We start from the raw sequence: 105,977 nt of genomic DNA, 5'->3' as shown, positions 1-105,977 counted from the left end.
TTACCCACTTCCCCTGATTCCACACAATCACCATTCTACTTTATGAATTTGACTCCTCTGAGTACCTCATATAAGCAAAAACACTTTGGGTCTGGAGTTTAAGGAGCCCATGTCTGGAGAAAGGTTGCAAGAAATCAAGTGACTCGACCTTATAAAGTATGTCTTTATATGAATGGACTACTTCACTTAGCATAATGTGCTCAAAGTTCATCAGTGTTGTAGCATTTCTCAGGCTGCCCTTCCTTTTGAAGGCAGAGTAATATTCTATCCTATGCATATACTACCTTTTGCTTAATCATCCATCTGTCAATATACAAGACAGTTGCTTCCACATTTTCCCTACTGGTAAGTTATGCTGCTATAGCATACAAATACCCATTAAATATAGTGTACAAATACCCATTTCAGACCCCTCTTTCTATTCTTTTGGTTATATTCCCAGAAGGGAAAAATGGTAGATGTTATTTCCATTTTTTCAAAGTATTGATTACCTGCCATACAGTTTTCAACAGTAGTTGTGACATTTTGCATTTCCACCAATAGCGTACAAGGGTCCTCATTATTCCACATCGTTGCCAGCATGTTATTTTGTTCTTGGACAGAAGCAAACTAATGAGGGTGAGGGGATATAGATGTCATTTTGCTCTTGATTTGCATTTCCCTAAACCATGAGTGATGCTGAACATCTTCTTCACGTAATTATTGTCTATTTGTATATCCTCATTAGAGAAATGTCTATTCAACTCCTTGACCTATCTTTTAATGGGGTTGTGCTTTACCCACCGGGGGCTCCTAAAACAAAATGCCATAAGCTGGGCATATTAAACACCTAACATTTGCTCCTCAGTATATAGGAGATTGTGAACTCCAAGATCAAAGTGATAGTAGATTCAGTGCGTGGTAAGAGCAAGCTTCCTTGTTCAAATGAGGCTTTCTTCATCTCATTGTGTCCTCACATAATAGACAGCAAATGCAAGCTCTCTAAGGAACCTTATAGCCCCATTCCTGAGGACTCTACCCTCATAATCCTACCCAACTAATCCTAATTACCTCCCAGGCATCCTAATCTCCTCATTCCATACATTAGGGGTAAGGTTGCAAAATACGAATTTCAGGGCCCAGCATGGTGGCGCATCCCTATAATCCCAGCACGTTGGGAGGCCAAGGTGCGTGGATCACCTGAGGTCAGAAGTTTGAGATCAATCTGATCAACATGGTGAAATCCTGTCTCTACTAAATACAAAAAATTACCCAGGTGTGGGGGCGCATGCCTGCAATCTCAGCTACTTGGGAGGCTGAGAATTGCTTGAACCCAGGAGGTGGAGGTTGCATTGAGCCAATATTGTGCCATTGCACTCCAGCCTAGGCAACAAGAGCAAAACGCTGTCTCAAAAAAAAATATGAATTTCAGGCGACAAATAAAGCAATAATTTTCTACCTGACCCCTAAATTTATGGCCTTACATGCAAAATACATTCATACCATTCCAACAGCACCAAAAGTCTTGAACTTGTTTGAGCATACTCTGAAGCTTAATATCAAAGTCACTTCCAGGTCACCAGAGATAACATGGCCAAAACCATTGCAAGATGTGTTTGATGATTCAAAGAGAAAGAAAAAACAGCTTTTCCTATAACAATGTTTCCAACTAAAGCCTCTGCGATTATGAAGACTGAAACTTCGGCAGGGTGCAGTGGCTCACACCTATAATCCCAGCACTTCAGGAGGCCAAGGCAGGCAGCTCATCTCAGGTCAGGAGTTCAAGGCCAGCCTGGCCAACACTGTGAAACCCTGTCTCTGCTACAAATACAAAAATTAGCAGGGGATGGTGGTGTCCACCTGTAATCCCAGCTACTCAGGAGGCTGAGCCAGGAGAATCGCTTGAACCTGGGAGGCAGAGGTTGCAGTGAGCTGAGATGGCGCCACTGCACTCCAGCCTGGGCAACAGAGACTCCACCTCAAAAAAAAGAAAAAAGACTGAAACTTCAATGCTTAAATATTTTCAGCCCTCAAACACCACAGATCCAACATTTGTGTTATTGACCTTCCACCAAAGAGGCAACATCTGCAATCAGATGTTAGTTCTTCCGGCAGATGATCTTCCGGATGTCCTGATAGAAAATTCAAGTTAAACTGATATCCCCTGACTTATCTACACTGCCACATACCTCAGCACCTGAAAACATTGCAGCTTTAGGAACCACAGAGCAATCATCATATGAGGGTTATCAAGAGAGAAGAACCAGGGATTTGGAGAATGTTAACATGTGTTTTCAGGCCATTAAATGAAACCAATCCATAACTTTTTTTTTTTTTTTAGACGGAGTCTCGCTCTGTCGCCCAGGCTGGAGTGTAGTGGCCAGATCTCAGCTCACGGCAAGCTCTGCCTCCCGGGTTTACGCCATTCTCCTGCCTCAGCCTCCCGAGTAACTGGGACTGCAGGCGCCCGCCACATCGCCTAGCTAGTTTTTTTGTATTTTTTTAGTAAAGACGGGGTTTCACCGTGTTAGCCAGGATGGTCTCAATCTGCTGACCTCGTGATCCACCCGTCTGGGCCTCCCAAAGTGCTGGGATTACAGGCTTGAGCCACTGCTCCCGGCCGCCTTGGGTATTTTTATAGCAATGCAAGAAAAGCCTAATACAGAGGCAAAAAAGTATTCCATGCAAATAGCAACCAAAAGAGAACAAGAGTGAATATACCATTATCATACTAACTAGACTTTAAGGCAAAACCTATTTAAAAACACAAAGAACACTATCTTTTGTGTGTGTGTGGGTACATAGTAGGTGTATATATTTATTGGGTACAAGAGATATTTTAATACAGGCATACAATGTGAAATAATCATGTATTTGTCCATTTTCACACTGCTGATAAAAACGTACCTGAGACTGGGAAGAAAAATATATTGGCCAGGCGCGGTGGCTCATGCTTGTAATCCCAACACTTTGGGAGGCTGAGGTGGGTGGATCATGGGGTCAGGAGATCGAGACCAGCCTGGCCAAGATAGTGAAACCCCGTCGCTACTAAAAATACAAAAATTAGCCAGGCATGGTGGTGAGAGCCTGTAGCCCCAGCTACTCAGGAGGCTAAGGCAGAAGAATTGCTTGGACCCAGGAGGCGGAGGTTGCAGTGAGCCAAGATTGTGCCACTGCACTCCAGCCTGGGTGACAGAGTGAGACTCCATCTCAAAAAAAAAAAAGAAAAAAGAAAAGGATGTTTAATGGGACTTACAGTTCCACATGGCTGGGGAGGCCTCAGAATCATGGTGAGAGGCAAAAGGCACTTCTTACATGGCAGTGGCAAGAGAAAATGAGGAAAAAGCAAAAGTGGAAATCTCTGATAAACCCGTCTTACTACTATGAGAATAGCACAGGAAAGACCATCCCCATGATTCAATTACCTACCTCTGGGTTCCTCCTACAACATGTGGGGATTCTGCGAGATATAATTCAAGCTGAGATCCGGGTGTGGACATAGCCAAACCACATCATTCTACCCCAGACCCCTCCAAATCTCATGTCCTCACATTTCAAAAATCAATCATGCTTTCCCAACAGTACCCCAAAGTCTTAACGCATTTCGGCATTAATCCCAAAGTCCACAGTCCAAAGTCTCATCTAGACAAGGCAAGTCCCTTCTGCCTATAAGCCTGTAAAATCAAAAGCAAGCTAGTTACTTCCTAGATACAATGGGGGTACAGGTATTGGGTAAATATAGCCATTCCAAAGGGGAGAAATTGGCCAAAACAAAGGGGTTACAGGGCCCATGCAAGTCTGAAATCCAATAGGGCAGTCAAATTGTAAAGCTCCAAAATGATGTCCTTTGACTCCAGGTCTCACATCCAGGTCACACTGATGCAAGAGGTGGGTTCCCATGGTCTTGGGCAGCTCTGCTCCTGTGGTTTTGCAGGTTTCAGGATACAGCCTCCCTCCCAGCTGCTTTCACGGGCTGGTGTTGAGTGTCTGCAGCTTTTCCGGGTGCACGGTGCAAGCTGTCAGTGGATCTACCATTCTGGGGTCTGGAGGATGGTAGCCCTCTTCTCACAGCTCCACTAGGCAGTGCCCCAGTAGAGACTCTGTAGTGGGGCTCTGACCCCACATTTCCCTTCTGCACTGCCCTAGCAGAGGTTCTCCACGAGCACCCCACCCCTGCAGCAAACTTTTGCCTGGACGTCCAGGTGTTTCCATACATCTTCTGAAATCTAGGTGGAGGTTCCCAAACCTCAGTCCTTGACTTCTTTGTACCCACAGGCTAAACACCACGTGGAAGCTGCCAAGGCTTGGGGTTTCAACCCTTTGAAGCCACAGTGCAAGCTGTACATTCACTCCTTTCAGTCACGGCTGAAGTGACTGGGACACAGGGCACCAAGTCCCTACACTGCACACAGTACAGGGACCCTGGGCCTGGCTTGTGAAACCACTTTTTCCTCCTGGGCCTCTGGACCTGTAACGGGAAGGGCTATGTGAAGGTGTCTGACATGGCCTGGAGACATTTTCCCCATGGTCTTGGGGATTAACATTTGGCTCCTTGCTACTTATGCAAATTTCTGCAGCCAGCTTGAATTTCTCCTCAAAAAAATGGGTTTTTCTTTTCTACTGCATCATCAGGCTGCAAATTTTCCAAACTTTTATGCTCTGTTTCCCTTTTAAAACGAATGCTTTTAACAGCACCCAAGTCACCTAGTCACTTCTTGAATACTTTTCTGCTTAGAAATTTCTTCCTCCAGATACCCTAACTCATCTTTCTCAAGTTCAAAGTTCCACAAATCTCAAGGGCAGGTGCAAAATGCCACCAATCTCTTTGCCAAAACATAACAAGAGTCACCTTTGCTCCAGTTCCCAACAAGTTCCTTATCTCCATCTGAGACCACCTCAGCCTGGATCTTCTTGTTCATATCACTTAGTATTTTTGTCAAAGCCATTCAACACATCTGTAGGAGGTTCCAAACTTTCCCACATCTTCTTGTCTTCTGAGCCTTCCAAACTGTTCCAAACTCTGCCTGTTACCCAGTTCCAAAGTCGCTTCCACATTTTTGGTTATCTTTTCAGCAAAACTCCACTCTGCTGGTACCAATTTACTGTATTAGTCCATTTGCAAGTTGCTGATAAAGACATACCCAAAACTAGAAAGAAAAAGAAGTGTAATTGGACTTACAATTCCACGTGGCTGGGGAGGCCTCAGAATCATGGTGGGAGGCAAAAGACACTTCTTACATGGTGGCGGCAAGAGAAAATGAGGAGGAAACAAAATCGGAAACCCCGGATAAACCCATCAGCGCTTGTGAGACTTAGTCGCTATTGTGAGAATAGCATGGGAAAGACTGGCCCCCTTGATTCTATTACTTCCCCCTGGGTCCCTCCCACAACATGTGGGAATTCTGGAAGATACAATTCAAGTTGAGATTTGGGTGGGGACACAACCAAGCCATATCAAATCACATCAGGTATTAATCACCTCAAGCATTTATTGTTTCCTTGTGTTACAAACAATCCAGTTATGCTCTTTTAAATGTACAATAAATTATTGTTGACTGTAGTCACCCTGTGTGCTATCAAATACTAGATCTTATTCATTCTAAGTATAATTTTCTACCCATTAACCACCCCTACTTTCCTTCCTCCTCCACTACCCTTCCTAGCCTCTGGTAACTATTCTATTGCTCTTTATCTCCATGAGTTCAATTGTTTTAATTTTTAGCTCCCAGAAATTAGTGAGAACATGTGAAGTTTGCCTTTCCGTGCCTGGCTTATTTCACTTAATGACTTCCAGTTCCACCCATGATGTCACACATGCCAGAATCTCATTCTTTTTCATGGCTGAATAGTACTCCAATGTGTATATGTACCACATTTTCTTTTTTTCTTTTTTTCTTTTTTTGAGATGGAGTCTTGCTCTGTTGCCCAGGCCAGAGTGCAGTGGTGCCATTTCAGCTCACGGCGAGCTCTGCCTTCCGGTTCATGCCATTCTCCTGCCTCACCCTCCCAAGTAGCTGGGACTACAGGTGCCCGCCACCACGCCCGCCCAATTTTTTTCGTATTTTAGTAGAGATGGGGTTTCACCGTGTTAGCCAGGATGGTCTCAGTCTCCTGACCTCGTGATCCACCCACCTCGGCCTCCCAAAGTGCTGGGATTACAGGCGTGAGCCACCGCACCTAGCCAATATGTACGACATTTTCTTTATCGATTCATCTTTTGATGAACACTTAGGCTGCTTCTGAATCTTGGCTATTGTGAATAGTGCCGCAATAAACATCAGAGTGCAGATATCTCTTCCATATGCTGATTTCCTTTCTTTTTGGAATATACCTAGCAATATGATTGCTGGATCATAGGGTAGTTCTGATTCTAGATTTTTGAGGAGCCTCCAAACTGTTCTCCACAGTGGCTTACTATTTTACGTTTCCACCGACAATGTACAAGGGTCTCTTTTTTTCACATCCTTGCCATCATTTGTTATTACCTCTCTTCGGGATAAAAGCCATTTTAATTGGGGTGAGATGACATCGTATTGTTGTCTTTTCACTTCTCTGATGATGTTGAGCACCTTTTCATATGTCTGATTTTCATTTATATGTCTTTTTTTGAGAAACGTCTATTCAGATATTTTGCCCATTTTAAATTTGAATTATTCAATTTTTTTCCTATTGAGGTATTTGAGCTCCCTATATATTGTTTATTAATCCCTTGTCAGATGGATCATTTGCAAATATTTTCTCCCATTTGGTGGGTTGTCTCTTCACTTTGTTGACTGTGATTGTTTCTTTTGCTATACAGAAGTTTTTTGTGATTGTTGTTGTTGTTGTTTCTGAGACAGGGATTTGCTCTGTTTCTCAGGCTGGAATGCAGTGGTGCAATCTTGACTCACTGCATCCTTGACCTCCCAGGCTCAAGTGATTCTCCCACCTCAGCCTCCCAAGTAGCTGGGACTACAGGTGCATACCACCACACCTGGCTAATTTTTTTGTGTTTTTTGTAGAGATGGGATTTTGCCATGTTGCCCAGGTTTGTCTTGAACTCCTGGGCTCAGCCTCCGAAAGTGCTGGGAACACAGGCATGAGCTACTGTGCCTGGCCTATTCTTCCCTCTCCTTTGCTCCAGCAGCCGGAGTCTCTCCTCAGAGCCACCACAGGTAGAAATGTGTTGGGTCACACCTGAAGCCAGTACTGCTTTAAGTCTTACCCAAGGCCCATACAAGTACTGCCTGGCTACCCCTGCTGATCACTCAGGGCCCAGGGTTCAGAAGGTGATGAATTCTGCCAGGACTGGGTCCTTCTCTTCAAGGCAGTAGGTTCCCTTCTGGCCCAGGGTGTATCTAGAAGTGTCCAGGAGCTAGGGCCTGGAATAGAGGCCTCGGGACTCTGCCTGGTGCCCTATTATCCTGTTGCTGAGCTTGCATCCAAGTTGCAAAATAAAGTCCTCTTTACTTTCCCCCTTTCCTCTCAAGTAGAAGGAAGTAATCTCTCCCTGAGCTGCTAGCTGTACTGCCTGGGGTCAGGAGAGTGGTGGCACAAGTATTCCCTTCGCCACCCCAGCTAGTGTCTCACTAGGTCATGAGCACTCCAAATCCGCTGGCTCCAAGTCCACCTAACACCAAGACTCACACGGGAATTGCAGTCCTTGTGACCCTGACTACCTTTCAAGTTTCTTTAGGACGCCGGAACATCTTAGCCCACGGTGGCAGGGCTTGCCGGAACTCAGGTTCTGGCAATTGGAATGGACAATTCGACTCTGGTTAAGGCTGATCTAAATGCTCCCTCCATGGTCACTGGCTGAATTCTGCTCCATATTGCTTTCTGCTAATGACAGGGCAGCATTGAGTTCCAATGCAAAGTCCCACAATCACCATGCTCTCCCTCTCCCAAGCTTACAGATTCTCTCTCTGTGGCATGTGGCCTCTGTGAGAGGATGGGAAAGTGGTGGCATAGGCAATTCAAGGCTGCTTTCCCACCCTCTTTCATGCCTCTTTACTTAATATAAGACCAGGTACTGTGATTGTACAGCTGATGTTTGGTTCTTATGCTTTTTTTTTTTTTTTTTTTTTTTTTTTTGACACAGTCTCGCTCTATAGCCCAGGCTGGAGGGCAGTGGCACAATCTCGGCTCACTGCAACCTCCACCTCCCAGGTTCAAGTAATTCTCCTGCCTCAGCTTCTGGAGTAGCTGGGACTACAGGTGCATGCCACCATGTCTGGCTAATTTTTGTATTTTTTAGTAGAGACGGGGTTTCACCATATTGGCCAGGCTTGTCTTGAACTCCTGACTTCATGATCTGCCTGCCTCAGCCTCCTAAAGTGCTGGGATTACAGGTGTGAGCCACCGCACCCGGCCTAAGTTACTTTTTTGTGTGGATAGGTGTTCAATTTGGTGTTCTTGTTGGGGGGCCAATCACTCGAGGGTTCTATTTGGCCATCTTGCTCCACCTCCTTCTGTATCACTTTTGACCATGGTTTTATCTATATGGCAGGTAAAAGATCCAAAAGGCTTATAGAAACTCAGGGAGACAGACAGTAAATGAAAGGAAAGAATAAAATAACTTCTGCTTACATTTGAAATTATTAAGTTCTTTTCAATAAAATTTCATGCTATAGTAAATGAACTGGATGTAATTTTTTGGAATAGGAATGAATTCACAAATTTTTCCTTGTAAATAGAAATGTTTTCAGACTAAGGTCATTTATCCTAAAAATTGCCCTTTTTGAGCTTGCTTTATTAAAAACTGCAAATGTAAAACATGTATATCTAAAGGTCAGGTGTGGTGACTCATGCCTGTAATCCCAGCACTATGGGAGGCCGAAATGGGAGGATCACTTAATGCCAGAAGTTCAAGACCAGCCTGGTCAACATAGCAAGACTCCATCTCTATTTTTTTAAATGCATATCTAAAAAGGCAATTTTCACATCGCAAGAACGGAAGCATTTCTGAGGCTGGGCACAGTGGCTCATACCTGTAATCCCAGCACTTTGGAAGGCCAAAGCATGCAGATCACGTGAGGTCTAGAATTTGAGACCAGCCTGACTAACATGGTGAAACCTCATCTCTACCAAAAATTCAAAAATTAGCCAGGCGTGGTGGCACACACCTGTATTTCGAGCTACTCAGGCGGCTGAGGCAGGAGAATCGATTGAACCTGGTAGGCAGAGGTTGCAGTGAGCCAAGATCACGCCACTGCACTTCAACCTGGGTGACAGAGCGAGACTCTGTTTTAAAAAAAAAAAAAAAAGGCTGGGCACAGTGGCTCACATCTGTAATCCCAGCCCTTTGGGAGGCCAAGGCGGGCAGATCACGAGGTCAGGAGATCAAGACCATCCTGGCTAACACAGTGAAACCCTATCTCTAATAAAAATACAAAAAAAGTAGCCGGGCTTGGTGGCAGGCCCCTGTAGTCTGAGCTACTCAGGACGCTGAGGCAGGAGAATGGCGTGAACCCGGGAGGCAGAGCTTGCAGTGAGTGGAGATCGCGCCACTGCACTCTAGCGTGGGTGATAGAGCCACACCCCATCTAAAAGAGGCTGGGCACCGTGGCTCATGCCTGTAATGCCAGTTCCTTGGGAAGCTGAGGTGAGTGGATCAGGAAGTCAAGAGATGGAGATCATCCTGGCCAACGCGGTGAAACTAAAAATACAAAATTAGCTGGGCGTGGTGGCACCTGCCTGTAATCCCAGCTACTTGAGAGGCTGAGGCAAGAGAATCGTTTGAACCCAGGAAGCAGAGGTTGCAGTGAGCTGAGATCACACCACTGCACTCCAGCCTGGGCAACAAGAGTGAAACTCTGTCTCAAAAAAAAAAAAAAAAAAGAAATTGAAGCATTTCTCATAACCAGAATACCACAGTCATACCTAATAATTTCCTAATATGAGCTGACAGCATAACACTGGAATCTCATAAATTATATAAACAATTTAAAAAATATTTTGTAGAGACAAATATTAGTATAGAGACAAATATAGTCAGAACAAAGAAGGTTCTGACTATATTGCTCAGGCTGGTCTTGAAGTCTTGGCCTCAAGGGATTCTGCTGCGTTGGCCTTCCATTGCATATGGAAATGCAAAGTGGAAATGTACGCCATTTATCCATTTAACATAAAAGACAACATAACCTTAAAAATATGTGTAACATTCCCTATCCTCGGCTCTGTCTGCACCCAGAATGAAGAATGAGTCCTAGATTGCCAAAATAACTTTTAACTCTAAATTGTTGAAACTTACAAACTGCAGCATTGCTTTTTTTTTTTTTTTTTTTTTTTTGAGACAATTTCACTCTTGTTGCCGAGGCTGGAGTGCAATGGCGTGATCACAGCTCATCGCAACCTCCACCTCCCGGGTTCAAGCGATTCTCCTGCCTCAGCCTCCTGAATAGTGGGGATTACAGGCATGCGCCACCACGCCTGGCTAATTTTGTATTTTTAGTAGAGGCAGGGTTTCTCCATGATGGTCAGTGCAGGGAGCCGAAGGCCAGTGGGACATGACCAACTTGGCATTCCACTGGAGGCCATATGATCAAACAGCAAACTGTTTATCATGAATGCAGGATGTGGGCAAACTCACACTGCCCTGCCACCAAAAGATTTGCTGAGGGACATCACTCCCTGGCTCCGGGCTCCTTGAAGTTACCTGCTTGAGAGATCTAGCACCTATTGTCCAAACGATGTAGTCTTGCAAGCCTGCTATGAACTAAATTGCCAACTGACAATTACCTGACAATCACCCCCGCTTTTCTCGACAATCACCCCCTCTGCTTTTCTCACTGTCTCTTTTGCCTAATACATATGGAGGGCTGTGTAAGGCTCAGGGCCCTTGTCCACTAGAGGCAAGATGCCCCTCCCCCAACCCCAACCCCTTCTCGCAAATATACTCTTTTGTCTCGTCTTTTATTCCTGCGTTCGCCCCGTTTGTTCAGTCCCCCTAGGTCCGGGCGGGTTACATAGTGGCACCCCGAACAGCGACAGGATTGGGAGCTCTATAAGTGGCACTCGGACAGGCGACAGTCCGAACACGGGACTACAAGGACGTGAACAAAGAAGGTCTGCTGGAGCAGAGGAACTGAAATTGACAAGACACACGGGGACCCCGGGAGGAGTCTGCCGGTCAGTGCCCTAAAGAGGTACTGGGGGCCGGGTGCGGTGGCTCACGCCTGTAATCCCAGCACTTTGGGAGGCCGAGGCGGGCGGATCACAAGGTCAGGAGATCGAGACCACGGTGAAACCCCGTCTCTACTAAAAATACAAAAAATTAGCCGGGCGCGGTGGCGGGCGCCTGTAGTCCCAGCTACTCAGGAGGCTGAGGCAGGAGAATGGCGTAAACCCAGGAGGCGGAGCTTGCAGTGAGCCGAGATCAGGCCACTGCACTCCAGCCTGGGCGACAGAGCGAGACTCCGTCTCAAAAAACAAAAAACAAAAAAACAAAAAAAAAAAAGAGGTACTGGGAGCAGAGCTTTAAAGAAGTACTGGAAATGGGAAGTTTTCTTTTTCTTTTTTTTTTTTTGAGACAGAGTCTCGCTGTGTGGCCCAGGCTGGAGTGCAGTGGCCGGATCTCAGCTCACTGCAAGCTCCGCCTCCCGGGTTCACGCCGTTCTCCTGCCTCAGCCTCCCGAGTAGCTGGGACTACAGGCACCCGCCACCTCGTCCGGCTAGTTTTTTTGTATTTTTTAGTAGAGACGGGGTTTCACCGTGTTAGCCAGGATGGTCTCGATCTCCTGACCTCGTGATCCACCCGTTTCGGTCTCCCAAAGTGCTGGGATTACAGGCTTGAGCCACGGCGCCCGGCTGGGAAGTTTTCTGAATCAGGGTAACAAGGGGAAGAATTTGTCTACCGAAGAAAAACATTATGTGTACTTGTTTAAAGTTCTGTTGAGACAGTCTGGAGCTCAGGTTAATTCTCAGGCACTAACTAACCTCCTGCAGAAGCCACAAATGGTTATTAAGGCATAACCCATGGTTTCCACAGGCAGGCACTCTTGTGGAAAATTAGGACACAGCAGGAGAAGGGTTAAAACAGGCTCATCGGCCGGGCCTGGTGGCTCAAGCCTGTAATCCCAGCACTTTGGGAGGCCCAGACGGGCGGATCACAAGGTCAGGAGATCGAGACCATCCTCGCTAACACGGTGAAACCCCGTCTCTACTAAAAAATGCAAAAAAACTAGCCGGGCGGGTTGGCGGGCGCCTGTAGTCCCAGCTACTCGGGAGGCTGAGGTAGGAGAATGGTGTAAACCCGGGAGGCGGAGCTTGCAGTGAGCTGAGATCCGGCCACTGCACCCCAGCCTGGGCAACAGAGCAAGACTCCGTCTCAAAAAAAAAAAAAAAAAAAAAAACAGGCTCATCATAAAGGTTTTAAAGTTGATTCTTCAGTTTTCTCCACTTGGAGTTTAGTTCATACTGTACTTCTGCCATTATCTCCTTATTATTCTGCGGGACAGCAGGCTGGGTCTAAATATCTCAAAGCATCTGTTGTCCCACCCACAGCTCCAATGGAAAATAAAAACCAGGTGAGGGAGGATAAAAAGTGGCCTCTGTCGCCTCCTCCAATTGCAGAAACATCTGTACCGCCTCCTTTGGTGGCAGAAATAGAGACCTCAATACAAAGAATTTTACTCTGTGCTGCCATAGCTTGCAGTGAGCGGAGATCGCGCCAAGGACGCCCTTAGGACCTTGTGCTTTTCCTATTTCTGTAAGGCCCGATTCAAATAATCCACAGCAGTTTATTCATGAACACACCCCACTAGAATTTAAGTTGATGAAGGAATTAAAAACTAGTGTGGTCAGTAACGGGGTCCAAAGCCCATGGTTCCCGGAAGAAGGAACGTTAGACTTAGACCTCTGGGAACCAGTGGGGAGAAATCTTAAACAACATCAGGTGCAAAGTCATCAGGTCCCAGTAAAATCCTTAATGTTATGGGTTTTAATTAGGGCAGCCCTGGCTCACACAGAAGAGACCAAAAAAAGGAAGGGGGAGAAAATGTCACCTGCCTTATCACCCTCTCTTCCCTCAGCCTCAATATCACTGGGCCAAAATAACAAAGAGGAAACAGAGGTCTTACCTAAGGCTCCTCTTCCAATAGATAGGAAAAAAGGACAGAGAATACGCTACAGCTATCAGTCCCTGTCTTAGGCAGGCAGCATTAGGGGAGCTCTTAACCTGCTCAGTAATGCAAAATCGGCAAGGCAAGCAGGTGTTATGTTTATAAAAAGATAAGAAAAAACGCGTTAGAAGCCGAAACAGCGCAACCAAGCAGGCGGTGGGCGGAAGAAAAGGCTCAGCGGCAGAAAAGCTCCCGGCGACCAAGCCGACAAGGTCCGCCCAGGCAGGCAGCATAGGCCCCGGCAAAGGAGGGAGGGAGCCGCGTAGATACGTGCAAAGCCTACCCAAGTACAATGCGGCTGCCGCCCAGGACCTGCACCGCCGCCCTCTGGCTCTGTGGGCAGCCTGTAGCAAAATTTCATATGTTACGTACGTCCCAGACTATGATTCTCTGCTAAGATTTAAGTAAGAATTTGAAAAACCTCTTCTAATAATGGCCACTGTTAGCTCTCTCCGACCCCTGAGGTAGCTTTCCAAATTCAATTTAAGTAAAACAGTAACCTCTGAAGGGAAAGAGATTCGAGGTCCCAGGAGTTAGTTAAAGAGTAATTAAAAGCTAGTCATGTAAAACCACACATTACCCTTTAAAGGAGAACTTTAAACCTAATTAAATGATATTTGTTAAGTTAGAAGGTAAAAATGTTGTGTCCTTCTCAGAAAGTGAAGAAAAGTTGTAAGTGTAGTGAAAACATGCATGAATGACTGTCTTAACCCACTGATTACAGATAATCTGTGATGTGTACTTGCCAAAAGAGTCCTAAATTGAGTTCCCCAGCCAGTGAGTCACTGTTTTCAAGACTGCCAGATTAAAGTCCATAAACTTGGTCAGCCCGAAAACTCAATTACAAGATTTAAGCCTGTGGTTTTAAGCACATGGTTAATCATTTAAGTCTCTGCTTCTAGAGATGCATTCAGATTTTCTTTTTAAACTTATTATTTCAGCTAGCAATCTTAATGATTAATGCAGTCAAATGCTAAGTTATGACCCTGATATCATCAGGATTCCTTTCAGTAAAAGGCAATTCGAAGCGGTATTGCACTCCCCCATACCTAATGCTTTAACACTGTTTACTGATGGGTCTAGTAAACATGGAAAAGCAGCAGGCTAGTAGAGACCACATAATTCAATCACTCAATGTGAGTTTACTAGCACTCAAAGAGCTAAGGTTACTCTGTTTGTTTATTTATTTATTTATTTAAGACAGAGTCTCGCTCTGTCGCCCAGGCTGGAGTGCAGTGGTGCGATCTGGGATCACTACAAGCTCCACCTCCCGGGTTCACGTCATTCTCCTGCCTCAGCCTCCCGAGTAGCTGGGACTACAGGCGCCCGCCACCATGCCTGGCTAATTTTTTGTATTTTTAGTAGAGACAGGGGTTTCACCATGTTAGCCAGGATGGTCTCGATCTCCTGACCTCGTGATCCGTCCTCCTCGGCCTCCCAAAGTGCTGGGATTACAGGCATGAGCCACCATGCCAGCCTATCAGGTTACTCTGTTTATTTATTAAAGAACTTTTACAACCTTAAGCTCGCTCTGGACTTTGCAGCCTTCTGTTGCAAATATAGCCATCAATTTATTGGGTCGAGACTTACAGCATGGGATAGGAGACTTACAAATGAAAACTTTGATAACCCAGGATTTAAAATGTTGAAGAACATGGGATATCAGAGTGAAAAAGGTTTAGGGAAATTTCTACAATGAAATCCTAACCCAATATCAGTAACTGGAAAAACAGATAGAAAAGGGCTAGGACACCAGGATTCCTGACAGGGGTCATTGATATTTGATATTTCTCCTTCGCCCACTGCCTTACCATTAGAATGGCTCAGTGACAAACCTGTGTGGGTGGATCAATGGCCCCTAACACAAAAGAAGCTAGATCAACTTCCTTTGTTGGTAAAAGAGCAATTGAACGCAGGACATGTAGAAAAGTCAGCCCCTGGAATTCTCCAGTATTTGTTATTCCAAAAAGGTCCCAAAATAGTAATGACCTCTGGGGTTTCAGCTCAACACTCAGAGCTAACTGCAGTCATTCAGGTTTTACAGCTCACAGCTTCAGATCCTGTCAACATTGTCTGTGATTCAGCTTATGTTGTACATGTAGCCAGTCGCATAGAAACTGCTACAGTTAAAAGTACACTAGACCCAGAACTGCTTAATTTATTTCACTTATTCTCATATGCTGCATGCTACATGCCAAACAGGTGACACAGCTGGTCATGTACGGTGACACTGTCTGTCATCATTTGCTCATATGGGAATACCTAAACAATTAAAAACAATGGACCCGCTTATACTAGTCATGCTTTTCAAAATTTCTTACAGCTTTGGGCTATAACCCATAAAACAGAAATTCCTTATAATCCTAGAGAACAAGGCATTATAGAGCAGGCACATCAAACACTACAACGCATGTTGAAAAAAACAAAAAGGGGGTATAGGAGGCCAACTACCATCTCAATCAAAACTACATTTAGTCTTATTTAAATTTTCTGACTCCTGGTACGGAAGGTAAGACTCCAGCAGAAAGACATTGGCAAGTGTTAGAGGAAAAGAGGAAAGTTCTTCCAAAAGTGTTATGGAAATCCCCAGAAGGAGGACAATGGAAAAGTCCGGTGGATTTATTGACGTGGGGAAGAGGGTATGCTTGTGTTTCTACAGGAGATGGACAAACCGTGTGGGTGCCCTCAAGGTGCGTGTGACCATGGAACAGGAGACTGGAGGAACCCACGGTGGCCAGTCATGAGCCTGGTCCCTTCAGTACCAGCCACGAGCCAGCTGGGCCTGAGTGCAAACACAGAGAGAAGGCCTAACAGAATCATGACACAGTTCTAATGCTGTTTTCTGTAAAATCGAATGGACCGCCAATTGGATAATGAGAGCTGCCCAGCCTGACCTTACATTCTTTCAATTAATACATAAACAAAAAGGGGGATATGCAGGGAGCCGAAGGCCCGTGGGACATGACCAACTTGGCATTCCGCTGGAGTCTATATGATCAAATGGCAAACTGTTTATCATGAATGCAGGATGTGGGCAAGCTCACACTGCCCTGCCACCAAAAGGTTTGCTGAGGGACATCACTCCCTGGCACCCGGCTCCTTGAAGTTATCTACTTGAGAAATCTAGCACCTATTGTGCAAAGGATGCAGTCCGCAAGACTGCTGTGAACCCCAACTGACAATTACCTGCTTTTCTCACTATCTCTTTTGCCTAATAAATACGGAGGGCTGTGTAAAGCTTGGGGCCCTTGTCCACTAGAGGCAAAGTGCCCCTTGACCCCTTCTTCCAAATATACTCTTTTGTGTCTTTATTCCTGCATTCACCCCACTTTGTTCAGTGCAGTAGGTCCAAGGCAGGTCAGGCTGGTCTTGAACTCCTGACCTCAGGTGATCTGCCCACTTCAGCCTCCCAAAGTGCTGGGATTAGAGGCATGAGCCACTGCACCCGGCCAGCATTGCTTTTCTAATCAGATGAAGAATAGTGTATGCTGTCAACAGAGCATCAGGACTCAAACAGAAAGCTACATCACTGCCTTCCAAAAGTGGTGGCCTTCTGGTTTATGAGCAATCTTTGAGCCTGTGCTACGATGTCCTCTCTGGGGTGTTTGTGAAGCATCAAGATACTCCCACAGTCAAGGCCAATAATCAGGCTCAGCTGTGTCCTGTTCATCTCCCTCACCCTGTGCTTCCAATGTCCTCTACCTTCGCCGGCCATCCCAACACAGCACCTGCATCCTGGGCAAAATCACATTTGGAGTCACGTTGACGGTGGGGTTTCTACTCTGTGGCCCACACTATCACTGTGGGTGTTGCCTTCAAGGGAGAAGGAGAAGGAGGTTGGATTCAGTAGCACCTAACTCTGTATTACCCTCTCTAATCCAAATGACTGTAGAATCTGACAGGCAATGACTCCACCCTTCACTCATGTGAATACATTATCTGGAGCTGAATATGTCATCGCCACGTACAGTCATGGTTTGGTCACTGATTGCTACTCCATCCTGTGACACCTGGGCTTTTGACTCTGAGAAGTTTCAACAAGGATTTTCTCAACAAGTGCTTGCTGGACACCTTCCATGAAGTGATTGGACTGTTCCGTGGAAGTGTACAGACAAAAAGCTGACTTTTGCATGTTGCTTTTTAATCTATTGTGCCGGCACAAGAGGCCTATTGATAAATTAGAAGCAAAGGCATATATGCCAGGAACAGTGGCTCACACCTGTAATCCATTCCAGCACTTTAGGAGGCTGAGGCGGGCAGATCACCTAAAGTCAGGAGTTTGAGATCAGCCTGGCCAACATGGTGAAACCCTGTCTGTACTAAAAATACGAAAAAACTTAGCCAGGTGTGGCAGTGGGCACCTGTAATCCCAGCTACTCGGGAGGCTGAGGCAGGAGAATCACTTGATCCCTGGAGGTGGAGGTTGCAGTCAGTTGAGATTGCGTCACTTCACTCCAGCCTGGGTGGTAAGAGTGAAACTCCGTCTAAAAAAACAAAAACAAAACAAAAAAAGCATATTATCTGAGCAAAAAAGGCTTGGTTGGAATATTGATGCTGACTTTGTTCCTTCCTAGGCTTGCATTCAGATAATTTGCATAAATATATTAGTCTCATTGGACTCATACAGGAGCTTTTTAAAAGTATTGTACATCTTGCTAAGAAGTAAATTTACATATTTTAACTGAGATATATAATGGAAAACAGCGTCCAGTACATCACAGGAACTACTTCAGTGTTCACAGAATAAGTAAGGCAAAACAGGTCCACAAGTCCAGGAGCCAGCCTCCCCTCACTACAAGGCCAAGTCTTGCACTGTTGGAGACAAACACGTCAGACACCGGCAATGTGAGACCATGTTCCTTGGTGGCTATGATGAATCAAGACAAAAAAAGGGCATTCTGTAACCATGTCTTTAAAACTGGTGAAAGAGAGCATGTTCCAAATCGTAAACATGACAAAAATTCCCCTCTTCTCACTAATATGACTGAGTGGTATTTCTCATGAGTTACGTTTACCTCCACTCCATTCCTTTTCCTTCTGGATGAGAATAATTATGATGACCAAGTTTAGAATTAAGTTTACCTCATCACTGCATCAAATACAGAGAATCATCTTGCTTCCTTGAATAGAAATCAATCGACCTGGCCGGGTGCGGTGGCTCATGCCTGTAATCCCAGCACTTTGGGAGGCCGAGGCAGGCAGATCACAAGGTCAGGAGTTCGAGACCAGCCTGACCAACATGGTGAAACCCCGTCACAACTAAAAATACAAAAATTAGCCGGGCGTGCTGGTGTGCACCTGAAATCCCAGCTACTCAGGAGGCTGAGGCAGGAGAACTGCTTGAACCTGGGAGGTGGAGGTTGCAGTGAGTTGAGATTGTGCCACTGCACTCCAGCCTGGGCGACAGAGCAAGACTCCTTATCAAAAAAAAAAGAAAGAGGCCGGGCGCGGTGGCTCAAGCCTGTAATCCCAGCACTTTGGGAGGCCGAGACGGGCGGATCACGAGGTCAGGAGATCGAGACCATCCTGGCGAACACGGTGAAACCCCGTCTCTACTAAAAAATACAAAAAAATAGCCGGGCGAGATAGCGGGCGCCTGTAGTCCCAGCTACTCGGGAGGCTGAGGCAGGAGAATGGCGCAAACCTGGGAGGCGGAGCTTGCAGTGAGCTGAGATCCAGCCACTGCACTCCAGCCTGGGCGACAGAGCCAGACTCCATCTCAAAAAAAAAAAAAAAAAGAAAGAAAGAAATCAATCAACCTAAAACAAGCACAAAACCTGTAAGAAATTCTTCTGAGCAGCCTCTTACTGATACATCACACAGCCCTTTATGGTTTGTGGTCATAATTATTATTACAATTTATTACACCCTCTTTGACAACAGGTATGGTCTCTGTGGTCTTTAGCAAGAGAGCACACAAAACAGCATGACTTTAACTTTTGGTATTATGAGTAGATGAGAAATTACTATGAAGATAAAAGTTGAAACTATATAAGCATGAAAAGTAAAATTTACATGAGGAAAAAATTCCTTAAGTTGTATGCACATGGTTAACGCTGACTTCAGTGTCTTAACAAATAATTCGCCAAAATTATAAACTTGATGTAATCCAAGACTGAAGACAGTTGTTAAACTGTTTCTAGGAAACATGTACAGAAGTCTTGTTTGAATAAAAAATACATATTAGTCACATATAATCAAACAACTGAAAATGAACTGAGGCATTACATTGAGCTATGAATAACAGGAAACACTTGAAATTTCCTGATAGAGGAAGGTGCTTATTCTCACATCAAGGTCCTGGGTGAGGCCAGTCACTGCACAGTACAGCAGAAGCACAAGCTCCCCTCTGGTTGGTTTTGACAGCAGCATGGTAGCTGTCAGGCTCAATCAAGAATACAGTCACTACTGGTAAGAACAAAGGTGCTTACCACACAAATTAGACCTTCTGCTAATTCAGTCTACAGACTAGGGGAGTCAGAGCGTCAGAGAATATTCCCAACTAGGACAGTCTGAATTAGTTGCCTAGTTCACACATGATAATGTCTGAAGGAAAACCAAAGTGTGGATGGATATTCAACATGGGGCTTCTGGAGACCTGTGTGGAAACCTATCACTTCCGAGAAAATTAAAGTCAAGTCATTTTGAGGATACTCTTGATTGGCAACCCAAAGAAGCAGGAAAATGGGATGGAAGCAGGTGTCCATACAGCCTGTATTCACATTGCTGTCTCCCTGTATGGTGCTTCCAAACCATGACTAATGCCTTAACTTCCTTCCAAACCTCATGTAAGATAGGTTACTGGTGAATTGTATCATGGAATCACAAACGGAATGGATTCTGGGAAATCTAGTTCCTAACCTACCAACACTGACATGACACAACCCAGAGATCCAACTCCACCTCTAGGTTTTACTGTCCTATCACAAGTCTCTCGTAATTTAAAGCCAATTATCTTACAGGGTCTTTCTCCACTGTGAATCCTTTCAAGTAGTTGAAAGAAACAGAAAGGACTGAAGGCTTTCCCGAATTTCTTACTTTCATGGGGTTTCTCTATGTGACTCCTTTCATGCTCATGAAAGAACTGGGACAAATGAAGGGTTAGGGTTGGGGTTCTCATAGGGTTTCTCTCCAGTATGAATTCTTTCATGTACTCGAAAGTAAGTGGATCGACTGAAGGCTTTCCCACATTGTTTACATTCATAGGGTTTCTCTCCAGTATGAGTTCTTTCATGGATTCGGAAGTAACTGGAGCGACTGAAGGCTTTCCCGCATTTTGTACATTTATAGGGTTTCTCTCCAGTGTGAATCCTTTCATGTTTTCGAAACGAACTGGAACAACTGAAGGCTTTCCCACATTGCTTACAGTCATAGGGTTTCTCTCCAGTGTGGGTCCTTTCATGGATTCGAAATGAACTGGGGAAATCAAAGGCTTTCCCACACACCTTACATTTATAAGGTCCGTTGCCAGTGTGCTTTATCATGTGTCTTCGAACACTTGCAAGACAAGTCAAAGCCTTCCCACATTCCTTACATTCAAAAAGCTTCTCTCCGGTGTGAGTCCTTTCGTGACTGCGAACAGAACTGGCGCACCTAAAGGCTTTACCGCACTGTTTACATTCGTAGGGTTTCTCTCCTGTGTGAGTTCGTTCATGGATTCGAATGTACTTGGAACAACTGAAAGCTTTCCCACATTGCTTGCATTCATAGGGTTTATCTCCAGTGTGAGTCCTTTCGTGGATTCTAATGTAACTGGAACAACTGAAGGCTTTCCCACATTGCTTGCATTCATAAGGTTTCTCTCCAGTGTGACTTCTTTCATGTATACGAAATAAACTGGGATAATCAAAGGCTTTCCCACACACTTTACATTTGTAAGGTACACCTCCCCTATGCGTTAACATGTGTCTTCGAATGCTTACAAGAGAAATAAAGGTTTCTCCACATTCCTTACAATCATAGGGCTTTCCTCCCGGATGAGTCCTTTCACGTACTGGAAAAGAGCGATGATAACTCAAGGCTCGTCCACACTGGTTACGTGTATACGACTTCTTTCCATATTCCTGATATGCATTTGGTTCACGTCCAGTGTGATCTCTGATGTGCCTATTAAGGGATGAAGGACCCATGCCAACTTCTCCACACACACTGCGTTCGCATGGTTTTACTCCAGGAGTTTTCTTGTTCAGAACACCATCTGGAATCAGGCTGAAAGTTTCTTCACCTTGACTACCTTCTTTACCTTCACAGAGTCTCTCTGGAATATGACTTGTGGGAAAAATGAGAAGCACATTATTAACGTTTTGTTTATAAATGATTTTATATTCATTAATAGGTATTAGACTTATATTCACTTTTTTAAAACACAGAGACAGAATCTCACTATGTTGACCAGGTGTGAACCCTGAACTCCAAGGCTCAAGGGATCCTCTCACCTCTGCCTCCCAAAGTGCTGGGATTACAGGTGTGAGCCACCATGCCTGGCCTTGGACTCACATTTTTAACATTATCAGGGAAAGTGTACATTTTATGCCTGTCTCAATTGTTTGAACATGAATGGACTAAATGGTCTGTAATAGGTCACAACCATACCTATCATCAAAAAATGATATTCATGGCCAGGCACAGTGGCTCACACCTGTAATCTCAGCACTCTGGGAGGCCAAGAAAGGCAGATCACCTGAGGTCGGGAGTTCAAGACCAGCCTGACCAACATGGAGAAACCCTGTCTCTACTAAAAATACAAAAAAAAAAAAAAAAAAAAATTAGCCGGGCATGGTGGAGCATGCCTGTAATCCCAGCTACTCAGGAGGCTGAGGCAAGAGAACTGCTTGAACCCAGGAGGCAGAGGTGCAGTGAGCCGAGATCATGCCATTATACTGGGTAACAAGAGCAAAACTCTGTCTCAAAAAAAAAGAAAAGAAAAGAAAAGAAAATGATATTCATGGCCAGGTGTGGTGGCTCACATCTGTAATCCCAGCACTTTGGGAGGCTGAGGCAGGTGGATCACCTGAGGTCAGGAGTTCGAGACCAGCCTGGCCAACATGGTGAAACCCCATCTCTACTAAAAATACAAAAAATTAGCCAGGTGTGGTGGCGGGCGCCTGTAGTCCCAGCTACTCAGGAGGCTCAGGCAGGAGAATTGCTTGAACCCAGGAGGCGGAGGTTGCAGTGAGTCAAGATGGCGCCCTCGCACTCCAGCCTGGGCAATGAGTTGTGAAATTCCCTCTCAAAAAAAAAAAAAAAGATGTTCATTCATATTCATATGAGGTTTCTTAATACTGTCTACAAGTGAACTATTTTGCAAACATTGAACATCTATGTTACACTTAACTATGTTTTTGGAAAAGGTTTTCTTTTCTTTTTTGAGATGGAGTCTCCCTCTGTCACCCAGGCTGGAGTGCAGTGGCATGATCTCGGCTCACTGCAAGCTCCGCCTCCCAGGTTCACACCATTCTCCTGCCTCAGCCTCCCGAGTAGCTGGGACTACAGGCACCTGCCACTGTGCTCGGCTAACTTTTTTTTTGTCTTTTTAGTAGAGACGGGGTTTCATCGTGTTAGGCAGGATGGTCTCAATCTCCTGACCTTGTGATCTGCCCACCTCAGTCTTCCAAAGTGCTGGGATTACAGGCATGAGCCACCATGCCTGGCTTAGAGAAGATTTTCTAAAAACAAATCAGTTTGAAACTGGGCTTATATGTTGTTTGCTTGTTTTTAAAAATTCCCGCCGGGCACAATGGCTCACATCTGTAATCCCAGCACTTTGGGAGGCCGAGGCGGGCAGATCACAAGGTCAAGAGATCAAGACCATCCTGGCCAACATGGTGAAACCCCATGTCTACTAAAAATACAAAAAATTAGCTGGGTGTGGTGGCACGTGCTTGTAGTCCTAGCTACTCAGGAGGCTGAGGCAAGAGAATCGCTTGAACCTGGGAGGCGGGAGTTGCAATGAGCCAAGATTGCATCACTGCACTCCAGCCTGGCAACACAGTGAGACTTCATCTCAAAAAAAAAAAAAAAAAAAATTCCTAACAATATGAAATGCTCTCAAGGAACAGAGCTTTCTTTTGTGAGTGCAAATTACCTTATATTTCTCCTGGGAATTTTGAATGGGTCTTCAATGTTCTGGTCTTCCCATTGTTTTCCTAAAATTTAGACCCAGAAAAGTCATTATGAATTAGTACAAAATTATGAAAAACATGTTAGATTCTATATTCACAATTCCCTGCACCCATGCCTGGTTTATTCCCTAAAGGGTTAAGGAGCTAGAAACACCTGTTCTCTAGTTTACTAAGTGAAGGTATATTGTCACCCTTACCTATAGAAGCCAGGTTCCTGAAGGTTTCCCGCATCACATCCCTGTAGAGATTCTTCTGGGAAGGATCCAGCAAAGCCCACTCTTCCAGGGTGAAGTTCACAGCCACATCCTCAAATGCCACTGAGTCCTGAAACATCCCACATGTGTGGAGGAGGAAGGTTGAGACTGACAGCACTGGGGGCCTAGACTTTATTCCCAAGAAGTTCTCAGGATGCTGTGCTCTCCAAACATTTATTTCAAGATTCCACAGTCATCAAACTTACCCTCTGTCTAGACTCACTTCCTTCCACAAAGCAATTCTGCTGCTAGAACTGAACTGGCAACAGCAGAACAGGAACATGCCTGTCTGGTGGGAGAAGTATATACTGCCTGGGCCACCCCTAATGTCTCTTTGTAAGATGGGTCTGTAGCACCTGTTGTAACAAACATGTCGTAACTAGTGTGCAGAAAAAAGTGAACATTAGCCACCCTGAGGCTGTGTATCTTTAGAAATGCTTGTGCACAAAGTTTGAGCTTTGACAGTATCTGGGTACTGGATTTTAGACAGGATCCCACCAACCTAACAGATAAAGAATCATAACTTACTAGAACAGACTCCCATAGCAAAATCTCTGTGGGAAGCAGTACGGGGTAGGAAAACCTAACTTGCAACTGATGAATTACTGAAGGCTAAGTGTGGATAAATTTAAGAAGTAAAAATCTGGCTGGGCACGGTGGCTCACACCTATAATCCCAGCACTTAGGAAGGCTGAGGCAGGTGGATCACCTGAGGTCAGGAGTTCGAGGCTAGCCTGGCCAACATAATGAAACCCTGTCTCTACTAAAAATACAAAAAAAAAAAAAAAATTAGTCAGGCGTGGTGGTGGGTGCCTGTAATCCCAGCTACTCAGGAGGCTGAGGCAGGAGAATTGCTTGAACCCGCAAGGCAGAGGTTGTAGTGAGCTGAAATCGCACCAGTGCACTCCAGCCCGGGCAACAGTGTGAGACTCCATCTCGGGAAAAAAAAAAAAAAGTAAGTAAAAATCTCGCCAGGTGTGGTGGCTCATGCCTGTAATCCCAACACCTTGGGAGATGGAGGCAGGAGGATCACTTGAGCTCAGGAGTTCAAGACTGGCCTGGACAACATAGCGAGACCTCTTGTCTACTAAATTTTTTTTTACATTAGTCGTTTTAAAAAAAAGAGGTAAGGTCGGGAGCGGTGGCTCATGCCTGTAATCCCAGCATTTTGGGAGGCCAAAGACCAGAGGATGGATTGAGGCCAAGTGGTCAAGACCAGGCTGGGAAACCAAGTGAGACCCTATGTCAGGAAAGGAAAGGAGAGTAGAGGAGAGGGGAGAGGGGAGGAGAGAGGGGAGGGGAGGGGATATGGGAGGGCAGGGGAGGCGAGGGGGGTGAGGGGAGGGAGATGGGAGGGGAGAAGGGAAGGGACACAGAGAGGGGAGGGGCAATGGGAGGGGTAGGGAAGGGGAGATGGGAGGGGAGGGGAGGAGGTGAGGGGAGGTACACATACATAAATGGTAAAATGACTTTTGGCAAGTGTGCCCAGATTCATTACTGGAAAAAATACTTTTCAAAAAATGGTGCTGGCATGGGTACAAAGATGAGAACAGCAGATATTGGGGCCTACCTGAAGTGGGAGGGTTGGAAGAGGGTGAAGGTGGAAAAGAAACCTATCAGGTACTATGCTCACTACCTGCGTGATGAAATACACCAACCCCCAGTAACACACAATTTACCCATGTAACCAACTAGCACAGGTACTCCCTCAACCTAAAATAAAAGTTGAAAAAAAAAATGGTTCTGGAAAAACTGGATACCTACACGTGAAAAAATGCAGTTGCGGCCCGGCGCGGTGGCTCACGCCTGTAATCTCAGCACTTTGAGAGGCCGAGGTGGACAGATCACCTGAGGTCAGGAGTTCCAGACCAGCCTGGTCAACATGGTGAAACCCCACCTCTACTAAAATTACAAAAAAATTAGCCGGGCATGGTGGGCTTGTGCCTGTAGTCCCAGATACTTGGGAGGCTGAGGCAGGCGAATTGCTTGAACCTGGGAGGCAGAGGTTGCAGTGAGCCGAGATCGCAGCACTGCACTCCAGCCTGGGCAACAGAGTGAGACTCCATCTCAAAAAAAAAAGCAGTTGGACCCTCAACTCACATACAAAAATGACATCAAAATGGATCAAAGACCTAAAGGTTAACAGTACAAACTAAACAACTCTTAGAAGAAAATAGTAAAAATTACGCAGGCCGGCTGGGCACGGTGGCTCACGCCTGTAATCCCAGCACTTTGGGAGGCCAAGGTGGGCGGATCACGAGGTCAGGAGATCGAGACCATCCTGGTTAACACGGTGAAACCCCGTCTCTACTAAAAATACAAAAATATTAGCCGGGTGTGGTGGCGGGCGCCTGTAGTCCCAGCTACTCAGGAGGCTGAGGCAGGAGAATGGCGTGAACCCAGGAGGCGGAGCTCGCAGTGAGCCGAGATTGCGCCACTGCACTCCAGAATGGGTGACAGAGCGAGACTCTGTCTCCAAAAAAAAAAAAAAAACTATGCAGGCCATTTTTTTGGACTAAGATCCTATACTAGGCCCCAAGAAATGAGACCAAACCAAAATGGAGTCACTCATGCTAAATGCCACATGATCAAACTAAAATTTTTAAAGAAGCAGGTAGATCCTCAAACATACCCATTTTTTCCCCAAAACAGGAGACTCACAGCAACCAATAGGAAAGGGCCCAGTCAATCTCAGCTGGCATAATAAGGCCATCCCCTCTGCTTTACCCTTTCAATAAAAGTAACCCAATGTTAACCAATCTGCTTTGTTGCTGTTCTGTGTCCCTCGTTCCCTTACAAAAACCACCCTTCTGTCATGCCCAGCGGGAGCTCTTACTCTATCTTATAGAATGGGATGGCACACCAATTCATGAATCACAAATAAAAGCCAACCGGATCTTTTAACTGTGTTCTAATTTTCCTTTTTAAACAAAAACACAGGACAAAAGTTTCCATCGGGTTTGGCATTGATTTCTTGGATAAAACACCAGAACACGGTTCGCAAAAGAAAAAAAAGACAAATTTTGGCCGAGCGCGGTGGCTCACGCCTGTAATCATGCACTTTGGGAGGCTGAGGTGGGTGGATCACAAGGTTGGGAGATCGAGACCATCCTAGCTAACATGGTGAAACCCCGTCTCTACTAAAAATACAAAAAATTAGTCAGGCGTGGTGGCGGGCGCCTGTGGTCCCAGCTACTCTGGAGGCTGAGGCAGGAGAATGGCGTGAACCCGGGAGGCGGAGCTTGTAGTGAGCTGAGATTGCACCACTGCACTCCAGCCTGGGCAACAGAGCAAGACTCCATCTCAATAAAAAAAAAAAAAGACAAATTTTATTTCATCAAAATAAAAAACTTGTGTGGGCCAGGCAGCTGGGGGAAGAGGATTCCTTGAGTCCAGGAGGTTGACACTGCAGTGAGCTGGGATCACATCATCACTGCACTCCAGCCTAGGCGACAGAGAAAGACCCTGTCTCTAAATAAATAAATAAATTAAATAATAATTCTGTGTGTCAGAAGACACTATCAACACTGAGAAAAGGTAACCAGGGAATTGTAAAAAGTATCAGCAAATCATATATCTGGCAAGGTGTCAGTATCAAGAACATATAAAGAACTCCTATGACTCACAACAAAAATTAACCACTCCAAAGAACAAGTGTTGGCAAGAAGGTCAAGAATTTGGGGTCAGGCACAGTAGCTCACACCTGTAATCCCAGCACTTTGGGAGGCCAAGGCAGACAGATCACTTGAGGTCAGGAGTTGAAGACCAGCCTGGCCAACATGGTAAAACCATGTTTTTTCTATTAAAAATACAAAAACTAGTGAGGTGTGGTGGCACACGCTTGAAGTCCCAGCTACTCCGGAGGCTGAGGCAGAAGAATCACTTGAACCTGGGAGGTAGAGGTTGCAGTGAGCTGAGATCACACCACTGTACTCCAGCCTGGGCAACAGAGCAAGACTCAGTCTCAAAAAAGAAAGAAAACATTTCAACAAAGAGTTCAGTGATCTAATTGGCTATTCTTAGCGAGTCATGAATCAAGAAGCATCCCATCTACGAAACAGAAAGACACTCCATAAGTTTATTGATCTAAAAGGAAGAAACTTAGGTGAAATCAATATAAATGGACAGTCTACTGGGGCCAGAGCTGAGGACTGCAACCCAGGAGTACAGATTCAAGTTGCCCTGAACATATACTCTAATTAGCAGCAGTTACACGAGGTTTTGTTGTTGTTGTTGTTTTAGACAGAGTCTCACTTTGTACCCATGGTGCTGGCATGGGTACAAAGATGAGAACAACAGACACTGGGGCCTACTTGAAGTGGGAGGGTTGGAAGAGGGTGAGGGTGGAAAAGAAACCTATCAGGTACTATGCTCACTTGGTCATCCAGGCTAATATTCACTCGGTCAGGCCGGGCGCGGTGGCTCAAGCCTGTAATCCCAGCACTTTGGGAGGCCGAGACGGGCGGATCACGAGGTCAGGAGATCTAGACCATCCTGGCTGACACAGTGAAACCCCGTCTCTACTAAAAAATACAAAAAAAAAACTAGCCGGGCGAGGTGGCGGGCGCCTGTAGTTCCAGCTACTCGGGAGGCTGAGGCAGGAGAATGGCGTGAACCCGGGAGGCGGAGCTTGCAGTGAGCCAAGATCACGCCACTGCACTCCAGCCTGGGCAGCAGAGCGAGACTCTGTCTCAAAAAAAAAAAAAAAAAAAAAAAAAATTCACTCGGTCACCCAGGCTGGAGTGCAGTGGCATAATCACAACTTACTGCAACCTCGACCTCCCTAGGCTCAGATGATCCTCGCACCTCAGCCTCCATAGTAGCTGGGACTGCAGGTGCACACTACCACATCTGATTACTGTTTGATTTTTATTTTATTTTTTGCAAGTCTCGCTCTGTTGCCAGGCTGGAGTGCCATGGTGCAATCTTGGCTCACTGCAACCTCCACCTTCTGGGTTCAAGCGATTCTCCTGCCTCAGCCTCCCGAGTAGCTGGGACTACAGGCACACACCACCATGTCCAGCTAATTTTTGTACTTTTAGTAGAGATGGGTTTCACCATGTTGGCCAGGATGTTCTCTATCTCCTGACCTCGTGATCTGCCCGTCTTGGCCTCCCAAAGTGCTGGGATTATAGGCATAAGCCACCGCACCCGGTCTGTTTTATTGTTTTGTAGAGACAGGGTCTCACTATGTTGCCTGAGCTGGTCTCAAACTCCTGGGCTCAAGCAATCCTCCCGCCTCAGCCTCCCATAGTGCTGGGATTATAGGCGTGAGCCACTATGCCGGGCCACACGGCCACGTGTGGATTTGTCCCCAAAAAGGGGACAAAGGGAGTGGCTGATACAAAGTTGTCAGGAATTCCCACTGGTTTACAGAAATAATATTCATTAATGACTGGCTATATACACTATTATGCTATAAGGTGTAGGATAGGATGTCTGTGTGGCATTAGGTTAATTTATAGCTACTTGTAGCAATAGCAAGCGGTTCCAAGAGATGAATACATAGCTCTGAGGCGGCAGAATGCGATTGCTGTCTCATTTGAACGCTTCTGGGCCTAATTTTAAAGAGCTCACGTTATTCAAATGAAAATTCTTTGCTTTCTTCAAATTGAGTAGAGGAGGTGGGCTTTACAGGCAGAAAAGGGGTGAAGAAAGCAGAAATAAAAACAAAAAGGGCTGGAAGCAGAGGCTCATGCCTGTAACCCCAGCACTTTGGGAGGCCAAGGCCAGGATCACGAGGTCAGGAGATTGAGACCATCCTGGCTAACACGGTGAAACCCCATCTCTACTAAAACTACAAAAACTTAGCCAAGCATGGTGGCACATGCCTGTAGTCCCAGCTACTCGGGAGGCTGAGACAGGAGAATCCCTTGAACCCGGGAGGCAAAGCTTCAGTGAGCCGAGATCACACCACTGCACTCCAGCCTGGGCGACACAGCGGACTCCATCTCAAAACAACAACAACAACAACAACAACAAAGAGTTACATCATTTCAAAATTATTTTCCTTATAGGACTAAAGCAGAGGTGACTTCCTTATCATGTTGACTCAGGTTAGCTGGGACCCTTCTGATTGGCTGCTATGAATCCCTGGTGTTTTGGAAAACTGGCCTATTTTAAAGTTTCGTATGATTATGTGGCACCCTCCATGAGACACCACTCTCATCTAGGCTGTTTGGGCCTAGTGCAGACGCTTAGTCCAAAACAATGGCCTCCCATAAATTGTATTTAACAATACATACAATGAGATTTTTTTTTTGAGACAGGGTCTTGCTCTGTTGCCCATGATGGCATGCAGTGGTGTGATCTCAGCTCACTGCAGCCTGGACCTCCCAGGGCTTACACAATCCTCCCACCTCAGCCTCCCAAGTAGCTGGGACTAGGGGCATGCACCACAACTCACTAAATTTTTTATCTTTTGTAGAGATGGAGTCTCACTATGTGGCTCAGGCTGGTCTCAAACCCCTGAGCTCAAGGGTTCAAGTGATCCTCCCGGCTCAGCCTCCCAAAGTGCTGAGATTACAGGCATGAGATACCATGCCCGACTTGAGATATTGTTTAGTATTTTTATCTAGGACAGGCAGTGGCTGATGCCTGTAACCCCAACACTTTGAGAGGCCAAGGCAGGAGAATTGTGTGAGCCCAAAAGTTCAAGACCAGCCTAGGCAATATAGTGAGAGTCTGTGTCTACAAAAAAAATTTAAAAATTTTATTTGGTGGTGGGGGTGCATGCCTGTAGTCCAAGCTACTCAGGAGGCTAAGGTGGGAGGATCCCTTAATCCCTGAAGGTTGAGGCTGCAGTGAGCTATGATGGTGCCACTGCACTCCAGCCTGGGTGACAGAGTGAGACTCTATCTCAGGAAAAAAAAAAAAAAAAAAAAAAGGCATCTGTCACATGCTATAAAATGAATAAAATGGAGGAATTTTCAGCACATTATGCTAAGTGAAATAAGCCAGTCAAAAATTATGTATTATATGGTTCTTCAATAACTCCTGTGAGGTTGTCAAACACATAAAAGCAGGAAGTGGATGGTAGTTGCCACCAGTGCAAGGAGGGTGAAAGGAAGTGGCTGTTCAATGGCTATAAATTTTTAACTTTTGCAAGATGAAAATTTTCTGCAGAATAGTTACATGAGATAAGTATAATTAACACTACTGAACTGTACACCTAATTATGGATTAATTTTCTGTTATGCATTTTTTTACAATTAAAAATTATTTTCAAAAACCCAAACAAATAGATTTTTAAATAGGTAAAGAATTTGAATAGCCATTTCTCTATGAAATACACGAGTTGGCCGGGCGCGGTGGCTCAAGCCTGTAATCCCAGCACTTTGGGAGGCCGAGACGGGCGGATCACGAGGTCAGGAGATCGAGACCATCCTGGCTGACACGGTGAAACCCCGTCTCTACTAAAAAAAATACAAAAACTTAGCCGGGCGAGGTGGCGGGCGCCTGTAGTCCCAGCTACTCGGGAGGCTGAGGCAGGAGAATGGCGTAAACCCGGGAGGCGGAGCTTGCAGTGAGCTGAGATCCGGCCAGTGCACTCCAGCCTGGGCAACAGAGCGAGACTCCGTCTCAAAAAAAAAAAAAAAAAGAAATACACGAGTTGCCAACTGGCACATGAAAGCCAAGCAGGGTTAAGAACTGGCAGCAACCGGCCAGGCGCAGTGACTCACACCTGTAATCCTGGCACTTTGGGAGGCCAGGACAGGCGGATCACGAGGTCAGGAGTTCCGGGCCAGCCTGGCTAACACGGTGAAATCCCGTCTCTACTAAAAAATACACAAAATTGGCCAGGCGCGGTGGCTCAAGCCTGTAATCCCAGCCCTTTGGGAGGCCGAGACGGGCGGATCACGAGGTCAGGAGATCGAGACCATCCTGGCTAACACGGTGAAACCCCGGATCTACTAAAAAATACAAAAAACTAGCCAGGCGTGGTGGCGGGCGCCTGTAGTCCCAGCTACTCGGGAGGCTGAGGCAGGAGAATGGTGTAAACCGGCAGGCGGAGCTTGCAGTGAGCTGAGATCCAGCCACTGCAGTCCAGCCTGGGCAACAGAGTGAGACTCCGTCTCAAAAAAAAAAAAAAAAAAAATACACAAAATTAGCCGGGCGTGGTGGTGGGCGCCTGTAGCCCCAGCTACTTGGGAGGCTGAGGCATGAGAATGGCGTGAACCCGGGAGGCGGAACTTGCAGTGAGCCGAGATTGCGCCACTGCACTCCAGCCTGGGCGACAGAACAACACTCCGTCTCAAAAAAAAAAAAAAAAAAAAATTGGCAGCAATTGCTTGAAATGTCATAAAGTAAACAAAAACCCTGAAGCTACCTGGGCCAACAGATTATGGCCGAGACATATGATAGACCATCTAAAGCCTGGGAAGAAAATGGGCCAACAGATTATGGCTGAGACATATGATAGACCATCTAAAGCCTGGGAAGAAAAGCTGAGGAGAAAAATTTCTTTCAGAAATTAGGATACTCAAAAAACCCAGGTATGCTGGGGAATTGAGAATGCTCCCTTCATGCCCAGGAAAGAACGCATTTCCAGAAAAGACCTTTTCTGGGTTCAAAAGAATTCAAAAGAATTGAATTCAAAAATAATGCAAAAGAATTCAAAAGAACTGCTTGAACCCGGGAGGTAGAGGCTGAGATGGCGCCACTGCACTCCAGCCTGGGCAACAGAACGAAACTCCGTCTCAAAAAAAAAAAAAAAAAAGAAAAAAATTCAAATCCCACTTTTCAATAAAAACAAAATCACAAAGAAGACAGAAAAATATGGCTTATCAATGGGAAAAAATTGAGATAAACCATCTCTGAGAATCCCCAGTTATTGAATTCACTAGACAAAGACTTTAAGCAACTGCCTTAACTATGCTCAAAGTAGTAAAGACAACCATGGAGAAAGAAATAAAGAAAACTAAGAAAAGGATGCATACAATATCAACAAAAAATTACAGGTGCAGTGGCTCACGCCTGCAGTCCTAGCACTTTGGGAGGCCAAGGTGGGTGGATCACAGGTCAGGAGTTCAAGGCCAGTCTGGCCAACATGGTGAAACCCCGTCTCTACTAAAAATACAAAAAAATTAGCCAGGCATGGTGGCAGGCGCCTGTAATCCCAGCTACTCGGGAGGCTGAGGCAGGAGGACTGCCTGAACCCAGGAGGCGGAGGTTGCAGTGAACTGAGATCACACCATTGCACTCCAGCTCTGGGTGACAGGACGAGACTTAGTCTCGGGGGGAGGAAAAAAAAAATAAAATATATATATATATACACACACACACACACACACACACAAATTATTTCTTAAAAGACTACACTGAAAGTATGGATCTGGAAGATGCAAAGCACAACTAAAATGAAAATTTCTCTATAGGTGTTCAATGGCAAATTCGAGCAAGCAAAATAAGAATCAGCTAACTTGAAGATAAAATTAACCACCTTGAAGAAAGAAAAAATAAATTTGAGAGAATGGGAAAAATTGTTGGAGTTTGGTTGCACAAGGTGAGAATAGTTAACACTACTAAGCTGTATACAAAAATGCTTAAGATGGTAGATTTTTTATTATTTTTATAACCACAATTAATAATAATAAATCGTTGGATGTGGTGGCTCATGCCTATAATCCCAGCATTTTGGGAGGCTGAGGTGGGCAGACCGCTTGAGCTCAAGAGTTCAAGACCAGCCTGGACAACATGGCGAAATCCTGTCTCTACAAAAAATACAAATATGAGCTGAGCATGGTGGCATGCCCTCTAGACCCAGCTACTCAGAAGGCTGAGGCAGAAGGATGGCTTGAACTCAGGAGGCGGAGATTGCAGTGAGCCGAGATGGCACCACTGCACTCCGGGCTGGGCAGCGAAGCAAGACCCTGTCTCAAAAAAAAAAAAAAAAAAAGAGTAAGTTGTTGTAACAAACCAGCAAAAAACACATTGATTAGTAAATGGGCAAAATTGGCTGGGCATGCTGGAACACACCTGTAATCCCAGCTACTCAGGAGCCTGAGGCAGAAGGATCTCAAGCCCAGGATTTCAAATCCAGCCTGGGCATCACAGCTCTTACAAAAAAAAAAGTGAAAATAAAAATAAATAAATAATAAATGGGCAAAGAACTTGAATGGACATTTCTCCACGATATACACAAATGGCCAATAAGCACATATAAAGATGCTTAACACCACAGATCATTAGGGACACACATTTTACACAATGTAATTTCAAATGGTTACTCACCACTTGAATAGTTTTTGTCTCATGTAAAATATACACTGACAAAAAGATAAATCTTTAAAATGGCTATTTATTATTCTATGGAAAATTATAAACAACTAAAATATTAGAACTGCTTCAAATCTAGCATGGGGGAGACAAAACTGAAGATCGTGTCAACTGGATAGGGGAAGTTGACATTTGGGATTGTGGCAAGGGAAACCAGAAACTTAGGAACTTATTTTGAGCCTGATATGGTTTGGCTGTGTCCCCCACCCAAATCTCATCTTAAATTGTAGTTCCCATAATCCCCACATGTTGTGGAAGGGACCCAGTAAGAGGTAATTTAATCATGGGGGCAGTTACCCCCATGCTGTTCTCATGATAGAGTTCTCACAAGATCTGATGGTTTCATAAGTGGCTTTTCCCCCTCTTCACTCTGCACTTCTCCTTGCTACCACCATGTGAAGGACACGTTTGCTTTCCCTTTCATCATGATTAAGTTTTCTGAGGCCTTCCCAGCCATGCTAAACTGTACATCAATTAAACCTTTTTCCTTTATAAATTATCCAGTCTTAGGTATGTATTTATTCGCAGCGTGAGAATGGACTAATACAGTAAATTGGTACTGGGTGGTGGGGTACTCTCCCATAAAGATACCTGAAAATGTGGAAGCAACTTTGGAACTGGGAACAGGCAGGGGTTGGAACAGTTTAGAGTGCTCAGAAGACAGGAAAATGTGGGAAAGTTTGGAATGTCCTAGAGACTTGGAGGGCTCAAGAGACAGGAAGATGTGGGAAAGTCTCAACTTCCTAAAGACTTCTTGAATAGCTCTGACCAAAATGCTGACAGTGATATGGACAATAAAGTCCAGGCTGAGGTGGTCTCAGATGGAGATGAGAAACTTGTCGGCAACTGGAAACAAAGGTGACTCTTGTTATGTTTTAGCAGAGACTGGTGGCATTTTGCCGCTGCCCTAGAGATCTGTGGAACTCTGAACTTGTGCGAGATGACTTCCAGTACCTGGTGGAAGAAATTGCTAAGCGGCAAAGCATTCAAGAGGTGACAGAACACTGAAGTTTGGAAAAATTGCAGCCTGACAATGGAACAGAAAAGAAAAACCCAGCCGGGCGTAGTGGCTCACGCCTGTAATCCAGCACTTTGGGAGGCTGAGGCGGGCGGATCACCTGAGATCCGGAGTTTGAGAGCAGCCTGACCAACATGGAGAAACCCCTTCTCTACCAAATATACAGAATTAGCTGGCTGTGGTGGCACATGCCTGTAATCCCAGCTACTCGGGAGGCTGAGGCAGGAGAATCGCTTGATCCCAGGAGGTGGAGGCTATAGCGAGCCAAGATCGCGCCATTGCACTCCAGCCTGGGCAACAAGAGCAAAACTCTGTCTCATAAAAAAAAAAAAAAAAAAAAAACCATTTTCTGGGGAGAAATTCAGGACAGCTACAGAAATTTGCATAAGTAATGAGGAGCCAAATGTTAATTGCCAAGACAAAGGAGAAAATGTCTCCAGGACACATCAGAGACCTTCATGGCAGCCCCTCCCTTCACAGGCCCAGAATCCTAAGAGGAAAAAATGGTTGGTTTCCTGAGCCTGGTCCAGGGCCCCTTGCTATATGCACCATAGGGACTTGGTGCCCTCAGTCATTGTTAAAAGGAGGCAAAGTACAATTCAGGTCATGGCTTCAGAGGGTGCAAGCCCCAAGCCTCTGCAGCTTCCATGTGGTGTTGGTCCTGTGGGTGCACAGAAGGCAAGAACTGAGGTTTGGGAACCTCTGCCTAGATCTCAGAGGATGTGTAGAAATGCCTGGATGTCCAGGCAGAGCTGTGCTGCAGGGGCGGAGCCCTCGTGGAGAACCTCTGCTAGGGCAGTGCAGAAGAGAAATATGGGAGTTGGAGCCCCCACACAGAGTCCCCACTGTGGCACTGCCTAGTAGAGATGTGAGGAGAGGGCCACCATCCATTACCCAGACCCCAGAATGGTTGATCCACTGAGAGCTTGCACCTTGCACCATGCACCTGGAAAAGTCACAGACACTCAATGCCAGCCATGAAAGCAGCAAGGAGTGGGGGCTGTACCTTGTAAAGCCACAGGGGCAGAGGTGCCCAAGGTTGAGGGAGCCCACCTCTTGCATCAGCGTGACCTGGATGTGAGACATGGAGTCAAAGGATATTATTTCAAAGCTTTAAGATTTAATTACTGCCCTACTGGATTTTGGACTTGCATAGGGCCTCTACCCCTTTATTTTGGCCAATTTCTCCCATTTGGAATGCGTGTATTTACCCAATGCCTGTACCCTGACTGTATCTAGGAAGTGACTAACTTGTTTTTGATTTTACAGGCTCACAGGCAGAAGAGACTTGCCTTGTCTCAGATGAGTTTGGACTTGTACTTTTGAGCTAATGTTGGAATGATTTAAGACTTTGGGGGACCGTTGGGAGGGCATGATTGTTTTGTAATGTGAGGACATGAGATTTGGGAGGGGCTGGGGGTGGAATGATATGATTTGGCTGTGTCCCCACCCAAATATCCTCTTATAGTTCCCCTAATCCCTGCGTGTCATGGGAGGGAGCAAGTGGGAGATAATTTAATCATTGGGGTGATTACCTCCATGTTGTTCTCATAACAGTGAGTTTTCATGAGATCTGGTTTTATAACGGGCTTCCCCAACCTTTATTCTGCACTTCTCCTTGCTGCTGCCATGTGAAGGACATGTTTGCTTCCCCTTCCACCATAATTGTAAGTTTCCTGAGGCCTCCCCAGCCATACTGAACTGTCAATGAAACCTCTTTCCTTTATAAATTACCCACTCTTGGGTATGTCTTTATTAGCAGCACAAAAACAGACTAATACAGAGCCCTGGGAAAAACTAGGCTGAAGAGGCCAGATGCAGTGGCTTACGAGGTTAGGAGTTCAAGACCACCCTGGCCAAGATGGTGAAACCTTGTCTCTAATAAAAATACAAAAAAATCAGCCAGGCGTGGTGGTGGGTGCCTATAAAAACCAGCTTTTTGGGAGGCTGAGGCAGAGAACTGCTTGAACCTGGGAGGTGGAGGTTGCAGAGAGCCATGATCGCACCACTGCACTCCAGCCTGGGAGACAGAGCAAGACTCCATCTCAAAAAAAAACAAGAAAAGAAAAACTAGGCTGAAGAGGTCTCAAGTACTCCTTCCTTCACCAAACTTGAGTCAAGCTCCTCAGAGCCCTCTTTTTGACTAGGCCTTGGCACTGGCCTGCAGAAGTCGGTTTCTGCAAGAATCTATCTGAGGTAGTTTATAGAGACTCCTCCTACCTTAATATCCAATCAAGTTCTTTTTCCACCACCTATGAGACCCAACCAAGTTCCATTCTCTCCCTCACCTTGTCCATTGGCTATAAATCCAATAATATTCTTGCTGCATTCAAGGTTGAATTCAATCTCCCTCCCCTATTACAGCTGTCATGACTCACTGCAATTGTGCTGAATAAACTCTTCCTTGACATTCCTAACAAGTTTCCAGTGCAATCTCTCTTTAACAGGGAACAAGGCTGTAAACTTGAGACCCTGCTTCATATATCTGGAATGCACAGGGGATGACAGGCTCCCTCCCACTGGGGATGAAGGAGCTGGGAACCACACATGCCACTCTGCTGGGCCCACCCAAGTCTGACTCCACGGAGGGGGAGGTTGTCCTGAGAGTACCTCCCACCCACAAACCCAAAACACCAGGCTCAGATTTCTCTCTGGATGGCCACTTCCTGTTGTCACCCCATGATCTGGGTGAGATCCAGGATTGCAGGTGCACAACTGTTCAGAGAGGTCCAGGAGGTAGACTGCCTCCTACAGTGATGGGACAGGATACCTGGGAGTCCTGGCTGCCAATTCAGTCCCCACCCTGATGGAGTGTGATGGAGGGGACTGAGACTCAGGCTGCTTCTGAATACAATTCCCCACCAGATACAGGATTTGCAAGTTGTTCTTCCACTTCGTGAATTATCTTTTCAAGTTCTTGGTGTCCTTCGAAGAACAAAAATTACCAATTTTGATGAAGTCTGAACTTTAGTAACATATTGGCTCACCAATTCTGATCCATCATATATACTGATTCATCAATTGTATGATATATATGATAAATATGATACCATATTTATGTCTTTTGGGAGGCGCCAAGGTGGGAGAATCACTTAAGCCCAGGAATTAGAGATCAGCCTGGACAACATAGTAAGACCCCATCTACAAAAAAAAAAAAAAAAATTAGCCAGGTGTGGTGGCGCACACCTGTGGTCCCAGCTACTTGGGAGGCTGAGGCGGCAGGATCACTTGAGCCCTGGAGCTCTAGCCCGCAGTGAGCAGTGATTGTACCACTGCACTCAAGCCTGGGCGACAGAGTAAGACTTTGTCTCCTAAAAAAAAAAAGAAAAGAAAAAAAAGAAAAGTAGGGGAAAACAATGACCTGTGGAGGAGAATATGGAAACGCTACATATTATCTGTTCAATTTTTCTGTCAAACTGCAACTGGTCTAAATAATAAAGTTTATTAAGTAAAATAGTGAATAAAATACCATTTCATGGAAGATTCACGGCTATGTGAAATAGATAGATGACATACAATATAACATATAGGATGATATCACTTGCACAAAAAACAGACACAAATAAGGCCAGGCATAGTGGCTCACAACCTATAATCCCAACACTGTGGGAGGCATAGCCGGGTGAATTGCTTGAGCCCAGGAGTTCAAGACCAGCTTGGACAGCATGGCAAAACCCCGTCTCTACAAAAAAATAAATCAATAAATAAATACAAAAATTAGCTGGTGTGGTACTGTGCACCTGTAGTCCTAGCTTGCTGGGAGGCTGAGGTGGGAGAATCGCTTCAGCCCGGAGCCGGAGGTTGCAGTGAGCCAAGAGCACCACTGCACTCCAGCCTGGGCTACAGAGTGAGACGCAAAAAAAAAAAAAAAAAAAAGGCTAAGACTAGCCAAGCTGTACTAAATACAGTTAGGGTTGTTAACAGACTGAATGTTTGTATTCTACCACCATCCCCCATAAAAATTAAATTTCATTGACTGAAATCCTAACCCCCAAACTAAATGCAGAAACCAGCATGCACGCAACAAACAGGCAAAGAAACCACAAAAAAACCCTTTTTGGCATAATATTAATGGTAATAACTTACTAAAAACTCAAAAGAGGAAAAGCCAAGCAAAATTCAGCCTAATGATAAATAGATGGTAAAACTATTAAGAACCACCTTTTAAAAATAAGGACCTGGTCACCTGGGAGTACAGAAGGGAGATGAGATCAGGACATACCAGAAATGCCCAACACCCATTTATGAACCTGGGTGGTGAGTCCATCGGTGTTTCACACACCCTACTCTCCTCTCCCCAGTGTGGAAATGCTCCCTCTTCCAGGGTCTCAGTTCTCACAGCCAACACTTACCCAGTCAGGTGAAGGTTCTGATCTGTAGTGTCTTTTTTCATATACCATTTTTGACACCAACTGTGTGGTGTTTGCTGAACACCAACTAAATCTCCAATTCTCCAACACCAACTAAGCATTCAACAAATCAATTCTGACACTACCCAGAGTTAACAGGGACCCCACAGGTTCAGGGCTCAGACGATAACACTGCCCCACTGCAGATGCCAGTCACAAGCCCCAGGGATCACCCACACTTCTCAGCAACTGCATAGAAATCAAAAATGGCCAAACGGAAGGGAAGGATGTAAGGGAAAATGGCGGCGGAAGATTGGATAGGTAGGTAATCCTGGAAATAGCTATGGTTAAAGAAATCCCCCCATCTTTTGTATTCTGCAGGAGTCGCTTACACAAAGAAAGACTCTTCTCATTATGACTTAGATGACACTTCTTTTTTACCTATGGCAAAGCCACACACAGACTAGAAATTCCCTTTCTTTTCCTCATAATTGATTAGCTGAACAGCTTTGTCTTCAGTGATCAGTCAGAACAAAGTACCTGTTAACCAAACCTTGGTTAAGTTTCTCTCCTTCCTCCAGCCCCTGAACCTTGACCCGCCCTCAGCCTGAGCCTATACACAATCCCTCTGATGACCCTCCTAAGAACAGATTGCCTTCAAGATCTAGGTGGGATTGTACACCCTGCATCCTGCCTTCCACCTCCCACCTTCTTTCTCATCATTTGCTCCTTCCTATGAAAGAAAATTCTTTTCTGTCTAAACTTTGAGATGCTTGCAGATTTATTTATTTATTCATTTTGAGACAGAGTCTCGCTCTGTCTGTCACCCAGGCTAGAATGGAGTGGCGTGATCTTGGTTCACTGCAACCTCCGCCTCCCAGGTTCAAGCCATTCTCCTGCCTCAGGCTCCTGAGTAGCTGAGATTACAGGCACGCGCCAACACACCTGGCTAATTTTTGTATTTTTAATAGAGACAGGGTTTCATCATGTTGGTCAGGCTGGTCTCAAACTCCTGACCTTGTGATCTGCCAGCCTTGGCCTCCCAAAATGCTGAGATTACAGGAGTGAGCCACTGAGCCCAGGCTGAGATGCTTGCAGATTTTTTTTTTTTTTTTTTTTTTTTTGAGACAGAGTCTTGCTCTGCAGTGGCGCGATCTTGGCTGACTGCAAGCTCCACCTCCTGGGTTCACACCATTCTTCTGCCTCAGCCTCAGTCCCAGAGTAGCTGGGACTACTGGCGCCGGCTGCTACACCCGGCTAATTTTTCTATATTTTTAGTAGAGACGGGGTTTCATTGTGTTAGCCAGGATGGTCTCAATCTCCTGACCTCATGATCCGCCCGCCTCGGCCTCTCAAAGTGTTGGGATTACAGGGGTAAGCCACCGTGCCTGACCGCTTGCAGATTTTACACTTGGTGCCTTCTTCCCTTTCAATTCTCCTTTAGAAGAAAGTCTTCTAAAGTCCTGTCTGGTGTGGCAGCGCGCCCCCCAATCCCGCCCCCCGTAATCCTGGCACTTTGGGAGGCTAAGGTGGGAAGACTGCTTGAGGCCAGGGGTTAGAGACCAGCCTGGGCAACGTAATATCCTGTCTCTATTTAAAAAACTTTTTAAAAAATATAAGCCAGGCATCACAGCATGTGCCTGTAGTCCTAGCTACTTGGGAGGCTGAGGTGAGAGAATTCCTTGAGTCCAGGAGATCAAGGCTACAGTGAGCTATGATTGCACCACTGCACTCCAGCCTGAGATAGAGTGAGACCCTGTCACACACAAAAAAAAAAGGTAAAAAGAAAAAAAAAACACTCCTTACCTAAATCCAGATTTATTTCATTAGAAATGTCTAGAAACAGACCCAAGATAATAGCAAGTACATTCTCAGAAGGGCATCACCTCAACCCCCTCTGCCTGTGGATCCCCAGCTTTCCGGGGCTCTGAGCTTCTCTCAGTATAAAGGGCTCCACCCAATGTCAGTTGTGAGCAGCTGGGACACTGCAGGGGAGGCTCCCCAGCAAGAACAACTGGGCCTATAATGTCCTCTCTTTGAAGGCTCAAGACTGGCCTTAGTTTGAAGTCACTAGTCTGCTGTCTCTGTTTCCCAGTCAAGGTTATGCACTTAATTTTCAATGAGAAAAATACCCAGGGTTTGAGGAATCCAGCAAAATCACTCACATTCACTGTTTATAGCAGGGAAGGAAACTGTAAGGCACTTATATTTCATACCTTAACAGAAAAAGTAAAAGTATCCATCCTCTTCAGACAATAAATGCTATTTATTCTCTCTATGGTAATAAATCAGGTACTAAAACATATTTGAACACTTTTAGGAGTTGCCAAGTCCTGTCCTATTAGGACTTCGCATTAAACTCTGATGTCGAGATAACAGGAAGAGAACAGTTATCCACTGTCACAAGTTTGCCACACTGCAAAGCAGAGGAATTGATGTTTTGGTGAATCTCTGTAATTCACCAATGTATTTACTACACTTACTTGTGGGAAAGTACTCATTTTTCTGCAGTCATGATAGAAGAGAGTTTTTCTCTCTTTCTTTTCCTTAGTAGTATTCCCAGCACTAAGCCCTGGAATTCCATTTGAAATCACCACCTCCACCCCTCTCCCCGCCCCAAAAAGATAACATACTTGAGAAACTTACAACATTTGCTTTGGGAAAGAAAAAAGTAGTATTTTTTTTTTTTTTTTTTTTTTTTTTTTGAGACAGAGTCTTGCTCTGTCGCCCAGGCTGGAGTGCAGTGGTGCGATCTCAGCTCACTGCAAGCTCCACCTCCCGGGTTCACGCCATTCTCCTGCCTCAGCCTCCCAAGTAGCTGGGACTACAGGTGCCCGCCACCACGCCTGGCTAATTTTCTTGTATTTTTAGTAGAGACGGGATTTCACCGTGTTAGCCAGATGGTCTCGATCTCCTGACCTCATGATCTGCCCGCCTCGGTCTCCCAAAGTGCTGGGATTACATGCGTGAGCCACCACGCCCGGCCGTAAGTAGTAATTTTTAACAAAGACTAGATATTTAATGTTTTCTGAAACCCACTTCCTTCTTGCCTCTTTGGGAAACTGTCTTATATTTCAAGCTCTACAGATGAAATACATTTATAGTTACTTTAAAAAAAAAAAAAAAAACTAAACTAAAACTCCAATAAGTGAACAAATCTTTAGCAGAAGACAAACCCAGGAAGGGGCTGTGCTAACCTGGAACAGAGGTATATCTGACTCAAGTTTCAGGTCATTCTCTTTTTTTTGAGAAGGAGTCTCACTGTGTCACCCAGGCTGGGGTGCAGTAGCATGATCTTGGCTCACTGCAGCCTCTGCCTCCCCGGTTCAAGTGATCCTTATGCCTCAGTCTCCCCAGTAGCTGAGATTAGAGGCAGCCGCCACCACACCCAGCTAATTTTTGTATTTTTAGTAGACAGGGTTTCGCCATGTTGGCCAGGCTGGTCTCGAACTCATGGCCTCAAGTGATCCACCCACCTCAGCCTCCCAAAGTGCTGGGATTACAGGTGTGAGCCACTGCGCCTGGCCTAGGTCAGGTCATTCTATCACCTGAGATATCGCCCACCCCCTAAACTGCTCACTGAAGGGCTCAGTGAGCACCCTTCCAAGAGACATTGCATTCTGTCCCCCGTCTGCCTAAAGCACATTTTGCTTTTCAGGTTCTTGCATCACCTCAATAGGATGGCTTTTCCTGTCCTTGGGATAAGTTTCCTCACTTCACTAGTCTAAAAGAATCCAGAGGGCAAGAATCGTATCTGTTTTTCCCCTCAATACCATCATCCATTTGGCTGGACACCAATGTGTCCCCAAGGAATGGAATCTGAAATTAAGGGAAGAAAAAGCTGAGTGTCCCAGGGGTGAGCTTTGAGAGGGATGGGAGATCAAGAGACTCCTCCAACCCCAGAACACCCAGCTCCTCCACTAAGAGGCCCCAGCCCATACTTCAGGCTGTCCGGTGGGAGGAGACTCAGCAGGCTGATATTCACTAGACCCTTGAAGACATCCGGCTGGTGTGGGCATCTTGTGTCAGCTCAAACAGCCCTGAAGCCCAGGACCAGGAAAGGAGGATGCTCTGAAGACACATCACAGTTGAAAGTTTCCAAAGGGGAACCCCAACCCAAGACACTGTTTTTTGTTTTTTTTTATTTTAGGGTCCAGGTCTCACTATGTTGCTCAGGCTGGTCTCAAACTCCTGGCCTCAGGTGATTCTCTCGCCTTGGCCTCCCAAAGTGTTGGGATTACAGACGTGAGCCATGGCACCAGGCCAACCAAAAGACATTCTGAGAACATCCCTGTGCCTAGGAGAGAGAAAAGGAGAAGAGGCACAAAGGTTTTCTTACAGCAGGGTCTCATACATGTATTCTCTGCTTTCCTCTCCTGTGAAATGTTCAGAAACAGAAAACGAATATTTTTAAAAGACCAATCAATCGCTCCTTGAAAAAAGTAATACAAATTAATTCGTTTGAAATGTGCAATAAAGGACAAAGAATTGATCATGTCATGACTGGAGTTAGCTTTTGGGAATATGGTGAAAGAAGTGGTATCAAGAATTATTTACAAGCCCTAGAGGAGTCAGGCTAGGGGAACAAGGTCAAGGATTTGGGACCCTGTCCCCCTGGGGAGTGTTAATTAATTAGGAGGCAATTAGAAGGCTGTGGCTATGGTGTCCTGGTTTCCTACCCAAGGAAACAAAAATCTAACTCAAATGAAATTCTTTTATTTGATTTTATATTTTTAAAAATTTTTGTAGTTTTTTGGTCTCAGTATGAATATGTTCATTTTAAAAAATTTAATAGAGATGGGGTCTCGCTATATTGCGACGGTGGTCTTCAACTCCTGGGCCCAAGCGATCCTCCTGTCTTGGCCTCCAAAAGCGCTGGGATTACAGGTGTGAGCCACCACGTTCCAGTCTCAAATGAAATTCTTATAAATTACCAGTTTATAGAGAAATAAAATTCGGGGTTATTAAACCACAACCACCAATCCACCTCTGACTACATAAGCAGAAAATGTCCACCTGGATAGAGCAAATAACGCGACTACGTAACTGTCACCAACCAAGTACTGAATTTGGTTCGCTTTCTCCTGCACCTTACAGCCTTTCCTTCCATCCCCTCCAAAGGATCCCCAAGCCACAAACCACGACCGAGAGCTTCTCCACCGATGAACCGCTGTTTGCTCAAATAAACTCTTAATTTTTAAAGGGAGAAAGAAGGGACTGGAGGGGCGGCCACAGACCGCAGCTCCTGCCACACGAACCCCACACCCGAGGCGGGATTCCCCCCATGACCCTTCCGCGGCCCCCGCACCATCTGGGGAGACGCGGGGCTGCAGGGCCGCAGGCGTCGCGCAGGGACGGGACAGGACGCCCGGGGTCCCAGCTCTTGGCCCAGCCCCACCTTGCGGCCGAGGGGACCGGGGTCCCAGCTGCGCCAGGGAACTCGGGTCCCAGACCCCGGAGTCGCCGCAGGGAGGCCTGGGTCCCTCCACAGCCGGTTCCGGCCGGTTCCAACCAGCCCCTCCCCCCCGGTCTGGGGACGCCTGGCCACTCACACGCACCATTTCTCGGTTTCCAGGTGTCCCAGCGCCTTCCCTACGACTCCCGCGACCTGTACAGGTCACGGTGCGACAGAGGCTGCGGCGGAGACACCTTGGGCCTCTCGGAGAAAGGGAGACGCGAGCCCGGGCGGGGGCTGACGCCAGAAACAAAGGCTCCGTGGGGAGGCGCAGGCCCTGCCCTCCTCTCCCAGGCGCATCTGAATGGACAGTTGGCAGGGCCCCGCCCCGGCGTCTCTGATTGGATAGGGCTCCTTGACCCGCCCCCTAAGGCCTGAGTGACGTAGGAAGCCATGGAAACGTGGCTGTGCGGAGCAGGGTTGACTGGCTCTAGCCACTGCCCCTGTCATGCCGTTTCCTCCCTACACCCAGCCCGAGGGATATTTAAGAGTTTGTTTGTTTTGGTTTGGTTTTTTTTTTTGAGACGGAGTTTTGCTCTTGTCGCCCAGGCTGTAGTGCATTGGTGCGATCTCAGCTCACTGCAATCTCCGCCTCCCGGGTTCAAGCAATTCTCGTGCCTCAGCCTCCAGAGTAGCTGGATTACAGGCACCCCGCCACTACGCCCGGCTAATTTTTATATTTTTGTATTTTTAGTAGAGATGGGGTTTCGCCATGTTACCCAGGCTGGTCTCCAACTCCTGACCTCAAGTGATACGCCGCCTCGGCCTCCCAAAGTGCTGGGATTACAGGCGTGAGCCACCGCGCCTGGCCTTGTTTTGGTTTGTTTCCTGCCTTCCTGCCTTCCTTTCCCCGTCCCTCCCTCCTTCCCTCCCTCCGTCCCTTCTTTTTTTTTTTTTTTCTTTCAGGGTCTTGCACTGTCACCCAGGCTGGACTGCAGTGGCATGATCTCGGCTCACTCCAGCCCCAACCTCCCGGGCTCAAGCGATCCTCCTGCCTCAGCCTTCCTAGCAGCTGGGAGCACGCCCCACCACACTCTGCTAATTTTGTTTTTGTTGGTGGCGGTGGTGTGGGGGGGGTGCGCAGTTGGTGGGTAGATGGGGTCTCACTATGTTGACCAGGCTGGTCTTGAATTACTGGGCTCAAGTGATCTTCCCGCCCCAGCCTCCCCAAGTGCTGGGATTACAGATGTGAGCCACCTCCACGCCAATATTTGCATTTAATGCAGAGCTTGCTTCTAGCTTGCCAGAGTAGGCCCTGTTGTCTTCCAGCACTTCCTGGGCTCTTCCTTCTAACTCCTTCTGGACACAAGGTCAGCAGTGTGTGCAGGGAACTCCACACTCACTGTGAAATGGAGCAATTGCCTTGCCTCAGAACAGGAGGGAGCCCAGGCTAGGCCAGGGAGGACAGGAAGAGGAGGGAGGGCCTGATGTTCAGGGAAACGGGGATTTGGGATGAGGCCTGCCAAGGCTTCCTCCCATACCCTCTGGTCCCTGAGAAAACATCTATACGTGGAAAAAAAAGTAGAAGTAACTGAGGTGAGAGGAAGGATACTCTCTGAGGAAGTGATGTGGAATGAGACCCAAAGTAATGTACTAGTATAAAAAGGCAGGTTAGGCTGGGTGCAGTGGCTCACACCTATAATCCAGCACTTTGGGAGGCTGAGGCAGGTGGATCACCTGAGGTCGGGAGTTAGAGACCAGCCTGACCAACATGGAGAAACCCGTCTCTACTAAAAATATAAAATTAGCTGGGCATGGTGGCACATGCCTGTAATCCCACCTACTTGGGAGGCTGAGACAGGAGAATCGCTTGAATCGGGGAGGCTGAGGTTACAGTGAACAGAGATCGTGCCATTGCACTCCAGCCTGGGCAACAAGAGTGAAACTCTGTCTTTAAAAAAAAAAAAAGGCAGGTTAAGCTAGGTGCAGTGGCTCAGGTCTGTAATCCCAGCACTTTGGGAGGCTAAGGCAGGCGGATCACAAGGTCAGGAGTTCGACACCAGCCTGGCCAACATAGTGAAACCCCGTCTCTACTAAAAATACAAAAAATTATTGAACCTGGGATGCGGAGGTTGCAGTGAGCTGAGATTGTGCACCAGACTGGGTGACAGAGCAAGACTTTGCCTGAAAAAAAAAAAAAAGCAGGTTAGAGGATTCAGGGAAGATGGCATAATAAAAATCATAAAGAATCTGTGGCCAGGCATGATGGCTCATGCCTGTAATTCCAGCACTTTAGGAGGTCAAGGCAGGAGGATCACTTGAGCCCAGGAGTTTGAAACCAGCCTGGGCAACATAGTGAGACCAACCCCTAACTCCATTAAAAAATATGAAAATTAGGCTGGGCACGGTGGCTCACGCCTATAATCCCAGCACTTTGGGAGACCGAGGCGGGCGGATCACGATGTCAGGAGATCGAGACCATCCTGGCTAACACGGTGAAACCCTGTCTCTACTAAAAAAGACAAAAAAATTAGCCAGGTGTGGTGGCGGGCACCTGTAGTCCCAGCTACTCGGGAGGCTGAGGCAGAAGAATAGCGTAAACCCGGGAGGCGGAGCTTGGAGTGAGCAGAGATTGCGCCACTGCACTCCAGCCTGGGCAACAGAGTGAGACTCTGTCTCAAAAAAAAACAAAAACAAAACAAAACAAAAAAATCATTGAGGAAAGAGGTGGGAGGCAGGTAATATAAAGACCAACTCCTTGGCATGACGGACCCCACCTCACCTCTCCCCATTTGGGATTTTTTTTTTTTTTTTGACAGAGTCTTGCTGTGTCGCCCAGGCTGGAGTGCAGTGGCATAATCTTGGCTCACTGCAACCTCCACCTCCTGGGTTCAAGCGATTCTCCTGCCTCAGCCTCCCGAGTAGCTGGGCTTACAGGCGCACACCACCATACCCGGCTAATTTTTAATATTTTTGGTAGAGATGAGGTTTCACCATGTTGGCCAGGCTAGTCTCGAACTCCTGGCCTCAAGTGATCTGCCCGCCTCGGCCTCCCAAAGTGCTGGGATTACAGGTGTGAGCCACTGTGCCCGGCCCCATTTGAGATTACTGACCCACCTGGAACCTAGCCAGACTTAATTGGTGGCGGCAAACTACAACAGTGAACAGCTACGTTTACATCATGCCACCCTCCAAACCACCAGCCTGAGCCTCCACAGCTCATCCTGCCCTCCCATTCTCCAGACTGGAAATCAGTCCCTTAGTTTGTGCGGGTGAGGAAATTGCAATTTCTTGGGAATCCAGCTGCTCCTCATGTTATCATGCTATCCTACAAACATTCCAATCCCAGCGTACCTCACTCATCCCATCCCACCCCTGGGAGTTTCTCTGGGGCAGTCGCTGGCTGGATCCGCTGTAGAATCTGTCCATGCCCTGCACAGGCCTAGTAGCAAGAGGGGCTGGAAGGAGCGTTCATTTGTTCTACAGAAGGGAAACTGGTTCTGCCGACGGTGCTGCAGTTCAGGCTGTGGCCACTCAGGGGCAGCAGTGGACAGGTAAAAGCGTCTGAAAAAGGCGCTCAGGCTGCGGGAACAGCAGAGCATCCCTAAGGACTTCCCTGCCCAAGGCATCCACCTAATTTTTCTATCTATCTATCTATCTATCTATCTATCTATCTATCTATCTATCTATCTATCTATCTATCTATCAAATCTGTCTATCTTCTATCCATCCATCATCCGTCTGTAACAGAGACGAGGTCTCACTATATTGCCCAGGTTGGTCTCAAACTCCTAGGCTCAAGCAATCCTCCCCACTGAGCCTCCGGAAATGCTGGGATTACAGGCATGAGTAATTTTTTTTTTTTTTTGGTTGAGTACAGAGGACTTTATTGCTTTACTGATATGCCCCTCCCTGTTCTTCAGGGGGTCTGGCACGGAAACTGTGTCTTGGGGAAATTCTCAGTGTGGCAGGGGGCTGAGTGCAGCAGGGACTCCTGAGCAGCTGAAGGCCTCTATCTTCCTCTCATACTCTCACTGGGGCTTCTGGTCTGAGGGTCTTAGTCCCTGGAGACAGTGTGGACCACCACCGTGTTGCTGAAGCCAAATTCATTGTCATACCAGGAAATGAACTTGACAAAGTGTCATCAAGGGCAATGCCAGCCCCAGCACAGAAGGTGGAAGGGTGAGTGTCACTGTTAAAGTTGGAGGAGACGGCCGGGCACGGTGGCTCACACCTGTAATCCCAGCACTTTGGGAGGCCGAGGCAGGTGGATCACTTGAGGTCAGGATTTCGAGAGACCAGCCTGGCCAACATGGTGAAACCCTGTCTCTACTAAAAATACAAAAAATTAGCTGGGCGTGGTGGTGTGCACCTGTAATCCCAGTACTCAGGAGGCTGAGGCAGGAGAATCAATCACTTGAACCAGGAGGCGGAGGTTGCAGTGAGCCAAGATCGTGCCACTGCACCCCAGCTTGGGCAACAGAGCGAGACTCCGTATCAAAAAATATATATAATTTTAAAATAAAGGCAGAGGAGACAACCTTGTCCTTAGTGTAGCCTGGGATGCCCTTGAGGGGGCCCCCAATGCCTGCTTCACCACCTTCTTGAGGTCATCATATCTGGCAGTTTTCTCCAGACAGCAGATCGGGTCAACCACCAACACATTGGCGGCAGGGACTCTCTGGAAGGCTGTGCCAGTGAGCTTCCTGTTCAGTGCAGGAATTTGCCCGCAGCCTTGGCCGCACCAGTAGATGCAGAGATGATGCTTCTCATGCCAATTTCCCAGAGGGGCTGTGGTCACGAGCCCCTCCATGATGCCAAAGTTGTCATGGATGACCAGGGTCAGTGGCTCAGCCTGTAATCTCAGCACTTTGAGAGGCCAAGGTGGGAGGATCGCTTGAGTCCAGGAGTTTAAGACCAGCCTGGGCAACAAAGTGAGACCCCTGTCTCTATTTATTTATGAAATAGGGTCTCACTCCAGGAGGCAGAGCTTGCAGTGAGGTGAGACCATGCCACTGCACTCCAGCCTGGGCGACACAGCGAGACTCCGTCTCGAAAAAAAAAAAGAAAGAAAGAAATAGGGTCTCACTCCTTCACCCAGGCTGGAGTGCAGTGGCACGATCCCGGCTTACTGCAGCCTCAACCTCCCAAGCTCAAGCTACCGTCCCACCTCATCCTCTCAAGTAGCTGGGACACACCCCACCACGCCTGGATAATTTTTTTTTTAACTTTTTGTAGAGACAGAGTCTTGCTATGTTGCCCAGGCTGGTGTTGAACTCCTAGGCTCAAGTGATCCTCCCACCTCAGCTTCCCAAAGTGTTGGGATTACAGGCATGAGTCAATGCACTTGGCCTCCATCCCCATTTAAAAGGAAGGAAGGAAGGAAGGAAGGAAGGAAGGAAGGAAGGAAGGAAGGAAGGAAGGAAGGAAGGAAAGAAAGAAAGAAAGAAAGAAAAAGAAAACCAAACCAAGAAAACGTTGTCATGGATGACCTTGGCCGGGTAGTAGGCAGTTGGTTGTGCAGGAGGCATTGCTGACAATCATGGGGTTTTTGTACCTCTCATGGTTCACGTCCATCACAAACATGGGGGCACGGGCAGAGGGGGCAGAGATGATGATCCTTTTGGCTGCCCCCTCTAAGCGAGCCCCAGCCTTCTCCATGATAGTGAAGATGCTGGTGGTGGACTCCATGACAAAACCAGCGCCAGCATCATCACCCAATTTGATTTTGCTGGGATCTGGCTTCTGGAAGAGGAGGATGAGATTCCCATTTCCTATTGATGACAAGTTTCCCTTCTCCTTCTCCCTCTTTTTTTTTTTTTTTTTTTTTTTAGAGAGAGGATCTCCCTATGTTGCCTAGGCTGGTCCTGAACTCCTGGTCTCAAGTGATCCTCCCACCTCAGCCTCCTAAGTAGCTGAGATTACAGGCATGAGCCACCATACCCAGCCCACTTCTCAGCCTTGATGGTGCCGTGGAACTTGCCATGGGTGGAATCATATTGGAACATGTAGACCACGTAGTTGAGGTCAATGAAGGGGTCACTGAGGTGACAACATCCATTCTACCAGAGTTAAAAGCAGCTCTGGTGCCCTGGTGACCAGGCACCCAATATGGCCAAATCCGTTTACTCCTGCCTTCACCTTCACCACAGTGTCTCAGGGACATGCCTTTTTCACTGCATCAAAAGATGTGGCTGTCTGTCAAATGGGAGGAGCAGAGAGGCTCTGCCTTTTTAATCTTTAAAAAAAATTCAGACGGGGTCTCACTATGTCACCCAGCCTGTTTCAAACTCCTGGGCTCGAGTGATCCTCCTGCCTTAGCTTCCCAAAGTGTTGTGATTGCAGGTGTGAGCCACCATGCCAAGCCTGTCTTTTAATTTTAGTTGATTACTATTATTTTTATTTGTATTATTATTATTTTTTCAGATGGAGTCTCGCTCTGTCGCCCAGGCTGGAGTGCAGTGGCCGGATCTCAGCTCACTGCAAGCTCCACCTCCCGGGTTTACGCCATTCTCCTGCCTCAGCCTCCCGAGTAGCTGGACTACAGGCGCCCGCCACCTCGTCCGGCTAGTTTTTTTTGTATTTTTTAGTAGAGATGGGGTTTCACCGGGTTAGCCAGGATGGTCTCGATCTCCTGACCTCGTGATCCGCCCGTCTCGGCCTCCCAAAGTGCTGGGATTACAGGCTTGAGCCACCGCGCCCGGCCAATTACTATTATTAATTTATTATTATTATTATTTGAGACGGAGTCTCGCTCTGTAGCCCAGGCTGGAGTGCACTGGCACAATCTCGGCTCACTGCACCCTCACCTCCACCTCCTGGGTCCTGGTTCAAGCGATTCTCCTGCCTCAGCCTCCTGAGTAGCTGAGATTACAGGAACGAGCCACCATGCCCAGGTAAGTTTTGTATTTTTAGTAGAGATAGATTTCACCATGTTGACAAGGCTGGTCTTGAACTCCTGACCTCATGATCCACGCACCTCAACCTCCCAAAGTGCTGGGATTACAGGTGTGAGCCATCGTACCCGGCCTATTATTATTATTATTATTATTTGAGACAGTCTTGCTCTTGTAGCCCAGGCCGGAGTGCAGTGGCATGATCTTGGCTCACTGCAACCTCCGCCTCCCGGGTTCAAGCGATTCTCCTGCCTCAGCCTCCCGAGTAGATGGAATTACAGGCGCCTGCTACCACACAGGGCTAATTTTTTGGTATTTTTAGTAGAGACAGGGTTTCCCCTTGTTGGTCAGGCTGGTCTCAAACACCTGACCTCAGGGGATCCGCCCACCTCTGCCTCCCAAAGTGCTGGGATTACAGGCGTGAGCCATCGCGCCAGGCCCTGTCTTTTAATTTTTAAAGGGTGGGGGACAACGTGATTCATCTTTGCCCACCTAAACCACCTATTCAGCAGCCCATGCCCACAGCCCACAGCTGGGGGACATTATGCAAAATCTAAGTCAGATCTGTCCCTCTGATTAGAACCCTCTGTGGCTCCCACCCGACCCAGATAAAAGGTCCCTTCCTTGCAGCCCCCAAGAGCTCACGCAACCTGCCCCACCCACTCCCTTCTCTCTTCCTTGCAGCCCCCAAGAGCTCACGCAACCTGCCCCACCCACTCCCTTCTCTCTTCCTTGCCCTCAACCTTGCGGACTCAACCTTCCGGACTCACTTCCCCCTTGCTGACTCTGCTCCAGCCACAAAGGCCAATTTTTGGTTCCTCAAATCAAACTAACTCATGACAGCGTTTGGAATTTTGAAGGCTTGGGACCCCAAAAAAGATGGATTTTTTTTTTTGGAAATCAAGTCTCACTCTGTCACCCAGGCTGGAGTGCAGTGGCATGATCTCGGCTGACTGCAACCTCTGCCTCCTGGGTTCAAGCGATTCTCCTGCCTCAGCCTCCCAAGTAGCTGGTATTACAGGTGCCCACCGCCACGTCCAGCTAATTTTTTTGCATTTTAGTAGAGACAGGGTTTCACCTTGTTGCCCAGGCTGGTCTTGAATTCCTGGGCTCAGGCAATCCACCCTCCTTAGCCTCCCAAAGTGCTGGGACTACAGGCGTGAGCCACTGCCCCTGGCCCAAAAATCCATCTTTGTGGGTTCCTTTGTAAATGTGTAGTCAATTTAGAAATTTAGAAACACAGTTTCCCTTAAGGCTTTATTTAGTTACAATCACAACTAACACGTTACTTATACACCTGGCACAGGGAAACATCAAAAAATTAATTCGAGGCTTGGCCTCAGGCCTGTGATCCCAGTACTTTGGGATGCCAAGGCAGATGGATCACTTGAGGTCAGGAGTTCCAGACCATCCTGGCCAACATGATGAAACCCCCCATCTCTACTAAAAATAGAAAAAAGATTAGCTGGGCATGGTGGCACACACCTGTAATCCCAGCTACTCAGGAGGCTGAGGCAGGAGAATCTCTTGAACCCGGGAGATGGAGGTTGTGGTGAGCTGAAGATCACACCACTGCAGTCCAACCTGGGTGGTGACAGAGTGAGTGACACTCCATCTCAAAAAAAAAGAAAAATATCACTTTAAGAGGTCACTGGCTCATGCCTGTAATCCCAGCACTCTGGGAGGCTGAAGCAGACGGATCACGAGGTCAGGAGATTGAGACCATCCTGGCTAATACAGTGAAACTCCATCTCTACCAAAAAAATACAAAAAATTAGCCAGGCGTAGTGGTGGGCACCTATAGTCCCAGCTACTTGGGAGGCTGAGGCAGGAGAATGGCATGAACCTGGGAGGCGGAGCTTGCAGTGAGCCAAGATCGTGCCACTGCACTCCAGTCTGCCTGGGTGACAAAGCAAGACTCTGTCCCCCCCCCCAAAAAAAAAAGGTCATTGGATGTATCTTTGGGTCTGTTTATAAGTTTAGTGGATTTAAATTAACATTTTACAAGTGTGATACATTTTATTCTATACTCTTTTACTACTATTATAATTATTATTATTACTATTTAGAGACAGTATCTCAGCTGTCGCCCAGACTGGAGTGCAGTGGTGCAATCACGGTTCACTGCAGCCTCGACTTCCTGAGCAATCCTCCCACCTCAGCCTCCCGAGTAGCTGGGCTACAGGTACACACAACCACGCCCAGCTAATTTTTTTTTTTAAGAGATGAAGTCTCTACAAAAAGTGTTGGGATGACAGGTGTGAGCCACTGTGCCAGCTTATTCTTTAATCTTTTAAATTTTTTTTTTTTTTTTTTTTTTGAGACAGAGTCTTGCTCTGTCACCCAGGCCAGAGTACAGTGGTGCGATCTCAGCTCACAGCAACCTCCGCCTCCTGGGTTCAAGCGATTCTCCTGCCTCCGCCTCCCAAGTAGCTGGGACTACAGGCGCGTGCCACCACACCTAGGGAATTTTTCATATTTTTAGTAGAGACGGGGTTTCACCATGTTAGCCAGGATGGTCTCGATCTCCTGACCTCATGATCTGCCTGCCTCAGCTTCCCAAAGTGCTGGGATTACAGACTGAGCCACCGCACCCGGCCTATTGAATCTTTTTAAATGTCTCCACCAAGTAAACACCTTGAGAAGTCCTTAGCAGTTTTTAAAAATCTACAGTGCAAACATACAAATAAAAGGAGAACAAGAAGTTCTCTTAGACTTTCTGATACCACTTCTAAACTTAGCCAATAAACTGAGAGTGAATGTTAATTTTTTAAATAAACAGGCCAGGTGCACTGACTCACTCCTGTAATCCCAGCACTTTGGGGGGCTGAGGTGGGAGGATTGCTTGAACTCAGGAGTTCAAGAGCAGCCTGGGCAAGGTGACAAATCCCTGTCTCTACAAAAAATACAAAAACTAGCTGGGTGTGGTGGTGTGTGCCTGTAGTCTCAATCCTCAGGGGGCTGAGGGGCGTGGGAGGATCGCTTGAGCCCAGAAGGTGAGTCTGCAGTGAGCTGTGATCGCATCACTGCTCTCCAGCCTGGTGACTCTGTTTTAAAAAAAGAAAAAGAAAAAAACAAAGCTTTCATTAACAGAAGACAGACTGAAAGCAAGATAAATTGAAAGCAAGATAAACGAGTGGGTAGTTTTCTCAAGCAGTGGTAAGTGCTGCAGAGAAAACGACAGCAACAGGACAGTCAGACAATGATGGGGGCAGGGTGGTGCATTTCAGATAATTTCAGATAAATTATCTTTTTTTTTTTTTTTTTTTTTGAGACAGAGTCTCACTCTGTCACCCAGTCTAGAGTTCAGTGGCACAATCTTGGCTCACTGAAGCCTCCGCCTCCCAGGGTCAAGCAATTCTCCTGCCTCAACCTTCTGAGTAGCTGGGACCACAGGTTTGTGCCACCACGCCTGGCTAATTTTTGTATTTTTGTAGAGATAGGGTTTCACCATGTTGGCCAGGCTGGTCTCGAACTCCTGGCCTCAAGTGATCCACCCGGCTTGGACTCCCAAAGTGCTGGGATTACAGGCGGGAGCCACCATGCCCAGCCTCTTTTCAGATAAATTAAAGGAACTTGAACACAATGGGTGACCTCAGTATCTGACTAAGGAAGACCCCTCCAGGCAGGCGGAAGAAAAAGTGCCAAGACCCTGAGGCCAGAGTGTATCTGAGACAGTCAAGCAATGCAGAGGAGGTCAGAGGAGCAAGAAACAGGGAGAGCAGGATTGGCAGGAGGAAGGAAGGAAAGGGATTGGGTAGGGACAGCAGCGGAGAACAGGACCTGGATGTACTGGCAAAAGGAGGAACTCACTCGTGGGGTTGTTGACATCTGAGATTGACACTGATGTTGGGAAAATAGGCAAGGGTGGAGGTGGAGGGAGATTTTGAGTCACATCCTGATCTAGCCCCACAGAAAATCAGCAGAAGAGAGTTCTCCTGGGTGAATAGAGAGAGAAGAGCTTATTCAGAACCCTGGAGGAGACCAGAGAGAGATGGCTAAGAACCCACAGGTTTTATTACATGTTCTATACAAGATCAGGCTTATCTTTTTCATTATGTGCTCTCTCTCTCTCTGAGACAACAGTCTAGCTGTGTTGCCCAGGCTGAAGGCCAGTAGTGCAATCGTAGCTCATTGTAGCCTCACACTCCCAGGCTCAAGTGATCCTCCATCTCAGCTTCCTGAGTAGCTGGAACCACAGGTGTGCACCACCATGCCTGGCTAATTTTGTTATGTTTTTTGTAGTGACGTGGTCTCGCCATGTTGCCCAAGCCGGTCCTGAACTCCTAGGCTCAAACGATCCTCCCACATTGGCTGGGTTTACAGGCCTGAGCCACCACGCTTGGCCAGCTTTATCAATTTAAAAAATATAGAAAGTGCTAATACAAATTAAAAAGTTATAAAATAGTGCCAATAGTATCCCATTTTTCTGAAGACAAACATAGGCAGAGAAAAATTAATGGATACTGTCTCTCTGGGCAGCGGCATTTCTGACTATTATAATCGTTTCTTTTTTTTTTTTAAAGACAGAGTCTCGCTCTGTCGCCCAGGCTGCAGTACAGTGGAGCCATCTCGGCTCACTGCAAGCTCCTCCTCCCGGATTCACATCATTCTCCTGCCTCAGTCTCCCAAGTAGCTGGGACTACAGGCACCCGCCACCACACCCAGCTAATTTTTTGTATTTTTAGTAGAGACGGGGTTTCACCTTGTTAGCCAGGATGGTGTCAATCTCCTGACCTCGTGATCCACCCGCTTCGGCCTCCCAAAGTGCTGGGATTACAGGCGTGAGCCAACACGCCCGGCCTATTACAATCTTTTTCTTTGTGCATTCCAGAATTTACCAACTTTTCTACAAAGATCATGTAGCACAATAAGATAATAAACATAATTTTGTGTGATCTCAAAATACAGGAAGCATAGAAGCTTCCAAAGCATGCCTGTACCCACCACGTGAAGAAACAGATGTTAACATTTGGTCATAATTGCTTCAGATTTCTTTCTTTTTTTTTTTTTCTGTTTTTTGGGGACAGGGTCTTGCTCTGTCGCCCAGGCTGGAGTGGCATGATCTTGGCTCAGTGCAACCTCCTTCCTCTTCCTGGGTTGGAGTGCAGTAGCACGATCTCAGTTCACTGCAACCTCTGTCTCCTGGGTTCAAGGGAGCACCTCCAGCTAATTTTTGTCTTTTTAGTAGAGATGAGATTTCGCCATGTTGCCCAGGCTAGTCTGGAACACTTGACCTCAGGTGATCTGCTCACCTCGGCCTCCCAAAGTGCTGGGATTACAGGCGTGAGCCACCGCGCCCAGCTAAATAGTAAGTTTTTTAAAAAACAGACCAGCCGGACACAGTGGCTCACGCCTGTAATCCCAGCACTTTGGGAGGCTGAGGTGGGCAGATCACCTGAGGTCGGGAGTTAGAAACCAGCCTGGCCAACATGGAGAAACCCCGTCTCTACTAAAAATATAAAATTAGCTGGGTGTGGTGGTACAAGCTTGTAATCACAGCTACTTGGGAGGCTGAGGCAGGAGAATCGCTTGTACCCGGGAGGCGGAGGTTGTGGTGAGCCGAGATTGCGCCACTGCACTCCAGCCTGGGCAAGGAGAACAAAACTGTCTCAAAAAAAAAAAAAAGGCCGGGCGCAGTGGCTCATACCTGTAATCCCAGCACTTTGGGAGGCCAAGGCAGGCGGATCACGAGGTCAGGAGATCGAGATCATCCTGGCTAACATGGTGAAACCCCGTCTCTACTAAAAATACAAAAAATTAGCAGGCCGTGGTGGCGGGCACCTGTAGTCCCAGCTATTCAGGAGGCTGAGGCAGGAGAATGGCATGAACCTGGGAGGCGGAGCTTGCAGTGAGCTGAGATAGCCCACTGCACTCCAGCCTGGACGACAGAGCAAGACTCTGTCTCAAAAATAAATAAATAAATAAATTAATTAAATAACCAGGAGACTGAGGCTGAAGATGATGACAGACCTTACAAGAGCTTGGCCCCAGGGCTGGCTGAAACCCCACCCAGTGCTGTGGCCCTGGGGCTGTGGGCCCATGGGTACCCCCAAAGGGTCCCAGGCAGATGGAGCCTCCTGGTTGGCATGGAGGGAGGAAAAGGATGAAATCGGCCCCCCTGGCCATCCCTTCTGGTACAGCTGCAGCTGCAGTCGGTGGGTCTGAGCCGACCTCCCGGGTTCATTGGCCCATTTTACAGATGTGGAGCCCACAGCAAGGAGGCGTGGCGGCTCTGGGCGGTGCGGGTTCCGGGACGGGGAAGCCGAGGCGCCCGCCCTCCCCCCCGGGGCTCATCTGGGCCAGCCCCGAGCCCTCGAGGACGAATCGGCCGCTACCTGCTTAAAGCTGGGGCCGCCCAGGAATGCGATCGCCTGCGGATCTGCAGCTGGGCACCGGCCGCAGCGCCCGCCCCGCCGATGGCAGGTGAGATACGCGCAGCCCCGTGGGAGGGGTCTCCGCCTGCCCTCATCACCCACTTCCTTCCCCTTGGTCGCTGCTGCAAGGCTGGGGATAGGGGGGAACAAGTACTTCGCAGTGTGACCCGGGGAGATCTCTGAGCCAGTGGCCTCGGCGTTGAATGAGGGCTCTCTCTCGGGTCCGCCCTCGCAGGGACTGAAGGGACTCGTGAACGTTCGCGGACGTGTCTCGGTGGCGCCCAGCACCGAGGAGGCAGGCAGGAAGGTGAGGAGCAGGTCTGACCGGCCGCAGGTGCAGGGCCTCCTGTTCCCCGAGGCTGCGGTCCCGTGGAGGGCCTGCAGACAGCTGCCTAGACCATGAGGGTCAGAGGTCTGCGGTCACGCGTGCTGTCACCAGCTAGCTGCCTCCTGCCTGGTTCCTCCTGCAGGAATGGGAGTCTGGGGGGAGGGGAGGGTGTGGGCAGGACTTCCTGGAAAAGGGAGGCCCGTTGGTGTTTATCTGTGGGGTGGAGAGAGGGCAGGGGGAGGACAGGGACACACACAGAGTGCTGCACTCAGATGTCAAACACACATCCCACACCACACACGCAACTCACCCTAGAGACGCAACCCAGGCACACACATGGACACACACAAAACTCCATCCGTAGGGATTCCCACCCAGTGCCACGTGAGAACGCAGGCGTGCATCGCAGACAGGCCACACAGGCTGGGCGTACAGGTTTGCAGCAACCCGGTCAGGTACAGAGCCGAGGCCCAGGTAGGTATGCTCAGCTGCACGCAGGAAGCAAGACACACCCAGACATACACAGGCAAGCCCTTACTCAGAGAAACAAGGTGCAGATGTGTCTTGGGTAATTGCAGCCACAGCCTCTCAAGCGTCACACACACATACTGACACTCAGATACACAGACACACCGAGATACCCAGGACATGTCAAGCCCACAGCACAAACAGGCCCCTGCAGGTTGACCTGGAGGCTGTGTGGGCCGAGGCTGCTGCACACGTGTGCCCAGATCCTCCCACCCCCACCCCAATCCCGTGTCCTGCTCCAGGGAAGTCCAGGCAGGGCTCACATGACCCAAGGGGAGGGCTCCTGGGACAGCCCTCGGAGAAACTGCATCATCCTCACGAATGATCCACTTCCTCCCCAGGGAATAAAGGCTCAGGGACCAGCAGTTCTGCCCTGGAGCCCACCAGCCTCTCAGAGCCTCCAGTGACTGGCCTGTGTCTCCCCCAGGGTGAGTGCTGGGCAGGCTAGGTGGAAGGAGGGTGAAACAGGCCTGCGAGGCCATCTTGGTGCAGCTTGCCCTCTCACAGATCACCACCCCCCTACCCTAAGCCAGCTTGTGCAGCCGTGTCCTGAGAACTAGGGCACCAAGGGGTTCCCGCAGGGGCAGCCTGTAGCAAGCGGTCTCCCACTATCTCAGGGCAGGCGGGGGTCTCAAGGCCTCCTTGCCCTTGTCACAGCCCGGGCCACCTATGCTTGTCTCTCTTCTCCCAGATGGACATGTGGACGGCGCTGCTCTTCCTACAAGCCTTGTTGCTACCCTCCCTGGCTGATGGTGCCACCCCTGCCCTGCGCTTTGTAGCCGTGGGCGACTGGGGAGGGGTCCCCAATGCCCCATTCCACACGGCCCGGGAAATGGCCAATGCCAAGGAGATCGCTCGGACCGTGCAGATCCTGGGTGCAGACTTCATCCTGTCTCTAGGGGACAATTTTTACTTCACTGGTGTACAAGACGTCAATGACAAGAGGTTCCAGGTCTGTGCCCAACAGAGTGGGGCAGGAGGTGGGGGCGGACAGTGGGGAGAAGCCACCTTACCTAGTGACCTTCTTTTGGAGAGGGCAGAGGGAAGGCGATGGGGCACCTTTGGGTGCCGGGAACATTCCATGTCTCCCTTACCCCTGGCCCCTGACTTGGTAGGAGGATCAGGGTAGCCAATGACCCCAGGGAAGGGGCCTGCCCTATCTGTTTGCTACAGGAGACCTTTGAGGACGTATTCTCTGACCGCTCCCTTCGCAACGTGCCCTGGTACGTGCTGGCTGGAAACCATGACCACCTCGGCAACGTCTCTGCCCAGATTGCCTACTCTAAGATCTCCAAGCGCTGGTGAGCCACCCTCAGCCCTGCCTCCCCCAGATCCTCACACAGCAGGGACACAGGGGCCCTGTGGCTTGAGCTGACCCTGGGACTTCTGCGCCCAAGATGTGCACCCACGACCTCTATCCCCTCCACAGGAACTTCCCCAGCCCTTTCTACCGCCTGCGCTTCAAGATCCCACGGACCAATGTGTCTGTGGCCATTTTTATGCTGGACACAGTGACACTATGTGGCAACTCAGATGACTTCCTCAGTCAGCAGCCTGAGAGGCCCCGAGACGTGAAGCTGGCCCGCACACAGCTGTCCTGGCTCAAGAAACAGCTGGCAGCAGCCAGGGAGGACTATGTGCTGGTGGCCGGCCATTACCCCGTGTGGTCCATAGCCGAGCACGGGCCTACCCACTGCCTGGTCAAGCAGCTACGACCACTGCTGGCCACATACAGGGTCACCGCCTACCTGTGCGGCCACGATCACAATCTGCAGGTGAGGGTCCTGTGGGCAGGGTGGGAGCTGGGTGAGGGGGCCCCCATCCCAGCTGATGTCCACATGGCTGGGGCTGTTTGAGGGGCTCCTGTGGCCTTCAGAATGTCTAGACTGTCCCTCAAATCTTGCTGTCTAACCAGGAAAACACTCCAAAGCCAGAATAATATCTTTGACTTGACAATTTCTTTTTTTTTTTTTTTTGAGACAAGGTCTCACTGTTTTTCACCCAGGCTGGAGTGCAGTGGTGCAATCAGGGCTTTCTGCAGCTTCAATCTCCCGGGCTCAGGTGATCCTCACACCTCAGCCTCCAGAGTAGCTGACACTACAGGCGTGTGCCACCACACGCAGCTAATTTTGGCTTTTTTTTCTTGAGAGGGAGTGCAGTGGCACGATCTCAACTCACTGCAACCTCCGCCTCCTGGGTTCAAGTGATTCTCTTGTCTCAGTCTCCTGAGTAGCTGGGATTACAAGCATACGCCACCACACCCTGCTAATTTTTATATTTTAGTAGAGACGGGGTTTCACCATGTTGGCCAGGCTGGTCTCGAACTCCTGACCTCAAGTGATCTGCCAGCCTTGGCCTTCCAAAATGCTGGGATTACAGGTGTGGGCCACCGTGCCCAGTCCTTGTGAATTTTTTTGTCGAGGCAAGGTCTCACTAAGTTGCCCAGGCTGGTCTCAAATTCCTGGGCTCAAGCAATCCACCCGCCTCAGCCTCCCAAAGTGCTGGGATCACAGGCATGAGCCACCACACCTGGTCACCAATTTCTTAACTAATTGCTCTACCTATGAAATAGGATTAATACACTCCTAACAGTTGGGAAATTGAAGCCAGGAGGGGTTACATACCTCAAGGTGACTCTGTGGTTAGGGCCAGATCAAGCCCTGGACCTTAGGCAGGCCCCTGCTCAAAGCTGGGTCTCCACTGACCCCTTGTCCTCTATCCTCAGTACCTGCAAGATGAGAACGGCGTGGGCTATGTGCTGAGTGGGGCTGGGAATTTCATGGACCCCTCGAAGCGGCACCAGCGCAAGGTCCCCAACGGCTATCTGCGCTTCCACTATGGGACTGAAGACTCACTGGGTGGCTTTGCCTATGTGGAGATCAGCTCCAAAGAGATGACTGTCACTTACATCGAAGCCTCGGGCAAGTCCCTCTTTAAGACCAGCCTACCGAGGCGAGCCAGGCCCTGAACTCCCATGACTGCCCAGCTCTGAGGCCCAATCCCCACTGTTGGTGGGTGGGCCCTGCTGGGACCCTACTCACAGAGAGGCTTTTCCTCCGACCTGTGGCGCTGCAGCAGGGCAGGAAGGGGAAGCACAGCTGATGAACTGTGGTGCCACGTGACCCTTGTGGCACAGATGCCCACGTATGTGAAACAGACATGGACATGTGTCCCAGCCACAGTGTTACGCTCTGTGGCTGGCTCACCTTTGCTGAGTTCCGGGGTGCAGTGGGGGAGTAAGGCCTCCTAAATCAAGCATTTTTCTGTCACTGATGTTCAATAAAAGAATAGTTGCCAAGGCTGAACCAGTGCCACTGGCGTGTTATATTCTCCTGGTTAGAGTGGCTGGGCTCCCCTGAGCCGCTGTTCCTTGCCTCCATCTCTTACCCCATCCATAACCAAGTTGCCTTATCCATGGATGTGATTTTATTTTATTTTATTTTATTTTTTATTTATTTATTTATTTTTTTTTTTGAGACAGAGTCTGGCTCTGTCACCCAGGCTGGAGTGCAGTGGCGTGATCTCGGCTCACTGCAAGCTCTGCCTCCCGGGTTTACGCCATTCTCCTGTCTCAGCCTCCCGAGTAGCTGGGACTACAGGCGCCCGCCACCTCGCCCGGCTAGTTTTTGTATTTTTTAGTAGAGACGGGGTTTCACCTTGGTAGCCAGGATGGTCTCGATCTCCTGACCTCGTGATCCGCCCGTCTCGGCCTCCCAAAGTGCTGGGATTACAGGCTTGAGCCACCGCGCCCGGCCGGATGTGATTTTAAAATCCAAGCAGAGGCCAGCCTCGGGGTTTCACATCTGTAATCCCAGCACTTTGGGAGGCCAAAGCAGGTGGATTATTTGCGGTCAGGAGTTCGAGATCAGCCTGGCCAGCATAGTGAAACCCCATCTCTACTAAAAATACAAAAACTTAGTCAGGCTTGCTGGCATGTGCCTGTAGTCCCAGCTACTCGGGAGGCTGAGGCAGGAGAATCACTTGCACCTGGGAGGTGGAGGTTGCAGTGAGTCAAGATTGCGCCACTGCACTCCAGCCTGGGCAACAAGAGTGAAACTCTGTCTAAAAAAAAAATTAAAAAAAAAAAAAATTGACCAGTTGTGGTGGCAGGCGCCTATGGTCCTAGCTACTCAGGAGGCCGAGGCAGGAGGTTGAACCCAGGAGGCGGAGGTTGCAGTGAGCTGAGATTATGCCACTGCACTCCAGCCTGGGTGACAGAGCAAGAATCTGTCTCAAAAAATAAATAAATAAAAAATAAACAAACAAAGAAAGAAAGAAAGAAAGAAAGAAAGAAAGAAAATGGGCCAGGCACAATGTCTCTCGCCTATAATACCAGCACTTTGCAAGGCCTAGGTGGGTGGATCACTTGAGGTCAGAAGTTCGAGACCAGCCTGGCCAACATGGTGAAACCCCATCTCTACTAAAAATACAAAACTTATCTAGGCGTGGTGACACATGTCTGTGATCCCAGCCACTTGGGAAGCTGAGGCAAGAGAATCGCTTGAGCCCCGGGGGTTTGGGGGTGAGGGACATGGCGGGGTGAGGACAGAGGTTGCAGTGAGCTGAAATTGTGCCACTGTACTCCAGCCTGGGCGATAGAGCGAGACTCTGTCTCAAAAAAATTAATTAATTAATCAATTAAAATTCAAGCAGAAAGAAGGGTACAACATAAAGCAAGTCTTTCTCCTCCCCATGGGCAACTAATATTAATCATTTTCTTTCTCTATATAGTCTACGCCTCCAAAATCATAACATTCCCTTTATTATTTTCTTTCTTTTTTTTTTTTTTGAGATGGACTCTTATACTCTATCACCAGGCTGGAGCACAGTGGCATGATCTCGGCTCACTGCAACCTCCGACTCCTGGGTTCAAGCGATTCTCCTGCCTCAGCCTCCCGAGTAGCTGGGATTACAGGCACTCACCACCACACCCACGGAGTCTCGCTCTGTCGCCCAGGCTGGAGGGCAGTGTCATGATCTTGGCTCACTGCAAGCTCTGCCTCCTGGGTTCATGCCATTCTCCTGCCTCAGCCTCCCGAGTAGCTGGGACTACAGGCCCCTGCTACCACGCCTGGCTAATTTTTTGTATTTTTAGTAGAGATGGGGTTTCACCATGTTGGCCAGGATGTTCTCAATCTCCTGACCTTGTGACCCACCTGCTTCGGCCTCCCAAAGTGCTGGGATTACAGGCATGAGCCACTGCGCCCAGCCTATTATTTTATTTCTTTATGGAGATGGGGTCTTACTATATTGTCCAGGCTGGAGTGCAGTGGTGCAATCATAGCTCCCTGCAGCCTCAAACTCCTGGGCTCAAGCAATCCTCCTGCCCTAGCCTCTCAAGTAGCTAGGACTACAGGCACACACCACCACTCCTAACTAAGTTTTAAAGTTTTTTTTGTAGAGATGGGAGTCTTGTTCTGTTGCCCAAACCATTCCTGGGCTCGAGCAATCCTCCTGCCTCAGCCTCCCAAAGTGTTGGGATTACAGGCATGAGCTATTGCTTCCAGACTGTTTTTCAGAGACAGAGTTTTGCTATGTTGCCCAGGCTGGTCTTGAGCTCCTGGGCTCAAGTGATCCTCCCACCTCATCCTTCCAAGTAGATGAGATTACAGGTGCATGCCACTGCAAACACGTTCCCATTTTTCACACTAAAAGCAGCACAATATACACATAGTTCTGCATGCATTCCTGTTACTGGACTCCACTTTTTTTTTTTTTTTTTCTTTTTCTTTTTCGAGATGGAGTCTCACTCTGTTACCCAGGCTGGAGTACAGGGGCGCAATCTCAGCTCACTGCAACCTCCACCTCCTGGGTTCAACTGATTAAGCAATTCTCCTGCCTCAGCCTCCCAAGTAGCTGGGATTACAGGCCCCCACCACCACACCTGGCTAATTTTGTATTTTTAGTAGAGATAGGGTTGCACCATGTTGGCCAGGCTGGTCTTGAACTCCTGACTTCAGGTGATTCACCTGCCTTGGCCTCCCAAAGTGCTGGGATTACAGCCTTGAGCCACCATGCCCAGTCCTGAATTCTTTCTTGCGTAAGATCCAAGAACGCTCTCTTGGGGTCTGGATCAAGACCCCTTTCCTGTAACACTTCCAACAATTTTGCAGTCCTCAATGCCATAACAAATGACCTTGTCCATGCATTACCTATGTGGCAGACATGTTTGCCGGATTCCCAGGAAAAAGGAACAAGATCGCCCTTCTTTTTGACAGCCACGAAGCTTCTGCCTTATGTCACTGGCTCCTTGCTAGTGCCCCCTGCAGGATTTTATTGGTTTGGGGGTTGTTTTGAGAGACAGAATCTTGCTCTGTCACTCAGACTAGAGTACAATGGCGGGATCATAGCTCACTGCAGCCTCAAATTTCCAGGGTCAAGTGATCCTCCTGCCTCAACCTCCCAAAGTGCTGGGATTGCAGGCGCGAGCCAAAGTGCTCAGCCTCGTTGAGGTCTTTTTTTTTTTTTTTTTTTTTTTGAGACAGAGTCTCGCTCTGTCCCCCAAGCTGGAGTGCAGTGGCGAGATCTTGGCTCACTGCAACCTCCGCCTCCTGGGTTCAAGCAATTCTCTGCCTCAGCCTCCCAAGTAGCTGGGATTACAGGAGCCCACCACCACGCCTGGCTAATTTTTGTATTTTTAGTAGAGATGGAATTTCACCATCTTGGCCAGGCTGGTCTTGAACTCCTGACCTCGTGATCCACCCACTTCAGCCTCCCAAAGTGCTGGGATTACAGGCGTGAGCCATGGCGCCCAGCTGTGGTCTTTTTACATCTTTCCTTCTAGGCCGGGCACAGTGGCTCACGCCTGTAATCCCAACACTTTGAGAGGGTGAGGCAGGTGGATCAACTGAGGTCAGGAATTTAAGACCAGCCTGACCAATATGGTGAAACCCCAACTCTATTAAAAATACAAAAATTAGCTGGGCATGGTGGCGTGTGCTTGTAGTCCCAGCTACTTGGGAGGCTGAGACAGGAGAATTGCTTGAATCCAGGAGGTGGAGGTTGGCAGTGAGCTGATATCGTGCCACTGCACTCCAGACTGAGCAACAGAGCGAGACTCTGTCTCTAAATAAATAGATTAAATAATAATTATTTCCCTCTTATCAACAAGGCTGCAGTGGTGGTACCTGGACCAATGCTGTAAAAGTAATGTGTAAGAAAACTTTTAGAAGCAGAATTATCTCAGGGCCAGGCACAGTGGGTCACACCTGTAATCCCAGCACTTTGGGAGGCCGAGGCAGGCAGATCACCTGAGGTCAGGAGTTGAAGACCAGCCTGGCCAACATGGTGAAACCCTGTCTCTACTAAAAATACAAAAAAATTAGCTGGGTGTGGTGGCACGTGCCTGTAATCCCAGCTACTCAGGAGGTTGAGGCAGGATAATCACTTGAACCCAGGAGGCGGAGGTTGCAGTGAGCCAAGATCACATCACTGCACTCCAGCCTGGGAAACAGAGTGAGACTCTGTTTCAGGAAAAAAAAAAAAAAAAAAAAAAAAAAAATTATCTCAGGGCCTGTTTCTTTCATAAACACTGAAAGTGGAGTGCTAGACCTGATGTGACAGCTGCAGGGGAACACAGTTCCCCTCTGAGGGAGAGTTAAGTAATACCCACCCCGAGGCAACCCAAGTCACCAGCACTAGGCAAGGCACAGGAACCCTTCCTTTGGCCCACCCTCAACCGCCACTTGCAACTGCTACATGGCAGGGACCCAATTGTTTGGCTCCAGCTGCTTGCCTAGCGGAGTGAAACGAACCTGGACAAAATGTAACAGGGCTGAGCGCGGTGGCTCACGCCTGTAATCCCAGCACTTTAGGAGGTGGGGGCAGGCAGATCACTTGAGGACAGGAGTTCAAGACCAGCCTGGCCAACATGGCAAAAACCCACCTCTACTAAAAAATACAAAAGAATTAGTCAGGCCTGGTGATGCACGCCTATAATCCCAGCTACTTGGGAGGTTGAGGCAGGAGAATCGTTCTAGTCTGGGAAGGGGATCCTGCAGTGAGCTGTGATCATGCCACTGCACTCCAGTTTGAAGTAACTGAGGTTACTTCTGGGGAGAGGCACTTGGTGAAATTGTCACCTTTCATTTGTTATTTTACTTTTTTTTTTTTTTTTTGAGACGGAGTTTCGCCCTTGTTGTCCAGGCTGGAGTGCAGTGGCGCAATCTCGGCTCACAGCAACCTCTGCCTCCAGGATTCAAGCGATTCTCCTGCCTCAGCCTCCTGAGTAGCTGGGATTACAGGCGTGTGCCACCATGCCTGGCTAATTTTGTATTTTTTAGTAGAGACAGGGTTTCTCCATGTTGGTCAGGCTGATCTTGAACTCCCAACCTCAGGTGATCCACCTGCCTCGGCCTCCCAGAGTGCTGAGATTATAGGCATGAGTCACTGCACCTGGCTCATTTGTTACTTTATGTGTGCGTGTGTGTATCTTGGTATCATTTGCTACTTTATAGATGTCACTATTGTTGAATTTGTTACAAGGTGTATGTGTTACTAATTTTTTTGGTTTTTTTTGAAACAGTGTCTCACTCTGTTGCCCAGCCTGGAGTGCAATGGTGCAATCGTAGCTCACTGCAGTCTCCACCTCCTGGGCTCAAGCTATCCTCTTGCCTATGCCTCCTGAGTGGCTGGGACCACAGCTTCATTCCACCACTGTTGGCTAATTTTGTGTGTGTGTGTGTTTTGTAGAGACAGGATCTTGCTATGTTGCCTAGGCTGGTCTCAAACCCCTGATCTCAAGGGATCCTTCTTCCTTAGCCTCCCAAAATGCAGGATTACAGGTGTGAGCCATCGTGTCTGGCCCACTGTTATAATTAAGCAGTTATCCTTCCAGAATGCAATCCTGGGCAGGTGTGGTGGCTCACACCTGTAATCCCAACACTTTGGGAGGCTGAGGTGGGCAGATCACTTGAGATCAGGAGTTCGAGATCAGCCTGGTCAACATGGCAAAACACTGTCTCCACTAAAAATACAAAAATTAGCCAACATGGTGGTGGGCACCTATAATTCCAGCTACTCAGGAGGCTGAGACAGGAGAATGGCTTGAACCCAGAAGGTGGAGGTTGCAGTGGGCCAAGGTCGTACCACTGCACTCCAGCCTGGGCGACAGAGAAAGACTCCATCTAAAAAAGAAAAAAAAAAAAAAAGACAATTAGCCGGGTGTGGTGGTGTATGCCTGTAGTCCCAGCTGTGCAGGATTGCTTGAGCCCCGGAGACGGAAGTTGCAGTGAGCTGTGATAGCACAACTGTACTTCAGCCTGACAGCCTGGGCAACAGAGTGAGACCCTGTCTCGAAAGAAAAGAAAAAGAAAAAAAGAGAAAAAAAATAAAAAATAAAATAAAATAAAATAATAAAATAATTAATTAAGATGGCTGAGTACTGACTGGTGTTGTCTCCTCAGCAAGACAGAGGCTGCCTGAGGGCCAGCGCCCACCCTGATTTATTCCTCCCAGCGTCCTTGGGTTCCCAGTTGCCTGGCACAGAGCTTTGGTCCTTGATGCTCAGTAGAAGTATCTGGCTAATGTAAAGGAGGGAGCCTGAGTTACAATGCCCCTTCCCCTGCCACTCAGTCTTTGTGTGACATTGGATGTGTCACTTCTTCTTTCTGTGCTCTGGGCCGTGGGAACGGGGTCTTTGGGCTCTGATGGTGACCTCTGATTCAGACTCCTGCCTGCCTGGTGCCTCTGAGTCAGTGAGAAGAGACAGGGTGGCTGTGACCTCCCTAGACTGTTGTGGTTAAGATTGAGGGACTGCTACTTCCTAGAAATGACTTTGACCACAGTGGTTAATCCATCCGATCTAAGATAAATATTGTACAAAAAAAAAAAAAAAAAAACCCACAAAAACCTGTCTGAGCTTCTGTAACATCCTCTGAGAAGCAAGGATGATTCTGGCCCCTGCCTCATGGGCCAGGATCAGACGTGTATTTTAGTAGATGTGAGCCACTGCGCCCAGCCAATTTTTCTATTTTTTGTAGACACAGGGTTTTATCACTTTGTCCACGTTGGTCTTAAACTCCTGGGCTCAAGCAATCTGCCCACCTTGGCTTCCCAAAGTGCTGGGATTACAGCCATGAACCACCGCACCCAGCCTAATTTATTTATTTTAAGAAATGGGGGCCAGGCATGGTGTATCATGCTTGTAATCCCAGCACTTTGGGAGGCCAAGGTGGGTGGATCACCTGAAGTCAGGAGTTCGAGACTAGCCTGGTCAACATGGTGAAACCCCTCCTCTACCAAAAAATATAAAACTTAGCCAGGCACTGTGGTGCGCACCTGTAACCCTAGATACTTGGGAGCCTACGGTGGGAGAACTGCTTGAACCTGGGAGGTGGAAGTTGCACTAAGTCGAGATTGCATGACTGCACTCCAGTCTGGGCAATAGACTGAGATTCTGTCTCCAAAAAAAAAAAAAAAAAAAGGCCGGGCACGGTGGCTCAAGCCTGTAATCTGTAATCCCAGCACTTTGGGAGGCCGAGATGGGCAGATCACGAGGTCAGGAGATCGAGACCATCCTGGCTAACACAGTGAAACCCCGTCTCTACTAAAAAAAAATACAAAAAACTAGCTGGGCGAGGTGGCAGGCGCCTGTAGTCCCAGCTACTCGGGAGGCTGAGGCGGAGGAATGGCATAAATCTGGGAGACGGAGCTTGCAGTGAGCTGAGATCGGGCCACTGCACTCCAGCCCGGGCCAGGTGCGGTGGCTCACATCTGTAATCCCAGTAGTTTGGGAGGCTAAGGTGGGCGGATCACGAGGTCGGGAGATAGAGACCATCCTGGCTAACACAGTGAAATCCTGTCTCTACTAAAAATACAAAAAAAAAAAAAAAAAAAAAATTAGCTGGATGTGGTGGCAGGTGCCTGTAGTCCCAGCTACTCGGGAGGCTGAGGCAGGAGAATGGCGTGAACCCGGGAGGCGGAGCTTGCAGTGAGCTGAGATTGCACCACTGCACTCCAGCCTGGGCGACAGGGCAAGACTCCATCTCAAAAAAAAAAAAAAAAGATATGGAGTCTCCCTAGGTTGCCCAAACTGGTCTTGAACTCCTGGCCTCAAGTGATCCTCTCACTTCGGTCTCCCAAAATGCTGGGATTACAGGCATAGCCACCACACCAGGTTCAGCCATTTTTGGAAAGATGCCTTTTAACCTGCAAGAAACAAGACAGGAGAGCCCCTCCGGCAAGCGGCAGGGTTTCATCTCTTCTCAAACCTCCTGAGCAACCAACCACTCCTGATTTCAGCTGTCACAGATGCTATCATCTTGCCACTCTACTTGTCAAACTAGAGGCTGGGATTCTCATACAGCCAGTAGGCAGTCTGTCACTTGACACCCAGGCCATGTGCACTTCCTAAACAGCATCCCAGGCCAAGAATCATGAATAAGAAGGTGAGATACCTGCCTTACCAAACAGCAAAACATACTGTCATCAAAACAGTAAGACACTGGCTCAGGGTCAGATGTGGTGGCTCACGCCTGTAATCCCAGGACTTTGGGAGGCTGAGGCGGGTGGATCACCTGGGGTCAGGAGTTCGAGATCAGCCTGGCAAACGTAGCGAAACCCCGTCTCTACTAAAAATACAGAAATTAGCCAGGTATAGTGGTGGGCGCCCGTAATCCCAGCTACTCGGGAGGCTGCTGAGGCACGAGAATCATCACCGGAACCCTGGAGGCAGAGGCTGTAGTGAGCTGAGATTGCACCACTGCACTCCAGCTTGGGTGACAGAGCAAGACACTGTCTCAAAAAAAAAAAAAGACATTGACATTGACTCAGGGTAAGGTGTGGTGGCTCATACCTGTAATCCCAGCACTTTGGAAGGCTGAGATGTGAGGATCACTTGAGGCCAGGAATTCAAGACCAGCCTGGGCAACACAGCAAGGCCCCATCTCTTAAAAAAATACTTAGATTAATCAGGCGTGGAGGTGTATGCCTGTAGTTCCAGCTATTCAGGAGGCTGAGGTGGGAAGATCCCTCAAGCCCAGGAGGTGGAGGCTACAGTGAGCAATGATCACACCACGGCATTCCAGCCTGAGCCTGGATGACGGAGTGAGATCCTGTCTCTAAAATAAAAAAGCAACAAACAAACAAACAAACAAGCAAACAAAAAAGACACTGGCTCAGGAAAATATGAAGAGAGAAAGTAGAAACAAATACAAAAACAATACAGCATTGACTCAGGAAAATACCGAGAGGGAATCCAAGAACAAATTCAGGAAGATTTATTTATTTATTTATTTATTTATTTATTTAATTTTATTATTATTATTATTATTTTTGAGACAGAGTCTCGCTTAGTAGCCCAGGCTGGAGTGCAATGGCGCGATCTCAGCTCACTGCAAGCTCCGCCTCCCAGGTTCACGCCATTCTCCTGCCTCAGCCTCCCGAGTAGCTGGGACTACAGGTGCCCGCCGCCTCACCCGGCTAATTTTTTGCATTTTTAGTAGAGACGGGGTTTCACCGTGTTAGCCAGGATGGTCTTGATCTCCTGACCTCGTGATCTGCCCGCCTCGGCCTCCCAAAGTGCTGGGATTACAGGCGTGAGCCACCGTGCCCGGCCAAGATTTATATAAGAACATAATACAGGTTCAAGGTGGCATGGCAACTTCATGGGAAAGGAGGTGTTATTTGCCTTGTCAGTTTGCACTGGAATGAGACAAAACCTGAACCCTACCTTAGACCATACACAAAAATAAAGTCTGAAGGAATCAACTATTTCATGGAGGTAGGATGTGGTGGCTCACGCCTGTAATCCCAGCACTTTGGGAGGCCAAGGTGGGCGGACTGCTTGAGCCTAGGAGTTCAAGACCAGCCTGAGCAACACAGTAAACCCCATTTCTACCCCCTCCCCCCCAAAAAAAAAATTAGCCAGGCACGGTGTGGCTCACATCTATAATCCCAGCACTTTGGGAGGCTGAGGCAGGTGGATGACCTGAGGTCCGGAGTTCGAGACCAGCCTGACCAACATGGAGAAACCCCATCTCTACTAAAAATACAAAATTAGCCAGGTGTGGTGGTGCATGCCTGTGATCCCATCTACTCCAGAGGCTGAGGCAGGAGAATGGCTTGAACCCGGGAGGCAGGGTTGCTGTGAGCCGAGATAGCACCATTGCACTCCAGCCTGGGCAACAAGAGGGAAATTCTGTCTCAAAAAAAAAAAAAAAAAAATTAAACAGGCACGGAGGTGCTTATCTGTAGTTCCAGATACTCAGGGGGTTGAGAGGGTGGGGTTGAAAGGGTGGGGCAGGGGCTGGGGATCACTTGAACCTGGGAGGTCAAGGCTGCAGTGAGTCATGATCATGCCACTGTACACTGTACACAGAACGAGACCCTGTCTCAAAATCAATCAAGCAAGCAAGCGATCACAGGGAAAGATGAAAATGAACATTCATACAAAGACCTGTGGAGGGAAGGCAAGATTTCTCCCTTACCCTCTTACATCTCTGGCTGGGCCTAAGAATTAAACTAACGTTTGATCAATTAATAGGAGAAAAGCACAGAAACGTATTTAACATAAATTCTAGGGTACACGGGAGTCCTGAAAAGGAATTGAAGACCCAAAGAGGCAGTTAGAGTCAAACACTTATTTACTGTATTGGACAAACAGTAGAAAATTATGGATGGGCGCGGTGGCTCATGCCTGTAATCCCAATACTTTGAGAGGCCAAGGCGGGCAGATCACCTGAGGTTGGGAGCTTAAGACCAGCCTGATCAACATGGAGAAACCCTGTCTCTACTAAAAATATAAAAATTAGCTGGGTGTGGTGGCACATACCTGTAATTCCAGCTACTCGGGAGGCTGAGGCAGGAGAATCACTTGAACCTGGGAGGCAAAGATTGCAGTGAGCTGAGATCGCACCACTGGACTCCAGCCTGGGCAACAGAGTCAGACTCCATCTCAAAAAAAAAAGAGTAGTAAATTATAGATGGGTGTGGTGGCTTACACTAGTAATTCCAACATTTTGGGAGGCCAAGGTGGGAGGATTGCTTGGGCCCAGGAGTTCAAGAACAGCCTGGACAACACAGGGAGACCCCATCTCTAAAACAACAAAAAATAAAATTAGCTGGATGGCATGCATTTGTAGTCCCAGGTACTCAGGAGGCTGATGTGGGAGGCTCGCTTGAGCCCAGGAGTTTGAGGCTGTAGTCAGCTATGATTGTGCCACTGTACTCCAGCCTGGGCAGCAGAGTAAGACCCCATCTCTAAATAAATACATAAATAAATTTTAAAATTATAAATAAATATTATAGGCCGGGCGCGGTGGCTCAAGCCTGTAATCCCAGCACTTTGGGAGGCCGAGACGGGCGGATCACGACGTCAGGAGATCGAGACCATCCTGGCTAACACGGTGAAACCCCGTCTCTACTAAAAAATACAAAAAACTAGCCGGGCGAAGTGGCGGGCGCCTGTAGTCCCAGCTACTTGGGAGGCTGAGGCAGGAGAATGGCGTGAACCCAGGAGGCGGAGCTTGCAGTGAGCTGAGATCCGGCCACTGCACTCCAGCCTGGGCGACAGAGCGAGACTCCATCTCAAAAAAAATAAATAAATAAATAAATAAATAAATATTATAAAGTTTTAAAAGGGTAGTAAATTATGAAAATGTGACAAGCCAAAGGGGTTTGGGCTACGGCAGTTACTGGTGGAAAAATGACTAGAAAAATAAGGGTTTGTTTAACAAGGTTTGTTTGTACATTTTTTCCTCAGCTTTGACTCCCTGTCTTCTGGTGATAAGAATTTTACACTCTAGGGCTGCGTGCGGTGGCTCAGGCCTGTAATCCCAGCACTTTGGGAGGCAGAGGCAGGTGGATCACTTGAGCTCAGGAGTTGGAGACCAGCCTGGGCAACTTAGTGAAACCCTGTGTCTACCAAAACTACAAAAAATTAGCTTGGCATGGTGGTGCATGCCTGTGATCCCAGCTATTTTGGGGATAAGGTGAGAGGATTGCTTGAGACTAGGAGGTGGAGGCCGGGCGCGGTGGCTTACGCCTATAATCCCAGCACTTTGGGAGGCTGAGGTGGGCGGATCACGAGGTCAGGAGATTGAGACCATCCTGGCTAAGACAGTGAAACCCCATCTCTACTAAAAAAAAAAAAAATACAAAAATTTAACCGGGGCCGGGCGCAGTGGCTCACGCCTGTAATCCCAGCACTCTGGGAGGCCGAGGCGGGCAGATCACGAGGTCAGGAGATCAAGACCATCCTGGCTAACATGGTGAAACCCTGTCTCTACTAAAAAATACAAAAAATTAGCCAGGCGCGGTGGCGGGTGCCTGTAGTCCCAGCTAACCGGGAGGCTGAGGCAGGAGAATGGCGTGAACCCGGGAGGCGGAGCTTGCAGTGAGCCAAGATAGCGCCACTGCACTCCAGCCTGGGCGACAAAGTGAGACTCCGTCTCAAAAAAACAAAAATTTAACCGGGCGTGGTGGCGGGCGCCTGTGGTCTCAGCTACTCGGGAGGCTGAGGCAGGAGAATGGTGTGAGCCCGGGAGGCAGAGCTTGCAGTGAGCCAAGATCAGGCCACTGCACTCCAGCCTGGGCTACGACTCTGTCTCAAAAAACAAACAAACAAAAACAAAACAACAACAAAAGACTTGGAGGTGGAGGCTGCAGTGAGCCGAGATCACACCACTTCACTCCAGCCTGCAACAGGATGAGACCCTGTCTTAAAAAATAAAAAAAAAAAGAATTTTACTTTCGGATGGGGAGGGCATCTTCCATATGGGGGGGGGTTATCTCCTTTGCCAGAGAAAGGAGGGAAGCCAGAGTGCTTTTCCTGTACCTGCTGTTTTTCAAGTACCCTTAGCTCAAAACAATCCATATACCAAAGTGGCATATTTTGGAGTGGCGTCATCTGCCATGCTCAGAATGAAAGCGATGGTTCATGGCAGCTCTAATAATTGCTCAACACCAGCAACAATGCAAAAACAGGTCACTGACAGGTGAAAAGATAAAGGGTGGGACATTCATATAACAGAAAACAACTGAATAATAAAAAGAAACAAGGCCAGGCACCATGGCTCATGCCTATAATCCAAGCACTTTGAGAGGCAAAGGCAGGTGGACTGCTTGAGCCCAGGAGTTCGAGACCAGCCTGGACAACATGGCAAAACCTTGTCTTTAAAAAAATCCAAAAATTGGCTGGGCGTGGTGGTGCACAGGTGTAATCACAGCTACTCGGGAAGCTGAGGTGGGAGGATTGCTGGAGCCTGGGAAGTTGAGGCTACAGTGAACTGTGATGGTGCCACTGTACTCCAGTCTGGGTGACAGAGGGAGACCCCATGTTTTTTTTTTTTTTTTTTTTTTTTTTTTTTGAGACGGAGTCTGGCTCTTTCGCCCAGGCTGGAGTGCAGTGGCTGGATCTCAGCTCACTGCAAGCTCCGCCTCCCGGGTTTGCGCCATTCTCCTGCCTCAGCCTCCCGAGTAGCTGGGACTACAGGCGCCCGCCACCTCGCCCGGCTATTTTTTTGTATTTTTTAGTAGAGACGGGGTTTCACTGTGTTAGCCAGGATGGTCTCGATCTCCTGACCTCGTGATCTGCCCGTCTCGGCCTCCCAAAGTGCTGGGATTACAGGCTTGAGCCACCGCGCCCGGCCGCGGGAGACCCCATCTTAAAAGAAAACAAAAAAGAAACAAACCGCTGACACATCCAACAACACGAGTGACTTTCTTTTTTTCCTTTTTTTTTTTTTGAGACAGAGTCTGGCTCTGTCGCCCAGGCTGGAGTGCAGTAGCGTGATCCCGGCTCACTGCAACCTCTGTCTCCTGGGTTCAAGTGATTCTCCTGCCTCAGCCTCCCAAGTAGCTGGGATTACAGGCACACACCAACAGGCCCGGCTAATTTTTGTATTTTTAGTAGAGATGGGGTTTTACCATGTTGGCCAGGCCGGTCTTGAACTTCTGACCTCAAGCAATCCACCTGCCTTGGCCTCCCAAAGTGCTGGGAAAATGAGTGGGTTTCAAACATCATATGCTGGGGAAAGAAGCCCAACTCAAAAGGCTACACATTGTCTGAGTCAGCTTATACGACTTTCTGAAAAAGACAAAGTTATAGGAACCACAAACAAATCAGTTAGGGCCAGGGGCTGGAGTAGGGGCCAGAGCACAAAAGGGCAAGAGAAAATTTCTTTTTTTTTTTTTTTTTTCTAAGACTGAGTCTTGATCTGTCGCCTAGGCTGGAGTGCAGTGCCACAGTCTTGGCTCACTGCAACCTCCGTCTCTCGGGTTCAAGCAATTCTCCAGCCTCAGCCTCCCGAGTAGCTGGGACTACAGGCATGTACCACTACGTCTGGCTAATTTTTGTACTTGTAGTAGAGCCTACAAGGGGTTTCACCGTGTTGCCCAGGCTGGTCTCAAACTGCTGTCTTTACGTGATTCGCACACCTCGGCCTCCCAAAGTGCTGGGATTACAGGCATGAGCCATCATGTTCGGCCACTGGTAAGAGGAAGTTTCTTAGGGTGATGGAAATAATTGTCTTGATTATGGACATGTTTTAATGATATACCTGTATGTCAAAACATGCAATTTCGGCCAGGCATGGTTTAAATATGAGCAGTTTGTGTTCAGCCAATTACATCCCAACAAAGCTGGGAAGGAGGGCAGTAAGAGAGGGAAGGGACGAAAGGACAGAAAAAGAGAAAACTAATGTGGCAATCATTAACAAAATGAAAGATATATACATCCTGTGACTCAAATGTCTTTTTTTTTTTTCAAGACAGAGTTTTGCTCTTGTTGCCCAGGCTGGAGTGCAGTGGCATGAACTTGGCTCACTGCAACCTCTGCCTCCCAGGTTCAAGTGATTATCCTGCCTCAGTCTCCTGAGTAGCTGGGATTACAGGTGCCTGCCATCATGCCCAGCTAATTTTTGTATTTTTAGTAGAGACAAGGTTTCACCATGTTGGTCAGGCTAGTCTTGAACTCCTGACCTCAGGTTATCCACCCGTCTTGGCCTCCCAAAGTGCTGGGATGGGCCGGGTACAGTGGTTCATGCCTGTAATCCCAGAACTTTGGGAGGCCAAGGCGGGCAAATCATAAGGTCAGGAGTTCAAGACCAGCCTGGCCAACATGGTGAAACCCCATCTGTACTAAAAATACAAAAATTAGCTGGGCATGTTGGCACACACCTGTAATCCTAGGTACTCAGGAGACCGAGGCAGGAGAATTGCTTGGATCTGGAGGTGGAGACTGCAGTGAGCCGAGATCATGCCACTGCACTCCAGTCTGGGCCATAGAGCGAGACTCCGTCTCAAAAAAAAAAAAAAGCAAAAACAAAAAAGTGCTGGGATTACAGGTGTGAGCCACCGTGCCCGGCCATCATTTTATATTTTATTTTATTTTATATTTTATTTTATTTTAATTATTTTTAGAGACAGGATTTCACTATGTTGCCCATGCTAGCCTCAAACTCCTGGGCTCAAGCAGTTCTCCCGCCTCGGCCTCCCAAAGTGCTGGGATTACCGGGGTGAGACACTGTACTCACAAATGCCGTTTTTTTGAAAACTATGCTTCACTAAAGATCCAGTCTTAGGGATATTGATTCAGGGAACTTTACTGCATCATCACAGTGGCAAAACTCAGGAAGGTCCAGGAATTGTCCATCAGTAGGATAACGGTTGATTATACTATGGCAGAGTTGCACTATGAATTCTGTAGCTACTAAAAACAAGAGCTAGGTATACGTGTATAGATGGTTAAGTGAAAATAGCAAGTTGCACGGTAACTGTATAGTATGATTCTACCCTGTGTGTATTCTAGTTTGCACCAGCACTGAAAAAGGGTCTCTCACAGGAGGGCAGTTCTACTGGTAACACTTGACAGTTCCTAGGGTAACACTGCCCCCTAGGGGATATCCTAGAGATCCCTCTACAGACAGTCCCTGACTTGTCGGTTCTAAGATTTTTCAACTTTATTACGATAGGTTTATCAGGATGTAACTCCATCGTAAGTCAAGGAGCATCTGTATTTGAAATACATTTCATTACAAATTATTTTCCGGAACACTCTAATGCAACAGCTGTTATCAAGGTCTCCAGGGACCAGACCCTTGCCAAACTCAACTGTCAATTCTCTTTCCTCATCTTCTTCAACTCGGGGACATGTGACACAGCTAATCCCTCTCTCTCTCCATCTTGAAATATCTTTTTCAGGCCGAGCGTAGTGGTTCGCACCTGTAATCCCAACAATTTGGGAGGCCGAGGCGGGTGGACCACTTGAGGTCAGGAGTTTGAGACCAACCTGACCACCACGGTGAAACCACGTCTCTACTAAAAATACAAAAATTAGCCAGGCATGGTGGTGCGCACCTGTAATCACAGCTACTCAAGAGGTTGAGGCAGGAGGATCGCTTGAACTCGGGAGGCTAAGGTTGCAGTGAGCCGAGATCACGCAACTGCACTCCAGCCTGGGCGGCAGAGCAAGACCTTGTCTCAGAAAAAAACAAAAACAAAAACCAATAAAAGTCCTTGGCCGGGCGCGGTGGCTCACGCCTCTAATCAGGAGTTCAAGACCAGCCTGGCCAAGAGGGTGAGACCCCATCTCTACTAAAAAAAAAAAAAGCACAAAAAAACAAACTACAAAAATAAGCGTGGCGTGGTGACCGGCGCCTATAATCCCAGCTACTCGGGAGGCTGACGTAGGAGAACCACTTGAACCTGGGAGGCGGAGGTTACAGTGAGCCAAAATCGAGCCATTGCACTCCAGCCTGGGCGACAGAGTGAGACTCCGTCTCAAAAAAATAAAATAAAATAAAATAAAAATAAAAAATAAAAGTCCTTAACACGGCCCACGAGGCTCCATGGAATCTGGCCCCAGCCTGTCCACTCAACTTCATCTATTACAATCTGGGCACTCAAAATATGGTCTGCGGATCGGCAGCATGGAAGTCACCTGGGAGCGAGTTAGCACTGCAGCTTCTCAGACCTCCCTCTTCATCTGCTGGATCAGACCCTGAACTTTTTAGTTTGAGCAGAGCGTCTCCCAAGCTTACAAGCTTCCCCTTCACCCTGATTTAGCCATAAGGGTATTTCATATTCCTCACTTGCCGGTCTTGGGAGCTGACCAGAAGTACTTGCAATGCGCGCAGCTACAGACAAATACGCAGCGACGCTTGCGCAGGCGCACTGCGCCCCCGTCGGAGCGCTCCTATTTGAGTACGCCTGCGCTCAGAGCCCCGGCGAAGGAGGCAAGGCCTATTTGCTGGGCTGTCCCGGCTAGGGGTGGCCAGGACCTGAAAGGAGGAGAGGGGTTTCCGCTTCCGGCAGGAGTCGGAAGTCACTGTCTCCAGGGTGAAGGGAGCTTTCGCAGCTAGAGAAGGTGAGTGCTGGTGCGGCTCGTGCGAGTGGGCGTTGGGGCCGGGCAGGACTGGGAGTTCCTCGACTCCGTGCGTTTACGGGGTCCTGGAGGAGGCTCCTGGGACCTCGAACTTGGGGGAAGGCAGGTCGGGGAGACTGACTGCCCCGGACCCCAGCCTTCCCAGCGCGACAACCCGGACGCCTGGCTCCTCCGGGCGGCCGTCGGGAGGCGATGCCGAAGCCTTAGTGAGTCTGGAGGAACAGCCAACCCTCCACCTCTTGGGTCCCAGCAGATTCGGGGGATGACTCCTCTACCATCCCCTTTTGGCGCGCTTGGACTTAACGTTGTCACAGGACAGGCCGAGGCCTCTGCAGTCCTTGTGCACGCCAGACCCCATTCATGGGATGGCGGGACTGTAGTCCCTGGGCAAAATGAGCTCCTGGGGCTCATCCGTAGATTTTGTTTGGACTTTTTTTTTTTTTTTTTTTTTTTTGAGACAGAGTCTTGCTGTCTCTCCCCAGCTGGAGTACAGTGGCGCGATCACAGCTCATTGCAGCCTCGACCTCCTGGGCGCAAGCTTCTCACTTTAGCTTCCTGAGTAGGTAGGACTACAGACTCGGGACTAATTTTTGTGATTTTGTAGAGATGAGAGGTCTCACTATGTTGCCCAGGCTGGTCTGGAACTCCTGGCTTCAAGCGATCTTCCCATCTAGGCCTCCCAAAGTGATGAGATTACAGGTGTGACCTCCCAAAGTGATAGTTACAAGCAAACTGATTGATTGATGTATTCAATAGTGGTTATTACTGAGCACAATGGCTCATGCATGTAATGCCAGCACTTTGGGAGGCCGAGGCGGGAGTATCGCTTGAGCCCAGGAGTTCCAGACCAGCCTGGGCAACATGGTGGATGCCCGTCTCTACAAAAAATACAAAAATTAGCTGGGCATGGTGCCGCGGCTAATTTGTATTTCAGAGGTAGAGGGGCAGGGGGAGGATCGCCTAAGGGATGTGTGAGAGAAAAAGGCTTTGAGGATGAATCCAAGGTTTGTTTTTTTTCGTTTGTTTCTTTTTTGAGAGGAGAGTCTCACTCTGTCGCCCAGGCTGGAGTGCAGTGGCGCGATCTCCGCTCACTGCCAGCTCCGCCTCCTGGGTTCACGCCATTCTCCTGCCTCAGCCTCCCGAGTAGCTGGGACTACAGGCGCCCGCCACCACGCCTGGCTAATTTTTTGTATTTTTAGTAGAGACAGGGTTTCACCGTGTTAGCCAGGATGGTTTCGATCTCCTGACCTCGTGATCCGCCCGCCTCGGCCTCCCAAAGTGCTGGGATTACAGGCGTGAGCCACCACCGGGCCGAATCCGTTTTTGATTTGATTATCCGGAAAGATGGAATTGCTGTTAGCTGAGATGAGGAAGACTGTGGAAGAGCAGGTTGGAGTGTCAGGGGCTTGGTTTTTGACATGTTATATTTAGTATTAGGTGGAAGTTAGACATCAGGTGGAGGAGTGACTGAGGCAGATAGATCAGAGTCTGCAATTCAGAGGACAGACTCAAGGCTGGAGAAGCAGGTGTCCTCGGTGTAGAGCAGGCACCTAAGACTGGGTGAAATCTTCATGTAGGTGAGTATAGCCTGAAAGGAGAGGATCCAACAATTAAAATCATGGGCTCTTTGCTCTATTGCCCAGGCTGGAGTGCCTCGGCAGCTCACTGTAACCTCCGCCTCCTGGGTTCAAGTGGTTCTCCTGCCTCAGTCTCCCAAGTAGCTGGGATTACAGGTATGCACCACCACGCCTGACTAATTTTATATTTTTAGGAGGGATGGGGTTTCACCATGTTGGTCAGGCTGGTCTCGAACTCCTGACCTCGTGATCTGCCCACCTTGGCCTCCCAAAGTGCTGGGATTATGGGTGTGAACCAGTGCACCCAGCCTTTTTTTTTTTTTTTTAGATGGAGTCTTGCTCTGTTGCCCAGGCTGGAGTGCCAGTTTCACGATCTCAGCTCACTGAAACCTCCACCTCCCCAGGTTCAAGCGATTCTCCTACCTCAGCCTCTCTAGTAGCTGGGATTACAGGCGTGTGCCACCATGCTCAACTAATTTTTGTATTTTTAGTAGAAATGGGGTTTCACCATGTTGGCCAGGCTGGTCTCCAACTCCTAACCTCAAGTGATCTGCCCACCTTGGCCTCCCAAAATGCTGGGATTACAGACGTGAGCCACCGCACCTGGCCCAAACTCATGTGCTCTCTTCATGAGAGCCAAGTTGGCAGACAGGCAGGAGCATAGGAGACTAGCAGGAGCCACCAGTGAGGCAGAGGACAGGGAGCACATGGGGTCCTGAGAGCCACATGTGCTTTCAGGGGGGGAAGGATTCCTCAAATCGGAAGACTGCCATTAGGATTTGCAGTATAGAGCCACCAGTGACCTAAGTTTGGAGGCAAGAGGCGTAGAGAGATGGACAGGAATGCAGATGGCTGTACACTAAAACAGTCTGCAAAGAACTGCATCATAGATGGAAGATGATGAAGAGACTTTCTTTTTTTCCCCCTTTTTAAATGAGGAGAGAGGTAATAACAAGTGTGCGAGAGTGATCCAGTGGAGCTGGAAAATTTGATGTTGCTCAAAGAAAAGGGGATGGGAGCCAGGGCAGAGTGAACAAATTGTTTTTGCAGGAACGTACTTCCATAGTAAAGGAGGCATGCCAAAGCTGGGAGTGGTGGCGCACGCCTGTTGTCCCAGCTACTGGGTAGGCTGAGGCCAGAGGATTGAGGCTTCAGCAAGCTGTGATCATGCCACTGCACTCCAGCCTGGGCAACAGAGCGAGACCTCATCTCTTAAATAAATAAAGACGGTGGGTGGATGGCTGAATGAGTTGGTCCTAGGAGCTGTCTTTGGATTGCTTCTATTTACTCAGTGAATTGGAAGCATCACAGTTAAGAGCTGGGGGTGTTGGCCAGGTGTGGTGGCTCACACCTGTAATCCCAGCACTTTGGGAGGCCGAGGCGGGCGGATCACGAGGTCAGGAAATCTAGGCCATCCTGGCTAACACGGTGAAACCCCGTCTCTACTAAAAATACAAAAAATCAGCCACACGTGGTAGTGCACACGCCTGTAGTCCCAGCTACTCGGGAGGCTGAGGCAGGAGAATCGTCTGAACCAGGCAGGCAGAGGTTGCAGTGAGTCAAGATCACGCCACTGCACTCCAGCCTTCGCAAGACTCCATCTCAAAAACAAACAAACAAACAAACAAAGAGTTGGGGGTGTTACATACGAAGTGATCAGCAAATAATGAATGAAACTCCACTGTTTATTCTGGAAGATCCTGGCAGACTGCTGACCTCCCCTGCCACAGAGGAACGATGCTAGAACCAGCAGTCGTGTGTGTGTGTGTGTGTGTGTTGGAGGAGGCGCCATAGGAGGCTCAGGGATGGCAAGCACAGTGCCCTGAGCACCGTGCCTAGCAGGGGAGTTGGGCTCGGTGGTAACTGCTGCTGTTTCCCCACCCACCTGCCTCCTGGACATCTGTTCCTAGATGTCCCTCTGCCACCCAACCCCATCATTTTCTCCAAAACCCTGTCCTTCCTCTATGTTACACATCAGAGAATGATGCCATCTTCTCCCCCTAGCCACTGTGTCCCCACCACAAACCTGGGAGTCATCCTGGACTTTCCTCCTCTCGTCATACTCACTCGCTCCGCTGCCACGTCTCCTCTGTCTCTCTCGCCCTCTGCCATCTCTACCCCAACAACCCTGTCCTGGCTGTGCCTTTGTCTTCATCCAGATTGTGACTCACACCGCAGTCCCTCAAAAGCCCAGGGTGACTTTACCCTTTCACTCCTTGTAGCTCCCAGGATCCATCCAAACACCCAGAACCCTCCCACCTGTCCCTCCTCTCTCCTCCACCTGCCAGGGGACAGACAGCTGCCCCTGAGCCTTCACATAGTGTTCCTCTACTCGGAGGTGCTTGTTCCCACTTCTCTGCCCTGTAGTCTGTCATCTGGATGGAGGCCATCAGATGCCCTGAGTGTCACTCTTCGTGGATGGTACTTACATGTCCCTTGACAAGAGGAGCAGCCAGTATAAAATCACCAGCTCCTAGGCTCTTAGGCTCCACCCGGCCCTGAACAGCTGGCTTGTCTTGGAGTCTCTTGGGCCACCCTCCCCAGGAACAGTGGCTTCCTTGTATTGGCGCCAGCGATGATGGGCCAGCTCTGTGCTAAGTACTTACCATTCCTGGTGTCAACCTCACAAGTCTCCTCTGCGATAGCAACCTTATTTCAATCTTTTTTTTTTTTTTTTTTTTTTTTGAGACGGAGTCTCGCTTTGTGGTCCAGGCTGGAGTGCAGTGGCCGGATCTCAGCTCACTGCAAGCTCCGCCTCCCGGGTTTACGCCATTCTCTTGCCTCAGCCTCCCAAGTAGCTGGGACTACAGGCACCCGCCACCTCGCCCGGCTAGTTTTTTGTATTTTTTTAGTAGAGACGGGGTTTCACCGTGTTAGCCAGGATGGTCTCGATCTCCTGACCTCGTGATCCGCCCGTCTCGGCCTCCCAAAGTGCTGGGATTACAGGCTTGAGCCACCGCGCCCGGCCTTTTTTTTTTTTTTTTGAGACGGAGTCTCGCGCTGTCGCCCAGGCTGGAGTGCAGTGGTGTGATCTCGGCTTACTGCAATCTCCGCCTCTCGGGCTCAAGCGATTCTCCTGCCTCAGCCTCCTGAGTAGCTGGGGTTATAGACGCCCGCCACTGCGCCCAGCTAATTTTTGTATTTTTAGTATAGATGGGGTTTCACCATGGTGGTCAGGCTAGTCTCGAACTCCTGACCTCGTGATCCACCCGCCTCAGCCTCCCAAAGTGCTGGGATTACAAGCGTGAGTCACCACACCCGACCTTTTTTCCTTTTTTTTTTTTTGGATGCAGGGTTTCATCCTATTGCCTAGGCTGGAGTGCAGTGCCTGTATCATAACTCATTGAAACCTGAAACTCTTGGGCCCAAGTGATCCTCCCTTCTCAGCCTCCCAAGTAGCTGGGACTACAGGCTTACACCACCATGCCTGGCTAATTTTTAATTTTTTTTTTTTTTTTTTTTTTTAAGAGATGATGCCTCACTCTGTTGCCCAGGCTGGTATCCAGCTCCTGGCATCAAGTGATCCTCTCACCTTAGCTTCCCGAAGTGCTGTCTGGAATTACAGGTGTGAGCCACCATGTCTGGCCTTGTCTCTGTTTTATGGATGAGGAAACGGTGGCACAGAGAGCTTAAGTAACCTGCCCAGGTCATGCAGTAAGTGAGAGAGACGGGGTTAGAACCTCCGCTCACCCCTTCCATCCAGAGTGGAACAGGGGATTTTCCTCCTGTATCAGGACTGAGGGCCTCGTCGCTCAAGGGCAGAGGCCCCCAGACCATAGTGCAAGTCCTAGACCCTCTTTCCGGCCTGCTTTCTAGAGCATTGAGCGGGGGGCTGCGTGGTTTCCTCAAACCACTGACATCTGCCACTCCCCACAGGCTCATCCACCTGCAGACATGGGGCGCAGAAAGTCCAAACGAAAGCCGCCTCCCAAGAAGAAGATGACGGGCACCCTCGAGACCCAGTTCACCTGCCCCTTCTGCAACCACGAGAAATCCTGTGATGTGAAAATGTGAGTGGGGAACGGGGCAAGGGATCCATCCTCCCCACCACCTCCTCCCCGCTGTTCTCCATCCTGCCCCTTGCCTCCCTTGGTGAAGGCGTCATCACCCACAGGCCCCGGGCACATTGCTCACCAGTCCCTTCTCTTGGTCTGTTTCAGGGACCGTGCCCGCAACACCGGAGTCATCTCTTGTACTGTGTGCCTAGAGGAATTCCAGACGCCCATAACGTGTATCCTTAGAAACCTGGGCTTTTTCCAGAGGATGGGGAGGGGGCTGGAGTCCGGACCCTGCTCCTCTGGCCCACTGTGTGCCCTGGTGCAGGGCCAAGGCCGTCCAGAGGAACAGGTGCCACCTACTGATTTATGTGGGGTGAGAAGGTGCAGGGCAGGGTTCCAATGCCAATGATCACCCTTGACCTAAGCGGCTCAGATCTATCAGAACCCGTGGATGTGTACAGTGATTGGATAGACGCCTGCGAGGCAGCCAATCAGTAGCAACACAGAGGACCCACCCCCTGAGCAGCCCCGCCTACTGTGGACCCAGCTGTTCGGTTCTGGTCCAGAGACATTCCAGGGGTCCAGGGTGTGGGTCCTGGGCTGTCACAGCCCTCTGTGTGTGTGTGTAGAGTGGGCGTGGGTGTGAGTGGGTGTGTGTGCCAGTGTGGAGTGGATGTGGGTGTGTGTGTGGCTGCACGTGTCACTGGGGTGGCCGTGAGTGTGTGCTCATAGATACGCAGTGGTGGCAGGTTCCTGGGCCTGAGGGGCCTGAACTGACCTCTCTTGGCTCCAAAAGCCTTTGCTGTGTTCCCTTCTTCAGCCCCTGGCCCCCCAGCTTTGGGGCTCTGGCTCCCCCCCGGCGGAAGTGGGGGGCTGTTTCCTGATATCCTGAACAAGGGAAGCCCAGTAGAGGCTGGAACTGGACCTCTCCAGCCTCCTCACCAGCACCGTGCCCATCTCAACTGGACTTCCCGCCCTCCTTCTCCACCTTCTAGTGCCCGTGGCCTGGGATTCAAAGCCACTGTTCCCCAGGTCCCTGGGCTGGGCCCTGACAGGGAGCCGCCACCCTCCCCATGCTAACAAGGAAGCCCAGTTTCGTGTTCAGTTTCTTTTGTAGAGGAAGCAAGGGCTGGGGTGGGGACAGCTGTCAATCACAAGCCCTTAAATAAAGCAGCCAGCGCACATCCCTTGCTGTCCGTGATGTCTTGGGTTCTGCGTCTGCCTCGTCACCAGAAGAAGGAGAGGGGACCTGAGGTTCCAGCGTTTGGGAGGTGGCCTGGTGGCGCATGTGACCAGCCCTTCACACCGCCCAGCATTTTATTCAGTCAGTCAGCATTCAGGGTGGCGGAGCAGGCAGACATCTGGCCAGGTGCTTACAGCAGTCACATTAGGAGATGGGGTAGGTGAGACAGAACAGGTGGTCAGAGGAGGCTTCTGGGAGGGGCAGGCTGAGGCGGTGACATTGTAGGGCCACCTCTAGCCAGATGCTGACCTCTGGCCTTGCCTGCATCACCCCAGTGTCCTGACAGCCACCCTGTGGGGCAGGTGCCAAGCTAACCCCAGGTTCAAAGATGAGGAAACTGAGGCTAGAGGTGAAGGAGGTCACTGGCCCAAGACCCTACAGCCAGAAAGTGGCACGGGGGATCTGAACCCAGGAAACCAGGCTCCACAACTTACAGTCTGACTTCTTGTGAGCCCAGAGTCCAGGCTGAGGGACCAGCTCACAGGCCGTCCTGGAGGTAGTGGGTGGAAGAGGGACACTGGGAAGGGAAACATGAAAGGGACCTTTGTCCAAGGGTGGTGAGGACTCTCAGAAGGCTGGTGTGGGGGCGGGATGTGCGTGGCTGATGGGGAGCACCTGAGGGCTGATGTCCCCTCAGCTGGTCACACCGGTGACAAGGACCACAACACCCAGCAACCTGGGGCAGTGCCGGACCCTCCACCTGGCCTCATGAGCCCGGGTGGCAGGTGACCTGTGCTTCAGAGTCCTCGTTGCCACAGTGCAGGGGACGAAAGCATCTTCTGGAGCCATGCTGAGGACGGAAATGCCAGACATGGTTAGAGCAGCTCTGGGGCCCACCCAGGGCACGGACGAATGTGAACAGCCGGGGGAGACACTGAGCTGGCCCGGAAGCCCTGGCTGCCAGACTGGGCTGCTGCATCTGGCCTGTGCACCGCCCCCAGGCCCACTCTGCCATGACACGTCTTCCCTGGTGACCCTGCCGCCTCCGAGATCCCAGGTAAGGTCCGCTAGCCCTGGCAGGAGCCAATAGACATGGGCAGAGTGGTAGACAGGCACCTAGGTTTAAGATGGTGGCCCTCTGGGATCCAACAGAAAGGGGACTTGTTCCTCTGGCACCCAGGGCCCTTCCTGCCGCCTGCCCACCCCCAGTCTCAGAGGCTAAGTGCTAATATGGTGCTGTTTTCCCGAGGAGGCAGGGCCCTGGGCCAGGCCGGGATCCTCCTCAGCATAGCTTCCCTGCGCCGGCCCTGGGGGAGCAGGACTTGTGGTAGCCAAGCCAAAAGCGCCTGGAATCCGGTTTACGAGGCCCCAGGGGCTGCGTGCGTCTGTGCGCGGGTCTTCTGGTGTCTGCCTCCACAGGTCTCCACGTTCCAGCCTCAACCCCTGCCCTCCCTGGGGAGAAGACAGCTCCGTGCCCCGCTCCTCGCTTCTCTGCCTCCTCTCCTCCTCGGAATCCTGATGGTTGCGGACCTCTCCCTCCTCCCGGGGATAACAGGGTCCCCTCTGAAACATGAGGAGGTTGAGGCCCTGAACACAGCCTTTTAGGGTCCCGGGTTGGCAGGCTTAGCCTTAAGAGGGCTGAGAGTGGGCGGGGTGCACAAAATTAACCGTGCCCTATGGTGCCCCATGCTAGTCGGTAAAGGGCCATTGCCCTGGCTCAGAAGTGCCTCTCTCCCTGTCCCCTTTCCCCTCCTCACAGTCTGGGGCTAAGGGGTTCACCCTGCCCACAGGCCCACCAGGACCCCTACTTGTCATCCTTTCTCTATTGATACCTGGTCTTTACCAGCGATTAAACATGTAGAATATCACCCCATCTGGGGGTGTCATTTCATGACCACATGAGGCTCACTGTCCCCATTATTTTGATGGAAAAACAGGTCTGGGGAGGGGAAGTGACTGCCTGAGGTCACCCAGACAGTTGCTCTGTGATTCACATGCCATCCAGCCTGTCCCAGTACTCAGGCTCTTTGTCACCACCATCCACAAGCCTCTGGGAGAGCAGTGTGGGTCATGTGTGTGTATGTGTGTGTGTGCATTGACTTTCTGACTGTGCCATATATTTTTTTTTTTTTGAGACGGAGTCTTGCTCTGTTGCCCAGGCTGGAATGCAGTGGCGCCATCTTGGCTCACTACAGCCTAGACCTCCAGGGCTCAAGCAATTCTCCTACCTCAGCCTCCCAAGTAGCTGGGACTACAGTCATGCACCACCAAGCCCCGCCAATTTTCGTATTTTCAGTAGAAACAGGGTTTCACCATGTTGGCCAGTCTGGTCTTGAACTCCTGACCTCAAGCGATCCTCCCACCTCTGCCTCCCAAAGTGCTGGGATTACCGGCATGAGCCACGGTGCCCGGCTGGCTATGCCTTTTTTACATGTCGTGAGGAGTGTGTACTGCATGTGTGTGCGTATCTGTGTGTGAAAGGGGGAGTGTGTGTGTGTGGTGTGTGGACTTTGCATGTGGGTGTGATGGAGTGCCTATCCTGTGTCTGAGTGGCTACAGTGAGGTGTGTGTCTTAGGGTGCTTGTGAGTGTGTATGTGCATCTTAGGGTGCGTGTGGGTGCGTGTGGGCACGTGTGTCTGTGCAGATGTGTGTGCGGGATATGAAGCGTATCCAAAACAGAGCAGCTCTGAGGCCTCAGGAGATTTTACAGCCATTTATTGTGCTCCAGTGAAATAGAAAAAAAAAGAAAGTGCTCGCGTTATAAACGCTGCTGTCACATCCACATAGTACGCCAGTCGCTGCAAACCAAACCGCGTGTGTCCGCTGGGTCTCTGGGCATGCAGTTTGCTCCCACTACGGGAATGGGGTGGGGGCAGGCCGAGCCTGGGCTCTGGGGGCTTTGCTGGGGGAGCTTCTGGTCCTGGGGGTACCCACTTGTGAGGGAGCGGGGGGACAGCTGGAATAGCTTTGCTCAGTGCGTCCTTTGGGCGCTGTTGGGGACACCCAGCTCTATGTTGGACCCCGTAGCACTAGAGAGCGGAGGGTCCCCTTCCCCCCAGTGGGCCCCCCATTCTCCCAGTCTGCTCTCTCCAAACTCTAACCCTGTAGAGGTTGAGTTCTACAGGGGCTGGAGGATGCCATGCAGGGAGAGGGGGTCGGCTGGGTCTGGCTGGATCCAGCCAAGAGCAGCAGCAGCCTCCCTTGGGGGGAAAACAGGGAAGGCCTCGTGGCCCTAGGCGGAATTGTAGTAGTTATGTGCGTGGTGGTTGTGGGCGGGCTCGCCCAGCTCCGGGTAATCAGGCGTCAGACAGTACTTGGGGTCATAGACCTGGCGTGGCAGCCCATACACCGTCATGCCCCGCTGCGAGGCGCCCTTGTTGCTGCCCATCTGCAGGCTGACATTGAGCGTGTCGCAGTGCTCCATGCCCAGCCCCGGCTCGAAGATCTGCCGCTTGGTCCCTGGCGCGGTCATGCCAGCCTGCGAAGGGTGATGTAGTCAGGCCATGGGGTGACCAGTGTCCCGGGCTTTGACAGCGTGCCCCGGGGGCCCCCACTCACCTGGCTGGCTCCTTTGTTGGTGCCCATCTGCAGGCTGATGGTCGCCTGGTCCAGAGGCTGGTCCGTGCCCAGCTTGGGGTCGTAGAGGTGGCGCCGGGTGCCGTAGGCCGTCATGCCCTGCTGGCTGGCAAACTTGTTGGTGCCCATCTAGGAAGTCAGAAGGAGAATCACACCAATAATTACAGACCTCATCATGGGCCACGAGGCGTAGCTGATGTGAGAGAGTGAGGCACTGCTTTAACATTTTTTTTTTTTTTTGAGACGGAGTCTCACTCTGTCTGTCGCCCAGGCTGGAGTGCAGTGGCTGGATCTCAGCTCACTGCAAGCTCCGTCTCCCGGGTTTACGCCATTCTCCTGCCTCAGCCTCCCCAGTAGCTGGGACTACAGGCACCCACCAGCACGCCCGGCTAGTTTTTTGTATTTTTTTAGTAAAGATGGGGTTTCGCCGTGTTAGCCAGGATGGTCTCGATCTCCTGACCTCGTGATCCGCCCGTCTGACCCTCCCAAAGTGCTGGGATTACAGGCTTGAGTCACCGTGCCCGGCAACATTTTTTTAATTTTTGTTTTTTTTTTGAGACGGAGTCTTGCTCTGTTGCCCAGGCTAGAGTGCAATGGCACGATCTCAGCTCACTGCAACCTCCATCTCCCAGGTTCAAGCAATTCTGCCTCAGCCTCCGGAGTAGCCAGGATCATAGGTGGGCATCACCACGCCCGGATAATTTTTTGTATTTTTAGTAGAAATGGGGTTTCACCACGTTGGCCAGGCTGGTCTCGAACTCCTGACCTCAGGTGATCCAGCCGCCTCAACCTCCCAAAGTGCTGGGATTACAGGGGTAAGCCACTGCACCCAGCCCATTTTTTATTTTATTTTTATATTTTACTTTGTTCTATTTTTTTGTTTTATTTTATTTTATTTGAGACAGCATCTCATTTGTTCCCAAGTTCAAGCAATTTTCCTGCCTCAGCCTCCCGGGTAGCTGGGACTACAGGCATGCACCACCACGCTGGCTAATTTTTGTATTTTTGGTAGAGACAGGGTTTCACCATGTTGGCCAAGCTGGCCTCGAACTCCTGACTTCAAGTGATCCTTCCGCCTTGGCCTCGCAAAGTGCTAGGATTACAGGTGTGAGCCACCACACCCGGCCCATTTTCATTTTTTAGAGACAGGGTCTCACTCTGTCGCCCAGGCTGGAGTCCAGTGATGCAATCATTGTAACCTTGAATGCTCAAGTGATTCTCCCCCTTCAGCCTCCCAAGTAGCTGGGACCACCGGCAGACACTACTACATTTGGCTAAACTCTTAAATTTGTTGTAGAGGTGGTGGTGCCCAGGCTGGTATGAAACACCTGACCTCAAGTAATCCTCCTGCCTCAGCCTCCCAAAGTGCTGGAATTACAGGTGTGAGCCACTCCACCCCGCCTGAGGCACCATTTCGAGACTGGAAACTGAGGTCCAGAGTGGGCCTATCACATGACTGACTTCTAGCATTCAAGTCCCAGCCTGCCACACATCAGCTGGAAGATCTAGGCAAAAGCGAGCCAGCTTCTCCAAGCCTCAGTGTTCTCATCTGTGGAAAGGGTATGGTGAGAACAAGTACCTGTCTGCTAGGGTTGTTGGCAGAGTGAGTTTGTGAATGGAAGGTGCGGATAAGCACACTACCCGACCTATAGTGTACTTAATGCCAAATATCCTGTCCCCAAAAGCTTTCAGACACCAGGATGCGCTCCTGGCTTCTATAACCTCTGCTGAGTGAGGACAGGGAAGTACCTGCAACCCGATGATGTTCCGCCCTTCTCTTAGCTTCTCCGGCTCGAATTTCCGCTCCTGCTTCTCTGCGTACTTCACCCCCACATTCACCTTGTTTCCTTTCGTCTTGGCCTGGGTGGGGCAGGGAAAGCAGGGACTGACGAGGGGGTCTCCAGGCTACACAATCCCCTTGGACACTTTTTTTTTTTTTTTTGAGACGGAGTCTTGCTCTGTCACCCAGGCTGGGCAGTGGCACGATCTCGGCTCACTGCAGCCTCTGCCTTCCAGGTTCAAGCGATTCTCCTGCCTCAGCCTCCCAAGTAACTGGGATTACAGGCGTGTGCCACCACGCCTAGCTAATTTTCGTATTTTTAGTAGAGATGGGATTTCACCATGTTGGTGAAACCAGGCTGGTCTCAAACTCCCAACCTCAAGCAATCCGCTCACCTCAGCCTCCCAAGTGCTGGGATTACAGGCGTGAGCCACCGCGCCCGGCCCCCTTGGATGCTGTTGACAGCACCTGCTCCCCCATCCCTGCCCGCCAGTCACCTTCACTGGACTCAGGGGCACAAGTGGCCACACGTGCCGCCCACGGACCCCTGCCCAGCCTGCACCCACACTCACCATGCTGGCCAAAGCCAGAAGGGTGGACTGCACCTGTGTATGGTTGGTGTTCTCAAACAGGTCGTTGGCCTCAAAGATGTCGTGGGGCTTCACCCCATACTTGGTGATGGCCTTGATGAAGTTGCCAATGTTCTCCAGCTAGAGGGGGGCAGGTTGTGGTCACTGGGGGGAGGGGGGAGGTCTGAGGGGCTTGTGGGAACGGATGGAAGAGATTGGGTCTGGGCTCACCTGGTGCCAATTTTGGGTTGACTCATTGATCTTCTTCACAGAGCCTGGCTGCAGCTTATTGATGAATCTGAGAAGAGTGGGGAGGAGGTAAGAAAGGTGTCCCCCCAGGGCCGGGCGCGGTGGCTCACGCCTGTAATCCCAGCACTTTGGGAGGCCAAGGCGGGCAGATCACGAGGTCAGGAGAGCGAGACTATCCTGGCTAACATGGTGAAACCCATCTCTACTAAAAATACAAAAATTAGCCGGGCATGGTGATGCATGCCTGTAATCCCAGCTACTAAGGAGTCTGAGGCAAGAGAATCACTTGAACCTGGGAGGCAGAGGTTGAAGTGAGCTGAGATTGCAACACTGCACTCCAGCCTGGCGACAGAGTGAGACTACATTTCCAAAAAAAAAAAAAAAAGAAAGATGTCCTCTACTCCCCCTCTCCAGCCCAGCCCAGCAGGAGCAGGGTGACAGGATGACCACAAGGGGCCATGCCATACCCTAGTGTCACTTCTCCCTGCAGTCGGCTCTCAGCTGCAGCCCCTCCAAACCACTCAAGCACATACACAAATGGGACGCTGATGCCAAGGAATTAGACTCAGGTCCCAGTCAGAAAGCCTGCTTATCCAAGGTGTGTCTGAGTCTCCGGGATCTCCCAAGCCTCTCTGGCAGGCGTGTCTCAGCATCCTTTTCTCTTGTAGACAGCAGGGGCCTCTTCTCTGATTCACTCCTTTAATGATCTCATCTCTTTTTTTTTTTTTTTTTTAAATGCAGGGTCTGGCTCTGTCGCCCAGGCTGGAGTGCAGTGGTGCAATCACAGCTCACTGCAGCCTCAACTTCCCAGGCTCCAGCGATCCTCTCACAGCCTTCCGAGTAGCTGGGATCACAGGTGCACACCACCATGCCTGGCTATCTTTTTTTTTTTTTTTTTTTTTTTAGAGATGGGGTTTCACTGTATAGCCCAAGCTGGTGTCGAACTCCTGGGCTCAAGTGATCCTCCTGCCTCGGCCTCCCAAAATACTGGGATTACAGGCATGAGTGACAGCACCTGGCCTCATTCAGTCTCTTGACTTTAGGTACCTCCGTATGCCAGCAACTCCCTCGTTTCCCTGCAGCCTGTGTTTCTCGCCATCTCATCCAGCTCTCTCCGTGGGTATCTGGGCATCTCAAATCAAACTCACCCTGCTCCAGACTCCTGACATGCAGCTTCCTCCTCCAGACTCCCCGCTCCCTCCACCTGCCCTGCCTAGCAGTGCCCCCTTCTAGGTGCTCAGCCAGAACCCTTGGACTTGCCCCCAACTCCCGCTTTCTCCTTCTCTCAGCCTTATATCCAGTCCCTCGAAAGTTCTTTGGCTCTGCCTTTTAATGAGTCCAGAAGCCCACTCACTGCTCCCTGCCACCTCCACCTGGGTCTCAGCCACCAGAGTCTGTTTCCTGGCCTCTTGGAATGGGCTCCCAACTTCCACTTCGTCCCCTACAGACCCACCCTTCTTCATCCAGCAGCCAGATTTTTTTTTTTTTTTTTCAAGATGGAGTCTTGCTCTGTCACCCAGGCTGGAGTGCAGTGGCGCGATCTCGGCTCACTGCAACCTCTGTCTCCTGGGTTCAAGCTATTCTCCTGCTTCAGCCTCCCAAGCAGTTGGAATTACAGGTGCCCACCACCACGCTCCACTAATTTTTGTATTTTTTTTTTTTTTTTTGAGGCAGAGTCTCACTCCGTCGCCCAGGCTGGAGTGCAGTGGCGTGATCTTGGCTCACTGCAAGCTCCGCCTTCCGGGTTCACGCCATTCTCCTGCCTCAGCCTCCTGAATAGCTGGGACTACAGGCGCCCGCCACCGTGCCTGGCTAATTTTTTGTATTTTTAGTAGAGACAGGGTTTCACCATGTTAGTCAGGTTGGTTTTGAACTCCTGACCTCAAGTGATACCCCCACCTCAGCCTCCCAAAGTGCTGGGATTACAGGCATGAGTCACCACACCTGGCCCAGAATGGCCATTTTTAAACAGTTCAAATTACCTTCCAGTTCCAAATCCTCCAGGAGCCTCCCACTGCCTTCAGAATGAAATCCTAAGTCCTCTGCATGGACTAAAAGGCCCTCTGTAGAACTGGGCGCAGTGCCGGGCGCGGTGGCTCAAGCCTGTAATCCCAGCACTTTGGGAGGCTGAGACGGGTGGATCACGAGGTCAGGAGATCGAGACAATCCTGGCTAACATGGTGAAACCCCGTCTCTACTAAAAAATACAAAAAACTAGCCGGGCGAGGTGGCGGCGCCCGTAGTCCCAGCTACTCGGGAGGCTGAGGCAGGAGAATGGCGTGAACCCGGGAGGCGGAGCTTGCAGTGAGCTGAGATCCGGCCACTGCACTCCAGCCTGGGCGACAGAGCGAGACTCCGTCTCAAAAAAAAAAAAAAAAAAAAGAACTGGGCGCAGTGGCTCACACCTGTAATCCCAGTGCTTTGGGAGGCCGAGACAGGAGGATGACTTGAGCCTAGGAGTTTAAGATCAGCCTGGGCAACATGGTGAGACCCACGTCTCTACAAAAAGAAACCCCCGAAAACTTCACCAGGCTTGGTGATGTGCGCCTGTAGTCCCAGCTACTGAGAAGGCTAGGGTTGAAGAGGCTGGGGTGAGAGGATCAATTGAGCCTAGGAAGCTGAGGCTGTAGTGAGCTATGATTGCTCTACTGTACTCCAGCCTGGGCACCAGAGCAAGACTCTGTCTCTAAATAAATAAATAAATGAAATAAAAGACTCTCCACCATCTGACTCTCAGTTCACTCTGCGACTTCATCTCCACTTCTACTCAATCATTTGGTGCTCGTCACGCCAGCCTCCTCCTTGTTTCTTGGAACACCCCAAGCACGCTCCTATCTCAGGCCTTTGCACTGGCGGCCCCCTCTGCTTTGCTCACTCTTCTCTCAGGTTCCCTGAGTCCTCCCTCACTTCATCCAAGGTTCTGTTCAATTGTCACCTCTTCAGAGAGAGGCCTCCCAGACCACTCTCTAGGAAACTGCACACCCTCCACCCGCAGACGTCTGATGCACCTGACCCTCCCAGCTTCCCTTCTGCTTGAATTTTCCCCAGAACAGACAAGTCTGTGATTATTTGATCAATGATTTGATTGATCTCTTCAACTAGGACTAAAAGTCCTTGAGCTCTCAGTCGAGTCTGTTCTGTTCACAGTTCCCAATGCCTAGATCAGAGCCTGGCACACAGCAGGAACTCATAAATGCTTCTTGCATGAATGAATGAATGAATGAGTGAATGACTGACTGCATGGGTGACTGCACTACACTTTTGTGTTTTTTTTTTGAGATGGGAGCCTCGCCCTGTCACCCAGGCTGGAGTGCAGTGGTGCGATCTCGGCTCACTGCAAGCTCTGCCTCCCAGGTTCACGCCATTTTCCGGCCTCAGCCTCCTGAGTAGCTGGGACTACAAGCGCCCGCCACCATGCCCAGCTAATTTTTTGTATTTTTAGTAGAGATGGGGTTTCACCATGTTAGCCAGGATGGTCTCGATCTCCTGATCTCATGATCCGCCCGCCTCGGCCTCCCAAAGTGCTGGGATTACAGGCGTGAGCCACCGTGTGTGGCCCACTCTTTTTTTTTTAATATATACTTTAAGTTCTAGGGTACATGTGCACAACGTGCAGGTTTGATACATAGGTATACAAATGCCATGTTGGTTTGCTGCACCCATCAACTCGTCATTTACATTAGGTCTTTTTTTTTTTTTTTTGAGACAGGGTTTCACTGTCGCCCAGGCTGGAGTGCAGTGGCGTGATCATAGCTCACTGCAGCCTTGACCTCCAGGGCTCAAGCGATCCTCCCACCTCAGCCTCCCACATAGCTGGGACCACAGGTGCATGCCACCACGCCCAGCTAATCAAAACAAAAATTTTTTGTAGAGATGGGATCTCACTATGTTGCCCAAGCTGGGACTGCATTGTTTGACATCTGAGCAGTCCTCTGGCTGAGCTGGGACAGCAGTGTGCCCACCTCCCCACCCGCCAATTCTTTGTTCCTAGTGGATGGGAATGGAACAAGGTAAAACACCCTTGACACCTCTTCTTCCCAGCATCTAGGATTTGATGAGGCTGCACCTTCAAAGTCTTCCGATCGCACTCACAGTCACTCTGCCCTGGGTCAGACTCAAATGCAAATCGGGCCCAGATTGGGTTTAGGGCCCTACCACACATTAAGATTGCAGTGTAACTGGAGCTTGGGAGCTGTTAGGGTTTTCACCTCCCTCAGCGATGAGGTTTTGAGGCGACGAGAAAACCAGGGCCGGCAGGGTGCAGTGGTTCATGCCTGTAATCCCAGCACTTTGGGAAGCTAAGGTGGGCAGATCACTTGAGGTCAGGAGTTCGAGACCAGCCAGGCCAACATGGCAAAATCCCATCTCTACTAAAAATACAAAAGTTAGCTGGGCGAGGTGGTGGGTGCCTGTAATCCCAGCTGCTCAGGAGGCTGAGGCATGAGAATCACTTGAACCCAGAGAGCAGAGGTTGCAGTGAGCTGAGATTATGCTGTTGCACTCCAGCCTGGGTGACAGAGCAAGACTCCATCTCAAAAAAAAAAAAAAAAAAGGTCAGGCGAGGTGGCTCATGCCTGTAATCTCAGCACTTTGGGAGGCCGAGGCAGGTGGATCACTTGAGGTCAGGAGTTCAAGAGCAGCCTGGTCAGCATGGTGAAATCCCATCTCTACTAAAAAAATGAATACAAAAATTAGCCGGGCATGGTGGTGTGTGCCTGTAATCCCAGCACTTTGGGAGGCTGAGGTACGTGGATCAGTTGAGGTCAGGAGTTCAAAACCATCCTGGCCAACGTGGTGAAACCCCATCTCTACTGAAAAAAAAATACAAAAATTAGCCAGGCATGGTGGTGTGTGCCTGTAATCCCAGCTATTGGAGAGGCTGAGGCAGGAGAATCGCTTGAACCCAGGAGGCAAAGGTTGCAGGGAGCCGAGATCGTGCCTCTGCACTGCAGCCTGGGCAGCAGAACAAGACTGTATCTCAAAAAACAAAACAAAATTAAATCCAGAAAGAAAACCAGGGCCTACTTTAGTTATTGCCGCACATCTCTCCTCATGTCACCAAGCCAGCCATGAACAGCTGTTGATTGCTGCCTTTTAGCTGTGACTGCTCTTTCTGGGGACCCTGGTGGCCATAGATGGGCCTACCCTGTATAGCATGGTGGTTAAGATTCTGGAGTCGTTTTCCTTGAAACAGCGTGGGACCTGGTATAATGCATTTCACCTAACTGAGCCTCAGTTTTCTGTGCCTGTTAAATGGGCACAGTGATTACTGGCCACCCCAAAGGTATCCAATAGAAAGTGTTCGACTCAGTTCCAGGATCATGGTTGTTTTGGGGGTTGAGGGGGCTGCATGGAGTCGCCGGGGGTGCAGGGTCTGGGCTTTGAGAGCCTCACTCACTCGCAAAGAATGATGCCGTCTTTGAGGCCGTCCATGAAGTTGTTGCCGATGCGACGGCCTGTCACCCCCTCGATCCACTCTCTCAGCTCCTGCTCCCGCTGGTGGTCGTACTTCTGGGCCAGCTGGGGCGGGGGGCACAGAGAAACGGGTGAGGATGCCGTGGGGGCAGCCTGGGCTCCCTGGGTCCTATCCGAGCCTCCTAGAGCCTGATCTCCCTCGTCCTTCCCAACTAAGGCAATTTTGCCCCAGATCACCCAGTTGGGAGGGTGGGGGCTGGGGAGGGCCGAGAGCCAGGGCTGAGGTGGCACCTGCCCAGGGGGCCATTCCGGGCATTCTGAGGTTTGGCACCAGGGAATGTAGACGAGGGGTGGGGTGTGGGGAGCTGGATCCTCTGAGCTAGAGGGGTGGCGCCAGGTCCCCTGGTTTTACGTCCAGGCCAAACTTGGGGCTTCTCTTCCTCTAGCCCTGCCCCTTCTGCGTCCCCTGTTGGAAGAAGGGGCACCTCAGGAAGGGAAGAAGGAAGTCTAAGGAGGTGCCCCTGGGTGCTGGCTTGCAGAGGAGTGCTGGTCATACATCTCTGTCTCTCCATGTCCCCCAGGTCTTCGGCTCCAGGGCTCTGTCTCTGGTTAGGGGTAGAGGCTTGCCTCTGTCTTAGACCCCACCCCTTGCACGTCTGTATATCTCTCTCCCCCTTATCAAGCCCCACGACTCCTCTGTCTCTCTTCCCCAGCGGTGTCTTTCCTTGGCCCAGTCTTGGGGTCCCCATCTCTCTGGGTGGCTAGTCCCTGTCTGGCCAGGGGCGGGGCTCCTGGGTCTTGCATCTCTGCCTCTCTAGGTCTTTCTCTGTCTCCAGGTTTCCTGCCTGGGTGGGGGGTGGGGCTCTGTCTCCCTTCCCTGCCCCTCCATCCCTGTCTAGGTCTTATCTCGCTCCTGGCTCGCCCTCCCACGTCTGTCCCTAGGGTGTCTCAGGCTCCCAGTATCTCTGTCTGCCTCTCCCCCCGGCTTTTCCCTCTCTCCACCGTCCCCCTCCTCCCCCACTCCCATTTCTCCAGAACCCTCCGCCACAGTCCAGCCAGGCTCCCAGCCCCTAGGGGACCGGGCTGCCCTTTCTTCTCCTGGGTAGGTGGGGGGAGGTGGGAGGGGCGGCCCCCTCACCTGGCCCCGGCCCTGCCGCCCCCCACACCACCAGCCCGGCTTTTTAAAGCAAACCGGCCCTTATATAGCGTGGCCTGGGCTCCCCGAGGCCGCCTTATAAGGCGCGGCGGCTCTGCGCGGCTCTGGGGCCGGCGCTGGGGGGAGGAGGGCGGCGCTGGGATCTGTCTCCCGCCCGAGAACCCGCCCCCAACCAGCCCCCTCCTCCAACCAGCCCCCTCCTCCAGCCCCGAGGATCCCCCGACCCAGGTTCCAACCTAGTCCCCCACTTCCTCACCACAGGACCCTGGGAAAAGCCACCCTGAGTCTCAGTGTTCCCCTCTGTCAAATGGGGCAGGAACTCCTCCCTTGGCAGTGCTGTTGGGACGATTCCAGCGGGCTGGAAACTTCAAGTTCTCCAGCTGGGAGAAGCTGAGACCATCCTGGTATATGGGGGGTGACTCCAGGGTCCGAGCGCTGTACCTGCTTTACCTGGGATCCCAGCTATTTGCCTCTCCTCTCCGAACCTGTTTACCCATCCACAGCATGAAGGTGGTGTCCAGGTATCTTCCTAGCTCCACAGTTAGGAGACCCCTGCCGCACTTCTGATGCCCGCTTCCTGCCCTCCACCGTCCCCCTTTGCCTTCAGGATCTCCCACACTTTCCCGGCGTCACCTCCCAGGAGCCGCAGCTCTCAAGCGCTCCCCAATTTCTTTGTGAGGCTGGGGGATATGGAAGAATCAACAAGTCTTCCCCCTCTGTTGTTCCCCCCAAGAACACAAAGGGTTAAAAGAAGACTGATCAGGTGGGTATCTTTGCAATGGACTGACCCCCTCTGTTTATGTGTGGCTGTGTGCCCCCTATTCCACCCCCAACCATAGCTGGGGGCTCTGGGATGTTCAGGGGGAGACAGGCAGCCCCTATCCCATATCACTCCCTTTTCCCCTCTTAGTTTCCGAGTCACATAGGATAGGCAGGAGGGGGTTCAAGGGACCCCAAGCTCGGGGCTCTGGCCTGGCAGGACGTGTGGGCCAGGCCAGGGAGGCCCTCCAGCCCTACCTTGTTCTTAACCTCGGCTGACAGCCCGTAGGCAGGGCCTCGGTTGAAGTGAGCAGAGGACATGCTGGCCGGTGGGCTCTGGCGGGGGGTAGTGGCGCAGTACTGACGCTGAGGACCAAGGCAGCAGCTGAAGTTCCGTCTGCACCCTCTTCCCTCCTCACACGTTTTTGAAGCTCCGGAGGCGGCCCGGGTCTCTTCCAAGGCCATTCCATTGGCTGTAGGGGCTTGCCAAGGGGCGGGGCACCCCCCCAACCTCTGCTGCCTTCCCCCCCCCTTGTGATGTCAGGCCCTTGGTATTGGGAGCTGATTGTGTCATTGTTTCCACCTAGGGGGGCAGCCTACGTTATTCTGGGGGGGCTTGGTCAGACAGAGACCAGCCTTCTTCCACCCACCCCTCCCGCTGTCCATTGGGCCTCTGGCTGCGTCTGAGTCTCTTTGTCTCTGAGGTCTCTTTATCTCTCTGGAGTCTTGAGGCAGGACTGACACCCATGATAGTTTAGTGAGCACCATCCCGGGTTTATCTCCAGATACCAACAGTCTATAGCCTTAGGTAAGCCCCTTCTCCTCTCTAGGACTCTATGGCCACATCTGTAAAATGGGGCAATGACAGTGCCTGCCTCATGAGAGAGTTGTAAAGATCAGAAGAGTATGTCTCTTACATTCCCAGCACAGTGCCCGGCACAGCAGAGGGACTCGGGCTGCAGCATTCTTTTTTTTAAGGCAAGGTTTCACTCTGTCCTCTCAACTGGAGTGCAGTGGCACAATCACAGCTCACTGCAGCCTTGACCTCCCAGGCTCAAGTGATCCTCCCATCTCAGCCCATCCAAGTATTTAGAATTACAGACTTGTGCCACCAACCTGGCTAATTTTATTTTATTTTTAGAGATGGGATCTTGCTATGTTGCCCAGGCTGGTCTCAAATTTCTGGGCTCAAGCAATCTGCCCACCTTGGCCTCCCAAAATGCTGGGATTTACAGGCATGAGTCACCATGCCCAGCCCATAGCATTCTTTATGCTGAGGGTCCAGCGCCCCAGTTCTGTCTCCTCCAGCCCCTCAAAAGGACCTGGGGGAGCAGACATCCTGGGTCTCACCCTCCCCATCCACTGTGTGTCACTTGAACCACAGGGTGACTTTGTTGGCAAGTCCCAGGCCATGAACTATGTTCCCCTCAAGCAACCCTACCTAGCGAGATCTAACCCCTGGACCACAGGGTTGCATGCTATGCCCACATCATGCCCCACATGGCAAGGCCATGTTTGTGACACTTGGATGACATGTCTGCAACCTGCCACACACTAATGATACGTTAAGGATATGCAATTTATCGGTCACATGCTAATGACATGGCTGCAATATGCCAGATGACATGGCCCTTATGTCAGGCCATGTTCCAAGCTCTGTACATATATTCATTCAATTATCATGACACCCACACAGGTGGACACTGTTATTATTATTATTATTATTTGGAGACAGAGTCTCACTCTATTCCCCAGGCTGGAGTGCAGTGACACTATCTCGGCTCACTGCAACCTTCACCTCCTGGCTTCAGGCGATTCTCCTGCCTCAGCCTCCCAAGTAGCTAGGATGACAGGTGCCTGCCACCATGCCTGGCTATTTTTTGTATGTTTAGTAGAGACGGGGTTTTGCCACGTTAGCCAGGCTGGTCTTGAACTCCTGACCTCAGTTGATCTGCCCACCTCGGCCTCGCAAAGTGCTGGGATTACAGGTGTGAGCCACCGTGAACAGCTGACACTGTTATTATTAATACAAGAACTTTGCTTTACAGGTGGGGAAACTGAGGCATGGGGCTTGGAATCACTTTTCCAGTGTCACACAGCAGGCCAGGGGCTGAGGAGAATTTGAGACCATGCTCCATGAACCTCAACTATGAGGCTAAGGTGGGGTTTCTCAACCTCCACACTGTGGACAGCTGAGGCTGGATAATTCTTTATGGTTGGGGGACTGTCCTGGGCATTCATTGTAAGACTTCAAGCAGCATCCCTGGCCTCTACCTGCTAGATGCCAGTAGCACTCTCTTGGTCCCAATAAACAGAAATGTTGAGGCACTGCGGCAGGAGTCTGTGGTCCCAGCTACTAAGGAGGCTGAGGTGGGAGGATCGCTTGAGCCCAGGAGTTTGAGACCCATCTGGCCAACATAGAAAGACCATGGTCTCTAAAAAACAAAAATTAAAAGAAGAAATGTCTACACACATTGCCAAATGTCCCCTGGTTGGGGTTGGGGTGGAAGCAGATCATCCCTGTTTGCAAACCACTGAGCTAAGGCAACGTGCCAGTTGATGGCGTGTCATGATATGTCAAACATACACGAAAATACATAAAATACGAGGCCAAGGTGAGAGGATCACTTGAGCCCAGGAGTTTGAGACCAGCTTGGGCAACATAGCGAGACCTCGTCTCTATTAAAGAAAAAGAAAGAAAGAAAGAAAGAAAAAATAGAAAGTACATAAAATGAGCTAACAATTAGCACCTGCTACGTACTAAGCGCTTTGAGGTTGTTATCTCATTCCTCACGACAGCCCTATGAGGTGAGTCTATACGAGGCACAGAGAGGTGATGCCGAATGGCCGGGTCACACAGCTCGAGGTTGGCAGGGGCGGGATTCGAACGCACAGATTCCCTGAACCCTCCCAAACTGAGCGGCCCTCGGGGGGCCGCAGGTGGCTACTGCGCATGTGAGGACCTGAGGCCGGCGCCCCCTGGCGGGGCGGGGGCGGGGCCTGGCTGGGTCCAGGCGGCGGTGACGTCACGCGATGACTCACTCGGCCCCGCCCCACGGCCCGCGGCCTCTTGGCCATTTATAGAATCTGCACCGGCTCTGAAGTCACGGCCCAGGCACGACGGGGGAGGGGTGGGGGAGCTCTTGGCGTGCCCCCCAACGGGGCAGCCCCGGGTACCCCCAGGGGGCAGCCCTTTCCGGGACTGCCTTGTGACTCTGATTGTAGTAGATCTGTGTCTCTGTATCTCTGTCTCTGGGTCGCCGAGCCTTTTTCTATCTCTGCCTTTGTCTCTGTGTCTCTGTTTTTGTTCCTGGGCTTTGAGTAATTCTGTTTCTCTTCATGTCGCTGTCACTATATTGTCTCTGTCTCTCTTCGCGTCTGTCTCTTCGCGTCTCTGTCTGGTAGATGGGGGTAGAGGCATTAGAGGGGGCCGATCCCATACCGAGGCCCCAATCCCAGTAGACACCCCCATCACTGACTGCCGAGTGTCATCCGTTATTCGCTCCTTTCTGGCGTTTTCCAGGCTCTAGCCCCTCTGTGCCTCAGTTTTCCATCTAAATGAGAAGTGTGGGATCTTGTAAGAGGCAGGGTTTCCCGAAGGGTCTAAGACAGTCATTGTAGGAAAGCCATACCTCTCCTCAACTTTAGGGGACCCCCTAAAACCTTCCTGTTGGCTCAGAACCATTTAAAACTCACACCCGGCCAGGTGCGGTGGCTCGTGCCTGTAATCCCAGCACTTTGAGAGGCTGAGGCGGGTGGATCACCTGAGGTCAGTAGTTTGAGACCAGCCTGGCCAACGTGGTGAAACCCCATCTCTACTAAAAATACAAAATTAGCCGGGCATGGTGGTACATGCCTGTAATCCCAGCTCCTCGGGAGGCTGAGGCAGGAGAATCGCTTGAACCTGGCATGGCAGGCAGAAGTTGCAGTGAGCCAAGATCACACCACTGCACTTCAGCCCGGGCCACAGGAGTGAGACTCTGACTCAAAAAATATAAAAATGAAAATAAAATCCACACCGACACGTGTTTGTCTGTTTGTTTTGGGGAAAGTCAAAACCCTGCTCTGCACCGGCCTATCTTAGCCTGCTCTGCGAGCCCCCTGCTCACCAAGCTTTCCTATCCGGAAATCTGGCAGAGGCGCTTGTTCCTAAAGTCTTCTGTTATGGGAACATTCACTCCATGCCAGTCACAATCTCTTTTAATCCTCACCATCACCTCAGGATGGAAACTCATAGGTCATTTTATAGATGGGAAACTCAAGGTTCAGAGAAGCTAAGCCACCCTCCTAGGGTAACACTGCTCCTAGCTTTTCTTCTGTGTCCTTTCAGATGTGCTGCTGCTGCTGCTGCTTCTGCTTCCTCTTCCTCTTCCTCTTCTTCTCCTTCTCCTTCTCCTTCTTCTCCTTCTTCCCTTTCTCCCTTCTCCCTTCTCTTCTCCCTTCTTTCTTCTTCTCCTTTTTTTTTTTTTTTGAGTCAAAGTCTCGATCTGTCAGTCAGGCTGGGTGGCATGATCTCAGCTCACTGCAACCTCCACCTCCCAGTTTCAAGCAATTCTGGAGCCTCAGCCTCCCAAGTAGCTGGGATTACAGGCACCCGCTACCACGCCAGGCTACAGATGTGTTTCTTGAGTCCCCAAACACGTTCCCACCTCAGGGTCTTTGCACTAGCAGTTCCTGCCACCTGGAACACATTTCTGCAAGATGCCTGCCTGCATGGCCTCTCCCCAACTTCATTCAGTCTCTGCTCTAATATCACCTCTCAGAGAAGCCTTCCCTGACCACCTGCTGTAAAATAATAGCATCTCTCACCCCCAGACTGACTGTGAGTGGGTTGACAGGGAGGGAGCTGTTCACTTACAGTCTGACTACAGTGGCTCAAGTCTGTAATCCCAGCACTTTGGGAGGCCAAGATGGGTGGATTGCTTGAGTCCAGGAATTCAAGACCAGCCTGAGAGACATGGCAGGGCCCTGCCTCTACAAAAAAAAAAAAAAAAAAAAAAAAAAAAAAAAAAAAAAGGAAAGAAAGAAAAAAAGAAAAGAGTATTTTTAAAAAGTGTACTTTGGGAGGCCAAGGCAAGAGGATTGCTTGAGCCCAGGAATTGGAGGCTGCAGTGAGGTATGATCATGACACTACATTTTTTTTTTTTTTTCGAGACAGAATCTCGCTCTGTCATCCAGGCTGGAGTGCAGTGGCATGATCTCAGCTCACTGCAACTTCCACCTCTCAGGTTCAAGCAATTCTGCCTCAGCCTCCTGAGTAGCTGGGATTACAGGTGCCTGCCACCCTACCTGGCTAATTTTTGTATTTTTAGTAGAGACAGGGTTTCACCATGTTGGCCAGACTGGTCTCGAACTGCTGACCTCAGGTGATCTGCCTGCCTTGGCCTCCCAAAGTTCTGGGATTACAGCACTGCGCCCAGCCATGCCACTGCATTTTAGTTTGGGTGAAAAAAAAATAAATAAGAAAAGAAAAGAATGCTTGACAACATGCAATGCAGGGGAGGCTGTGGAAACACTGTTGATGAGTGTGGGCAATTTGTTGATAATTTTCCAAATGACAAATGTCCTTACCTTCTGAACAAGTATATCCTCTATTTTAGAATATTCCTCAGAAGTACAAGTGTAGGTGTGAAGAATGACATATGTGCAGGAACATTTATTGCAGTGGCCTTGTCATAATAAATCACTGTATAAATCCCATCAACCGGGGACAGGGAGATAGACAAAGTTGAAGTCAAAACATATAGCACGTTGTTTCAACTAAATGAAGACACTGAAGTGCTGTGGTTAACAGTGGGGACTCCAGCTGGGCGCGGTGATTCATGCCTGTAATCCCAACGTTTTGGGAGGCTGAGGCGGGTGAATCACCAGAGGTCAGGAGTTCGAGACCAGTCTGGCCAACATGGTGAAACCCTATCTCTACAAAAAATACAAAAATTAACTGGGCGTGATGGTGGGAGCCTATAATCCCAGCTACTTGGGAGGCTGAGGCAGGGGGTTTCACCATGTTGGTCAGGCTGGTCTTGAACTTCTGACCTTGTGATCTGTCTGCCTTGGCCTCTCAAAGTGCTGGGATTAGAGGTGTGAGCCACTGCACCTGGCCCATTGCATTTATTTATTTATTTTTTTTTTTTTTGAGATGGAGTCTCGCGCTGTCACCCAGGCTGGAGTGCAGTGGCCGGATCTCAGCTCACTGCAAGCTCCGCCTCCCGGGTTCACGCCATTCTCCTGCCTCCACCTCCCGAGTAGCTGGGACTACAGGCGTCCGCCACCTCGGCCGGCTAGTTTTTTGTATTTTTTAGTAGAGACGGGGTTTCACCGTGTTAACCAGGATGGTCTCGATCTCCTGACCTCGTGATCCGCCCGTCTCGGCCTCCCAAAGTGCTGGGATTATAGGCTTGAGCCACCGCGCCCGGCCCGCATTGCATTTATTTCTATCTATCTATCGATCGATCGATCGATCGATCTATCTATCTTGGAGATGAGGTCTCACTATGATGCCCAGGCTGGACTTGAACTCCTGGGCTCAAGCGATCCTCCTGCCTCAGCCTCCTAAATAGCTAGGACTACAATGCCACTGTGCCTGGCCCTCACTGCATTTAATTGTCATATCTCCATACATTCCTACAGTCTATAATAGTCCCTGGGTCTTTCAGGACCTTGACACTTTTGAAGAGTGCTGGTCAGTTATTTTGTAGATCGTCTTCGAATTTGGTTTGTCTTGAATAAACTGAGGTGTTTGCATTACCAGGAAGAATACCAGAGAGG

The 105,977-nt window shown here is 49.4% G+C and overlaps 4 protein-coding genes, 1 long non-coding RNA gene and 1 pseudogene across 12 annotated transcripts; 3 read left to right on the top strand and 3 right to left on the bottom strand.

Moving 5' to 3' along the window:
- The first annotated feature begins 10,225 nt into the window (after positions 1 to 10,225).
- On the top strand, positions 10,226 to 12,943 carry LOC135968490 (uncharacterized). Its single transcript, XR_010583354.2, has 3 exons — positions 10,226 to 11,105; positions 11,420 to 11,998; positions 12,315 to 12,943. It is a non-coding gene; the product is annotated as an uncharacterized lncRNA (long non-coding RNA).
- A 2,271-nt stretch (positions 12,944 to 15,214) lies between these two features.
- ZNF627 (zinc finger protein 627) lies at positions 15,215 to 44,805 on the bottom strand. Of its 7 annotated transcripts, none has more exons than XR_010583349.2 (6): positions 44,658 to 44,805; positions 23,398 to 23,524; positions 23,164 to 23,224; positions 20,118 to 21,347; positions 17,752 to 17,946; positions 15,215 to 17,563 (listed from the first exon to the last, which is right to left on the bottom strand). XR_010583349.2 is itself a non-coding variant. In XM_065535499.2 (6 exons), the coding sequence occupies exons 4-6, from the start codon at positions 23,429 to 23,431 to the stop codon at positions 20,153 to 20,155; spliced, it is 1,290 nt and encodes a 429-aa protein (XP_065391571.1). In that variant the 5' UTR covers positions 23,432 to 23,524; positions 29,286 to 33,326; positions 33,433 to 33,512; positions 44,658 to 44,805; the 3' UTR covers positions 18,906 to 20,152. The 7 variants fall into 7 exon arrangements, 5 of the variants coding, with proteins under 5 accessions (XP_065391569.1, XP_065391571.1, XP_065391572.1 ...); XR_012428421.1 differs by having other exon boundaries at positions 17,752 to 17,891; XM_065535499.2 differs by lacking the exons at positions 15,215 to 17,563; positions 17,752 to 17,946 and adding exons at positions 29,286 to 33,326; positions 33,433 to 33,512 and having other exon boundaries at positions 18,906 to 21,347.
- Positions 44,806 to 48,309: 3,504 nt separating this feature from the next.
- On the bottom strand, positions 48,310 to 50,647 carry LOC102116107 (glyceraldehyde-3-phosphate dehydrogenase-like; annotated as a pseudogene).
- Positions 50,648 to 57,758: 7,111 nt separating this feature from the next.
- Positions 57,759 to 61,928, top strand: ACP5 (acid phosphatase 5, tartrate resistant). The gene is made up of 6 exons (XM_065536319.1): positions 57,759 to 58,074; positions 58,965 to 59,051; positions 59,315 to 59,575; positions 59,797 to 59,924; positions 60,053 to 60,398; positions 61,349 to 61,928. The coding sequence occupies exons 3-6, from the start codon at positions 59,315 to 59,317 to the stop codon at positions 61,589 to 61,591; spliced, it is 978 nt and encodes a 325-aa protein (XP_065392391.1). The 5' UTR covers positions 57,759 to 58,074; positions 58,965 to 59,051; the 3' UTR covers positions 61,592 to 61,928.
- Positions 61,929 to 78,874: 16,946 nt separating this feature from the next.
- Positions 78,875 to 85,705, top strand: ELOF1 (elongation factor 1). 2 transcript variants are annotated; one of them, XM_005588062.4, is made up of 4 exons: positions 78,875 to 78,928; positions 84,400 to 84,533; positions 84,684 to 84,754; positions 84,955 to 85,705. In XM_005588062.4, exons 2-4 carry the CDS (start codon positions 84,418 to 84,420, stop codon positions 85,017 to 85,019), a joined length of 252 nt encoding a protein of 83 aa, XP_005588119.1. In that variant the 5' UTR covers positions 78,875 to 78,928; positions 84,400 to 84,417; the 3' UTR covers positions 85,020 to 85,705. The 2 variants fall into 2 exon arrangements, with proteins under 2 accessions (XP_005588119.1, XP_005588120.1); XM_005588063.4 differs by having other exon boundaries at positions 78,875 to 79,152.
- A 2,698-nt stretch (positions 85,706 to 88,403) lies between these two features.
- On the bottom strand, positions 88,404 to 99,610 carry CNN1 (calponin 1). Its single transcript, XM_005588059.4, has 7 exons — positions 99,468 to 99,610; positions 97,278 to 97,399; positions 91,862 to 91,928; positions 91,634 to 91,771; positions 91,031 to 91,141; positions 89,264 to 89,410; positions 88,404 to 89,183 (listed from the first exon to the last, which is right to left on the bottom strand). The coding sequence occupies exons 1-7, from the start codon at positions 99,528 to 99,530 to the stop codon at positions 88,938 to 88,940; spliced, it is 894 nt and encodes a 297-aa protein (XP_005588116.4). The 5' UTR covers positions 99,531 to 99,610; the 3' UTR covers positions 88,404 to 88,937.
- Between the last annotated feature and the right edge of the window lie 6,367 nt (positions 99,611 to 105,977).

Source organism: Macaca fascicularis, chromosome 19, assembly GCF_037993035.2.
Source record: "Macaca fascicularis isolate 582-1 chromosome 19, T2T-MFA8v1.1".
NCBI lineage: Eukaryota > Metazoa > Chordata > Mammalia > Primates > Cercopithecidae > Macaca > Macaca fascicularis.
This window is presented reverse-complemented; position numbering and strand designations above follow the sequence as displayed.

Coding starts and splice junctions, on each gene's coding strand:
- ZNF627 (XM_065535497.2), bottom strand. Junction 23,225..23,397: donor CAGGAACCTGGCTTCTATAG/GTAAGGGTGACA, acceptor TCTAAATTTTAG/GAAAACAATGGGAAGACCAG. Junction 21,348..23,163: donor ATTCCCAGGAGAAATATAAG/GTAATTTGCACT, acceptor TTTTCCCACAAG/TCATATTCCAGAGAGACTCT.
- ACP5 (XM_065536319.1), top strand. CDS start 59,315: ATGGACATGTGGACGGCGCTGCTCTTCCTACAAGCCTTGTTGCTACCC. Junction 59,925..60,052: donor TCTAAGATCTCCAAGCGCTG/GTGAGCCACCCT, acceptor TCCCCTCCACAG/GAACTTCCCCAGCCCTTTCT. Junction 60,399..61,348: donor GCCACGATCACAATCTGCAG/GTGAGGGTCCTG, acceptor CTCTATCCTCAG/TACCTGCAAGATGAGAACGG.
- ELOF1 (XM_005588062.4), top strand. CDS start 84,418: ATGGGGCGCAGAAAGTCCAAACGAAAGCCGCCTCCCAAGAAGAAGATG. Junction 84,534..84,683: donor AAATCCTGTGATGTGAAAAT/GTGAGTGGGGAA, acceptor GGTCTGTTTCAG/GGACCGTGCCCGCAACACCG. Junction 84,755..84,954: donor ATTCCAGACGCCCATAACGT/GTATCCTTAGAA, acceptor TAAGCGGCTCAG/ATCTATCAGAACCCGTGGAT.
- CNN1 (XM_005588059.4), bottom strand. CDS start 99,530: ATGTCCTCTGCTCACTTCAACCGAGGCCCTGCCTACGGGCTGTCAGCC. Junction 91,929..97,277: donor GACGGCATCATTCTTTGCGA/GTGAGTGAGGCT, acceptor CACTCTTCTCAG/ATTCATCAATAAGCTGCAGC. Junction 89,184..89,263: donor CCAACAAAGGAGCCAGCCAG/GTGAGTGGGGGC, acceptor CACCCTTCGCAG/GCTGGCATGACCGCGCCAGG.